Below are 144,179 nucleotides of genomic sequence, written 5' to 3'. Positions count from 1 at the left end.
TTGTTTGTTGTTCTCACTCCAGGTGATGTAGTAGACTTCAAGCCAACAAGACAAGATGAGAGCAGTGTCACTCTGCAGTGGAACAAAGTGAACAACAACATCATCTTCATCCTCCAGTTTAATGGTACTGAGACAAACATCACAGCACCAGATGGAGACGGACCAGTAACTCACACAGTCTCTTCTCTCAATGCTGCAACTGAATACTCATTCACTGTCTACTCGGTATTTGAGGACATCAGAAGCAGTAGAATCAGCATCACTGCAGTCACTGGTGAGATACTATCTTTTTATTTTTTTATAACATATATTTATTTAATTTTATCAGTTTACAAAATGCATTGACAAAACAAAACATATTCAATCAAAAATAAGTAAATAAATAATCCTCTCCCCCCACCCCCCCAAATGAAAAAGGAAAAAAAAAAAACTGGACATTGACACTCACGCATGTATACACAGCTCAACATCACGTCACCTTTGAGGCCCCAAAGCCTCTTCAACTTCACAGTTCTCCAAAAATGTAAAAGGAGTTCCAAATCTCTTTAAATTCAGCTGATTTCTTTTTCATTGTATGTTAGTTTTTCAAGGACAAGGCATGCAGATAGCTCTTTCAGCCATCGATCGATCGTCAGTCTTTTTCTGTCTTTCCAGCAGAGAGAGATCAAGCGTATAGCTTGTATTAAACATAGATCTGTGATTTTCTTTTCTTTACTGTTAAGCATACAGTCTTTTGGATACAGATTAAGAATACAGAGTGTAGGGCAATCAGGTATTGGGTTCAGGGCCATCTTAGAAATACATTTTATAACTTCGTTCCAGAACTTACGTATTTCAGGGCAGTCCCACAGACAATGAAATAGAGTACCCTTTTCAACATTGCATTTAACACAGAGATCAGGAATATTCGGATTCATTTTATTTAATCTGACCGGAGTGATATAGATTCTCATAATCCAATTATATTGAATCAGTCTAAGATGGGTATTTATTGTTAAGAGCTGAGCTTTCGAGCACACTTCCCTCCAATCCTCCTCAGAAATATCTTGCTGCAAGTCATTTATCCATTGAATTTTTCTGTATTCAGTCGAGTCTTTATGAATTTTCACCAGTATATTATACAATAAGGATATCTGACCCCTGCCAGTACAGTTGTTTACTGCTAGATTTTCTAATGTGGACAAAGGGGGTTGTAATTGGGAGTGCATCTGTGCATAAACAAAACTCCTTATCTGTAAGTATTTAAATAAGAGCGTCCGGGGTATATCATATTTGTTTCTGAGTTCTTCAGATGAAGCTCGTTTGCCTTCTTTATATAGATCCATAACTTTACAGATACCCTTTATAGCCCACATTCTAAAACCTTGGTCTTTTCTGCCGGGAGTAAAAGTATCATTCCTCCATATTGGTGAAAATCCTGAAAGCAAAGTAGCTTCACCGAGAAATGACTGTACATTGTGCCAAACAATTTTGTTTCTCACAAAGGGGTTATCAGTAATTCACTTCATTTTTTTACAGATGCAGAATATAAGTAGGTGTTAAGTTGCAGGTCTTTAGCACAAATGCTTTCAATTTGTACCCACGGTAAGTAAGGTTTGGGAGAGAACCAGTGTAATGCAGCTCTAATTTGAGCAGCCCAGAAATACCTTTGTAGATTGGGTAATTGTAGCCCTCCTCTCTCATATGGCAGGTAAAGAAGTGACAGTCTCAACCTTGACCTTCTGTTGTTCCAAATAAACTTTGTAAGTAGTTGCTTCATTCTTGAGAAGAACTGTGGTGGTGGGGGTAAAGGGATCGATTGAAATAGGTACAGAAACTTTGGTAATATATTCATCTGATCATGTTAATACGTCCCAATAGAGAATTGGCAAAGATAACCAAGTGTTCATGGATTCAGTTACTGAAGAGACTATAGGATCGTAACTGCTGGATACTAATTCTTTAATAGTTTGGAGTGATAGTGATACCAAGATATTTAAATCCATTTACTGCATTACTGAAAGGTGATCTATCATAGGGTTTATCTGCTCCTGTTTCTTCTTCAAAACATAATAGAGGATTTTGTTTCATTTACTTTAAACCTGAGAATTTCCAAATGTTTCAAATAAATCAGTCCAGCTACGAATTCAGTTTTTTAGATCTGTCAAAAGTAGAAAGGTATCGTCAGCATACATAACAATTCGTGTTCGGATATCTGATATTTTAATACCTGAAATTGAGGGTGTGATCTCACTGCTATCGCAAATGGTTCTATTGCCAAACGAATAAGAGAGAGGGCACCCCTGACGTTTACCTCTTGTAATTTGAAAGGAGATGATATTAAATGGTTAATGGAGACCTCTGCTATTGGATCGGTATAAAGAGTTTCAATCCATTTTTGAAAATAGTTACCGAAGCCAAAACGAGCAAGCACATCGAACAAGTAGCTCCACTCCACTCTGTCAAAGGCCTTTTCGGCATCCAAGGACAGAATGGCGGTATCAGAGGCTCCCTCTCTCACATGTATCAAGTTCAACACATCGTCTAACATTATGGAAGGCCTGACGGTTTTTCACAAAGCTGTTTGATCAGGATTGGATCACAGTTGGAAGCACCGTTTCCAGTCTTCTAGCCATTACTTTAGCAATTATTTTAGCATCTGTGTTAAGTAGTGAAATGGGCCTGTATGATGTGCATTTGTTAGGAGATCTATTAGGTTTCAAAATTAATGTTATTGGCGCACATTCTTAAAGAATCTGGAAGATGACCTTGATGAAAGGCCTCCTCATACATAGCTAAAAGGGGATCAACTAATTTATCTTTGAACAGCTTAAAAATATCACTGGTAAACCATCAGGGCCTGCGGCTTTACCTCCCCTCATAATGGTAATAGCGTCAGCGATTTCTGAAGCATCTAACTTCCTGTCCATGTGCCCTTTAACATCATTAGGAATAGAAGGAATACAAAGATCATCAAGAAATTCTGATTGTGTTTCGAAATCTTCTGAAGATTCTGATGTATATAATGTTCTATAGTAGGTGGAAAAGGTATCATTAATTTCCTAAGGGTCTGTTGTTATTGTTTCCACTCTGGGTTTGAATTTCAGTAATTGCCCTGTCTGCATCTAATTTTTTAATTCGCCAGGCTAACAGTCTCCCTAGTTTTTCCCCTTGGTCGTAATAGCTCTGTTTTAAGCCGGATTAAGCTATTTTCTGCCTTTGACGTGGACAATTCCTCATATTGGGCTTTAAGTATTCTCAGCTCATGTTTTGCTTTTGTGGAGCTATCCAAAAAGATTTCTCTTTCCAGCTGTCTAATTTTGTGGTCAAGCTGATTCATTTTTAACTTAAGTTGTTTTGAACTGGTGTAAGAAATGATCATACCTCTAATATATGCCTTAAAGGCCTCCCATCTGACTACAGAAGAAGTTTCATTCCTGTTTGTACTAAAGAACAACTCAATTTATGTCTCTAAAAATTGCAGAAAGTTTGAATCAGAAAGCCATCTAGGATGAAATCTCCATCTAGAGACGCCTTTAATTACCCCTTGGCTCTGTGTATATACAAGTGAAGTAGGAGAGTGGCTGACAATAGTATGCTGTAATATTTACATTCTATCACGAAAGGAACATAGAGTTGGAAATCAAGAAGTAATCTATACCCGAGTATGAGTTAAAGCTAGGGTTGGCGATCTTGGAAAACTAGCATGTAGCACGAATGTAGCATCTCCTCAAGGCTCCGCCCAGCTCCCACCCCATTGGAGGAGCTCCGTTGGGAGCGAGACGCGGAGACGTTCCGCGCGCGCGGCGCGCAGCAGCGCTTCCGCGTCCAGTGCGTTCCTGGCGTACCTGTCCTCAGCGCTTCGTTCTTCTTCGTTTTTCTTTATTTGCACTACGCCAAGTTATGGCCACTCACACGGTAGTAAACCCCCCAAACATTCTTCTCCGCCGTTCTGCAACGACTCTCCGTCCTTCTACGCGCGCACTGAACCAGGTCAGTGCACGCCATTGACATGTACGCGCAGGGGGCAGGTCGAACGGCGAAGGGATTTGATTGGTTTAAAAAAGGTGTCCCGTCAAGACGATTGGTTGCTGTTTTTCCCGTTGTACTCCTGCTGTAGATAGCGGATATTTTCCAAACTACTTTAAGAACACGCTATGAATTGCTTCCCATCGGGTCATAAAGATCATTTTAACCAGTATTTAAAAAAATGTATCTCATTCAAATCGCCAACCCCAGCTTTAAATCGAGGCGAGTAGCAGGAGAATTCTACTTGATCTGGATTTAATCTCCTCCAGGGGTCACACAGGTTCAAATCTTTCACATATTGTAGTAGCTTTTTCCTACTTTGTATGTGAGAGGAGTCCACTCCAGTTGATTGATTCAATTTAGGGTCTAGAGTGCAGTTAAGATCACCTGCTATAAGAGCCTTACCAGAAAGAGAGGAAATTAACAAAAATAAATTTTCAAAAAAATTGGGGTTATCTTCATTTGGAGCATATATGTTAATCATGTTTACCTTGTCATTAATCAATGTACCCTGGACAATCGCGTACCTACCCCCTATGTCACGAATAACTTGTCTACTTGAAAGGATACCGATTTGTGAATCGGGATCAACACGCCACGAGTGTGTGATAAGTAGGAGGCTGAGATTACCTTCCTGGCCATCTCCTTTTTATCTTTATCACTTCGTTTGACAGTAAATGGTTTCTTGAAGATATACACCAATGATTTAATTTGTTTGATTCTGCTGAGCACTTGCTTCATTTTGGCCAGCTTCACCAAACCCTTACATTCCAGGATGTAAACTTCAAATTCATATTAGAAAGCATATAAAACAAAATCAGACATGAACAACCAGAAAATATAGAAATAGGAAAGAGTGATCCAAGCTGTGATCTCATTTCAAAGTAACTGAACTGTATGTCATTATCCCGAACTCCAAAATAAATGTACATTTAACCCCTAAGTAATCCCCGCACTGCCTCCCCAAACAAGGCAGCTTAACTTCCCTGGTTACATTAGTAGCGAACTAGACGCTTAACTGATCCACTAACGAGGAGCAGCAATGAACTGAGAAACGCACACTGAACATCCCCTCCACCCTCCTCGGGATCGGCTTGATGCAATAAGTGGACATAATAGATATGAAGTTATATATCAGGGGTCCTCAAATACAAATGTTGAAGGTCCACGTTTGTTTTTTATATAGAGGCATGGGTCCAGGCTTCAGCGCCCTGTGTGAGCGCCGGGGGGGGGGGGGGGGGGGGGGGGGGGGGGGGGGGTGGGGGGGGGGGGGGGTTGCGATGCCGGGCAGTGCTCCATGCTCACACAGAACACGGAGCGTTAAAAGATTGTTTGTTCTTTCTTTTTTCCATACATTTGCCCTGGGTCCGCAGCGAGGTGGTCCCGCAGTCCGGTCATGGACCACAGTCCGCTAATTGAGGAACCCGGTTATATATGTCTCTGTCAGAAATATACGTGTCCACAGAAAGATGTAGAATAGGAACACACTGATCACACTGAATTACCACTGGTAGTTGATGAAAAGTTCAGTCACTGACAGTGGTCCGCCCAGTACGATTGGCTGTCATGTCAATCTGTTAGGATTCCATTCTTTGATGAACAATTCCACATCTGCAGGATCAGCAAACATGCGAGGGTTTCCCTGTCATTAGGATCACCTGAGTGTAGCTGGGTGGATGATGCCATAATCTATCTTCAGGCTCGCAGTCGTTTTTTCACGTCGTCGAAGCGCTTTCTTTCTTGTGCAGCTCAGTGGAGATGTCGTGAAAAAACATGATGTGATGGTTTTTGTACATGATCTTGCCTTTTTTCTAGCTCCTTGCATGACTCGGATCTTGTCATGGAAGTTCAGAAACTTATCGCCATGACTCGCGGAGCAGGGAATTGTGGCGCGGCTGGTAATCTATGCGCCCGTTCGATGATCAGCGGTGCAGGGAAGATCTCAGGACCCACAATTTCGGGGAACCACTTTTCCAGAAAAGCAGTTGCATTGCTCTTTTCAACTTTCTCTGGGAGATTCACCAACCTGAGATTGAGCGGCGGCTCCTGTTTTCCAAGTCGTCCACTTTAGAGATGAGCTCGGACACCTGCTTCTCCAGTTTTGCAACTTTGATTTTCTCACCAGAAATATCATCCTTGATGTCACCAATACGATCTTCTGCTTGTCCCAGTCTTGCTGAAAAGTCCTAAGGTCCGACTTGAGGCGTTCACAAAAGGTTTTACGTGTTTTATTTTTTAACTTATTTTGCAAAAAACAGGAAATGATTTAATGACAGAATATTTGTTCTTTTGCGCCGAGTCATTTTGATAAGTGTTTAACACACCACTAAGTATGATCGAGTGAGATGAACTTGAATTTAATGAATTGTGGAGTTTTCCTGCACGTCAAAGTACGGCCTGAAACCATGTTAGTTTTTTTTTAAGATGACTTTTTCTGACATTTCTGTGTCAGACTGTTGTAATGGGGGAAAATAGGTTCACGGAGACAAGACGGGATAAATTTGGTACAATACTGCTGTTAAATGGTTTGCTTTTGTAGTCTGTTGAATTCAATAGTCTGCTATTCAATATCACTTCTAATATTTAAAACTAAGTATGTTGTTCTGTCGTTCTCAGCTCCAGCTCATGTAGAAGACTTGAGGTCAACAGGACAAGATGAGAGCAGTGTCACTCTGCAGTGGAACAAAGTGAACAACAACATCAACTTCATCCTCCAGTTTAATGGTATCGAGACAAACATCAGAGCCCCAGATGGAGACGGACCAGTAACTCACACAGTCTCCTCTCTCAATGCTGCAACTGAATGCACATTCACTGTCTACTCTGTGTTTGAGAACGTCAGAAGCAGTGGAGTCAGTGTCAGTGCAGTCACTGGTGAGATGATGATTCTCATAATTTTTTTTTTGTTTGATTTATTTATAAACTTTAAAATGAATTTTCAACACATATAAACACAAATGATCACAATGGTAACGTTTAAAGTATCAATTGCACAACGATGAGATTGAGAGCAAATTGTCGTGCATCAACCCAATCCAAACAGAGGCGAGGCAAAAAGAGGATGACAGCCAAATATACAACCCGACCTTATAAAAATACAAAAACTGATGATGTTGCATAACAAAATACAATAAACTGCACAAGGAAGAAGTCTGCCGCTGGTCAGGCTGGTGGCACAGGACATGACGGAGGGGAAACACCTCATGTCCCTAGCCTCCACACACAACGCTCAAATGGACAATCCATTCATGTGCAATAAACCTCTACCTCAGAACCACTTATTTATTCATGTTCACTTCCTTATGCAATATAATTTAGGCAACCTGGGAAGTCCTTGTGCAATATAATTTATTAATCTGTGCATAGCAACTGTAGATCAACATGTCACACTCAGCTCTCAATCCGCACAAAACACTGTTGTTCTTAGTATTTCCCTTGTATATATTTTAGGATATTGTATATTTGACAGCTTTTTTATATATTATTTTTACTTTCCATTTTTACAGTTAGTCTATATATATATATATTGTTTTTTAGGGTAATTCTCTCCTCAAATTTAATATTTTATTCTTTCTGATCGCACATATCTGACTGGTGAAACGCACACGAATTCCAATGTTACTTGTTGAAAACTGTTAATCTGTACAAATGGCAATAAACTCTAATCTAAGAAAGAAGAAAAAACAATTACCATTCTATGTGTTCCACGTGCTATTAACACAAAAGAGTAAGGACTCGATCAATACATGATTATGTCTGAGTGAAATAGAAAGGATTGCTAAGTCAACAGGGTCAACCTCCAGTTGGAGAGATCTAACATGCTCTAAACGGTAACCATCCTTAATCCATTTGGTGTTGGGGGCTCTTCCAACACATCAAGATTGCACATCTTGCAGTCAAAGTGAGGAAGGCTATAACATCAACAAAATGGGAGGGGAGTATCTGGTCAGAAGGTGAGACCCCAAACAGGCCAACCAGTGGAGAGGGAAGAAAGGTGACAGATGTGATGGCAGAGAGAGAACTGAATACAGATTCCCAGTACTGGAGTAATGCTGAGCAGGTCCAAACATGTGTGCAAGACTAGCTGGTCCTGTATGGCATCTCTCACAGTTCGGATCGATACCAGGATATATGTGAGCTAATTTACTTTAGACAGTGGGCTCTATGAACTGCTTTGCATTGAAAGACTGATGGGCACAGATGGATGAAGTATGAACACGTTTCAGAGCCGACTGCCAAACTTCAATCACCAACTAGAACGTAGTTTGTCATAAGCTGAAAATTTGTACCCAAAGGGAGTATTATACAACTTGGAGATTGTACCCTTGTGGACAGTATTAATATCAAAAATAATGTCATTCAGAGGATTTGTAAGGGCAGCGGAAAAATAGGGAAAGTGCTACGGACAATGTTTCAAGCGCAGATATTTAAAGACTTCAGTTTTTGGCAGGTTGAATGTGCAAGCGAACTGATCAAATGAGGCAAAGGTCTGCTAATGTAAAGATGCTTATTAGGGACAATCCATGGTCCTCCAGGTCCCGAAAGATTGATCCAAAATAGAGGGAGGAAAACAAAGGGTTGGTGTGTAGGAGGGTTAAGAGGGGCAATGCTTGAAGCCTGACCTGAGTCCAGATCTTGAGATGTTTTTCTATATTGTTGGTGTAAACTGTTGACTGGGTTGAGAGGGGAAAGCATAAGAGGGACAACAGGGATGAAGAACCACAAGGGACCATTCAACCTGAGACCAAGGTGGGGGCTGGTTCTTACCATTAGACCAGAATAATAATGTTCCAATGTTCGTGGCCCAGTAGTACACTAAGAAGTTTGGGCTAAACCTCCAGCATCTTTGTTTGTTGTAGAATATGCTTTTTAATTCTGGAAGCTCGTTTGTTCCATAAAACTGATAAATCAGACTATCTGTTGATTGGAAGAAAGTCTTGGAATGAAAACTGGTATGCATTGAAAAGATATAAAAATTGGGGGAGACATTCATCTTGACACAGTTTATCCTGCCATCAAGAGATAGAGGAAGAAGAGACCAGCATTGGCGCATTGGAGATCTTGATAACTTGGATCAACAGAGGACAAAAATTACATTTAAGCATATCTGAAAAATCTTTGTACACAGATGCCAAGGTATTTAATTTTTTCTGGATACATTTTAAATGGTAGTTTGAAATGGGACAGAATAAAGCCAGATCATTAACAGGGAAAAGTTCACTTTCATGAAAATTTAGTTAATATCCTGAAATCTTTCCAAATCTCTTCAGTAAAGCTCGGTAAAAGTATCTAATAAAAGTGGAGACAGTTATCAGCAAATACCTTAAAAATGTGGATAATGACTAATAGTGTAGGACACCACAGAACACACATTGCCAAGTTCAGAATGGTAAGTATGGAAAGGAAAAAGCTCATGGGTAACAAAATGGATGACCTGAATGGAAGAAAACAATGGTACTCTAACAAAAAATAAATGAAAACACCAACTCGGGTTTTGGGGGCGAGGGACGGTGTACCTGATCCAGTTTGGGAGGGCAGAGGAGTATATCCTTGCCAAGGACATCGATGAGAAGTTGAGAGAAGAACTCAGACAAGGGCCCTCGATTGTTAGGTTGACTAACAAATGGGAGGTTCAGGCATCTGCTGTCTTTTGGATGATTTGTTGTTTTTTTTGAAAGACTGCGCAAACATCCTGGAGTCTCTGATACGTGCATCGATCTCAACTCACACTGGTTTCCAAGGTGGTGATGCGCTGCCCGTTCTCTTTGACCATGTAGTGAATGCTGTCCAGCGACGATGCCAGGGATTCAAATGAGAGCTTGAAATCCGCTGCCAGGGCCTCTCTGTGGTCGTTTAGCAGCGAGCTAATGTCAGCCATAGTTATGCTTGCGGGAGGTGAAGACGCAGAGTCCAAGTTCTGTTCCAACGGTTTTCCCTTAGGCATTTTCAGATAGATGTACAGTAAGCACTAGCCATTTACTACTTACCAGAACTAAACTGTTAAAACAGTGAGGTTTAAATGGAAATGAAAGAGCAGTTGTGGGAGCGAGGTAGACAGGCATCTACTCCGTCCGCCTCATACGGGAAGTCAGTTCTCATTATTTTGTGATGAACCAGGGAAAAGTCATTGGCTTTCCTTTCCGAGTTGTAACTGATGAAGTGTGTTTGAATGAAGGATTTTGAATGTTAATTTAGCATGACGAGATCTGACCGACCGCCAGTGTTTGAAATGTCAACAAAATCAATGAAGTTTTTCTTGTATTTCAGCTCCTCCAAATGCGTTCAATGTGACTTCAGTAGGACAAAATGAGAGCAGCGTCACTCTGCAGTGGAACAAAGTGAACAACAACATCAGCTTCATCCTCCAGTTTAATGGAACTGAGACAAACATCAAAGCACCAGATGGAGACGGACCAGTAACTCACACAGTTTCATCTCTTAATGCTGCAACTGAATACTCATTCACTGTCTACTCTGTGTTTGAGAAACATCAGAAGCAGTGGAGTAAGCATCACTGCGGTCACTGGTGAGATGATGATTCCCATTATTTTATGAACCGGTAAAGCTGTGTTGCTTTCCTTTCCAATTTATAATTGATGAAGTATGTGTTTGAATGAAAGATTTCTAATGTTAATTTAGCTTGACGAGATATGACTGATCGCCAATGTTTGAAATGTCAACAAAATCAATGAAGTTTTCTTTCTGTTTCCTCCAAATGCAATCAATGTAACATCAGTAGGAAAAAATGAGAGCAGTGTCACTCTGCAGTGGAACAAAGTGAACAACAACATCAGCTTCATTCTCCAGTTTAATGGTACTGAGACAAACATCACAGCACTAGATGGAGACGGACCACTCCACAGTCTCTTCTCTCAATTCTGCAACTGAATGCTCATTCACTGTCTACTCTGTGTTCGAGAACGTCAGAAGCAGTGGAGTCAGCATCACTGCAGTCACTGGTGAGATATTATCTTTTGAATTAACTAAAAAGTGGATTAATTGGTAAAAGACCCAGAGATTACTATGTGTTTGATATATGAGTTGCTTGTAGTTGCATGCTTGTACATCTTCAGTGAAAGTTGAAAAAGTTCAAGAAAAAGAAATGCAAGACCAGGGGACCCTTGACAGGGTTGTATTTTGTGAGCTTCTCTATTTTTCTACCACAGATTTTGTCGTTGGATGAAAGTCAGATTGAGTTCAGACACTGAACTGTCACAAGCAGAAATTCAGGCTCTAATGGAAGAGGTGAGACTCACTGCAGTATTATCACTTTATTTTTCACTTTCAACAATCATTGATATTTCATACATTTAAAAATGTTTATCAAGCCTTAATATTGACCTATTTTTGCTTTCATGAATTTTATTTTCATTACAGCTCGTTGCAAGATATGGGTCAGCGGCATCACAGTTACTGTCTGTGAAGATCAAGTCTGCTACTTCAAACAACTAGGAGGAGATGCATGGAAGGTTTTACTTTTTTTAAGACTTGAAATTGCTTTGGAATTATATAACAGATGAAATTATGAAGTAAATACATAGCATCACTTTGTCCACTTTATGCAACTGCAACAGTGGCAGGGATGATTTGTAATCAAGATAATCAAATCCGTGTATCATTCGTTCAATTGATATTCAATTTAGAATCAAGAAACAAAATATTGAAAAATGAGTCGTTTTTCCTTTTTTCGTTTTTAAAATGAAAACAAATAAATGAAAATTGGTTCATTTTTCAATATCCCGTTTGTTAAGACAGATCAAATAAAGGAAAGTTGAAATACGGCCACAGAGCAGACTTTAATGTGATTTTTCAATTTCTTCGATCTCCGTGACCCGGAAGTTCTATCGTCTGTGTTTTGGTTTTTGTCGGCGGGAAGGTGGGCGGGTCACGGGACCCTGTCGGTCAGTTTAAGGCCAGCACACACTACTATACACTACTACAGAAGGATCAGGCCGAATTTTGCCCCGATCTTCTCCTCCCGACCGAAGCCGACAAGGTCCGACTGTCGGGAGTAGATAATGATCTCGGGTGATCTTCGTGTAGTGTTCGGGGGGTTCAGAGAGATGTTTTCCGGTCGGAGCCTCTCGGGAGGCGTCGGAAGGGGAGATCGTAAATAATGAACATGTTTAATATTTCTGATCGCAAATCCTGTGGTGCGTGGAGCTCTGAGAGGCGCTGATCAGCTCCGAGTAGAGCTGTCCACACCCTCGAAATAAAGCTCCCTGATTGGCTGGTGCTGCTGCTTAAAAAAAATCCCCTCTCAGCTGTCAGAGATGGAACATATGTGAAATATATTCACTATATGACAGTGAAAGAGAAAAGTCAGAACTCCATTCAGACCCAAACTCCGATCTGCTCATTCATCTGCATCGCCAGTCCTGCAATAATCCCGATGTTTGAATTCATGTCCACTATTAACCATCATGGAAAAAAAAACAACTTTCCCTGCCTTCAGAGAGACGAAATTTACCTAATCGCTTAAGAGCAGTAGCAGACTCTGACAAAGCTACTTTTTAAATCACCATATATCTTAAATCATTCTTTTTGTCCCCAGATTGGATAGTTTACACCAGAATAAAATCTCGTTGAGCTTTGATTAGGTAAATTTCATGATGCGTCGGTCTCTCTGAAGGCACGGAGTCAGGATATTAAAGTTGTTGTTTTTTTTCATTTATTTTTTCCTCGTTCTTCCGTGATGGTTAATGTAGGACTTGCGATGCAGATCGTAGTTTGGGTCTGAATGGAGGAAATACAGTTTATCCTGGAGCGATCCAGTTATTGAGGATTAACCCCTCACTTTCTTCACTGCTGAGTTTAGGAGTTCTGACTTTTCTCTTTCACTGTCATATAGTGAATATATTTCACATATGTCTCCATCTCTGACAGCTGAGAGGGGATTTTTTTAAGCAGCAGCACCAGCCAATCAGGGAGCTTTATTTCGAGGGAGTGGACAGTCTACTCGGAGCTGATCAGCGCCTCTCAGAGCTCCACGCACCACAGGATTTGCGATCAGAAATATTAAACATGTTCATTATTTACGATCTCCCTTCCGACGCCTCCCGAGAGGCTCCGATCGGAAAAAATCTCTCTGAACCCCCGAACACTACACGAAGTTCAGACCCGAGATCATTATCTTACTCCCGACAGTCGGACCTTGTCGGCTTCGTGTCGGGAGATCGGGCAATTCGCTGATCCTTCTGTAGTAGTGTATAGTAGTGTGCTGGCCTTAAACTGACCGACAGGGTCCCGTGACCCGCCCACCTTCCCGCCGACAAAAACCAAAACACAGACGATAGACTTCCGGGTCACGGAGATCGAAGAAATTGAAAATCACATTAAAGTCCGCTCTGTGGCCGTATTTCAACTTTCCTTTATTTGATCTGTCTTAACAAACGGGATATTGAAAAACGAACCAATTTTCATTATTGTTTTCATTTTAAAAACGAAAAAAGGAAAAACGACTCATTTTTCAATATTTTGTTTTTGATTCTAAATTGAATATCAATTGAACGAATGATACACGGATTTAATCACACTTTTCTGTCATTGCTAAATCTTTTCATTGTATTGCTCAGGTTTGCCCTCTTGTCATGTATTCTATATTGTTCACAAATTAAACAAACAGGACTAATTCTTGGATTTGTGATTTTATTCCATTTTTACTATGATTGTGATTTTGTCCTGTGGATTTTTGCACTTTTGCTTGGAGGTGGTTTAGCTTGAGACAAGTGATTCTCAAGCACTCCATAGAGCCATTACAGTGACATCTGCTGGTTGCGTCTGCGTACTGCATACGAGGGGAGATATAACCAGGGGTCATGACTTCATGACCGTCAGTAGTCTCACTGGACTACAACCTCAAATGCATGACTTTGGGCTGTGGGAGAAAACATGCAAACTCTGCAGGGAGTCGGTTTGCAGCAAGAGTGTCAACCACTGCACCACTGTGCAAGCATCAGATGTCTCTTTTCTGTTGTTTTACCAGCACAGGACGCATACGCATAATGACTGTTGTTAATAAAATATTAAAATACAAAAAAAAAAAAAATTCACACAAAAACAAATTTTTGTAAATGAAAAGGAGGAAGAATGACTGAAATTAGACATGATCAGTGCAATTATCGACTATTAATCACCTGCAAACCACACCTGCAAAGTCCAAATGTTTCCCTTTAAATATTCAATATCCTGCTGTAACTTCTCCTTCTTTGTTTTCTGGATCTTTCAAGCCAAATCAGTGAGCTGAAATGGAGGTCCAGATGGAGCAGTTTACTGAAGTGTAAAAACGAATTTATGTTGAAATGATCTCCTCAAGTTCGAGTCTCAATTCAGTGTTTCCATACAAATGAGGAAGGTATCGGCAGGCAGTGGCCCCCTGCTAGTCTGTTAATATGTTGTCTCAGTCCCAGTGAAAATTCAGTGTGATTAATAAGAAGAGGTCCTGTGAACACATTGATTCTTCTGGAGTTTTCCACAGCAACAAGCACATATTATTAATCTTGTGTAATGTTTTGGCTTTGGAGTCTCCACCTTCAGCCTGATCAGCTGGTTATGATTATCATAACGCCTCTGTTTCCTTGTAAACTGAGCGGAACCTCTGAAGACATCCATCCATCCATTTTCCACCGCTTATCTGGGACCGGGTCACGGGGGCAGCAGTCTAAGCGATGCCCAGACTTCCCTGTCCCCAGACACTTCCTCTTACCTTCCTAAAGAGGTGCCCGAGCCACCTCAGCTGGTTCCTCTCGATGTGGAGGTGTAGCGGCTCTACTCGAGCTCCTCCCTGGTGACTCAACTCCTCTCTAAGGGAGAGCCCAGCCACCTACGGAGGAAGCTCATTTCAGCCACTTGTATCGGGATCTTGTCTTTTCGGTCATGACCCAAAGCTCATGACCATAGGTGAGGGTTGGGATGTAGATTGACCAGTAAATCAAGAGCTTCGCCTTTTGGCTCTGATCCTTCTTCACCACAACGGACCGATACAACGACTGCATCACTGCAGCCGCTGCACCAATCCGCCTGTCAATCTCATGCTCCATCCGTCCCCACTGTGAACAAGACCCCAAAATACTTAAACTGCTCCACATGAGCCGGAGTCTCTCCACAGACCTGGAGAGGGCAAGCCACCTTCCTCCGGTCGAGGACCATGGCCTCGGATTTGGAGGTGCTGATCCTCATCCCTGTCGCTTCACACTTGGCTGCGAACCGCCCAGTGCATGCTGTAGGTCCGGGTTCGATGAAGCCTACAGGACATCATCTACAAAAGCAGAGATAAAATCCTGCAGTCCCTGAACTGGACCCCATCCGGCCCCTGGCTGCACCTGGAAATTCTGTCCATAAAGATTATAAACAAAACTGGGAACAAAGAGCAGACCTGAAGACAAATGAACCTGAAGGCAAGTATTTTTTTTCTTGTCTGTTTGCAAATATAAAGTTCAGTCATGAAGTAAACTTCTCCCGGCTGTTTTGTCGATGCGACACTGAACGACAGTGAGAGAGAAATGCTGTGCTAAGAAACAAAAATGATTCAGTACAGTTACAAATTGTTTGATTCCTGGGTAGGATCAGTTGTCTACAAAGTCCAGGTTTTCGTAAATTTCTGAGCCATCATGAATAAATGTATAGTTTAAATTGTATCTTCTAAAGGGCAGTAAATCCTTATTTATATTGAATTTAATGAATATAAAAGTTCACAATTTCATGATGATAGTATTTTTTGCTTGTTGAAAAAGATTTTTTGACAAAATCTATACTCTCAGGATTTAAGCATGAACACAAATCTAATGTCCATGACATGCTTTTTAGAATTATAATTTGAACAGATAAAAGAAAAGACAAATGGGTGTCCGATGGAAGATATCACTCCACCTAATGCTTACTGGTAAGGACTGCAATTATCATTTCAGGATATTTGCCTGACAGTTATATCAACAAATAATGCTGATTCTTTGCTAACAGTGTCAATACTTAATGTCAATTCAACATCAAAAAGCAAAATTTGTAGAAACAAATGACAAAATTACAAAAACATTTTTTTTGAAGAATTGTAGTGCCTTGTATGTATTATTGCAATATTAGCTACACTTAAAGGTGCTGTAGGCAGATTTTGCTAGTCAATGCTAATTTTTCTGGTTTTCTTTGGATTAAATGTTAGAGTATCCATCGATAATCCTTTCGGAGTGTAGCATAATTGCACTACCGCGAGGGCGCAGCGTTTCATCTGTCTCTGTTCTGAGCTGAAAAGCAATCTCGACAGGTCCAGGTATCTTTGACCAATCAGAAGAGCCCCTGAAGCTGTGTGAGTACAGACTGTGAAAGCGCGGCCGCCCGATCCTTCTGACTTTTTGGGTTTTAAGCAAGAGGTGTCAGAAAAGTTACCACAGGGATAACTGGTTTGTGGCGGTCAAGCGTTCATAGCGACGTCGCTTTTTGATCCTTCGATGTCGGCTCTCCTATCATTGTGAAGCAGAATTCACCAAGCATTGGATTGTTCACCCACTAATAGGGAACGTGAACTGGGTTTAGACCGTCGTGAGACAGGTTAGTTTACCCTACTGATGATGTGTTGTTGCAATAGTAATCCGACCGTGATTGGTCGAGGGGCGTTCGTCACATGTTCTTGTGGGAGGGGCTTAACTTGCGTAAGGGTGTGATTTCAGAGAAAACAGGACAGGATTGGCTGTGCTGGGTTTCAAATCGCCATCTTACATGGGTCAAATCGCCATCTTGCTTAGGTAAACCGAAGCAAGATGGCGGAGATGCTGAATCCTGCCTGCAGCACCTTTAAGAAAATATTCTATTTTTTATTTGTTTGTTGACAAAATGTTCTGACAATAATCACAAATAGAAGCATCAGATGATTAAATATTTTAACTACACTGTGTAATATTGTTTATTCAGTGGTGATGGGGAAATCCGTTTAACGTTTAAAGGTGATTGCTTCCTTTAAAGCTGTACTGAAATAGCAGTTGGTTGTTTCAATACATCAGGTCAAACAGAACAAAGCTTCTTCATTCCCCAGCTCATGTTTATGATCAGGAAATGTTTTTTTTTTTAAAGAAAGTAATGAGAAATCAAAATGGATACTGTTTAAATCCGAAAAGCAAAAAAACAGTTGCTTCATTACAGCCCCAGTCAAACAGTAGAATATAATGCTCATTGTCAGTTCAACTGTGATTTCAGTGCTGCTATGGATCCACTAAAGGGACATCAATTTTTGTTTTTTTAAGAGTTTTACGTGCTCCCTCTAAACTTTTATGTGCTCACGTAAGAAACTTTACGCATGCCCTTAAAACTTTTAAGCGCGCACGTAAAGTTGTTTACGTGAGCAGTGAGCACCCTATAGTTTTAATGCTCCTGTCCATGTGGATCCCTCCGCAGACATCGACTCGCACACTGGTTTGTACAGAGTTCTTTATAGAGTTCTAGAGTGCAGCACAGAAAAACCTGGCGGAGCATGAAAATTATTATAAAGAAAACCTCAAACATGTCATAAAGTGCATGTAGCTCATATTCAGTGCAGATTAAAAGTAAAAGAATAAAAATTAAAATAATGCCCTTACAGAATATCTAATAAAATTTCCCCTTGTGGGATTCATGAAAGATTTCCAACTTTCAGTAACTCCACTGGTCCATCGTGCCACGGAGAGGAGCACAGTTTTAACAGTGCGCAAAGACGTACACACTGCTGCAGAGCAGCTTTAGACACTCAGACCCAGTGGGGGAAACGCTGCTGTTCAGCCCCGAAAAGGTGTGTGACTTTATTTATGCCTGTGCAGTTTTACACATATTGTGTTGGATTTCACTGGCCGATGGAGTGACGTCTGATGTGGGAAATAGCAAAGGCTCCACTGGGGGCTGGAGGAAGGAGAGAGGACCTGATGAAACACTACTGAAATGTAAATAAACTCCAAAGTTTAGCAAATGATTTATTTAATCAGTGATCTGATGCCAGTAGCCTAGAAACAACATTGTGGGGAAGATTAATAATTAACAAATAGCCCTTTCTGTCTTTGTGTGACTGTGTTGTGCTGTGTTATTGTTATGCTTTAATACTGTTCATCTTCGTTATTGTTCAGTGTATGTTGTGTGAGTGCGCACGTAAGATGAATGTAACCCGGTTGTGACGTGATTGTTCATTCTGTTGGTTGTGTGAATGGAGCTCATGATTCCCCGCACAGACGGGCTGACGTGCCATTCTGTGTCAGAGCCAGAGACCACAACCCAACCCAGTCCACGGAGACCGTTTGTAAAAAGCTGTTAAAGGAGAACTATGCAAGATTTGCTTTAGCGCTCCCCCTACTGGTCCTGTGAAGCTCACTGTCATAAACGTTCTCCTGTCACCCCCACCTAACCCCACCCCGCCCCGCATGCAGAGAGCGTCCCACTCCCGTTTCCTTTTAGTCCGCTCGTCAGAAAACCTTTTTCTGTCTTTTTGGTTCTGCCATCTGTGAGCACCTAAGGGTGGCATTGCTAACGCTAGCGAGGGTTTTATGTTTGTTTTACACTCTTTTATACTTGTGCTCCCATATGAGTGCTGTAAAGCAGGTTTGTTCTTGCGAGATGTAGTCAGGTCGGATACTCAAGTACTGTTTTCAGGACACAGACCTGGGGGGAGTGGAGAGACCTGCGAATCGCTGTGCCAAGTCTTTGTTTACCCCCACAGGGATTCTGAAAAACATTTATTATTATTATAAAAAGTCGTATAGTTCTGCTTTAAGTCCTCTGTTTCTGCTGTAGTAGATAGAAGTTCCTAAAAGACAACCCTTTGTTGTGCTCAGTGCTTTATACCCACGCACGGCCAGAAGTAGCCATAACACCCCTAAAGATCCACAGTGCAACAACGTTAGCTGAAGGGAGATTAAAGCTAGGGTCGACGATCTTGGAAAGCTAGCATGCAGCACGAATGTAGCATCTCCCCAAGGCTCCGCCCAGCTCCTACCCCATTGGAGGAGCTCCCGTTGGAAGCGAACGCACTGGATGTGGAAGTGCCGCGCATGGAAACACCACACGCAGGGAGTTTGTGATCGATTCCAATGTTATTAACCTTTCTGACTGCCCGCACACAACGCGCATAGGAGTGCAGCGCGCCCGCTCCATTCTATTTTTCACGCGAGCGCCGAGAGCTCCTTGGCAACGCGCACACGCTCTGAACCAGGGCCAGTGCACCATTGAAATGTACGCGCAGGGGGCTGGTAGAACGGCGAAGGGATTTGATTGGTTTCTTTAGAGCGGTCCGCGCGATACGATTGGTCGGAGTTTTTACATCCTGTGGCCGCTACAGTTGTTAGATTTTTTCCGCACCTTTTTCCGTACACATAATGTATTGACTTCTCCCAGGGGGCAAGGAGCATTTCACTCAGTATGACAAAAAGTGCTTTTGGACAACATCGTCTACCCTAACTTTACATACAGATAGTGGACGTTTGTCAAACATTTTATTCAGACTTCTATGAATCGTCATTAATTTTGTTCGGTGTATTATTGATTATCTCCAGTCTGGTCACTAAACGGCAGATTTGTGTTTATCTTTCCAGGATTTCCACTGTGATGATGGTCGGTCTTGATTCAGCAGCACCGGCATGCAGAGGCTGTGTGGCTTCCATTTTCTGATTGAAGGTTCGTCTCTTGGGAAGGAAGGTGGTTGGTATTGGTGTTGACAACTAGCTCCACCTCCTGGCTGGCTCGCCAAAATATGTTAGACAGTTGGAAATGATGGGTCAACTCATCCTCTGCTCAACATATTCATTTTTGCAAGAACTGCAAAACAGGAAAATATTCATTAACAGGAGCACACTCTGTCCGTGATCTGTACACCATAGATATCTTATAGAACACTAGATGCCTTACAGCAGATTCCACAACATCCGCAGAGGTTGGCCATCTTAGTACGGGAAAGCTTAGAGAGTTTCTGTATAACGCAAGGTAAGGTTGGTGATCTGTGCAGATGTTTATACTCTTATTTCACTGAAAATTTTTAATGGAACATCTTAAAGCAATTGCTGTTGTGACTGAGTTATATAAAAATTGATTGATCAAGAGATTAACTCAGTTGCCTTTTATTCATTTAATTAATTATATTGTGACTGTAATTCCATTATTTGACTTGAGACTTTCTTAGCTTTTTTTTAAATTTTTGCAATGCCTATTTCAATATTTTTTAAAAATGTGTTTTCTAGTGCACTATTTCATGTTTAAATAATCTATGGGGGGACATTATACATTCACAATAGATTTAATAATGTGGAAGGTTACTGTTTAATGTTATATATTATTAAATATAATATAATATATGCAATATAATGAGGTACATGAGATTTAAGTATTTCTGAAGTTTCAGGTGGGTAAATTGTTTACCTTCAGGCTTCACTACAGCCCTGTCACATCTTAAAATATTTTCATACAAAACGAAAAATATGGACATGAATGGTTTGTCTAAATTATTCATAAGTGCTATAAATATATCTCAGTATAAGGATTTGAACATGGAGCCTAATATGAAGAATATATGAATATTCAGGATTAGGGATGCACGATATTGGATTTTTGCCATTCTGATATGCCGATATATCGAAACCCCTTTTGGCCGATACCGATAATCACAAGGTGTTTTTTTTTTTCCACTGTAAAGAAAGCTAAGTCTCTCCTGTACTGGAATTTACATGTCACTCTATTGTGACAGTCTTATTTGTTTAAGAAACACACATAAAACAACACAAAAACATTTCATTTTACCATAAATAAGAAATGTATTATTTTTTCAAACTCAAGACATTCAGTGTTGAAATACAGAAAAATAATTTCTTTAGATCACATGAACTTTAAATGTACAATGCATATTTAAACATAACAAAGTTGCATATGACTATAGAGCTACTGTAACAACCTGGTGACAGACACAGAGCTCTGCAGTGCAAATAAATGAAGTGCTACATTTTAAGGAGCTTTTTCAGATGGAAACAATGATAATCCTAACTGAACAGCCGACTTGCAGGGTGCTTCCCTGAAATAATACTACAAAGTGCTTTAACAAAAAACAAGCAGTGCAAAATTTTATCTAGCTAGCTCAGACCTAAAATGCCAGTCCATTTCAGTATAAGGAATGAGGATAAAGAACATAACCATTTCAATTAATTTTTTTTTTTTTTTGGGTGCACTATGGAACCAATTACTATGTCACCTTATCGGCTGTGCCGATATGAAATTTTCATATCTGCTAAACCGATAAACGGGTTTTTATCGCCGATATTGCCGATACCGATATCGTGCCGATAATATCATGCATCCCTATTCAGGATAGATATATATTATTATATATTTAGGGCATGGCATGCTCATCAAACATATGTGATGTCATTAACAGAGATTTGATGTTTATTACAAACCAAACCGTTCGAAAATCGGTTGAAATTTGAGCAAGTTATAGCTTGTTAAACAGTTCATGTCTCATCAACACAATGTTATGAGCGAGCGAGATTCCCGTACAAAGACGGCCGACTTCATTGGCCGGCAGCGGTCATGAGGCATCTAGTGTTCTATAAGATATCTTTGTGTAACACTGCCTCATCATACTGACTCAGACTTCTGTGCCATCAGCTACTGATGCACATGGTACTGAGCGCCCCCTGCTGGCCAAACCTATATTGCGTTATATTAGGGCTGAATACACATGAACAGTGTTTTACCAATAGAAAAGTGACCTTAGTATAGAAATTAATGGGTGGGCAACAATTCCCATGTACAACTATATCATAGTACCCGCTGCGATTCGCAGACAGGGAGAGCGGGTGGGGATTGCACAAGGCCTTCTTGTGTCTGTTTGCGTCCGTTCAGTGGGTACATTTGTCCAGTCGCAGGCCGGATTGGATGGTTTGATGGCTGGATTTGGCCCGCGTGCCACCATTTGCTGACCCCTCTTTAGGCTGATTGAAAAAGTTAATGTGATACGTTTATTGTTCTTAATGTAAAACAACTCCAGGGTTGAATAATCCAGACAGTGATTTGACACGGATTGTTAATTAATGAGACAAACGTGGTCTATAAACAGCAAATATAAAAGCAATTGTTAAGTTCTCCAGAGTAAAGACATAGACCAGAAAAACAGGAGAAAAATACCTACAATGATCCAAAGATGAGGGAGTTGTAATGCCCAGGGACTGATCTTATCTAGTAGCGTAGCAACATGGAATTTTTCCTGTTAAAGATAAGAAAACACAGATGAACAGAGATAAGTGAGAACCTGCTGTAGGTGTTGCCAAGAAAAAAAAATCAGTGTATGAACTCTTTGTAAAGGTGTGTTTTAATCACACAGCTTGTGGAGAAGTCATCCTTCAATGGTGTTTTTAACTTTACACAAATAGTTTTTGTTTCATTTTAATGAAAACTCTGACATTTAATTACTTTTCTTGTCTCTTTAAATTCCTGGAAAAAATAAATAGTGGCAGGTCTGATGGTGTTGAGGTTTTTCTTCTGCGAGAATATTCAGAATGGATGAAGAAAGAATCTGAAACTAAGTGTCTTCCATTCCTGGTTTACATTATGTGATAACAAGCAGAATGTCATATTGAAGTAAAACACCCTCAAAATGTGTTACATATCCTATATGAGCATCAACGAACAGAGTTTGAATTGACAAAATCATCAGCATGTTTAGTGCAGAGACTTCTGATCAGATCAAACAATGAAACAGAGGCTTTTTGAAACAATTCCTAAGTGAAGATCAAGTTTAAGGCCCGGTCACACCGCCCGAATTTTGCTAGAGCGTTCCAGGAGCGGTGAAAAAAATTCATCACCGCTTGTAACCGTTCACACTGTTTAACAGAAGTTGGCCCCTGTTAAAGCAACTACGCTCGGCCACCGCTGATGTTTCTGGAGAGGTCCTCCTACCGCTCCAAAAGTTTTGAGCTGCACAAAATATTGCAAACGGTGAGTAGGGGGCAATTTTCCGCCCCGGCAACGTTCACCCCCTCCACCAACGACCCTTCAAAGTTTGACACCGCTAGACGCAAGTTCGTGGACTTTCGGTCCGCTAGGCCAACGCAGAAAATTTGAATGCTGGACCACCGCTGCTTCGCCGGCGTTGCCCAAGCAGCGATTAAACATTGCAAAAACTTCGGTGGAGCGGTTGTAAGCGTTTTACGAGCGGACACAGGTTGCTGGAACGGTATCCGTGTTGAAGCAGCGATTCATGGCGCCAATGAACTTTGGTTTGGCGTTGGTATAGAGGTGTCAGAGCGGGACCAGAATTTGGCTATAAATACGGGAAGAATGGACCAGGAGCTCATTTGGAATCGAGCTGCCATTGAGTTCAGACCTCATCTATATTGAATTTGCTCAAAGTTACAGTAAAACTGTATCACATATATAACTATTTTTTCACCGTTGTTAAATATTTCTTGACACAACCAGTGGGCTACATCTATATACCTGACTCCATTGCTTCAGCTGCCTGCTCGGTGATGATCTTCTTGGAGGCTGCTGCCTTTCCTTCTCCAGCCTTCCTCTTCTTTTCCACGTTGCATGATGAACTTCAACTATCGACTTCTATCAAAAATCTTTCAGAACTTGTATCAAACGATCCGTTCAGCTCCGTAGTCACAAGCGGCATACCGCTAAAGCAACTTTATACCCCCGCCAAGCCAACGCCCGCATGTGCAGAACGCCGCTATACCAACATTCGCGTCACCGCTAACCAACGCTCGGCTAACCGCTAAGCAACGCCGGCTTCAGCGGTGCACCGCTAAGCCAACGCCCATGTTTTCCCTACGTTCAAGAAACGCTCCAGCAAAGTTTGGGCTGTGTGACCGGGCCTTTATATAAGATTACTGCATGGAAAGACTGTCACACTTGTTTGTACAGAGTTCTATGTAGAATTCTAACTAAAGGAACTGAAAGAAAAACACCAGGGAAATGCTGATGGATGACAAACAAATCAAGAAGTGCACACTTTTCCTGAATATATTTCATATTTTTATGGTTTGCTTTAGGAGTATTTGCCATGTGGTTTTTGGCCAATTTCACTACAACTTTGTGAACACATCCTTGAACTGGACCGATGCTCAGAGAATGTCAGGGATCTCTTCACGGACCTGGCCACCATTGAAAGTGCAGCTGACGCTGAAGCAGTTTTAAACCCCACTTATGAAGGTGAGTTCTTAACATCTGCACCATGGATGGTACAAGTACCGTATGCATGGTGGGAAGTTTCAATTCAATCATTTTTGATATCATGAACGTCTTTACTTGAAAAGGAAAGGCTTGGATTGGTCTCCATGATGACCTGGTAAACAGCTGGACGTGGTCGTTAAATGACAGCAGCTTCTATGGAGAAGGAGAAGACACATACAGAATTGGTTCACTGGTAAGCCGACCGAACAATGTGAATGGTCAAGAGTACTGTGTACTGCTCGTGAATGGGGGTTCATTCTTGGCAGGTGGATTGACAGTACCTGCAGTCTGGAACTACAGTTTGTCTGCTTCAATGGTGAGTTTTTTTATAATGACATTTTAAAACACATTGCTTATAGACAAGAATTTCCAGAAATGTCAATACTATAGTTATGTACAAAATGCTTTAATTCTGTAGAATACAGAATACCTGTCAAATATAATAATTTTTATTTTATTGGTAACTAGTTTTATGAAAACCAAAACAATACGTGCATGTATTTCCAGGTACATTGAATGGCACAGCAACGTTTGTCAGGATTGACACGTTACGCAATTGGACAGAAGCTCAGAGGTTCTGCAGAGAGAATTATGTAGATCTGGCCAGGTACAGTATTAATTCACCTCATCTGTCCATTCCATCCATTCATCCATCTTGTCACGGTCAGGCAGAGCTGGAGTTGATCCCAGCTGACTAAAGGTGGAATTTCAAGAGAAAAATTAAAGTGAATCAGGGGAATATTTTTATGTCTGCGCTCTTCCCTCTACAGCATTCGAAACCAGACGGAAAATGAAATGGTCAGAAGTCTTGTAGACGGAAGTCCTTGTGTGGATTTGGTCTGCATCGCCAGAAACTATGGTCTGACGGGAGTGTCTCACTGTATCGAAACTGGAACAGCAGCCAGCCCGACTCGGTGAAGAGCAGTGCGTCGCCACAATTCGTTTGAGTCGGGACTGTGGGTCAGATGAAAGCTGCTCCATCCAAGCTGCCTTGCGTCTGTTTACACAGCAGGTAAAACAAAAGGTCTTTGTGTTTCTTAAAATGGACCCGACCACAAACAGTTGTTTTGTTGTTCTCAACTCCAGCTAATGTAGTAGACTTCAAGCCAATAAACAGATGAGACCAGTGTCACTCTGCAATGGAACAAAGTGAACGACGACGTCAGCTTCATCTTGAAAATTGATGTTCACGAGGTGGGCATCTCATCTGACAGCACACCAATAACTGTCACAGTCTTTTTTCCCACTGCAACTGAACACACATTCAGGCTCTACTCTGTGTTTTGAGGACATCAGAAGCAGTGGATATCAGCATCACTGCAGTCACTGGTGAGTCATTATCTTTATTCATCTGTAATTAATCACATAAACTATTGTTTTATTGGATGTAATACAGGTGAAATTGATGAGTGAATGTCAGCTTTATTATATTAAATGAACTAATGAATAGATGGATAATGAGAGGAACCGGTGCCATTGTTTTATTAGATGTACAAATAAAACCTTGGGAGGTGACAGTGATGGGTGAATGTCAGCTTTATTATTCAAGTGAGCTACATCAGATATTATAACACCAGAAGGATAAGTGCACTGAGACACCGACCTGGCATATGAGACGAAATGAAACTGGAAGTGAGACAGGTAAGGGGTACAGACTACACACGGAGAACGCGGAGAACGTTTACGACAGTGAGCATTCACAGGAGGCCAGTAGGGGGAACGCGAGAGCAAAAGTTGCATAGTTCTACTTTTAGACATAATCAAAAGAATAAACATTCAGACACATTCACACAGACATCAACACAGGACTTCACACACAGTCATTAAGAAAATTAGGTCATCATTTCCTCATTTGTTGAGGCTGATTATTGCTGTTGGGAAGAAGCTGTGTTTGAGTCTGTCTTCTTCTTCTACTGATTTCTGGCAGAACTCAGTGCCTCACAGCACATTGCTGCCTCTCTTGGTGAAGTCCAATATTGTAGCAACAATTAAATTCCTTAGCAGCTCAGTGGCTGCCAAAACATTCCAAATCGCCCTAATGCATAGTCCTGTCCCTCGGAAGGGCTTAGCACCGTTCTTAAATTGACATCACTTCCACATATTGGCGCGATGGTATGAAACACCTGCTCTCTGTTGTCTTCATACAGTAGACAATCTATACTACCGTCCCGGTCCCGGTCCTGTCCTGCCGGACAGGACCGGGACGGAAACGCTCAGAGAGCAAGAGACAAAAAGAGAGAAGGATAAGAGAGGGAGAACGGGGGGGGGGGGGGGGGGGGACAACAACCTATTCACAAATTCACAGCAAATGCAAAACAGTGTTGTCGACGCACCACACGCAACCAAGAACAATCCCAAACCCCAATCTCGACAACACCAAAACACAAAAACTGACAGAACCATACATATACATAATTTTTTTTTCTCCCCCCCTGACGAACCATAGTAGTGAACAGACTAGTAACTAGTAGTAAACTCGGGGCGTGCATCAAGAGAGGGCTACTACAGATCACCATTAGTCTAACCACCACAAGAAGACAAGGTAACCGAGTATGTGAAGAGTGATTAAAGATCCGCGTGATCATGAAAATATGATGGTGATAGTGATGGTGATAGAGATCATGCATATATGACTTCTGACCCCTGAGAAGGCCAGAAGCAGGCCAGAGAGGCCCTCAGAGCCCAGACAGCCGGCGGTCATCACAAGAGCCCGGATCCAAGCTGCTCCCCCAGGCAGACGCCCCACGCTCCGGTTCAGAAATGGGGCAGAGGAAAGCCCCGGCCGGGGACCCCGGCAGTCCCGGGGCCCGAGCCCCACAGAGCCACGACCGGCAGGAGCCGGTCCACCCGGGCGCCGGACGCTCGGGCGGGCAGAGCCGAGAGCCCAGGCCCCAGAGTCCCAAGAGCCAACCCCCACACAGGCGGAGGGCCATGACCCACCCGGGAGAACCGGCCCACACGGGCGTCTACCCACCCCAGGCCAGTACCACCCCCCCCCCCCCACCCCCCCGTCGCCCCCGCCCTCCCCCCATCCACCCCTGACCCACCCCTCCCACCCTGTCCTCTCCCACCTCACTCCCCCCCACCCCAACCCAACACTTACACACACTCTCTCACCACACACACAACACAACCACTCATCCCTAAACCAAACACACTCACATTCTGACATACTCATTCACACACGCTAGCAAGCACGTACACACACACACACGCACACACACACGCACACACACACACGCAAAGTCAACCCTACCCCAAACACACTCACATTCCCACGTCATCCAACCGTCATGTCCTGTGGGAGACCCCCCCGGAAGGCAAGGGAACACCGAACCCCACATCCAGGACCCCCCGCCACCCCCACCCGCCGCCCCCCCCCCCCAAACCCCACCGCTGCAGACAGGTATGCACCCCCCAGAGCCAGCAGCCCCCCAAACCACAGCCGGTCCAAACCCCAGGCCTGTGGGGAAAACAACAGCCCCCAGCCCCAGCCCCCAGCAGTCTCATTTCCAAACACCCCCACATGAGCTGGTACCCAGAGGAACCCCCCCCCCGATCAGGTCTGGCAATACCTCCACTAACTGAGGATTCTAATGCTGATGCTGAGTCTGAACACACCACAATTTTGTCTTGTTTAGTTTGCTCTGCCCATTGCAATGCACTTATTATTGCAGCCACCTCAGCAGTGTACACAGAGACATCAGGAAGTCTTTTTGCAATCCAAAAATTCAAATTTGGAACAAAAAAAGCAAAACCAGTCATATTGTTTTTTTGGATCCTTACGGTGTGTTTCCACCGGACGCATTTATGAGACTGCATTCGCGCGTGACACCGCGCCGTGCTAGGACGCTCGAGTTTTAATCGCTGGTGTGTGAATTCATTCGCGCGACGCGTCACACTGGTACAAATATGCAACACAAAACATCCTGCAGAAACAGCACAGCCCTCCTCATCACCATCTCCTGCACAGCAGCAGTGGACAAGATTCTTCTGATGTTTGTCCCACAGTCCTGTGTGCACCCGGCTGTGTGTGTGTGTGTGTGTGTGTGTGTGTGTGTGTGTGTGTGAGCGCGCGCATACTGATTGATGGTGCGGTTTTTGTTCTTTTTTGTTTTTATGACTGTTTTTACTGTTCAGCACTTTGCATTGTTTTATGAATATGAGAAGTGCTTTCACAAATAAAGATTGAGATTGAGATGGTCCACCTGCACCATCGCTGCTGTATCTGGCATGGGGAAGTCAGCTCCGGCTGCGGCCGAGGCGCCGGCATCGCTGCTGGATGCACGTTGCCCTTTGGTGGCGGTATAAGCTCGGTGATTTCCGTTGTCTTCTGCAGGAGCTGCGCCGGACCATGGCCGGTTCCAGTGCTACTTCAGGCTGACGCTGTGTTTCCACCAGAAGCGGTGAACAAATTAGATCGCGCACGGCGCAAGCCGCTCGCCGCAATCCGCTCGCCGCAAGCCACTCGCCTTGGCATAACGCCAATCGTTCTGCGTGGTCGGAGCATGTATGCCCTCTGTCAGCGCGTCCATGGAGACCTCCACACTGATAGGCTGTCCTGGCACGAATTCGCTTGAAAAGTTCAATTATTTCAACTCGAGCGACAAGTGACGAGGGATGAAGCGGTGAGTGGCGGGCGGCAATCGTTGAGTGGCGATCGGCGAGTGGCAGTGCAAGTCGATGGGCGCACAAATTTTTCACTGGAAACGTTCGCCGCCGGCTGCTCGCCGCGTCATCGCTCGCTGTCCGCCGCTCAAGATTGAGCAACAATCGCGTTATTACATTGACTTTGTATGTAATCTCATTGCGCGAAAAAACTTTCGTCGCGTCAAGTGGAAACACGCCGTTAGACCCATCCGTGTAAATCTGAACAAATCCTTCCCAAGTTGTGTCTAATGCTTTGCTCAATAAACCTAAATATCCCAAGTCTGTCTTTGCAAGAGTCATCGCAGACAAGTCTACCTCTGGAGTGGGCAGAACCCAAGGAGGATTCTCACTCCATACAAATGTGGAGCCACCCCCACCTCTCCTAATTGGAGCCTCTGCATTTCTCTGTACATTTTACAGACAAAGGGTTCTCGCTTCTTCTTAGCCCCCCATTCCCAAGACTCTTCTCAACTTGCTTAGTGGGATGACTACCTGAAACGCAATTAATTTAGTGACATACTGCATAGCGAACTTTGACAGTCTGATTGACAGTGGGGTTTCTTCCCATTTCTACTAGTAAGCAGGGATTGGTGTTGTTCGTAGAGCTCCACAGCATTGTAGAAAAGGCCACAAAGTTTGTTATAGTTTATATATGTCGAGAAGGGATGTATTTAGTTGTCACGGGGGTTATAGGTCACAGAGGTGTATATGTCACGCCGTCTAGCCGCCACGCCCCCCTCTACACCTGTAGCTCAGTGCCGTCACGACAGAGCAGCAGCAGTGCACGGGGTGAGGGATCGATAAATTGTGTGCGTCAAAGACAAGTAAGTTCACCTATCACTTATTTTCCACCGTCGCCTCATGATGTCAGCTGTTGCATGTTGCATGTTATGTTGGAGTCAGCGTCTCTGTCAGGAAGTCAGGTTGGCGCCTGGCGTATCGCGGCTCCGGTGGGGAAGTTGGGTTAGCACTCGGCATGTTGTGGCTAACTATTAGCACGGCGCGGACGGGCTTCCGTTCCCTGCCGTCTGTTAGTCTGCTACTGACGGTGGTCCAGTCACAAGCTCACGTGTCGCACAGCTGGTAGAAACCAGGCATGACAGCTTCCCCATTATTACTTGTGTCGAGTTATTCACCATCGCCGTAGATGACGAGCAAGCTATGGGCTAACGGTGGTCTGTGACTTTGGGTGCCCTTCACAATAAACCACAGTGCCTGGGTAATCATGAACGCCGGTTTATTTTGGCATGATTACGTTTCCTGTGGCGCTGTAGAAGTGGTAACTTGATGTTTATTCTGTACTGTAGTTACCTTCACTTCAGTTTACTAATTGATTATTTCTTTCCTTTGTTTAGGAAACCACACACACACACACACACACACACACACACACACACACACACACACACACACACACACACACGCTCTCACAATACAGTTTGTATGATGAACTGTGAACTGTGGAATTGTGAGTAAAGCCCATTATTCACCTGCAACCTGCCTCCCTCCTCATTACTCCTCACCTGAAGTGGCCACAAGTGGTGTTCTGGCCGACACACCGGACATGAACGGAAGATAATTCCTGATTCAGAACTAGTCCTAACCCCAACCAGGTTTCCTCCACGACAAGCATACTCTAAGTGCCTTTGCCTATATTACATTTAAATGCTTAAAGCTCGTGTAAGGAGTTTGAAAGAGAGAGGCTTTTTTTTAATCCAACGTCTGGAGGTTCCGCCCTCCCTCCTGCTTTCATGAGCGACCAAGCCACGCCCCTTAATTGTGCACGCTATTATCCGTCGGGTGAAAATGAGAGCCTCCGAGTCCTACAGCATCCTAAATGTTTAGCTGTTTACGGTGGATGTTCAGCAGACAGTGGATATATCTGAGGTAAGTGGGGCGGCTGCTGCGGAGCTAACTCACCTCTGCCTGGGCGAGCGGCCATGCTCTCTGGCTGCGACGCTGCGTGCACAGTTTGATTGACAGCACGAGAATGCGGAAGCTCGAAATCTATTGGCTGACGCTGACCGGCGCTTTTTTGGATAACATGGGGGTCTATGAGACGAAGGCGGGGCTCATAAATACATTTTATATTGCTTTATGCTAATGTTATATTGTAGTATCGAACCAGGCTGATACATTTAAGCTCTGTTGAAAAATGATACATACATTGGAAACGAACGGAAACTCCGGACACGAGCTTTAAGATGAGAGCGAGCAGCATTGCCATAGCATCCCATAGACATCCCTGCCATACGATGGACTGCTCTCCAAACCTCACCCACGGACGTCTCTGCTCCAAGTTTCCCACAGTATATCCTCCAACACTCTCTTTTAGCCTCCTTAATCACCCACCTAGTTTTAGCCAGTAGTTTCTTATATCCAATAGCTATCTCCTGGGTTGGATATTTCCTAAGTTGCCTAAACACACGGTTTCGAGCTTTGACTGCCTCCTCACAGGCTTTATTCCACCATGGCACAGGGACTCTCTTCTTAGGGACCTTTCTTTCTAGGAACACACTCATTCGCACATTTCATAATAACATTACTCAAACTCTCACTCCACTCATCAAGCATTCCACTATCATCTATTTCTCTATAGTGCTCATCACATAACCTGCTAAGTTTTCCCCAATCAGCCCTTCTATATTCAGAATACTGAGGGTCAATTCCCTCTCCATTATTAGTCTTTCCCAAATTTTAAAAATATTGGGAAGTGATCACTCCCAATACTTGACTTGTGCAAAACATCCCACTCCCCTACCCTTGCTAATTCACCAGACACCAGTGCTAAGTCAATGCATGAACAGTTCCAGTTTGAATGTTAACCTTGTATGCCTTCCATCATTCATACACACTAATTCACTGTCATCCATAAAATTTTCCACGACACACCATTAGAGTTCCTACCTATACTTCCCCAAATGGGATTATGCCCATTAAAATCCCCAACCCACCACTGTTGGTCATTTTACTTTAAAAAAGTAATTACTTAGTTACAATTACTTCTCCCAAAAAGTAATTGAATTAGTAACTCAGTTACCTCATCGTAGAGTAATTAATTACTCAGCAAAGTAACTGACATTATTTTTCATGTTCTATAAGTTTTTAGATTCTATAACATCTATAACATCAAATGTGTTTTATATCAACTGATTGAAGAATAAAACACTTTATGCAGTATTTGAGAACATTTGTATTTATTTGAACTAAAATAGATCGTAGCCTGTCAAAAAAAAAAAACACAAATGAAAATTTCTGGCCATTCAGTAGTGCAAATCTCTGTAAAGGAGTACTGCACAATAAACAGAACACTAATCTTAAAATATTCCGTAAAGCAACAATAATAAATATTGAAAATAATTCAAGTACAAATCTCAATGCCCAAAAATGTAAACTTGGGTCACAAAAACACAAAGGATAATTTGGACCTTTAAGTAGAGCAATTCTCTCTATCTGTATAACACTTCACAATAAACAGAGCACAATGCAACTCTCAAATATTAAGTACAGTAATAAAGTTAAATATGACAAATAAATAATGTTAACACACTTTGCATTCAAGAACAAAACCCAGTACCCAAAATGTTAACTTTGGTTAAAAAAACACTTTGGATAATTTAGTGCAATTCACTGTATCTGTATAATACTGCACAATAAAGAAAGCAATGTCAAATTCCTAAATGTTCAGTAAATTAAAGGTGCTGTAGGCAGGATTTTGCTAGTCAATGCTAATTTTTCTGTGTTTCTTTGGATCAAATGTTAGAGTATCCATTGATAATCCTTTAGGAGTGCAGCATAACTGCACTACCGCGAGGGCGCAGCGCTTCCATCTGTCTCTGTTCTGAGCTGAAAAGGAATCTCACAGCTCCAGGTATCTTTGACCAATCAGAAGAGCCCCTGAGGCTCTAACCGTGATTGGTCGAGGGGGCGTTCGTCGCACGTTCTTGTGGGAGGGGCTTAACTTGCGTGAGGGCGTGATGTCAGAGAAACAGGACAGGATTGGCTGTGCTGGGTTTCAAATCGCCATCTTAGATGGGTCAAATCGCCATCTTGCTTAGGTAACCCTAAGCAAGATGGCGGAGATGCTGAATCCTGCCTACAGCACCTTTAATACAAATTAAGTAGGGGTGGGACGAGACACAAATGTCACGGGACGAGATGTCTCGCGAGATTGAGTCCACGAGATCGAGACGACACGAGACGGGGGGGGGGGGGGCGGTTGGTGCTGAGGTGTGGGGGCAGCGCAGTACTCACATGCAGCGTCGGAGTATGGAGTGTCGGGTCGGAGTGCCCCTTGTACGGCCACGTTGCCCTCCGCTCTACACTGCGCCCGAGGCGGCCGCCTAGTTCCCCTATTCCCATTCAAAACCGCGGCGCACAAACGACGCCATGACTGCATTTGCACTTCATGCCACTAGGTGCGCTGTTTGCATGTTCAACCTTATTTTACACAGACACCACAGAGGAAGAAGGGCGCCGCAGCCGCTGCAGGCTCTCTCTGCATGTTGTTAGAAAAGAGTGTGAGCCGGCAAGACGTGGTAAAATGTGCATTGATGCGATGCAGCATTTTTTCAATAAAAGAGAAGAACTGAACGATCGTTTCCGCACATTTTCTTTACGTCGTATCAATTAAACTGTATCACAAGTAGTTTGTGTACTCAAAGACCAAGATTCCTTGCAGATAGAACATGCGCAGAACAGTATTTCATGTCCTTTTCGACCGGGTTTTTAATATGAATATGAGCATATTCAGGGTTTTGCACGTGTTTATATGGCTGTGCGCCATATCATTCCGTCAATATTCCAGTTAATAAAGAGTTTTTGCCTTGATATAAATGTACTTCATCTCGCGGCATTCGATCTCACGAGATCTCGCGGCATTGTGATCTCGCGAGATCTCGTGACACAAGATCTCGTCCCATCCCTAAAATTAAGTATTGAAAATGAACAATATTCAGTTATTCACACACTGTACAATCAAATGCAAAACTAAGAAACACAAACGTAAACTTGGGTAAAAAAAGAAAGCCATTACGTAGTGCAAATCTCTGTACCTATATGTTATTGCACAATAAGCACTATCCCTCTCTGTGTAGTTTAAAATGTTGTTCGTTCTCAGCGAAAATGAACAATACATTAATCTATACTAAAATACTCCTCATATAATGACTTAAACAGTGATTGTAACGTAGGAGGAGAAGCTTTTCGAATCTTTGTCAGACATTCTGTTGCTCTTCAGAGAAAAGACAAGCTTGCGCTGGCTGAACAGTCTCTCCACAGGTGCACTAGATGAAGTGGCAGCATTGTACGTAGTGACATTTTCTTGATGAGAGAAAACCCACACAGAGAGCTTAAGTTTTGTGCTGAAGATCTAAAATAGTCCTGCCACCTGGTTTCTGCTGATGAGGAGGTGTCCTCAAAGTAAAAGAAATCGTTTTCTTTGGCTGAATCTGTGCGGTGTGAAGATGTGCTGGTACCCTGGCGGTGGTTCTTTACGGGCACTTATAGCACCTCGGTGGAGGACGAATATATCGGCGAACTGGGTAGCTCATATATCCCAGTGTTACTCTCTCAAGTAATCCAAGAAATCCAGTGACAGTTAGTCCTTTTTGAAATGCTGCGCATGCGTGACCCACACCCCCTCCTCCCCTGCTCTCTAGGGAGGAACGCCTCCTCCTTACGCGAAAGTTTGTGCGTGTGTGAGCTGAGTAGCATGTAGCATGTAGCAACTTAGCATCATAGCGCTAACACATAGCTACAAACGGTCCTTTGAACAACACAAGCACAGCGAATATGAGTAGAATCCTGCACTTGCGCCAAATCCTGTACCTGACCCGTCCCTGCTCTCGGTGGATCATAGGAGGACGGGGGAGGTTTGTGTGGAGCTGCATACTGGAGCAGACGCTCGGAGCTCACAGCTGATCTGTGTGTGCGCTGCAGCAGGCGTACACAAACCCACCCCCCTCCTCCTCTCACTCTCCGGTCTTTTTCATACAAGTCTTGTTTTAAAGATTAAAACATACATTGTTTTGTGGCATTGTCTCAAGTCTACATGTGAAAGGTAAACTGAACTGAAACTGAAACTGTTGATAGCGGTAACAGAGCCTTGCATGGATGGAGCAGGGTGGAGCGCGTGGCAGAGGGGGGTACGAAAAGGTGTAGGAGCATGACAGTTACGCTAAAAATGTAGAGAGGTTGATTGACACATTAGAAAACCAATAGATACGAGGCTACCTTGTTACTGATTGGCTAAAGTAATGTTGGTTTTACAACGTCCAGAGACGTCCAGATTAATGTTTTTTTTTGTTTTTTTTTCATCACAGTAAAAACAAGGCTGTTACAGCTTAATAAAGCCATTTATTAGCTTTAATTCATTTTTGTTAGTAATAAAGATCTTCTATACAACCTTTAAGGCCGAGGATGTGTGATGGCCCACCCTGACTCTCCGTCTTTGGCCAGAGAGAAAGCTGCTAATCCACATGCACATTGTCTGAGGAAGCCCCAGGTCCCCCAGCTTGACCACCAGTTTATGTGGGAGGATGGTGTTGTAGAGCTGTAATCCACAAAGAGCATCTGCACATAGCTCCCTGCCGCTCCAGTTGGGTGAGGGTGACATGGGGTGCTGTGGCTACTGTGTCTTCATTGGAGCGGCTCGCTCTGTAAGCAAACTGGTGGGTCTAAGACTGCGGGGTAGGGCTGCTGTGATGTGACTATAGACCAGCTTTTCAAAGCACTTCATCACCATAGTGGTGAATGCGACTGGCCTGTAGTCATTGAGGCTGTAGGTGTGAGATTCTTGGGGCGGGGACAATGGTGGAGGACATCAGGCAGGATAGGACAGTGGACTGCGTCACAGATTGTTGAAGATCCTAGTGAAGACTCCAGCCAGTTGGTCTGCACAGTCCCTAAGCACATGTCCAGGGACACCATCCGGTCCCGCTGCTTTCCTTGGATTAATGGGACCGCAGGGTGCACATAGGGTGGCCATACGTCCGGATTTAGGGCCGGACAGTCCGGATTTTAAACGCCTTGTCCGGCGTCCGGTGGAGCCTCAAGCCGGACTCTCATTTGTCCTCCTTTTTAGAGTTGCGCCTGAATGCAACACTGCATGTCGTCCAATGATGTAAGAGTTTGGTTAAAAAAAGAAACACAGTTAAGAAATGATTGGCTATTAGCTGTGTCACTCAATTCTCTGCTTTCTCATTGATTGAAAAATCAATTCACCTGTTCCCGTGTGCTAGCTGCCGCCTCTTATTGAATGTCAACATGCCGAAAAGATAAACGTAATTCAACTCAGAGTGGTCAAAGAACACGCATTATTAGCAAGAGCAGCGAAGGCAATTACATGCTTAATGCACACTTTGTCGATGTGATGTCGACATTAGCACCCAAGGAAAGGCGGCCATTGAAAGGCACGTGGGCACAGAGAAGCACCAATGCAACAGACGGTTGCAGGTGCAATAGAAATATTATGAAAACATCACCTTCTCAGGAATATGATTTTTCCATACGCACATATGCTGCCCCCCCCCTCCCCCCGCCCCCCGCCCCGATCTGTCCTCCTTTTTGGTGTTGTGGAAATGGCCACCCTAGGTGCACATCACCTCGTTCCTCTAGGGTGAGGAGTGTGTCGGTGTGGGTCTGATGTAGGTTGGCCGTGTTAGGTGGCAGCAACCTCAAAGTAGGCAAAGAAATGTTCAGCTCCTCTGCCAGTGCGAGGTCACCTTCTGCGGCTCCCAGGTTGGTCCGGTAGTTGGTGAGGTGTTGGATGCCCTGCCACTCTAGCCGACTGTTGTTGGTGTCCAGGTTGACCTCATTTACCAGTTCTGAAGACAGTAGGGCTGCAGCTATCGATTATTTTAGTAATCGATTAATCTATTGATTCATTTGGTCGATTAATCTATGAATTGGATTATATATGTATATATATATATATATATATATATATATATATATGGATAGATAGATATGTATATATATAACATTTCTTTTTATTTTATTTTGGCAAGCATAAAACTCACCACGGACAAAAAAAATGAACTATTAATGCTTGCAGTAACATTTATTAAACTGCATGGAACACTCATTGCTAGGATGAACATTGCACTTTAAATTCACGATTTATTTAAAAAATAAATAAAATACCTGAGAGAGGGCTAAGGTCTTACCTTCATTATAAAAAAAATGCACATGAAAGCTGATTATTAAAAAACACTTCAAGTACAGCAGGCAATATTTAGTATTATCAAACAATTCCTTTTGATATTCATTTGCCATCTGTCTTGTGCAAAAAACAAACAAAAATAGTAATACTCAGGCTGAGTCCAAAACAGCACATTCACCTTTTTAAACTGACAGCTGCCCTAAAATTTAAAGTGCATTCAAAGGAGTGCAAAACAACAATTTAAGAATACAGTCACTTTTTTTTTTAGCATCGACGTGGTGCTGTTATAATACGCCAGCTCCGCTTGGCAGTGCAAAGTTTGCACCGAACTCTTCTTTTTTTTTCATTTAAAGTTGTCCCAAACTTTTCACATTTTCTGGTGTTTTCTTGTTGTCCTTGCTCCTTTTCACCAGCATTTTCTTCATTCTGCTCTTCAACGCCCCAACGCGCCGCGAAAATGTGTCTCGTCGCTGGTGGAACGTGCGTTCCCATTTGTTTTCAATTGTATTTTGATGCAAAATCACGGAAAGCATCTGGCGGTGTGAACTCAGCTTTATCCATTTCTCGCGTCGTTTCACCGCGCTGTGCTCCATCTGCTTGCTCCGACATGTCCGTGCGGCTTACACTCTTGTGTGGAAACATGCTGCGCTTTAGTTCTGGGCGCTACACGCTAGCGGTTTCACAGTAGTTTCACTTTACACAATTAATAAACGAATCCCCGAAGCAACAGAATTTAATTCGAAGCTTTTTTTATAATCGAATTATTCGATTTATTCGATGAATTGTTTCAGCCCTAGAAGACAGTGTTTCTCTCCCACAGCAGTTGCTCGACCTCCCAATTCATCCAGGGCTTCTGGTTGACGAAGACACGGATCTTTTTGTTCACTGTGATGGTGTCTATGCAGTTTTTGATATAGCACAGTACACTATCTGTGAACAACTTCAGGTGGTGATGTTCGAAAACTTTCCAATTAGTCCTGTCAAAGCAGTCCGGCAGCTGCTGGGAGGCATCTTCCGGCCAAGTGGCAACAGTCTTGGAGATGATGGGAGCAGTTTTCCTGAGGATGCGGGTATGCGGGAATCAATAGCATGGACAAATGATCAGACAGACCCAGATGTGAAAGAGGTCTAGCTCTGTAGCCCAGTTTGATATTTTAATAGACCTTGTCCGGTGTGTTCACTCTCCTCGTAGCACATTTAAGGCACTGATGGAATTTAGGGAGTGCTGCCTTTAAGTACGCTTGATTGAAATCCCGCGCTACAACTTGCACGGCATCAGGGTAGATGCTCTTTGTGTGGCTGATGCTAGTATGTAACAATCCTATATCTAAGTTAGCATTTGCATCAGGTGGAATATCTGCCTCTTTAACCTCACTAGCACGCCAGCCCTGCTTTTGCTTCCTCTCCTTCCGCCACCTACGCCTCCTCCCCCTGGGGATGGTAATCCAAGTAAAGCTGGGGCTCTTTGCTCTCTCCACAGGGACCTTTTTAGATCGGAGAAACTCCCTTGTCACTTTCCCATCCATCCATCCATCCATTTTCTACCACTTATCTGGGGCCGGGTCGTGGGGGCAGCAGTCTCAGCAGGGATGCCCAAACTTCCCTGTCCCCAGACACTTCCTCCAGCTCCTCTGGGAGGATCCCAAGGCGTTCCCAGGCTAGCCGAGAGACATGGTCTCTCCAACGTTTCCTACGTCTTCCCCGGGGTCTCCTCCCAGTGGGACATGCCCGGAACACCTCCCTAGGGAGGCGTCCAGGAGGCATCCTAACCAGATGCCCAATCCACCCCAGCTGGCCCCTCTCGATGTGGAGGAGTAGCGGCTCTACTCCGAGCTCCTCCCTATCTCTATCTCTAAGGGAGCGCTCAGCCACCCTACGGAGGAAGCTCATTTCAGCTGCTTGTATCCGGGATCTTGTCCTTTCGGTCATGACCCAAAGTTCATGACCATAGATGAGGGTGGGAACGTAGATTGACCGGTAAATCGAGAGCTTCGCCTTTCGGCTCAGCTCCTTCTTCACCACGACGGACCGATACAACGACCGCATCACCGATCTGCCTGTCAATCTCACGCTCCATCCGTCCCTCACTCGTGAACAAGACCCCAAGATACTTCATCTCCTCCACTTGGACCAGAGTCTCTCCACCGACCTGGAGAGGGCAAGCCACCTTCTTCCGGTCGAGGGACCATGGCCTCGGATTTGGAGGTGCTGATCCTCATTCTCATCCCTGTCGCTTCACACTCGGCTGTGAACCGGCGTGTCACTTTCCCTTCGGAGCATATTCCAATCTTCAGAATTTCATGTCGGCTGAAGGTGATATTTGCTCAGCAGAACATGCACAAAACAAACACGTAGACAAACATATACAACGAAAACCACATCCAACTAGTGAACCACTGAGCTGCTGCAACTGTGTGCGTCGCCATCTTGTTTGAAAGGAAGAAGAGACACTGTTTACTTCTGGGAGAAGCACGTCATGGCCACCCCTGTCCAATCAGAATGCTTCACAGACCCCGGCGTGGAGAGAGGATTTAATCCTTTGTTTTTCCCATGCGAACCATGATGGTCATGAATATAATTCTGAATTACTTAACACAGAATAAACCAATTCTGAATTTAAAACACCACATAACCACACTCATTGTCATTTGAAAAAATATATACCGTAAATCCTCTAATAATGACCTGTATTCCATTAAAACCCGTCTCCTTTAATGACCGGGTGCATCTTTGAAGAAAGCTAATAAAAGCCGCCTCCCAATATAAGCTTTTTTTTTTGTATTTTCTTTTTTTCTGTGAAGCGCTACGGTGCTGTACTGACAGTAGTCTGTGCTACAGCCCCAGTCCTCCTGGTATTACACGCGTCCGGTAAAAATGGCAGAGGGACAGAAAACTCGATGTTGAGATTAAATTTTTTTCACATTGATTGAAAAATAAAATTGAATTAATTGAATTAATTCGATATATGGCCCAGCTCTAAACTGCACTACAGTTTTTACTGTTTAGTATTGTTTGATACTTGTTTTCAGAAATGAGCTCAGTACGTTTTACTGGTTCAAACTGACACAAAAGATCTTTCTGGTCTTTTTGAAAATTTTAAAATATAAGCCTCTTTAACATCCTGGACACCATCATAACCCTGATCAAAGACTACTTTCATGACCTGCAATTTTGCTTCTCTACACCTGAATTTACCACCTCGTGGCAACACCTGGAAGTAGTCATCATGGCCGGATATACCGTATCTCCCTTGGCGTTCATCATGGCGATGGAGGTCATCATCCAAGCCTCAAAATGGGTTGGAGGACAGAGACTCGGCTCTTGCCGCCACTTCCCTCCTCTTAGAGCCTCCATGGTGGTGAAGGGAGTGCTTGAAGACCTGTGGTTCTTCATCAGAGATGATCCAATCCCCACTGTATCTGAGCAACCTGTCAAAAGCCTGGGAAGGCACTATAATGCAAGCCTGAAAGATAAGAACCAGGTGAAGCAACTGTGCAACGACATCAATGCAGGCCTACTGGCAATTGACAATACCCAACTGCCTGGGAAATTAAAGTCCTGGTGCTTCCAGTTTGGCCTGCTACCCCGGGTGTTGTGGCCCTTGGCAGTTTAGGAGGTGCAGTTTTCAAGAGTAGAAAAGCGGAGAGGAGTTCACTGTCTACATCAGAAGTGGCTCAGAGCTCCATGCTGCCTCACCACCAATAGGCCTGTATGGAGACAGTGTCCTCAGGCTGCCTCTCACCAGCCTTACGCAGGAGTTTAAGTGCGCCAAAAGGACGTCTGCAAATGCCTTGAATGAATCCAAAGATCAAGTGGTTAGGGACAATGCACCTACCTTGGCTACTGGGCGTAAGTGGCACCAGCAAGAGCGGTAGAGAGGCAACAGCAGCTCTTAGACATGCTGACATGTGGGGAATGTTCAGCAAGGAAGAGGAGGTCTTGCATTAACAGTTACCGTCCAGCTGGGAAGTGCCACTGCAGCCCAGCATGAGAAATGATGGTGGGTGAGGAAGTGCGGCGTCAGGAGGAGGCGGCAAGATGGACCCAGTCAGTTGCCCTTGGTAACAGGGTCTGTGGACATGGTGGAAGGAGCGAAAGAAGGAAGCCGAGTTGGAGCGATGTATGGGCTATGGACTCAAGGAACTGAGCTTCGCCATCAGAGCCACATACGATGTCCACCCAACACCATATAATCTCCACCAGTGGTTTGGTAAAAATCCTGCCTGCTTCCTGTGCACCAAGCCAGCCTCCCTCCGTCACATACTCACAGGGTGCAGAACCAGCCTCACCCAGGGACGGTGCACCTTGGAGGCACGGAGAAAGTCTTGTAAGAGCTTGCCTTCCACACTGGAGAGAAAACGATCCAGAATTAACGTCCTAACAGTGTCAACATCTAATACCTCATGGAGAACTGCTTTCATCCGCGAAGGAACCGCTGCTGGCAGGAGCAACTCTACTTCATCAGAGAGAAGCCAGCTGTGCCCAGCACACGACTGGAAGATGCTGGCAGATGTTGGCAAACAGCTGGTCTTCCCCTCGCCACTACCATGTTGACGCCTGACCTGGTGCTCTGGTCCTCTTCCTTAAAGAAGGTGTATATAGTTGAGCTCACGGTACCCTGGGAGGACTCCATGGAGGAGGTATATAAGTGGAAGCACCTGCGGTATTTTGAGCTGGCCACGGAAGCTCGAAATCATGGCTGGAATGCTGAAATTCGCCCAGTGGGTGCAGAGGCTTTATTGGAACATCCACCATAAAGCTTGTGGCGGACCTGGGAGTGAGGGGCCACAGCCAGTGCACAGCCGTTAAAGCTGCGTCAGAAGTAGCCGAAAGGAGCAGCCAGTGGCTCTGGCTGAAGAGGAGTGACCACAGTTGGGCCCCTAAGTAGTGAGACAGGAGGTATGTGGACATCAAAGGTGACTCATGACTAATTGGACTTGGGCCGCAAGCTCAGGACTGATCATCCTGCAGCTGGCCGCCTCTGGAGAGGGTGTATAGTATTAAAGGCCGAAACACCCTATGACCCAGAGGAACACTACTGATGATTCGTACCTATAAATTTATTCCTTCTTCAAGTCTACCAGTCACCGTTTACCAACAAGTACACCAATTGCATGTGCTCGCACAAGAATAACAACATCACATTCTGTGTTGGAATCTCTCTTATGCATGCCTCCTTTCATTAACAGCCTGGTGCCAGCTACAGTTGAGACAAATAAAAGCCCGGGCTACTATAAGAGAATTTATGGTACCTTCATTTTATGTGTGTGGATTTGTCTGTGTGCTTATATTTGCAACTCTGACAAAGAGTCAGTGGCCTTCACCGCACAATACAACAACAATGAAAGTCTTTTAATGATGTTATGGACTCTACGCACAATTTCACCACTTCCTGAACTTCAGGAGGCTCCTTGTTTCCTGTCTTTCATGACAGGACGAGCTGATTAATCCAGGTGTCACTGACCTCTGTAACCACAACAGTAATGGTCACACACCTGCATCCACCTTGTTTTCAGCTCAAGGTCAAAATAGTTTGTTAGAAAAAAGGTGCTTTAAGTTTGTCATTATCACTGGGATAAAGCAACATGAAAGAAAGGCTTTAGCACTCAGAGCAAGAAAAAGTGTGTAGTAATGAAGTTGCAGAGTAACCACATCAATCAGTATTTCCTTAGAAGTCAGTTGGGTCAATTGAATGCAGTCCACTGAGGGAGGTAGAAACCACAGTTAAGGGGAAATTAAATAACACTGTCATTGAGGAACACCTAGGAAGAGAGATTCAGACACTGAGGTCACAAGTCCATTCAAAAATCCAGAACAGAGATGTCCAAACCGCAAAACCAGAGTACAGAACAGGTGTGGAGGTTGGTGATCCAGGATGTGGTTGAAATGAAAAGCATGACATGACGATGACTCAGGGTACAGTGAAATATCTGGCAATGACACACTGAAAGAGAGGGTATAGACACAGAGAAACAGGAGAACTACATCAGAATAATTATAAAACAAGGGGGACAGACTACACAGCCACAGAGGGAAGCCTGACACCATGGAGATCAAGCCCAGACCAAGCTGGCAGAGGATAGTAGGTGAATAAATAGCTACTAAAAAGAAGAAGCGTCATCACGTTTGGTCATACAATATCATTTCTACTATTTATACTAAGTAAGTTGTTCTGTCATTCTCAGCTCCAGCTAATGTAGAAGACTTGAGGTCAACAGGACAAAAGGAGAGCAGTGTTACTCTGCAGTGGAGCAAAGTGAACAACAACATCAGCTTCATCCTCCAGTTTAATGGTACTGAGACAAACATCACAACACCAGATGGAGACGGACCAGTAACTCACACAGTCTCATCTCTCACTCCTTCAACAAAATACAATTTCGCTGTCTTCTCCGTGTTTGAGAACGTCAGAAGCAGTGGAGTCAGCATCACTGCAGTCACTGGTGAGATGTCTTGATTCATGTGAAATCAGTAGTTTAATGGACAATGTTTAGAAAAAATATTTTTGTGCAAAAACAGAAGTGTTTTTTCTTTATATAAGAGATGTTATGTCACAGATATGACTATGAAATCATATTGCAGATAACTGTACATAGAGATCCTTCAGAAGTCCAAGACAAACTTTAACTTTCAGTTTACTTCTTTCCATGTAAACCATAACCCTTGACTCCACTTCCTACAACAGAAGGGCCTCGTAAGTATACACTTCTTGTCTTTGAGATTTTTCTTGTGCAGGATGTTTTCATCAGCTCCTCATTGCAGAAATACCTCAAAACATACATCTATAAAGTTCAATCCATCATGTTTTAACCAGGTACAGGGTTGTATTTTGCGAGCTTCTCTATTTTTCTACCTACAGATTTTGTCGTTGGATTGAAAGTCAGGTTGAGTTCAGACACTGAACTGTCACAAGCAGAAATTCAGGCTCTAATGGAAGAGGTGAGACTCACTGCAGAATTATCACTTTATTTTCAACTTTCAACAACCATTAATGTTTAAACATACATTTAAAAATGTTAATCAAGCCTTAATATTGACCTATTTTCTGCTTTCATGTGTTTTATTTTTTTCAATTCAGCTCGTCGAAAGATATGGATCGGTGGCATCACAGTTATTGTCTGTGAAGATCAAGTCTGTTACTTCAAACGACTAGGAGGAGATGCATGGAGGGTTTTACAATTTTATATTGAAATAGCTTTTTAATGGAATTATATAACAGATGAAATTATGAAATAAATACATAGCATCACTTTGTCCACTTTATGCAACTGCAACAGTGACAGGGAGGATTTTTAATCAAGATAATACCACTTTTCTGTCCTTTTTGTCCTTGTTCTGTCCTTGTCTGTCATTTTTATTGTATTGCTCAGGTCTGCCATCTTGTCATCATAGCCAGCGCCAGGGTAGGGCTTGGTTGGACTAAAGCCCCACCAAGAATTGTATTAACCCTACCATAAGCCAACCAAGAAAAAATAAAAGTTTTAAATCCAACAGCGCCACTGCAGCGCATGTAACGGCATTCAGATAGGCATCTGCTAGGACAGCTGAGCTGTCACTCTGGGGTCCTGCTATGTACTACGTCACTCATGTGAGCGCGCCTTAGCCAACCTGGCTGTAATTTGTATTGGTAGCTCATAGTCACCCGTGATTAAGTTAACGGTAGTAAGCTGGTCAAAACATCGACACATTTGTTTTTAAACGTCGCCGGACGGTCCGTCTTGTTGGTGAACAGTTTGTCCTGCTTCTCACGGTTTTCGAGGAGCTTTTCCGGGTCACAAAATTCATGTCTGACCAGCTCCAAACTCCCGCTCTTGAGCTTTCATCCATAAATCAGACAAACGTGCAGAAGAGTGGTGGAGTGAGATTCAGTACAGAGCAGCGGACCTGTGCACCTGTAGTTTTTGCCTCCAGTCAAAAAACCGGAATATTGTACTTCTGTGAAAATCAGCCTGGTGAGTTTAATATTGTATATTATTTTCCTGACTGCTGCCTGTGGTTTGCCTCCTCGATGCGCTCTTGCTGCCTGCATTCTTAATTTTTTGGAGCTGTGTTTAGATTCTTGGTTGTTCTGTGGAATACAGCTGTATGGAGCGGCTCTGTGTTGCCAGATTGGGCGGGTTTCTCCCAAATCAAGCTTCTTTATTGAACACGTCGGACGGGTTGATGAAATGATTATGTGTTTATGGCGTGTTTTTTTTATTATACAAATACGGTTTAAACGTGGATTTTCAACCGATATGGCGGTTTGGGCTGCTTTCGATTGAGTTGAACGGGTTCCATAATGTTTACGGGGGATAGCGACAGATCTGGCAACCTCCTCCAGCAGACTGCAGAGGCACCGCAGACAGTGCTGCGGTGGATCCGGACCGGAGACGGAACGCAGCCAGAACGGTTGTTCTGTTGTACATGATTTTTCCGCAGGCCATACAAATTGCTGACTTTCAGAAGGAAGCACAGGGCAGGCTCTTCGCCGTGCTTGATGTGCGTGCTCAGAATAACGGTTTGTGTCGTGCGCTACGGAAGCCTCACACGGACAAAAGTGCGGCAAACGAGGAAAGTTTGCTCGAATGAGGGAGCGACCGTGTTCTCACTGCATCTAGATCAAGCCGGGGTGTTGTTTTATTTTACATTTACATTCACATTGAATTTCTGCCATTTTTTGGAGCCCTGCCACAATATGGGTCAGCCCCACCAGAAAAAATACTCTGGCGCCGCCACTGCTTGTCATGTATACTATATTGTTCGCACAAATTAAAACAAACAGGACTAATTCTTGGATTTGTGATTTTATTTACCATTTTTCCTATGATTGTGATTTTGTCCTGTGGATTTTTTGCACTTTTGCTTGGAGGTGGTGAAGTTTGAGACAAGTGATTCTCAAACACTCCATTACAGTGACGTCTGCTGGTTAGTTCTGTGTACTGCATACGAAGGAAGATTTAACCAGGGGTCATGACTAGGCATGTGCCGATATGAAAATTTGATATCACGATATTGGTGGCCCAAAATATCACGATTCACGATATTATCACGATATTTGGTGCGTTGCTTTTAATTCTATTGAAAATGCCCCAAAACATTGTGAAATCCATCAATATCTGTCAACAACACTGTGCATTTTAACATGCCTGAGCACATTTTGATAAAGTAGAGGGAAAAAATGAAACTTTACTCTCGCCTATTTTTTTTTCCAGATTCCATACTGAAAAACACCATGATAACAATGAAGTAGCCATAAAGCTGCCACTGACTGCATTCAGCAGCTCCTGAACTACAACTGGACCAGGTTTCATGAGATCAGCATAAAGCACACAGATTTTATAGTGTTTACTTTGGATAGAACCAGGAGAACCCTTCATTTGGCCATTTGGAGACCAACCTATGCCAAACTAAAATAAGTAGGTTTATAACTTATTTGAAAGGAATCTGACTTTAAAATACTTTTAATTTCCACTACAGGAGTCTGTATGCAATTCAGCCTTTGGCTCTGATATTTAGCCACTATATCATACATTTCTGCAGTTTTTGTGCAGGAACTTATAATTTTGCACAGTATTGTGCACAGTACAAAATACTTTTTTAATAAATGACTGAGCCATAGCATTTACTTTCCAACTGAAATATATTTATAATAATAAAATCAATACAAAAATAGCCAATTATATGACAGGGAAAACAAAAAAAAAATCCCCTTTGCAACATGTAAACACATGAAGAAAAAAACAAAAACAATGTGCAATAAGCTGTAGAAACGCACAATGAAGATAAATGTGCACGTTTCAGAATAAAAAAATTGCCACATATCACAGAAACAATCACTGATTGTGTGTGTCGCGTGTGTCTCGCTCTGCAGTGCGCACTGCTGCGTCTTTTAGAACCAAGATGGCGGCGGCGCTCGTGCGGTTATGCTAAAAGATGTCTCCCAGCTGGATGATGCCTCAGTCACGTGTATCGTATCGTATGAACGCTCACCAGACGCGAACGAATGTCAACAAACTTTATTTAAACTCCCAAGATTAACGACAAGCCCACAAGATGGCGACAATAACATTCAGGCGCATGACGCGCTGTCACTACTGCAGAGGATTATGAAGTTAGTTTTGGTCAGAGGAGAGCGTGGATAGGTGGAAAATGACCACAAAACGGTAAGGAAATAAAACATGTTGTGTTTGGTGTGAATAGCTTTGAGATTTGGCGAAGAAGTGTGAGAGAAACGTGCAATCTGAGGCGCTGGCTGTGAAATGTAAAGATCGGTTTTGGGTTTGTTTTGCCGCTGACGGGAGGCGGTCGGCTCAGAGAAGATTCTGCCTGGTGTCTCTTAAAGAGCAGCTTTTCTAGTTTCACGCGAGGCCCAGTACGTTGGGATGGAGCACACGGATCTCTGGTTCTGTTGCGTTTTGTGTCGGGAGGTGCGCTGAGGGGGGCGGTACAGTGTCTGTCGGCCAAACGCGTTAATGCCTAATAAAATTACTTACTTTAGGGGTTTTCTATGGATCTGGGACTTTTGTGGTGGTTTGCAGTACATTTTGCTGTAGAGGCTTTGAGACCTTGGGTTAGATCAATAGCTGTTTCGGTAACGGGCTTGTCTCCAGATGAAACAGACGATATCTTGTAAATGACGTGATATGATAATCTCGGCTGTCCAATATCGTAAATCGCGATTATATCGTAAATTGGCACATCCCTAGTCATGACTTCATGACCGTCACTAGTCTCACTGGACAGCAACCTCAAATGCATGACTTTAGGCTGTGGGAGAAAACTGGAGTACGAGGAGAAAATATACAAACTCTGCAGGGAGTTGATTTGCAGCAAGAGTGTCAACCACCGCACCACTGTGCATACATCAGATATCTCTTTTCTGTTGTCTTACCAGCACAGAGACGCATACACATAATGGACTGTTGTTAATAAAATGAATAAAATACAAAAAAAAAAATATTTTCACTCAAAAACATTTTTTTTAAATGAAAAGGAGGAACAAATTAAGTGCAATTAAGTGTAATTAAGTGTAATCACCTGCAAAGTCCAAAATATTTCCCTTCTAAATAACTTCTGAATGTGCTGCTGTATCATATCCATTGTTTCTTCTGGATCTTTCAAACCAAATCAATGAGCTCAAATGGCAAGTCCAGATGGAGCAGTTTTACTGAAGTTTAAAAACGAAATTATGTTGAAATGATCTCCCTCAAGTTTGAGTCTCAATTCAGTGTTTCCATACAAATGAGGAAGGTATCGGCAGGCAGTGGCCCCACTGCTAGTCTGTTAATATGTTGACTCAGTCCCAGTGAAAATTCAGTGTGATTTAATAAGAAGCAGTTCTGTGAACACGTTGAGAAAATATTCTATTTTTTTATTTGTTTGTTGACAAAATGTTCTGACAATAATCACAAATAGAAAGCATCAGATGATTAAACATTTTAACTACATTGTGTAATATTGTGTTTATTCAGTGGTGATGGGAAAACCCGTGTGACATCGAATGGTGATTGCTTCCTTTTAAAGCTGGACTGAAATAGCAGTTAAGTGGTTATCAAAACATCAGGTCAAACAGAACAAAGCTTCTTCATTCCCCAGATCATGTTTCATGATCAGGAAATGTTTTTTTGAAAGAATGTAACGAGAAATCAAAATAGATACTGTTTAAATCCAAAAGCAAAAAAAAGTTACTTCATTACAGCCCCAGTCAAAGAGAAGAATATAATGTTCATTTTCAGTTGAACTTTGATTTCTGTGCTGCTTTACGGATCCACTAAAGCAGGGGTCGGCAATTAGCGGCCCGCGGGCCAAATGTGGCCCGCCGAACCGTCCAATCTGGCCCGCGAGAGGATCCCAACACGCGCGCGCACAAACGCATTAACGCACGCATTACCCCGGGCCGTCGAGCGGACGCACGCACCCCTGTGAGAGTGCGATATCCAGGGCTTAAAGAGTTCCGTTGCCACGACGGAATTCCGTCAGTTGAAAAAATTAAGAAAAAAAAAAACGTATCATAAGCGCATATTGACTGGGTGCCTCTTTTTCTGGCTTGCGTGCTTTGTCAATGAAGTTGTTTCATTCATTTGGTCTAAAATGTCATATGCACAAGGTTACAGGCTTTGTTGTTGTCGCACCTCGTCACAATAAATGTATCCTGATAGCAGGAGTACATGGGGACATTTATTTTGTAGGTGATGCGGGAAGTACATGTACATATTCACATTGCCTTGAATTAACAGCCGAAGAAGAGTTTCTCCGCTGTAAGGAATACATTCATCATTGCGGTTTTGAAGACATGACCTGATTTACACAATCTACAAGAACAATGCAGCGTTAAAAGCACACAAGACATCAGGAGCTACTTATTCAGGCTAGCTAGCTCCAGCCGGGGGAGGACACCGCGGGAGTCAGAGCGTGTCCTCGGGGTCTGTGAACCAATGCATGGAGGCTGTCCGTTTTCAGGCCCGCTCAAGTTAAAACTCGGACTCCATCATGTCAGGGGACTCAGAGGGCTTGCCTAGGTAATGCTCAGGTCGGAGAATGTTACTGCGCCCTCAGCCAGTGGGCTTCAGTGCTTTAAGATACGAGTTGGAGAAATATTGCACAGCTGCAGCGATGGCATCGACGGCGATTCTATTTTTAGAACAGCTACAGCGATGCCTGTAGAGGACGGAGCGTGGCAAACTTTTCACCCTGTGTTCACCAACCTGCTGGAAGTCATTTCTTCGTGGGAACAATGGCAGAAGAACAGGTAACTGATACACACTGCTATTACTTGCAATTACATACATATACTGTAGCTGTACAGCCATAGCCTCATGCTCATTACAGAAAAAGATATAGAAGTCACTGTTTAAATTATTCTATGTTGACAGAATCATCAGTCACAGGCAATGTTAACTTACAAGAGCAAGGTGACTGAAACCTGCTTGAGAAACTTTAGATGTATTTGGAAGTCTGAAACATCCAAATAAAATAAAATAAATTCACTCATGTTTTGTCTGAATTCACAGTGAAACAAAAACGACAGACTCTTTGATTGTGTTTTTTTTCTTTACAAAATTAAGTTAAAATGAATGAATTATGACACAGTAAATGAGAAATTGGGACTTGAAGTGAACCACAGTGAAATTTAAGGTCTTCCTGAATTGGAAAAAAATGTTTTGTTTGATGCTGACTGCAAGAAGGTTCTGCTTTGTTACAGCTTTAACAGGCGTTATCCTATAGATGACAAGTAAAACACCCAAGACTGCTTCCTGATTATATATTATATTAATATACTATTTTAGGGCTTGTTCAGTGGTGTTTTCTTTTATAATTTCCGTTTTTGTTTTTACTGTGGCAGGTGGACAAAGATGCTGGTGGGATCAAGGATGAGGAAACCCTGTCAAAGTCTCCTCCTCATTCTGGAGACTGTGTGGAGGCCGGCTTTACACTTTCTTTTGTCTTTTCTCCTCTTCAGTTTCATGCAGTTTTATTTTCACTACAAATTCTTGTCAGTTCCTGAATGATTTTATTGCAGAATATCATTGTCAATAAAGATTTTATTTTTGTATTAAACAGTTTCAAACTCAAGACAGTCTTTTTTAATATTTCCCAGTCTAATTATATTGATTCATATCTATGATTTCATTAATACTGGTTTCTTCTGCTCTTAAAGCATTGAAGAGACCAGAGAGACTGTTTTACCTACCTGCACAGAGCCCAGCCTTACCTTGCAGTGAAGCTGTGTGTTTTACAACCAGGAGCTCCAAGTCTGCAACAAAGACCGGCGAAGAGGCGAGGTTGCAGGGCTAAACACTTTTTATTTACAAAATGTGAAAAACTTCACAGATTGTCAGTTATCAGTGTGTGCATAGATGTGGTTGTGTGTTAAACTATGACAAAAATCTGTGCTACTTAACCCACATGAGTGGCGTGCACGGGGCATCCACTAGCCGTTGTGTGTGCCTTAGAGAGAGATGAGGAGGAATTTAAGTACAGATGTATCCTACAGAGTCAACCAGTATGCAGCCACTGACATATAGAGGTTGTCACAAATATTTGAGTCCATTCAGCCTCCATTTGAGGGTATAAATATCAGAGCAATTCAATAATCCTTTCTGGACAGTTTTATCTTTATAAAGAGATGCTCTTAAACCCCTGTTTTAAAAAAAGAGAGCAAATCAGTCAAAACAAAAGATTCAATTAATACAAATTTATGACTCTTAAGAGAAATGTAACCGTGGTGTGGATTTGGCTGTACCATAAGATGGATGCTGTTTGTTATAAAGGACATTGTTGAAATCTAAATTGAGAAGAAAGCCCAAAGTTTCACTTAAAAAAAAATGTTCGAAAATTTTCAGTCAAATCATTTTTTTTTACTTTAACCCCTGGATATCTGTCATTGTGTTGCAATAGACAATCTTCGAGGGATGTGTTGTTTAGTTGTGGTTGCCGGTTCGTCACTGAAAAATAAAGAGGAGTGGCACCTCGTCTGGTGAACAGAGAGCGCAAGTGAGTGCGCTGCACTGAGCTCACTGTGTGTATTTATTCTCTAGTAAGTTTGAGTGTGTGTTTCACAAAGTCAATGTAATGACGCGATTGTCGCTCAACCTTGAGCGGCGGACGGCGAGCGATGACGCGGTGAGCGGCCAGCGGCGAGCGTTTCCAGGGAAAAATCCGCGGGCCCGTCGACTTGCATTGCCACTCGCTGCCGCCCGCCGCTCCATTGCTTGTCGCTCGAGTTGAAATAATTGAACCTTTCAAACGAATTTACGCCAGGACAGCCTATCAGCGTGGAGGTCTTCACAGACATGCTGACGGAGGGCAGCAGAGCTCCGACCACGCAGAACAGTTGGCATGATGCCAAGGCGAGCGGAGTGCGCGATCTCACTTGTTCACCGCTTCTGGTGGAAACCGGGCGTCAGCCTGAAGCAGCGCTGGAACCGGCTGTCCAGGCGCAGCTCCTGCAGAAGACGGTGGAACTCACCGAGCTCAGACCGCCTCCGGAGGGCAGCATGCAGCCAGAAGCGATGCCGGCGCCTCGCTGCAACCGGAGCGGACTTCCTCATGCCAGATACAGAGCAGCGACGGTGGCAGGCGGAGCATCTCAATCTCTATTTGTAAAAGTACTACTCGTTTTCATAAAAGTGCTGAACAGTAGAAACAGTAATAAAAACAAAAAAGAACAAAACCCGCACCATCGATCAGTATGCGCACACACACACACACACACACACACACACACACACACACACACACACACACAGACAGCCGGGTGCACACAGGACTGTGGGACAAACATCCGAAGAATCCTGACCACTGCTGCTGTGCAGGAGACGGCGAGGAGGAGCTGTGATGTTTCAGCAGGATGTTCTGTGTTGCATATTTGTACCAGCGTGACGCGTCCCGCGAATGAATTCACACACCAGCGACAAGTTTTGCATGTAGCGCGGCGCGGTGTTACTTGTTGCGCAAATGCAGTCGCGTTAAATACGTCCAGTCCGCGGATGGACGCGCGCGAGCCGGAGACCCCTTGGCCCGCGATTGAAGTGCCCCCAAAAAAAGTGGCCCGCCGCCAAATCTAATTGCCTACCCCTGCACTAAAGGGACATCAATGTGTTGTTTTTTTTTTAACTTTACTAAGGATCGACCGATATGGCTTTTTTAGGGCCGATGCCGATGCCAATTATTGGTACTTATGGAAACCGATAACCGATATGTCGAACCGATATTCATTTGCAGTAAAAATGAACATTTTGGCGTCAAAATTTAGCTGTGGGTGGGACACTATTACACAGCCCAGAGTAGTGACTCCAGGCAGAGAGAGAGAGAGACGGCTGTATATATGATCCAAAGAGCACGTTTTTAAATACATTTATTTTATCGGCTATTGGTGGAAAAAAAGGCCAATACCGATTATTAGAAAAATGTTCAATATCGGCCAATATTATCGGCCAGGCCGATAATTGGTCTATCCTTAAACTTTACGCATGCCTTTAAAACTTTTACGTGCGTGCGTAAAGTTGGTTACGTGAGCACGTAAAAGTTTTAACGCTCCTGTCCATGCAGATCCCTCTGCGGACATCTACGCACACACTGGTCTGTACAGAGTTCTTTATAGAGTTCTAGAGTGCAGCACAGAAAAACCTGGCGGAGCATGAAAATAATTATAAAGAAAACCTTAAACATGTCATAACGCACAAGCAAGCAAAAATTAAGTACAGATTAAAAAGTAAAAGAATAAAAACTAAGATAATGCCATGAAAGAATATCTAATAAAATTTCCCCTTGTGGGATTAATGAAGGATTTTCAACTTTCAGTAACTCTGCTGGTTCATCCTGCCACGGAGAGGAGCGCAGTTTTAAAAGTGTGCAAAGGCGCACACCCTGCTGCAGCCTCTGACGCTCAGACCCAGTGGGGGAAACGCTGCTGTTTAGCCCCGAAAAGGTGAGTGACTTTATTTTGGCCTGTGCAGTTTTACAAAATATTGAATTGGCCGATTTGATTTGATTGAGTTACTTTTGATGTGCCGGCACCACGAGAGGACCACAGGAGGGAACCAGCAGAGGCTCAACTGGGGGCTGGACGGAGGAGACAGGACCTGATGAACCACTACTGAAACACTGCTTCAGTGAGTGAGTGTGCTGTGGTGGTGCAAATACTGCTTAAAAAACAAAAAAGAAGAAGATCCAAAACACAAGTATGGATCTTAAACTCTATGGTTTGGAACAGCAATGAAGTTTTGATACTTTCAGTCCAGAGAACCAGTATTCTCAGATTGGAGGCTTGATCCTGCCAGTGTCATCTCTCCACCTCCCCTTCCCTCGCGCTCAGCAGAACGAACCGAAGCTTTCACCCAGATCAAACATTGTCTCACTAATTCCCCTGTGTTAGTTTTCGCTGATCCAAACAAGCCATACATCTTGCATGTGGATGCCAGCTTAAGTGGACTTGGGGCTATCCTTTATCAAGAGTACCCAGAAAGACTGAGACCCGTGGCATTTGCCAGTCGCAAGCCAAGTCCGTCTGAAAGGAACTACCCCATCCATCAATTGGAGTTCCTGTCCTTAAAATGGGCTGTAGTTGAGAAGTTCCATGACTATTGGTATGGAACTCATTTTACTGTCAGTGCTAAACTGTCCGCACTGACAATAATTCACTTAGGTATGTCCTCACCACTGCCAAACTTAATGCAATAGGGCTTCGGTGGCTGTCGGACCTGTCATTGTATGAATTTGACATCATTTCCCGACCTGGTCGGAGCAATGTTGATGCAGAACTGTTGTCCAGGATGGAACCAAGAGACGAGGCAGAGTGGCAAAGTATCTCGAGCTCTGGTGTTAAGTCCATTTGCCAGCGTGTTGGTACTCTTGACTCTCCTACCGACTCACCCAAGTGTGTTCAGCAACTTGTAGCCCGTCCTGAGTGCATCCCTGAAGTATATGCCTACCCCACATGCACGCAGCTGAACACCTTAAGCCAAATGCCCCAACAGGAGTTAATCACAGCACAACGTCAAGACATGGTAATAAAGATTGCCAAGCAGGCTATGAACTCTGGTAAATGGCCTGAAGATGTCAAATCAAATCCTGAAATGCAATCCATGAAAACTAGTCATGAAGGACGGATTACTACACCGTGCATATACCAGTGTGACTGACCAGCGTACGCGCGACACTGTCCCAAAATTTGGGCGGCATGCGCACGGGAGCGTTAAAGTTTTACGTGACCACGTAAAACTCCCTGGAAAAAAAAAAAAAAAAAATGATGTCCCTTTAGGGGCTCCATAACTTTGTGTTTTGTAGGAAGAGAAAAAAAAAAAAAACGACGAGGCTGGCATACCATTCACTCAGAACACTGTAGAGGAAAAAAGGACCCACATGTCATATTGTCTTTTCAGTTACTTCCTCATTCCTGCGCCACAGTCTTCGCCAGCTTGGCATGTTTTCAAACCTATTTTTAGGTGCTTTATTTACACTCACATCTGCTGAAAACTGACATAAGCCAAACAAGCCTGTAGCCACTGCAGTGTTCCCAGGAGTTCGAAGGCTACAGAGACTATGGTAAGTCCAATATATTTACCATATATTCAAGGTATCTGTTTTTACTGAGACTCTTCCTGAAGCTCCATATAGGACGTGACATGTAAATGAATAATGTGGATAGAAATTATACATTAAAATGAAATAATTGTTGCTTCTTTTTAAAGGTTTACCTCATGGAGTGGTGGCTGTTTGTTTTTGTTCTCACAGGTTGGTGCACTTTAAAGAACAGTTATGTGCTGAGTGTGTACTTAAAAAAAAATTACTTAAGAAAATGATTGCCATGTTTGAGCGTACGTACGTACATTCAGGTTTAGGGAAAAGGTCGAGGGCTGTGTTCCAGTCTTTCATGATTACTTGTCACCTATAAGTTATTTATTTGATTTGCATTATGAGAGAACACAATCTGTTTGAGTCTCTCTGGACTACAATGAATTTACAGCTTATTAACTGTGGTTAAACTGGTTCTTAACCACCTACTGTACTGAGACAAACTGTAAGTTGATCCGTTTTCTAAAAAATAAAAACATGCATTAGGTTGATTGAAAAAGTTAATGTGATAGTTTATTGTTCTTAATGTAAAACAACTCCAGGGTTGAATAATCCAGTGATTTGACACTGATTGTTAATTAATGAGAGAAATTTTGTCTATGAACAGCAAATATAAAAGCAATTGAAGAGTTCTCCAGATGAGAAACATAGTCCAGAAAAATAGGAGAAAATAATTACAATGATCCAAAGATAAGGAAGTTGTAATGCTCAGGGACTGATCTGATCTGGAAGCGTGGCGACATGGAATTTTTCCAGTCAAAAATATTAAAACACAGATGAACAGAGATAAGTGAGAACCTGCTGTAGGTGTGCTTACCAAGAAAAAAAATCACTGTATGAACTCTTGGTAAAGGTGTGTTTTAATCACGTAGTTGGTGGAGAAGTCTGTTGCCATCCTTCTCGTGTTTATGAACTTTACACAAATACAGTAGTTTTGTTTCATTGTCATGAAACCTCTGACATTTAATTACTTTTCTTGTCTCTTTAAATTCACTGGAAAATATCAACAGTGGCAGATCTGAGGGTGTTGAGGTTTTTCTGAGAGAGTGTCCAGAATGCATGAAGAAAGAACCTGAAACTAAAATGTCTTCTATTTCTGAGTTATAATATGGGATAACAAACAGAATTTCACATTGAAGTAAAAGACCCTCAAAATGTGTTTACATATCCTATATGAGCATCAAGGAACAGAGTTTGAACTGACAAAAACATCAGCGTGTTTATTGCATAAACTACTGATCAGATCAAAAAATAAAAACTGAGGCTTTTTGAAACAATTCCTAAGTGAAGATCAAGTTTAAGATAACAGCATGGAAAGACTGTCACACTGGTGTGAACAGAGTTCCATGTTCCAACCAAAAAGGACTGGAAGAAAACCACCTGGGAAATGCTGATAGATGACAAACAAACCAAGAAGTGCACACTTTTCATTGATATGCTGTTTATTTTTATGGTTTGCTTTAGGACCATTTGCCAATGTGGTTTTTGGCCAATTTCACTACAACTTTGTGAACACACCTTTGACCTGGACTGACGCTCAGCGCATGTGCAAGGATCTCTTCACGGACCTGGCCACCATTGAAAGCTCAGCTGACGCTGACGCAGTTTTAAACCCCATTTATGCAGGTGAGTTCTTAACATCTGCACCATGGATGGCACAGGTACTGCAATGCATGGTGGGAAGTTTCAATTCAATCGTGTTGTATGAATATCTTCACTTGAACAGGAAAGGCTTGGATCGGTCTCCATGACGACCTGATAAACAGCTGGACGTGGTCGTTAATTGACAGCAGCTTCTATGGAGAAGGAGAAGACATGTACAGAAATTGGGACACTGGTCAGCCAAATAATTTATATGGAACACAACACTGTGTAGAGTTTTGGAGGAGTCCATACCTTGGCAGGTGGAATGACAGGTCTTGCAGTGTGAAACGGCAGTTTGTCTGCTTCAAAGGTGAGTTTTTATAGTGAGATTTTTCAAGGAATTGCCTTTTTGACAAGATTTTCCAGAAATGTCAATACTTTGGTCATGTTAAAAAATGGTTTAATCTGTAGAATAAGGAATTGTCAAATATTCCAAATTTTATTTTATTGGAAACTAGTTTTATGAAAACAAACAAAATGTGCATGTATTTCTAGGTACACTGAATGGCACAGCAACGTTTGTCAGGATTGAAACATTAAGCAATTGGACAGAAGCTCAGAGGTTCTGCAGAGAGAATTATGTAGATCTGGCCAGGTACAGTATTAATTCACTCATCTGTCCATTCCATCCATTCATCCATCTTGTCACAGTCACACAGAGCTGGAGTCGATCCCAGCTGACTAAAGGTGAATTTCAAGAGAAAAAGGAAAGTAACTCGTGCATGCACCGAGAGTGTGTGTGGGGTGTCATGGTTGGCATGCATATAGTCTAAGGGCGATTCCATCATGTTCCCACCAAGAAACATGCAGTGGACTGTCAGTTGAATATTTTTTTACATCTGCTGCTCTTCCCTCCACAGCATTCGAAACCAGAAAGAAAATGAAATGGTCAGAAGTATAGCAGATGGAAACATTGTGTGGATTGGTCTCCATAAAGAAATATGGTCTGACGGGAGTGTCTCACTGTATCGAAACTGGGACAGTGGCCAGCCCGACTCTGGTGAAGAGCAGTGCGTCGCCACATCGTTTGAGTCGGGACTGTGGTCAGATGAAAGCTGCTCCATCCAGCTGCCGTTCGTCTGTTACACAGCAGGTAAAACATAAGGTCTTCGCGTGTCTTAAAATGGACCCGGCCACAAACAGTTGTTTTGTTGTTCTCAACTCCAGCTGATGTAGAAAACTTCAGGTCAACAAGACAAGATGAGACCAGTATCACTCTGCAGTGGAACAAAGTGAACGACGACGTCAGCTTCATCCTCCAGTTTGATGGTGTCGAGACGCCCATTACAGCTGGATTCACACCAATAACTTACACAGTCTCATCTCTCACTGCTGCAACTGAATACAGATTCACTCTTTACTCGGTATTTGAGGACATCAGAAGCAGTGGAATCAGCATCACTGCAGTCACTGGTGAGATATTATCTTCGTGAATTAACTCACAGGTGGATTAATAGGTAAAAGACCCAGGGATGGCATGTTTTATGTATGATTTGCTTGTGGTTGCATGCTCATGCATCTTCACAGTGATGAAAGTTTGAGAAGGTTCAAGAAGAAAAACAAGACCAGAAGCAGAAGCCTATCTTAACCCTGTGAACTGCTACTGTTCAAGAAGAGAAATTTAAGTTTTTCAGGTGGTCTGTTCAGGAGAATTGATTGCTCACCCAAACTATATTAAAGCTTGTGTTCGGAGTTTTGAAAGAAAGAGAGGTTTTTCTAATCCTACGTCTCTAGGTTCCGCCCTCCTTCTGCTTTCGTGAGCGACCAAGCCACGCCCCTTTAATTGTGCACGTGCATTACCTGTGGGGTCAAAAAGAGAGCCGCCGACTCCTACAGCATCCTACATGTTTAGCTGTTTACGGTGGATGTTCAGCAGATAATGGATATATCCCAGGAAAGGGGGGCGGCTGCTGCATATCTAACTCACCTCTGCCTGGGTGAGTGCGCGTGCTCTCTGGCTGCGCTCACACATTGATTGACAGCATGACAAAGTGGAAGCTCGAAATCTATTGGCTGAAGGCTGAGCAGCGCTTTTTTGGATAACATGGAGGTCTATGAGAGGAAGGCAGAGCTCATGAATAAATTTGCATATTGCTTTATGCCAAAATTATATTATAGTATCGAACCAGAATGACACATTTAAACTCTGTTAAAAAATGATACATACATTGAAAACCAACGGAAACTCCGGACACGAGCTTTAATTTAGGCAAATAATCTAATTTATGTTCTCCAAACCTCCAATTTCCTCTGAATCAGATACAATAATTGACAAGGAATTTTTTTCGTTGTAATTTTTTTTCACAGCTCCTCCAAGTATAACCAGCCTTGAAGTATCAGGAAAAAATGAGAGCAGTGTCACTCTGCAGTGGAGCAAAGTGAACAGCAACATCACCTTCATCCTCCAGTTTAATGGTACTGAGACAAACATCAGAGCCCCAGATGGAGACGGACCAGTAACTCACACAGTCTCATCTCTCAATTCTGCAACTGAATACTCATTCACTGTCTTCTCCGTGTTTGAGAACGTCAGAAGCAGTGGAGTCAGCATCACTGTAGTCACTGGTGAGATGTCTTGATTCATGTGGAATCAGTAGTTTAAAGGACGATGTTTAGAAAAACTATTTTTGTACAAAAAAAAAAAAAGTCTTTACATAACAGATGTTATGTTGTAGATATGACTATAAGGTCATATTGCAGATAAATGTACATAGAGATCATTCAGAATTCCAAGACAAACTTTAACTTTCTGTTCTTTCCATATAAACCATAACCCTTGATTCCAATTCTTACAACAGAAGGGCCTCTTAAGTACACATTTCTTTGTCTTTGACATTTTTCTTGTACAGGATATTTTCATCAGTACCACAAGACATACACCTATAACGTTCAATCCATCATGTTTTAACCGGTTGTATTTTGTGAGCTTCTCTATTTTTCTACCCACAGATTTTGTCGTTGGATTGAAAGTCAGATTGAGTTCAGACACTGAACTGTCACAAACAGAAATTCAGGCTAATGGATGAAGTGAGACTCATTGCAGTATTATAACTTTATTTTTCACTTTCAACAATCATTTATGTTTAAACATACATTTAAAAATGTTCATCAAGCCTTAATATTGACCTATTTTCTGCTTTCATGTATTTTATTTTTTCAATTCAGCTTGTTGAAACATATAGATTTGCATCGCAGTTACTGTCTGTGAAGATCAAGTCTGTTATGGGAACAACTAGGAAGAGATGCATGGAGGAATTCACTCTTATATTCTTGAAATTGCTTTTGAATGGAATTATATGACAGGTGAAATTATGATATACATAGCATGAAATACATAGCATCACTATATCCACTTTATGCAACTGCAACAGTGACAGAGATGATTTTTAATCAAGATAATCCCACTTTTCTGTCATTGTTAAATCATTTTCATTGTATTGCTCAGGTCTGCCCTCTTGTCATGCATTCTATATTGTTCACACAAGTTAAAACAAACAGGAATAATTCTTGGATTTGTGATTTTATTTGCCATTTTTACTTTGATTGTGATTTTTTTGCACTTTTGCTTGCAGATGGTGAAGTTTGAGACAAGTGATTCTCGAGCACTCGATAGAGTCATTACAGTGACATCTGCTGGTTGCTTCTGTGTACTGCATGTGAGGGGGAGATTTAACCAGGGGTAATGACTTCATGACCGTCAGTAGTCTCACTGGACTGCAACCTCAAATGCATGACTTTGGGCTGTGGGAGAAAACATGCAAACTCTGCTGATAGTCGGTTTGCAGCACGAGTGTCAACCACTGTTGTTACTTCAGTGTGATTAAATAAGAAGCAGTCCTGTGAACACATTGATTCTTCTGGAGTTTTTACACAGCAACGACCACATAAAAATGTTAATCTTGTGTAATGTTTTGGCTTTGGAGTTTCCAGCTTCAGCCTGATCAGTTGGTTATGATTATCATAAAACTTCGGCTTCCTTGTGAACTGAGCGGAACCTCTGAAGACAAGTTTGTTTTGTTTTTGTTTTTGTCTGTTTGCAAATATGAAGTTCAATCACGAAGTAAACGTCTCCCCCCCCCCCCCCCCCCGCTGTTGTTTCAATGCAACAGCGAGTGACAGTGAGGGTGAAACGCTGTGCTAAGAAATAAAAACGATTCAGTGCAGGTTACATATTGTTTGATTTCTGGGGAGGATCGGTTTTCAACCAAGTCCAGGTTTGTTAAAATTCTGAATCATCATGAATAAATGGATAGTTTAAATTGTATCTTCTAAAGGGCAGTAAGTCCTTGTTTATATTGAATTTAATGAATATAAAAAGTCACAGTTTCAGCTGATGACTGTATTTTTTTGTTTTTGAAAGAGAATTTTTGACAAAATCTATACTCTCAGGATTTAAGCGATTTAAGCATGAACACAAATCTAATGTCTATGACATGCTTTTTAAAACTATAATTTCAACAGAGAAAAAAAAAATGGGTGTCCGATGGAAGATATCACTACACTTGATGATAACTGGTAAGGACAGCAATTGTCATTTGAGGATATTTGCCTGACAACTAATTCTGATTAGCTAACAGTAGTGTCAATAGCTACTGTGAATTCAACATCTACGACAACATCACCAACTACCATCATAAGAAGAAATGTCAATGCAACATCAGCCCAAACAATTACAACTGCTGAGGAGTAGAGGCTCCACTGGGGCTGGACGGAGGAGCCAGGACCTGACGAAATGCTACTGAAATGTAAATATACTCTAAAATTTAGCAAATGATTTATTTAATCAGTGATGTGATGCCAGTATCCTAGAAATAACATATTGTGGGGAAGATTAATAATTAACAAATTAGCCCTTTCTGTCTTTGTGTGAATGTTTTGTGCTGTATTATTATGTTTTATTATTGTTCATCTTTGTTATTGTTCACCGCATGTTGTGTGAATGCGCACGTAAGATGAATGTAAACTGGTTGTGACGTGATTGTTGTACTTCGTGATATGCTTAGCCCACCTACGGGCTTCGCTATTGGTATTCCTCTTGGCGCCAGTCAGTCTACTGAGACCAAACTGAAACTTGCGCACCAATCCTGCCCGTGTGCTGGCACAGCACCACGCCCCTCTCAGAGGGTATAAAACCGGGCTTTCCTTCTTCTGACTCAGCTCTTGAGCCTTCAGAAGCCTGCAAGACGTTCGCAGTCAAGACCTGCGGATCAAGATGGACCGCGATGGATCGCCATCGGGCGTCGGGCCCTTCACCTGCCGCTCCTGCGGCACCGTTCTCCAGGAGAACAATCACCACGAGCGCTGCTTCGTCTGCCTCGGCTGGCAGCATCTCCGTCAGCGGTCTTCCTGTCCTGCCTGCCTCGCCCTGCCATTAGAAGAGTCCCAGTGGCGAACGGCTTTCATGGACGCCGCGTTCCCGCCTTCCGGGAATGACGGCACCGCCGAAGAGGTTCCTGCTCCCGCGCCGTACAACTGGGCCGAGACCGGGAGCAGCAGCAGCAGCATCATCTCGGTGTCGGGGAGATCATCCCAGCAAGACTCCCTCTCCACTTTCTCCCGGGCCAGCCGCCAGAGTGCTCCCCGCAAGCCTGTAGAACACCTCGCGGGGCTCTTCACATCTGCTGCTGAGCGCACCGGCCTTGCGCTGCCGCCGCAGCCTCCGGAGCCGGTTCAGCGTGATTTCACACTCGGGCTGGCAACCCAGTCACAGACTCGGTCCCACACTGCGGTGCTTTGTCCCACCGTGCCATCTTTCCAAGCGAACATGCAGCGGGATTGGAGTACGCCGCTCACTGCCAAGGGGGCGGTGAAAGGCTACCGGGAATATTGCTGGGTGGACGGCTGGCCGCCAGTCACTGGCGTGCCTGCTATTGAGGACTCCGTGAGACTGTGCCTCCTCCCAAAATCTTCCGCCTGGCCCGGCGGGAAGCCCATGCTGCCTTCAGAGATGGACAGGCGCATGGCGGGCTTCCTTTTTTTTTTTTATTTTCCCTTGTGCTGTTCGGCAGTTGGGGCGTGCAATATTGTATGATTGTAGCCTTTTACTATCCGAACAGATTTTAATGTTAGCAGCAGGACGAGACTGAATCTCCTACAACCTATTTACAAATTCACAATGTAAAACAGTGTTGTCGACGCACCATACGCAACCAAGAACAATCCCAAACCCCAATCTAGACAACACCAAAACAGAGCCGACAACCAACACAAAAACTGACAGAACCATACATATACATACATATATATATTTTTTTTTTTTTCCTTTTTTTTCCCCCCCTGACGAACCATAGTAGTGAACAGACCAGGCCATATGTGACCTGATCATAGGCTGCATTGAAGAGAAATGTCTTGAGCCTAACCTTAAATGTCGAGACTGTGTCTGCCTCTTTGACACCACTTGGAAGCTGGTTCCATAAAAATGGTGCCTGATAACTGAAGGCTCTTCCACCTAGTGTCCATTTAGAGACTCTAGAAGTCACCAGTAACCCTGCATTTTGAGAGCGAAGTGCTCTGATTGGTTGATAAGGCGTTAAAGCATCTTGGAGATAGGTCGGAGCCATCCCATTTAGGATTTTGTAAGTCAGGAAAAGGATTTTAAATCTAACTCTAAACTCGACAGGAAGCCAGTGAAGAGATTTTAGAACGAGAGTAATGTGTTCACGTCTTCTAGTTCCGGTTAATAATCTGGCGGCCGCATTTTGAACCAACTGAAAGTTTTTTAATGCACTTTTTGGGCAGGCCGCAAGAAGGGAGTTGCAGTAGTCCAGTCTAGTAGAAACAAATGCATGGATGAGTTTTTCTGCATCGCTTCTTGGTAGAATGTTTCTTATTTTAGCTATGTTGCGCAAGTGGAAATATGCTGTTTTACAAGCCAGGTTGATATGTGCTTTAAAGGAGATATCCTGATCAAATAAGATCCTGAGGTTCCTGACAGTAGAGGAGGATACACTGACGTTATCTAAGGTGATAATCTGTTCAGATAGACACTCTCTCAGTTTATGGGGGCCTAGTATAATGACCTCTGTTTTGCCAGGATTAAGACGGAGATAGTTCGTAGTCATCCAGGTTTTAATTTCTCTGATACAGTCACTGAGTCTGTCTATTTGATTAGTTTGATCAGGTTTCATAGATAAATACAATTGTGTGTCATCTGCATAGCAATGAAAATTGATATCGTGACTTCTAATTATGTTCCCTGAAGGAAGCATATATAACAGAAATAAAATTGACTCGAGCACGGACCCTTGAGGAACCCCATAACTGACCTGGAAGCACGGTGAGGACTGTTAAAGTGAACAAATTGGTACCTATTAGATAAATAGGATTTGAACCAGCAGAGGGCTTTTCCTCTGATGCCAACCTCACATTCTAACCTCTGCAGGAGAATATTGTGGTCAATTGTATCAAATGCTGCACTGAGGTCTAAGAGAACCAGGATTGAGACTAGACCTGCGTCAGCCGCGAATAGCAAGTCATTAGTGACTAACTAACGCAGTCTCAGTGCTGTGATAAGCTCTATATCCTGACTGAAATTTCTCAAATAAACTATTGTCCTGTAGGTGGTGGCAAAGCTGTTTAACCACGACTTTTTCCAGGACTTTTGAAATAAAAGGCAGATTTGATATCGGTCTGTAGTAGGCTAGAATATCAGGATCAAGATTAGGTTTTTTCAGCAGTGGTTTGATTACTGCGAATTTAAATGACTGTGGCACATAGCCAATTTCTAGAGACGTATTTATTATAGTTATGATCGTATTTAAAATAACTGGAAGAATATCTTTGAAAAGCTTAGTTGGAATTGGATCTAGGAGACAGGTCGAAGTTTTAGAAGACACTACAATCAAAGTAATCTCAGCCCCATTTACTGGTGTATACATATACACCCACACATACAGACACACATACATACTTACAGATACACACCCACACACACATACATACATGCTCACAGAAACATACCCACACATACATACACACTTACACATACACAGTCACACTCATATACATACATTTCCAGATACACACCCACACACTCACATACACATACATACATACCCACTCATACAAAAACATACATACATACTCACACATACACACCCACACACATATACACATGCACGTACACGCACACCCACCTTCCCTAACCCCCACAGCCATCCCCCCCCATCTACCCCCCCATCCACCCCACCTCCCGTCCGCCACCCCCCCCCCCCCCCCCCCCCCCCCCCCCCCCCACCCCCACCCATTCCACCCCACCCCCCTGTCCTCCACCACCACAACCACCCACCCCAATGCCCTGGATTCCGGGGCAGCAACCAGACCCCAGGGAATGCACTGACCCAGGCCACGGCAGCACGCTCGAGCTGACTGGCCCCCGGCATGGCGGGCTTCCTGGACAGAGCATACGCTAGCGACAATCAATCGTTTGCCCTAGCGAACAACATGACGTTTCTCCTGGGCTCCATCAACAACATCTGCCTCGAAAAGTCCCAGTTATTTCCCGAAGACATGGAGGAGATTGCAGCCGAGGCCCTGATGCGCATGTGCTGCGCCTCTGCCATCAACGGGGCCGCGTCATGGCCAATGCACAGCTTGCCATGAGGCACCTGTGGCTTGGTCTTTCATCACTCTCTGAGCGGGATCAGCGAGGAGTCTTGGGGCTCTCCCTGTCCACCTCTTCTCTCTTCAGTCAAGACATCCAGGCCATCATCGAGCGCTTGGAGGCTGCAGCACAAGGCTCCTGACAGCTCACGCAGCACCTGCAGCCCCGCCGTGAGACCCTGCAGCGTCAGCGTCCAGCGGAGCAGCGCAGACCAGCCCCCTGGAGTTCCCCGGCGTCCGGTCAGAACAGATTGTGTGCCCGCCGGCCTACCCGGGGCGTCGACCAGCCGAGATGGTCCCATGCTCCTGAGCCTCGGAGCGACCCGTCCGCTTGTCCTGCATCTGTTGCTAAACATTTCAATCAAGGCCGACCGGCTCTGAAAGAGCAACAATCCTTACCTCTTCCCGTGTCTGCATGATTGAAGCATGTCAGACTCGGCAGAGTTTCTTCCCTCCCGTCTCCCGCTATGTAGTAAAGTGGAGACCGGTGGGCGGGGCGCAGACGTAGCCGCCGGGATGTGCCGCGCCGTCCCCAGCCATGGAGACGGAGCGCATCATTGGGCTGGCTTTCCCGCCGTGCGTCACACTTAAGCGGAGCGCGACTGAGGTCCTGCCCGTGGCTCATGAACGCTCAAAGAGGAGCTGTCCAGTGCTAGCCCTCCCTCCTCTCGGCCCTGAGGTCTGTGACGACCACACCTCTGGTCAGGGTCCGCTTGGTCAGGACCGTCCTGGGTTTGATGACCACGGCCCACCCAGTGGTTTGGTTGGGCCTTCTGCACATGCGCAGACTGCAGCGGTGGTTCTCACACCTCCGCTGCTTGGGGAAACAGGATGGACACAGACTGGTCGATCCCGCTTCAGGCGCGTCAGGACCTCCTTTTCTGGATGGATCCTGCTCTCCTCATGCAGGGAGTCCCCCTGGGCTGCGTGTCACTTCACGTCGAGGTGTTCACGGATGCGTCTCTCGCAGGATGGGGGGAACCCTGGGCCATCTCGCGGTGGGCGGGACCTGGGGTTCCCCACTTACTCACATCAACGTGCTGGAAATGACGGCGGTGCAGCAGGTTCTGCTTCATTTCCAAGCCAGGCTGAAGGACAGCCATGTGCTCGTCAGGACGGACAACACCACAGTGGTTGTGTCCCTGAACAGGCAGGGGGGGGGACTCGGTCTCCCCCTCTTCACCGCAAAGCAGCGGAGATCCTCCTGTGAGCGGACCGTCACCTCGCCTCCCTCAGAGCACGACACGTGCCCGGGGTCCTCAACGTCGGCGGAACAGAATGTCCAGGGTAGGCCCCTCCACGACGAGTGGGGCCTGTCCCCGTTGGTCGCAGCCCAACTGTGGTCCAAGTTCGGGTGGCAGACCTTTTGGCCAGTGCAGAGAACGCACAGTACCCTCTCTGGTTCTCGCTCAGGTCGTCAGACGCACCTCTTCTCGGGGTAGACGCCTTCGCACACGGGAGCTGGCCTCCGGGCCTCCTGTACGCGTTCCCTCCAGCCCGCCTCGTGACCCCGTGCTGTGCAGGGTGAGGATGCAGAACATCCACGTGATCGTGGTGGCTCTGGACTACCCGAGTGCACGGTGGTGCCCGGACCTGGTCCAGCTGGTGGTCGGAGACCCATGGCCGATCCCCGACGGGCCCGATGCGCTGCTGCAGGCAGGGGGCCCCCTTCGGTCCCGCCCTCTCCTGGCTTGGAGGCTAAGAGGGTGAGATTAGTGGAACTGGATCTACCCCCTGGCGGTGGTTTCCCCCTTTGAGCCTTTGGAGTAGGCAGCGGACCGCTTTCTCTCCTTTAAGGCCACCATCTTGTTAGCGCTAGCATCCGCCAAGAGAGTTGGGGATCTCTGCCCTCTGTCGGTCCACCCATCCTGCATGGTGTTCAGCCCGGATGGGAGTCTCATGCACCTTTGGCCTAATCCGGCCTTTCATCCCAAGGTGATCATCTCTGACTTTCGGTCACGGGTGATCCGGATCAGGACGCTTTGCTCCCTGCCTGGTTCGTCCGGTGACGACCCGCGGCTGCAGTTGCTTTGCCCTGTCAGGGCTCTGCGTCTCTATTTTGAGCGCACAGCTGGGTTTCGCACTATGGACCAGCTTTTTGTGCGATACGGGGCCAGGGGGCGTGGAGCCCCGTTGTCCTCCCAGCGTCTCACCCATTGGGTGGGGGGCGCAATTGCAGCTGCTTATGAGGTGCAGAATCTTCCGCCGCCGGTGGTGATTTGTGCTCATTCCGCACGGAGTATGGCTGCTTCCGCGGCCCTGTGCAGAGGTGTCACGGTGAGTAACATCTGCCAGGCTGCCTCCTGAGCGTCCTTGTCCACCTTTGTGCGTTCATATCTGATGGCTATGTGCACAGACACTGTGACCATGTCGGTTCTCAGCGAGAACAGGGGTTCTGTCGCCTAACTGTGCTGGTCTTCTTGGCCGGGCTGCCACACCCCGTGGGGATCGCGAGCCAGGGCTTGCCCTGCCTGCCGCTGTGGCTTCGCCCCGGTCGGCATGTGTGTGTCGCTTGGCGATGCTTATGCACTTTTGGGCAACGCCTCGGTCAGGCTGCTTGCCCCATTTTCTCTGGAAATTATTTGAATTATATTTCTGGCGTACAGTTTGTTTACTTCCACTTTTCTGCACCAATCCTGTCAAGCATGCCAGCTGGGGGTACATTCATCCCCTACAGCCTCCGCCTTGGTTTATACCAATAGCTAAGCCCGTAGACGGGCTAAGCAAATCACAAAGTAGAATTAGTGGTTACTAAACGTAACTCCAGCTCTACGAGTGTATGCTTGCCCGCCTACCTGCTGGCCCAGCTGTCTGCTTTCTTCTTCGCTGATTCAGAAGAAGGAAGATAAGTGGCAAAGCCCAGTTTTATACACTCTGAGAGGGGTGTGGTGCTGTGCCAGCACACGGGCAGGATTGGTGCGCAGGTTTCAGTTTGGTCTCAGTAGATTGGCTGGCGCCAAGGGGAATACCAATAGTGAAGCCCGTAGGCGGGCTAAGCATACACTCGTAGAACTGTAGTTACGCTTAGTAACTACTAATTCAGTCTGTTGTTGGTTGTTGAATGCTCACGGTTCGCTGCATGGATGGGCTGACGTGCCATTCTGTGCCTGAGCCAGAGACCACAACCCAGCCCAGTCCCTGGAGGCTTTTTGTAAAAAGCTGTTATGTCCTCTATTTCTACTGAAGTACATAGAAGTTCCTAAAAGACAATCCTTTGTTGTGCTCAGTGCTTTATACCCGCACGCAGAAGTAGCCATAACACCCCTAAAGATCCACAGCGCAACAATATTAGCTGAAGGGAGGTTAAATACAGACAATGGACGTTTCGTCAAACATTTTATTCAGACTTCTATAAATTGTCATTAATTTTGTTCGGTGTATTACTGATTATCTCCAGTCTGGTCATTATAAACGGCAGATTGGTGTTTATCTTTCCAGGATCTCCGCTGTGATGACAGCTATGAGATGAAGCTATGCAGAGGCTACATAGCTTCCATTGTTGCTCTGATTGAAGGCTGGTCTCTTGGGAAGGAAGGTGGTTGGTGATGGTGTTGACTCACTAGCGCCACCTCCTGGCTGGCTTGCCAAAATATGTTACACAGTTGGAAATGATGGGCCAACTCATCCTCTGCGCAACATGTTCATTTTTGCAAGAACTGCAAAACAGGAAAATATTCATTAATGGGAGCACACTGTCTGTGATCTGTAACACTGCCTCATCATACTGACTCCAGACTTCTTCTGTGCCATCAGCTCCTGATGCGCAAGGTACTGAGCGACCCCTGCTGGCCAAACCTAGACTGCGTTATGTTGCAGAATACACATGGATAGTGTTTTATCAATAGAAAAGTGACCTTAGATATAAAAAATAAAATGGGGGGCAACAATTTTCATGTACCAAACTATATCTTAGTACCACAATAATAATAGAAATCTAAAATAAGAGAAGAACTTTATATACTAACTTTATATACAACATAAATCTTAAAATGAAACAGGAGCTATAATATATATACAAATATGCACAAATGCGGATCCCGTCTTTCATATGGCTGTACGCCTGTATTCCGCTGTATAATCAGCCTGAGTGTCTTTGTAGACGGACCTACAACCTAATGGCTTTACAGAGTCACTTTTCAAAGTGAGCATCCGTCATGGTTTTGTTGCTGTGGCGCTCCGACACATGCGTATACCGGAACGACTGGTGTACGCGCAACACGGTCTCAAAATTTGGGCTGCGCGCAGACGTCCAGGGAGGGATCTGTGCGGACCAGAGCCGCGTTCAAAGTTTTACGTGAGTTTTACGTAAAGATTTTACTTGAGCACGTAAGCAACTTTACGTGCTCCCCTAAAACTTTTACGCGCAAATGTAAAAAGTTGCTTAGGTCAGTGCATAAAAGTTTTAAGGGAACATGTAAAACTCCCTTAAAAAAAAATACAAATTGATATCCCTTTAGGGGCTCCATGGCATTGTGTTTTGTAGAAAGAGAAAAAAAAGAAATGACTGGCATACCATTCTCACAGAACACTGCAGAGGGAAAAAAAGACCTGCATGTCAAATTGTCTTTTTTTATTTCCTCATTCCTGCTTCACAGTGTTTGCCAGCTAGGCATTTTTTAACCGATTTTGAAGTGTTTTTTTTTACACTGACATCTGCTGAGAACTGATATGAGCCAAACAAGCCTGTAGCCACTGCAGTGTCCCCAGGAGTTCGAAGGCTACATAGACAATGGTAAGTTCAATATATTTACCATATATTCAAGGTATGTTTTTACTGAGACTCTTCCTGAAGCTCCATAGAAGATGTGACATGTAAATGAATAATGTGAAGAGAAATTATATACATTAAAAATATTTTTGCATCTTTTTTAAGGTTCACCTCATGGAGCGGGGGCTGTTTGTTTTTGTTCTCACAGGTTGGTGCACTTTAAAAAACAGTTACATGCTGAGTGTGTACTTAAGGGAATTACTTGAGAAAATTATTGGCCTATGTTTGATCAGATATGACGATTCAAGTTTAGGGAAAAAGTCAAGCACTGTGTTCCAATCTTTTACTTGTCACCTTCAAGTTATTTATTTGATTTGCATTATGAGAGAACACAACCTGTTTGAGTCTCTCTGGGCTACAATAAATTTACAGCTTATTAACTGTGGTTAAACTGGTTCTTAACCACCTACTGTACTGAGACAAACTGTAAGTTGATCAGTTTTCTAAAAAATAAAAACACTCTTTAGGCTGATTGGAAAAGTTAATGTGATAGTTTATTGTTATTAATGTAAAACAACTCCACGGTTGAATAATCCAGTCAATGATTTGACGCCGATTGTCAATTAATGAGAGAAATTTTGTCTATGAACAGCCAGTATTAAAGCAATTGAAGAGTTCTCCAGATGAGAGACATAAACCAGAAAAATCGGAGAAAATAATTACAATGATCCAAAGATGAGGAAGTTGTAATGCTCAGGTACTGATATGATCTGGAAGCGTGGCGACATTGAATTTTTCCTGTAAAAGATAAGAAAAAACAGATGAACAGAGATAAGTGAGAACCTGCTGTAGGTGTGCTTGTCAAGAAAAAAATCAGTGTATGAACTCTTGGTAAAGGTGTGTTTTAATCACGTAGTTGGTGGAGAAGTCTGTTGCCATCCTTCTAAGGTGTTTATGAAGTTTACATACAATAGTTTTGTTTCATTTTTACAAAATCTCAGACATTTAATTACTTTTCTTGTCTCTTTAAATTCACTGAAAAAAATCAACAGTGGCAGATCTGAGGGTGTTGAGGTTTTTCTGTGAGAGTGTCCAGAATGGACAATGAAAGAACCTGAAACTGAAATGTCTTTTATTTCTAATTTCTAATATGAGATAACAAGCAGAATTTCACATTGAAGTAAAAGACCCGCAAAATGTGTTCAAATATCCCATATGAGCATCAAAGAACAGTTTGAATTGACAAAAACATCAGCGTGTTTAGTGCAGAGACTTCTGCTCCAATCAAACAATAAAAACTGGGGATTTCTGAAACAATTCCAAAGTGAAGATCAAGTTTAAGATTACTGCATGGAAACACTGTCACACTCTGGTTTGTACAGCATTCTATGTAGAATTCTAACAAAAGGGACTGAAAGGAAAACACCTTGGAAATGCTAATGAATGACAAACAAACCAAGAAGTGCACACTTTTCATTGATATATTGTATATTTTTATGGTTTGCTTTAGGAGCATTTGCCAATGTGGTTTTTGGCCAATTTCACTACAACTTTGTGAACACACCTGTGAACTGGACCGACGCTCAGCGCATGTGCAGGGATCTCTTCACGGACCTGGCCACCATTGAAAGCTCAGCTGACGCTGAAGCAGTTTTAAACCCCATTTATGCAGGTGAGTTCTAAACATCTGCACCATGGATGACACAGGTACTGCAATGCACGGCAGGAAGTTTCAATTCAATCGTGTTGTATGAATATCTTTACTTGAACAGGAAAGGCTTGGATCGGTCTCCATGACGACCTGATAAACAGCTGGATGTGGTCGTTAAATGACAGCAGCTTCTATGGAGAAGGAGAAGACACATACAGAAATTGGTTCATCATTGAGCCGAACAATGTGAATGGTCAAGAATACTGTGGAGAGTTTGTGAGTGTCAGTCCATACCTTGGCAGCTGGAATGACAATGTCTGCAGTCGGGAACAGCAGTTTGTCTGCTTCAGTGGTGAGTTTTTACAGTGACATTTCAAAACACATTGATTTTCAACAATAACTTCAACAAATATCAATACTTTGGCTATGTAAAAAAAAAATGCTTTAAACTGTAGAATAAGGAATTGTCAAATATTCTAATTTTTATTTTATTGGAAACTAGTTTTATGAAAACAAACAAAATGTGCATGTATTTCTAGGTACATTGAATGGCACAGCAACGTTTGTCAGGATTGAAACATTAAGCAATTGGACAGAAGCTCAGAGGTTCTGCAGAGAGAATTATGTAGATCTGGCCAGGTACAGTATTAATTCACTGATCTGTCCATTCCATCCATTCATCCATCTTGTCACGGTCAGGCAGAGCTGGAGTTGATCCCAGCTAACTAAAGGTGAATTTCAAGAGAAAAAGGAAAGTAACTCATGCATGCACCGAGAGTGTGTGTGGGGTGTAATGGTTGGTACTAATAAGTAATCATCACCAATGGAGGCAAAATGCAGAGTAAAGCATACAGTCTATGGGTGATTCTGTCATGGTCCCACAAAGAAACATGCAGTGGAATATATTTTACATCTGCTGCTCTTCCCTCCACAGCATTCGAAACCAGACAGAAAATGAAATACTTAGAGATATAGCAGCCGGACACAATGTGTGGATTGGTCTGTATCGCCAAAGACTATGGTCTGACGGGAGTGTCTCACTGTATCGAAACTGGGACAGCAGCCAGCCCGACTCTGGTGAAGAACAGTGCGTCGCCACATCGTTTGAGTCAGGACTGTGGTCAGATGAAAGCTGCTCCATCCAGCTGCCTTTCATCTGTTACACAGCAGGTAAAACAAAAGGTCTTTGTGTTTCTTAAAATGGACCCGACCACAAACAGTTTTGTTGTTCTCAACTGCAGCTGATGTAGAAAACTTCAGGTCAATAAGACAAGATGAGACCAGTATCACTCTGCAGTGGAACAAAGTGAACAACAACATCAGCTTCATCACTCAGTTTAATGGTACTGAGACAAACATCAGCGCCCCAGAAGGAGACAGACCAGTAACTCGCACAGTCTCTTCTCTCAATGCTGCAACTGAATACTCATTCACTGTCTACTCTGTGTTTGAGAACGTCAGAAGCAGTGGAGTCAGCATCACTGCAGTCACTGGTGAGATGATGATTCTCGTTTTTTTGTGATGAACCAGGTAAAACTCAGTTGCTTTCATTTCCAAGTTACAGTTGATGAAGTATGTGTTTGAATTAAAGATTTATAATGATAATTTAGCATGACGAGATGTGACTGATCGCCAGTGTTTGACATTTCAAGAAAATCACTGAAGTTTTGATTTCTATTTCAGCTCCTCCAAATGCATTGAATGTAATATCAGTAGGACAAAATGAGAGCAGTGTCACTCTGCAGTGGAACAAAGTGAACAACAACATCAGCTTCATTCTCCAGTTTAATGGTACTGAGACAAACATCAGAGCCCCAGATGGAGACGGACCAGTAACTCACACAGTCTCATCTCTTAATGCTGCAACTGAATACACCTTCACTGTCTACTCTGTGTTTGAGAACGCCAGAAGCAGTGGAGTCAGCATCACTGCAGTCACCGGTGAGATATTATCTTTTTGAATTAACTCACAGGTGGATTAATCAGTGAAAGACCCAGAGATGACTATGTGTTTTATATACGGCTTAGTGAAGGGTGGGGGCATGGCTCCATCCTCCAGAACTGGAACTAGCAGTGACCAATGAAGGCAGAAGTATCAGTTCAAGCTGAAAATAGTTTGTTAGAAAAAAGGTGCTTCGATTTTGTCATTATCACCCGGAGAAAGCAACATTAAAGAAAGGCTTTAGCACTCAGGGCAAGAAATGATGTATCCCATTAAAGTTACAGAGTAACCGCATCAATCAGTATTTCCTCAGAAGTCAGTTGGGTCAATTGAATGCAGTCCATTGACAAAGTTCAAAATCCACAGCTAACAGGATATAATAACACTGTCATTGAGGAATAACTAGGGAGAGGGGATTCAGATACTGAGGTCAGAAGTGTAATTCAAAGTCCAGAACAGAGATAAACAAACTGCAAAACCAGGACATAGTACAGAGCAGGTGTGGAGGTTGGTAATCCTGGATGTGGTTGAAGTGCAAAGCATGAGATAATGATGACTCAGGGTACACTGACAATCTGGCAATGACACACTGAAAGAGAGGGTTTACCTACACTGAGAAACAGGAGAGCAACATCAGATTAATTATAAAACCAGAAGGGTAAGTGTACAGAGACACAGACCAGGCAGATGAGACAATTGTAAACAGGAAGTGAGACAGGTGAGGGGTACAGACTACACAGCCACAGAGGGAAGCCTGACACCATGGAGATCAAGACTAGAGCTAGCTGGTTGAAGACAGAAGGTGAACAATTATCTACTAAAAAGAAGACGTGTCATCACATTTGATTATTCAATATCATTTCTACTATTTAAACTAAGTATGTTGTTCTGTCGTTCTCAGCTCCAGCTCCTGTAGAAGACTTGAGGTCAACAGGACAAAATGAGAGCAGTGTCACTCTGCAGTGGAACAAAGTGAACAACAACATCAGCTTCATCCTCCATTTTAATGGTACTGAGACAAACATCACAGCACCAGATGGAGACGGACCAGTAACTCACACAGTCTCATCTCTCAATGCTGCGACTGAATACTCATTCACTGTCTACTCTGTGTTTGAGAACGTCAGAAGCAGTGGAGTCAGCATCACTGCAGTCACTGGTGAGATGATGATTCTCATTATTTTGAAATGAACCGGGTAAAGCTCAATTGCTTTCGTTTTCAAGTTATAATTGATAAAGTGCCGCATTGACCCGAATATAAGACGATATTTTTTTCCAGAAATGGTATTCTCAAAAATAGAGTCGTGCTATAATCGAGGACTAGATGGAGCCAAAGTACCAGTAACCTGTGCTGCCTCTGCTTGCATGCAGTGGCTCAGCCCCCCCTGTTAGGGGGCAGTAGTGAGTTGGACAGAGTGTAAATCCAGGTCAACAAATTGTTAAATTTGCAGATGACTCCAGGGAGATCCTGTGCATGGCCCTGTTTTATTGGACTTTGTAGAGTAGTGTGACTCTGCCTTCTTAAACATAAATGTGGATAAAACTAAAGAAATGCTAATTCATTTTGGTAGGTCACCTGTTGTCCTTTCTCCTGCCCATATTAATGACCAACCTGTGGAACAGGTGAAACATTACAAGTACCTGGGAAGTGTCATCGACAGTAAACTGATCTTTGAGCCTCAGGTTGATGCAGTGTGTAAAAAAGCACATCAACGGATGCACTTTTATCGAAAACTTAGAAATTTTAATGTGAATAACTCTTTTATGAAAATGTTTTATTCATGTTTTATTGAATCCATTCTTACCTTTTCTTTTACTTGATAGCATGGGTCTCTTTCAATCAAACAGCAAAATCGTGTCAATAATGTTGTGAAAGTGTGCAGCAAAATTGCTGGCACTGCTTTGAATGACCTCAGTGAGGTGTATCAGGTCAGGTGTGTGAGGAAGGCCACGGGCATCATTGCTGATCTTTCTCATTCCTTATGGCAGGAATTTTCATTGCTCCCTTCTGGACGCCGATACTGTGTTCCTCAATGCAGGACGAACAGATTCAGAAAGTCCATGATCCCATGTGCAATTGGTCTTTTAAATGCTGCTTAAATTATGCTGATGATGATGAACTGTGTCAACTGTATTGTTTGTTGTTCTGCAAGTTTGCTATGTTATGACTGTTTGCTGCAAATCAATTTGCCCCTTGGGGGATAATAAAGTTACCCCTGGAACCCCTTGAAGCCCTTGATGCTGCGTTCAAACCGCCAAATGATTTCCGCGTTTTTGCGTCCAAATGTAATTGAAAACAATAGGGAACACGCGTTCTACCGGAAACGAGATGCGTTTTCGTGGCGCATCGGGGCGTTCTTGCGTCGGCGGAGCGATTTTGCGGCCAATGCTGAAGTTGGGAAATCTGAACTTTTGACGCGTCGCGATTTTGTGGTAAACCAATTAGAGAGCGTAGCTATGGTGACGTAGGTCAGGGAGCGGGGACCGGTGAAAGCGACACTGGCGCATCTCCTGGAGCGAGCGGTGAAACTCACCAAAATTCCGACCGTGTGTGGATAATATAGTGCACCCAGGCACGGCATACTGTCCGCCGACGGCGTCGTTGTCTGGCTTTGATGGTTATAAAGTTATTTACACAATTAATGCAGTTATTGAACCTTTGAGGTACTTAATTGTTGTTTATTGTTGCTTATCTTGAGAAAGAGAATATATTTTTTATTTAATATTGCAGGAATATTTTTTTATCTTGAATCACGTGAAATGTGTTGTCTGTTGTGAGTTTTTTAGTTTAAAGGTGCTTTAGGCAGGATTTTGCTAGTCAATGCTAATTTTTCTGTGTTTTCTTTGGATTAAATGTTAGAGTATCCATTGATAATCCTTTAGGAGTTCAGTATAATTACACTACCGCAAGGGCGCAGCGTTTCCATCTGTCTCTGTTCTGAGCTGAAAAGGAATCTCGACAGCTCCACGTATCTTTGACCAATCAGAAGAGCCAATGAGGCTCTAACTGTGATTGGTCGAGGGGCGTTCATCGCACGTTCTTGTGGGAGGGGCTTAACTTGTGTAAGGGCATGATGTCAGAGAAAACAGAGAAAACAGGACAGGATTGGCTGAGCTGGGTTTCAAATTGCCATCTGAGATGTGTCAAATCTCCATCTTTCTTAGGTAACCCTAAGCAAGATGGCGGAGATGCGGAATCCTGCCTACAGCACCTTTAAAATAATTGTACAATAAAAAGTTATTTTATGAGTAACCTTATTGTCTTCAACATATTTTTATTTTCACAAAATGATATTTGAAAAATAGGGGTTGTCTTGTAATCACAGTCATCTTGTATTCGGGCCAATGCGGTATGTGTTTGAATGAAAGATTTATGATGTTAATTTAGCATGACAACATCTGACTGATCGACAATGTTTGAAATGTGAACAAAATCACTGAACTTTTTCTTTCTATTTCAGCTCCTCCAAATGCATTGAATATAATATCAGTTGGACAAAATGAGAGCAGCGTCACTCTGCAGTGGAACAAAGTGAACAACAACATCAGCTTCATCCTCCAGTTTAATGGTACTGAGACAAACATCACAGCACCAGATGGAGACGGACCAGTAACTCACACAGTCTCTTCTCTCAATGCTGCAACTGAATACTCATTCACTGTCTACTCTGTGTTTGAGAACATCAGAAGCAGTGGAGTCAGCATCACTGCAGTCACCGGTAAGTTAATACTTCATTGTAATTAACAAGATAAAACTCAATTGTTTTCTTGTAAGTAGCAGTTTAACCTCTGGGGTCTGGCTCAGGTTCACCAGCGTGGAGCAAAGCAGCTCCCAAGGTTAAAAAAAACTGATTGGGGAACAGAAATGAATAACTGAGCTGATATAAAATTAACAATGTTCTTTGGCCAAATATATACCCTCATTTTATGTGTGTGCATGTGTCTGTACACTTTTATTTGTATAACTCCAGGATTGGGGTGCGGTCAGTGGCGGTTCTAGCCGTATTGACTCCCTAGGCAAGTACCTTGCTGACGCCCCCCCCCCCCCCCTTAAACAAACTACACATTAGCATCATTCGATCATTTGCAGCAGCATATTATCACATCAGTCAGGAGGCGTACTGTACCAAATAACGAACATCTTATGGTCTGGAATTGGAAACAAGGTGTATGTGTGAGAATATGTTTTTTTCTTTGTTAGGTGGAATGTGTGAAAAAAGCTTTATCGAAGTAGTCTGATATGTCGCTACTAAGTGGGCTCTTACTAAGGCTTTGAATTATTACAGCCACCAATTAACCTGCGTCAGTCTGTCGCGCCCAGTCACCGGTAAACTCGCACTCCTCTCACCTTTCCTGATTTGGTATATTCCACTGTCCATTTGTGAAGAGAGGTTGCACCTCTGAGTCTTCACCTGAAGAGGGCGCCATTTGTCATGTAACGTTACACCATCAGAGTGTGAATGGATGCTTACTCAGCTGTGTGCTTATGAAGGGAATTGTATTTAATGATTTGTTTCCCCCTTCATCATGCCGCCCCCTTGAGTTTGCCGCCCTAGTTGGCCTGTGCAAAAAAAACGCCACTGTGTGGTTAATCGCGATTAAGAAATCTATTCGTTGCCCAGCTCTAATCGCCACGTTAAGTCATTCAGTGTCATCTTTGTCATTGACAGTAAGTAATATTTTCTGTCGTTCTCAGCTCCAGCTAATGTAGAAGATTTGAGGTCAACAGGACAAAGTGAGAGCAGTGTCACTCTGCAGTGGAGCAAAGTGAACAACAACATCAGCTTCATCCTCCAGTTTAATGGTACTGAGACAAACATCAGAGCCCCAGATGGAGACGGACCAGTAACTCACACAGTCTCTTCTCTCAATGCTGCAACTGAATACTCATTCACTGTCTACTCTGTGTTTGAGAACATCAGAAGCAGTGGAGTCAGCATCACTGAAATCACCGGTAAGTTAATACTTCATTATAATTAACAAGATAAAACTCAATTGTTTTCTTGTAAGTAGCAGTTTAACCTCTGGGGTCCGGCTCAGGTTAACCAGCATGGAACAAAGCTGATCCCAAGATTCAAAAAAAGCTGACTGTGGAACAGAAATGAATAACTGAGCTGATACAAAATTAACAATGTTCTTTTGCCAAATGTATAGCTTATTTTCGTGCAAGTGTGCATATGTCGGTGCGCTCTTATTTGTAATTCTGACAATAACAGTCTGTGGCCCTCACCGTACAATACTACTACAATGTGAGACTGTTAATGATGTTATACGTCAGCGTGTTATGCAAAATTATTTCATGAGGTAATACATCTTGGAGTAATTACTGTACATACCTGTAAAGGTATCATGCCTCCCTTATTGGGAGGGCTTTCACACATTTACTGAGTACTTAGAAACTGTATTTATCGGTAGATGAAAGAAAACTTAAAGGTACAGTAAATTGGACGATGTTCTCGAAAAAGTCGAAGCCAAACGTCTGTTACTCACTTTTTGAAAAACGCGCACGCGCCAGACCATCCTATCTGCTCTACTGCTCCTACGAGCACGCCTGACGGTGTTCCGCAAGCATTTCTCCAGCGTGATTGACATGTTGGAGGACCAATAGTTGAGTTTTGCATCATGCAATTCATTGGCGAAAACATCGTTCATTATACCTTTAAGAAAAAACAAAAGTAAAAAAAACAACAAAGAAACAACTTGAACCATTTCAAATCCATTTATTTGAATGTCCACTGATATCAAAACAATCTTGAGCCATTACCAAGCACTAACCTCCCCTGCTAAAATGTGAAGATAACGTGCAAATGCAGAAATGCTGTTATTCCAGGGAAATTCCAGCAGAGGGCGATGATGTTGGTTTCAAAAAGAGTCTAGGTCTCATTGGAACCCACACAAAAATGCCATTTTTCAGAGTGCAAGTAAACATATAATGCGCCCGGTTTCTGAACATGTTGTGCTGTCTATCAGTAGTTTCTACTAGCCTGGCATGCCAGACTGACTTCATATGTTACACACAGAGACAGTCTGGTACCGCGCCATTGGGGCTTCATTTCAAACAGGCTGACGAGAGGCGGGACTATTGAGCGGAGAGAACCAATCCAAGAAACGAGGCTGTGACGCAACGACAATGCGACGTACACAGCGCTCCGTTGTAGTAGTTTTGTAGTCCAAAACATGGGATCATGGCATGGAGTTTTACGTCCGTTTTACCCCCAAATTCCACCGGACACTTAAGCGCCGCGTCACGCCAGCATCTTGTTCCTGAAGTCAATGCACACCGGGAGCGCAGCGCCGCGCCGCGCCGTTTAGAAGGGGCGACCTGAAGCGAATCACCAGTGCCGTGGCGCGCGCCTCCGTTCTGGTGATCCCTCCTAACACCGGCGCTTCTGGGACGCGGCGCGGCGCGGCGCTTTGGTGTCCGGTGAATTTGGGGTTAAAGAAAAGCCTTCGGAGCAGATTCCAGCTGTGGTTTCAGCGCCAAATTCAGTTCGTTCAAAACTTCAAACAGAGCCGTGGTAAAGCCTCGCTGTGTTGCGGCCGCCACCATGATTGTTTTGAGGCAGGGGGGCGGGGGGGTATACGATGACGCATTGCTAACTCCCGCCTCTCGTGGGCTGTGATTCACCCGGCAGAAGTTTGCCGGGCAGAAGTCAGACTCAATTGGCGCGGTACCAGACTGTATCTCCGTGTATCCCTGAGCATGGAGAGACAGTCTGGCATGCCAGACTAACAACCCTGTCGTCTTGACCACACTGTAAATTTCACATAAATCATCAGTTGATTTCATTTTACAAGTTAAAGTTTTGCAAAAATCACCCAATCACAGTGCCTCCACTGTCCACGTGATGCAGTCATGTGACAGGCTGGACCAATCACATTTACATCTGGTTTCAATTGCTCAGTATGGGGATGTCCTGCTGAAGTCACTGAAACCTTCAGAATGGTATTTCCGAACCCCATGGGTGGCGTTACGAAGGGTCCAACATTTGTATATACTATCAATATCTATAACTTTTTGGTAATGTGAAAATAAGAAGCCAAGTAGCACACAAAAAAAAGTAAACAATAGGAATAATTCTGAGTATAGCTCTTAATTGTCAGCGAAATAGATACACTTGGAATTTGTAAGAGTCCGTGCTGTCTTCAGCCCGTGCCTGGAACAGATATAAACCATGTTTAGTCGAACCTCAGTGCATCCACTACAGTTCACATCTCGGGACTCGGGAACAAATTCAGAACACACTCAGAATGTGCCCTGGTTCACACAAAGTCCACCAGCAAACAAAATTTAAAAAAAAAAGAGCTTGGTGGCACCAATCAACTTCCCCACAGGCCTTCCTCACCAACCCGCCTTCTCCCCTTCACCCCACGCTCCCCATTAACAAAACAAACGCTCCTCCCTCTCCCTTGAACCAATCAAACTTATGGCAGACACAAAGCTGGCCCCAACGACCAATCGCACACAAATAAACCGGCCACGACTTTGACTGACAGCCAGGCACCCAATTACTGTTCAGTTGATTTGAGGTTCTCTCAATATGTTTAGTTTTTTTTTCCTGCTGTACATTTTTCTTTTTGGTGTACAGAAATGGCAACACCAACATATTTGCTAAAATTGCATTTTCTCAAATTAAAATGCGGCGAAACCGTATCACTTGAAGGTGCATGTATTTGCTATTAAAAAATGTATCGTCTCTATAGCTGGGCTGTTAACGGCGATATCATGCTGCATTATCACAGACTCTTATCGCATGATAACTATATGTCGCCGTTAATCTAAGCTTTTCAAAGTTGGGTCTGGGAGCTGGGTCTACACATGCAAGCTGTGAAATTCACTTTGATATATTTTAGTGTGGATGTATGCCTGGCCCAGCTTGGCTGAATAACGCTGTGGGGGGCGTGAACAAGCCCAACCTGTCCTGCAGAGAGTCTCACACCGCGCTCCAGCTGAGCGTCAAAAAAGCACACAGGTCACGGCGCTTTTAGCGGTGAAACACGGTACATTCCTCATTATATGCCACATTGAACTGGGCCTAATTATCAGAAAAATGGTGAGGAAAAGGCTGGTACAAGACACAAACTGAAATAAGGAGCACAAATATGAAAAAAATGAAAGTGAAACTTCAATCTTGTGTTTTGCTGGCACAACGTTTAGGCCCGCTGGGCCTTTTTCAGGCACTGAAAACACACAAAATAAAGTACATTTCCCTTCAACACACAATCTGGCTTAATAAAGGCAAGTATGAGGCACAAGTCGGTGTGACTGAATTTAGGCTGTCTTCTCTGTCTGAGGGTCGGAGACACAATGAAGTTTGAGGAAGTGAGCGCTCATAAGAAACTTCCATTTTTCATCTGCCCTGCTCTTCCGTGTGTGTGTGTGTGTTGGGGGGGCAATCTTGGTAAAGACTTGGTATTTCAAGCTATTATAAATCATATTTGATGAATTGTAAAATATTATGTAACACACATATCTTGAATGGCCTCGGCAGACTTCATTTGAGCCATTTTAATCATAATTAATTGTGATTAACTCCAGGATTAGGGTGCGGTTAATCGCGATTAAGAAATGTATTCGTTGCCCAGCTCTAATCGCCACATTTAATCATTCAGTGTCATCTTTGTCATTGACAGTAAGTAATATTTTCTGTCGTTCTCAGATCCAGCTAATGTAAAAGATTTGAGGTCAACAGGACAAAATGAGGGCAGTGTCACTCTGCAGTGGAACAAAGTCAGCAACACCATCAGCTTCATCCTCCAGTTTAATGGTACTGAGACAAACATCACAGCACTAGGTGGAGACGCACCAGTAACTCACACAGTCTGTTCTCTCAATGCTGCAACTGAATACTCATTCACTGTCTACTCTGTGTTTGAGAACGTAAGAAGCAGTGGAGTCAGCATTACTGCAGTCTCTGGTGAGATATTATCTTTTTCATTTAACTCACAAGTGGATTATGTTACACCCTGTGCCTTTGCGGCCATGTGCGGGCGCTCTGGACAGGTTTTGGTTTTGTGTTTGCACATTTTTGCATTCCCTGTCTCACCTGTTTTTCTGTTCCTCATGTTCTCGCACCTGGTCACCCACCTCGTTATTGCCCTAATATGTTTTAATTTATCATAACGAGGTCTGACTGGTTGCCAGAGTTTGACTGATCAAGAAAATCACTGAAGTTTGTCTGTTTCAGCTCCTCCAAATGCATTGAATGTAAAATCAGTTGGACAAAATGAGAGCAGCGTCACTCTGCAGTGGAACAAAGTGAACAACAATATCAGTTTCATCCTCCATTTTAATGGGACTGAGACAAACATCAGAGCCCCAGATGGAGACGGACCAGTAACTCACACAGTCTCTTCTCTCAATGCTGCAACTGAATACTCATTCACTGTCTACTCTGTGTTCGAGAACGTCAGAAGCAGTGGAGTCAGCATCACTGCAGTCACTGGTGAGATGATTCTCATTATTTTGTGATTCAGATTCAGATTTAATTTATTCGTCCCCATGGGGAAATTTGTCTTCACCGACAGAGACATACAACAACAACACACATTGTACGTCACAGACAAGAGCAACTACAGTGAGGGCAGACATAACAGTATGGGGACATTGATGACAACAGACGACGGTTAACGAACTGGTCAGCCTGTCAGCGGGGCCTGGTTTTTAGGGCGGCTATAGCTGCAGGAATCAGGCTTTTCCCAAGGCGAGCCCTCCTGAATTTTAGTTTTCTGTACCTGCGCCCTGAGGGTAGTAGGATGAAGTAGCGGTGTAATGGGTGTGTGATGTCCTGGACTATTGTGTTTGCCATTCGGGTGATGGATCTGTTATTTAGCTAGCTGTTATTTATTTGACCCGGTTAGTGACAGAGAGCATGGTGTAGAAACATGTGGAGCAGTACAGGAGGATGGGTTGGATGATACTTTTGTAGAGTAACAACAGGAGGTGGGGTGCTACTTGTAATCCTTTCAGTTTGCGGATGGCTGACAGTCTTTGGTGGCTTCTTTTTTGAATGTCCGCGGTGTGCTGATCGAAGGGGAGTTTATTGTCCAGAGTTATTCCTAGATATTTGCAGGGGTCAACTGACTCAACTGTTTGGGTGTTTATGATAATGGGATCCTGGGGTGAGGGGGGTTTCAACCATAGTTCCTTAGTTTTGTTGACATTAATCTCCAGATAGCTGTCTGTGCATAGCTTGGTGAAGTTTGTGACTGAGTTGTGGTAGTCCAAAGTAGATTGATTATCAGAGAGAAGTGCAAGGATGGCTGTGTCGTCTGAGTATTTTTGGTATGTTGTGGTGGGTGAGATGCTGCGGCAGTCGTTGGTGTAAAGTCCATACAGGAAAGGGCTCAACACACATCCCTGTGGGACCCCGGTGTTGATGGTGAGTACAGGGGATGTGGTTGAGCCCACCCTTACTGCTTGCAGTCTGTCTGTGAGGAAGTTGTGGATGAGATGGATCAGCTGCGGCGGGATGTTGAGATGATGTAGCTTCCGTATCAATAGGTGCTTCTGTAGGGAGTTGAAAGCGGAACTGAAGTCCACGAAGAGGATCCTGGTGAAGTTGCCTGGAGAATCCAGGTGCTGGAGGAGGAGGTACAGCAGGCAGGCTACAGCATCCTCTGTGCCTCTCTTAGCCTTGTAGGCAAATTGGAGGGGGTCCAGGTGTGGGGTGACAAGTGGAAGGATGATATTCAGCAGTAATTTCTCCAGGCACTTCATTATTATGGATGTGAGGGCTATGGGGCAGTAGCGATTGAGTTCTGTGGGTCTGGGTTTTTTCGGTATCGGAATTATGGTTGCAGTTTTCCATAGTGTGGGTATTGTGGCAGTCCGGTATGATTGGCAGAAGAGTGAGTGTAGGATGGGAGCGAGCTCCATGGCGCAGCTTTTGACCACCCTGGCTGGAATGCCATCAGGCCCTGGGGCCTTGCTCGCCTTACAGCGGCTCAGCTGACGCCGGTTCTTCAGGGTCTGGTGGTGGGAGAGCTCTCAGCAAGTCCTGACACTCTGATGAAAAGTCCTGTTTATCAAAACGGGTGTAGAAGGTGTTTAAGTCCTGGGTGAATATTTTTGGGTCACTGACTGTGCATGTGGGTTTGGGTTTGCATCCAGTCAGGGCTTTCACCTTCTGAAAGGCTTGCTTGGTGTTCATATGGCTGAATTCTGTTTCCAGTTTGTTCTTGTAGTCCAGTTTGGCTTTAAACACCTCATTTTTTAGAGTCCTGTTTATTACATTAAGGCTGGTCCAGTCCTTGTGTTGGAAGGATTTATGTTTTTCCCTCAGGCTCTAGTTTAACTGTGGAGTAATCCATGGTTTGGAGTTGGGATAGGTCTTTATTATTTTGGTTGGAATTGTGGAACTGATGCAAAATTTGATGTAGTCTGTGATGGCGGATACCCTGTCATCCAGATTCCCATCAAAAATATCCCAGTTAGTGCAGGCTAAGGAGCCTTGGAGTTGTGTAATGGCGCCCTCCGTCCATTGGGGGGCACTGCTGCAGTGTGGTTTGTGGTGCTTCAGCTCCTGTTTGTAAAGCGGAAGTAAACAAATGATGCACCGGGAAAGCTCAATTGCTTTCATTTCCAAGTTACAGTTGATGAAGTATGTGTTTCAGTGAAAGATTAATAGTGTTAATTTAGCATGACGAGGTCTGACTGATTGCCAGTGTTTGACAGGTCAAGAAAATCACTGAAGTTTTTCTGTTTCAGCTCCTACAAATGCATTGAATGTAATATCAGTAGGACAAAATGAGAGCAGTGTCACTCTGCAGTGGAACAAAGTGAACAACAACATCAGCTTCATCCTCCGGTTTAATGGTACTGAGACAAACATCACAGCACCAGATGGAGACGGACCAGTAACTCACACAGTCTCTTCTCTCCATTCTGCAACTGAATACTCATTCACTGTCTACTCTGTGTTCGAGAACATCAGAAGCAGTGGAGTCAGCATCACTGCAGTCACTGGTGAGATATTATCTTTTTCAATTAACTCTCAGGTGGATTATGTTACACCCTGTGCCCCTGCGGCCATGTGGGGGCGCTCTGGACAGGTTTTGGTTTTTGTGTTTGCCTATTTTTGCATTCCTTGTCTCACCTGTTTGTCTGTTCCTCATGTTCTTGCACCTCGTCACCCACCTCGTTATTGCCCTCATGTGTTGTAATTTAGCATGACGAGGTCTGACTGATTGCCAGTGTTGGACATGTCAAGAAAATCACTGAAGTTTTTCTGTTTCAGCTCCTCCAAATGCATTCAATGTAATATCACTTGGACAAAATGAGAGCAGTGTCACTCTGCAGTGGAACAAAATGAACAACAACATCAGCTTCATCCTCCAGTTTAATGGTACTGAGACAAACATCACAGCACCAGATGGAGACGGACCAGTAACTCACACAGTCTCTTCTCTCAATGCTGCAACTGAATACTCATTCACTGTCTACTCTGTGTTTGAGAACGTCAGAAGCAGTGGAGTCAGCATCACTGCAGTCACTGGTAAGTTAATACTTCATTTTAATTAACAAGATAAACTCGATAGTTTTCTTGTAAGTAGCTGTTTAACCTCTGGGGTCTGGCTGAGGTTAACCAGCGTGGAGCAAAGCAGCTCCCAAGGTTAAAAAACAAAAAAAAAACTGATTAGGAAACAGAAATGAAGAACTGAGCTGATACAAAATTAACAATGTTCTTTGGCAAAATATATCCCCTCATTTTGTGCGTGTGCATGTGTCTTTGCGCTTTTATTTGTATTTCTGACAATAAAAGAGTCTGTGGACCTCACCGTACACTTCTACTATAATGTGAGACTGTTAATGATGTTATACGTCAACGTGTTATGCAAAAATATTTCATAAGGTAATACATATTGGATTAATTATTGTACATACCTGTCAATGCACGCAGCAAACAAAATTAAAAAAAAAAGAGCTTGGTGGCACCGATCACCTTCCCCACAGGCCTTCCTCACCAACCCGCCTTCTCCCCCTCACCCCACGCTGCACGCAGGTCACGGTGCTTTTAGCAGTGAAACACGGTACATTCCTCATTATATGCCACATTGAACTGGGCCTAATTATCAGCAAAATGACGAGGAAAAGGCTGGTATAAGGCACAAACTGAAATAAGGAGGGCAAATATGAAAAAAATTAAAGTGAAACCTAAATCTTGTGTTTTGCTGGCGCAACGTTTCGGCCCGCTGGGCCTATTTCATGCACCGAAAACACGCAAAATAAAGTACATTTCCCTTCAACACACAATCTGGCATAATAAAGGCAAGTATGGGGCACAAGTCGGTGTGACTGAATTTAGGCTGTCTTCTGTGTCTGAGGGTCGGAGACACAATGAAGTTTGAGGAAGTGAGCGCTCATAAGAAACTTCCATTTTTCATCTGCCCTGCTCTTGCGCGCGCGCGCGTGTGTGTGTGTGTGTGTGTGTGTGTGTGTGTGTGTGTGTGTGTGTGTGTGTGTGTGTGTGTGTGTGTGTGTGTGTGTGTGTGTGTGTGTGTGTGTGTGTGTGTGTGTGTTTTAGGGGGCAATCTTGGTAAGGACTTGGTATTTCAAGCTATTATGAATCATATTTGATGAATTGTAAAATATTATGTAACATGCATATTTTGAATGGCTTCGGCAGACTTCAAATGAGCCATTTTAATCATGGCTAATCGTGATTAACTCCAGGATTGGGGTGCAGTTAATCGCGATTAAGAAATGTATTCGTTGCCCAGCTCTAATCGCCACATTTCGTCATTCAGTGTCATCTTTGTCATTGACAGTAAGTAATATTTTCTGTCATTCTCAGCTCCAGCTAATGTAGCAGATTTGAGGTCAACAGGACAAAATGAGAGCAGTGTCACTCTGCAGTGGAACAAAGTGAACAACATCAGCTTCATCCTCCAGTTTAATGGTACTGAGACAAACATCACAGCACCAGATGGAGACGGACCAGTAACTCACACAGCCTCTTCTCTCAATTCTGCAACTGAATACTCATTCACTGTCTACTCTGTGTTTGAGAACATCAGAAGCAGTGGAGTCAGCATCACTGCAGTCACTGGTGAGATGATGATTCTCATTATTTTGAGATGAACCGGGGAAAGCTCAATTGCTTTTGTTTCCAAGTTACAGTTGATGAAGTATGTGTTTCAGTGAAAGATTAATAATGTTAATATAGAATGACGAGGTCTGACTGATTGCCAGTGTTTGACATGTCAAGAAAATCACTCAGGTTTTTCTGTTTCAGCTCCTCCAAATGCATTGAATGTAATATCAGCTGGACAAAATGAGAGCAGTGTCACTCTGCAGTGGAACAAAGTGAACAACAACATCAGCTTCATCCTCCGGTTTAATGGTGCTGAGACAAACATCAGAGCCCCAGATGGAGACGCACCAGTAACTCACACAGTGTCATCTCTCAATTCTGCAACTGAATACTCATTCACTGTCTACTCAGTGTTTAAGAACATCAGAAGCAGTGGAGTCAGCATCACTGCAGTCACTGGTGAGATATTATCTTTTTGAATTAAAGGGACATAAAGCGATACTTCAACATTTTGGCAAATTGGCCCATTTAGCACAATTCCTTAGTTATTTCGAACAGCATGCATACTTTTTTTTGTGAGGGCGAGCTGTTGTTTATTCAGAGGCGAGTCGGGGAAGGTTTTCAGGATGGACACAATGGAAGTGGATGGTATTTTTGTTCCCCCTTGTCAAACTCATTAAATACAAAATCCAACAACCCCAAAACACTTTGGTGGACACATTATAATCCGCACATTCACTACGCTGTGGAACACCAACAAATAATATTGTAGCGTTACGACGCTGAAGCAAATATGCCCAGACGCCATGTTTAGTAAGTAGTTTCGTCTTAGCAATCTTCGCATAAACAACTCAATCTCGTAATTTTGCATTAATATTTCACGGCGTAGTGAATGTGCAAATTACGTGTCCACCAAAGTGTGTTGGGGTTGTTGGATTGTGTATTTGATGAGTTTGACGAGGGGGAACAAAAATACCATCCACTTCCATTGTGTCCATCCCGAAAACCTTCCCCGACTCACCTCTGAATAAACAACAGCTCACCCTCACAAAAAAAGTAAGCATGCTGTTCGAAATGACTAAGGAATTCCGCTAAATGGGCCAATTTGCCAAAAATATTGAAGTATTAAGTAGAAGTAAGTAGTTCTGTTTTTCAGAATCCCTCTGGGGGTAAATAAAGACTTGGTGCAGTGATTCGCCAGTCCCTCCCCTGCCCCCAGTGTCTGTGTCCTGAAAACAGCACTTGCATGTTAGAGGATCAGACCGAGTAAATCTCACGAGAACAAACCTGCTTTACAGCGCTCATATGGAAGTACAAGTAAAAAAGCATGTAAAACAAGCATTAAACCCTCGCTAGCGTTAGCAACGCCACCCTTACATGCCCGTGGATGGCAGAGCCAAGGAGACAGATATATATTGTATTTGATATAAGACTTCTTGTCGGTGCACGTTTGTACATCTTCACAGTGATGAAAGTTTGAAAAAGTTCAAGAAAAAGAAATGCAAGACCAAAAGCAGAAGCTTCTCATAACCCTGTGAACTGCTGCTATTCAAGAAGAGAATCTTAAAGGGACTTAAGGCAAGATTTGTGAAAAACTACACATGCATTTCCACTTTATTCAATGCTACTGGGTCGTGAAGCATTAAAAACCTAAAATAACAGGCCAATCCGCGTATCTGTCTGTTGCCTTATACAGGCTGTGTGCCAAATAATTTGTTGCTGTTCGGGGTCCGAATTTCCCGTGCAGTCGTGGGGATGTGACGTAAATTGACGCTGTATGCGCGTTGCCGAACAGGAAGAACATGGCCGCCGTGGACACGGACTCAAACACTGCTGGGATCAGGGGCGGGCAGTGTTGCTGACTTGTTGACTTTCTCGCTAAATCTGGCGACTTTCCAAAGCCTCTTTTCGACTTTTTTTTGGTCAAAAGTAACTAGCGACAAATTTAGCGGCTTTTTCTGGTGCTCTGGAGACGTGACAGGACGTCTCCGCTGTCCTCAGCAAGCAGCGGGTGCTGCGTGAGCCCCTCCCCCGTCCCAAAGCACTCACAGGCGGCCAGTCTCAGCAGCGCTCCCTGCTGAGTTGGGGCCGATTGGGTAAACGGCCCGGAGCTGCTCCACGGCGGCGACGGGAGAGCTCCAGCAGCTGCGGCCTGCTTCACGCGCCTCCGTGGTTATGCGGCGGGTCCCCGCGCGCTCCGCGGCCGGCACAGAGCGCGTCTCCGCCCGGGAGCGGAGATCCGGAGCTGCCGCGGCTTGCTCCACGGAGGCGCGTGAAGCAGGTCGCGGCTTCCACGGGCCGAGTGGAGCTGCCCCACGGAGGCTGACGGGAGAGCTCCGGATCTCTGCTCCCGGGCGGAGACGCGCTCCGTGCCGGCCGCGGAGCGCGCAGGGACCCGCCGCATAAACACGGAGGCAGAGAGGAGCTCCGCGGCGGATTTAAAAATAAATCGTTAGATTAATCAATGCATCGAAGAACTATTTCCTAGATTAATCGATTACAAAAGTAATCGTTTAACGCAGCCCTATTATCAGCGTTATCTCGTGAGTCAAAAGAAAAAAAAAAAAATAACCGAAGCCGGGCAGGCACCTGAATAAATATTGGATATGCGTTTGGTTCATGAAGGGAACTTCAGCTGCATTTGGGAGTGAAAATGGATGCTTACAAAAATCACATAATATGCACTGTGGTCCTGCAGTAATCCGCGACGTAGTAAACAGCATGAGCATCCCTGGTGCAGTGCTGTGAAGCCGGACATTCTGTAAAATGTTTGTGCGCGCTCCCGTGCCGCCTTGGCTGGTGGCTGCAGTTCCCCACAGCGCCTATCGCGGCAGCACTGAGGTAAATTTTGAAAAGTTGCCTTAAGTCCCTTTAAGTTTTTCAGGTGGTCTTTTCAGGAGACTTTGGTGCTTACCCAAAATATATTAAACTGGGCAGATCATCTAATCTATGCTCTCCAAACCTACGATTTCCTCTGAATTTGATTCAGTATGTAATTGACAAAGAATCCTTTTTTTTCAGCTCCTCCAAGTATAACCAGCCTTGAAGTATCAAGAAAAAATGAGAGCGGTGTCACTCTGCAGTGGAACAAAGTGAACAGCAACATCACCTTCATCCTCCAGTTTAATGGTACTGAGACAAACATCACAGCACCAGATGGAGACGGACCAGTAACTCACACAATCTCTTCTCTCACTCCTTCAATGAAATACACATTCACTGTCTACTCTGTGTTTGAGAACGTCAGAAGCAGTGGAGTCAGCATCACTGCAGTCACTGGTGAGATGTCTGGATTCATATGGAATCAGTAGTTTAAGGGACAATGTTTAGAAAGAGTAGTTTTGTGCAAAAACAAATGTTTTTTTCTTTACATAGCAGATGTTATGTTATAGATATGACTATGAGGTCATATTGCAGAAAAATGTACATAGAGATCATTCAGAATTCCAAGACAAACTTTAACTTTCTGTTTACTTCTTTCCATATAAACCATAATCCTTGACTCCACTTCCTACAACAGAAGGGCCTCGTAAGTATACACTTCTTTCTCTTTGGGATTTTCCTGTGCATGGTGTTTCCATCAGCTCCTCACTGCAGAAATGCCTTAAAACATACACCAATGAAATTCAATCCATCATGTTTTAACCAGGTACAGGGTTGTATTTTGTGAGCTTCTCTATTTTTCTACTCACAGATTTTGTTGTTGGATTGAAAGTCAGATTGAGTTCAGACACTGAACTGTCTCAAGCAGAAATTCAGGCTCTAATGGAAGAGGTGAGACTCACTGCAGTATTATTACTTTATTTTTCACTTTCAAAAATCATTTATGTTTAATCATCCATTTAAAAATGTTTATCGAGTCTTGACATGAACTTATTTCTGCTTTCATGTATTTTATTTTTTCAATTCAGCTCGTTGAAAGATATGGATCGGTGGCATCACAGTTACTGTCTGTGAAGATCAAGTCTGTTACTAACGACTAGGCGAAGATGCATGGAGGATTTTATACTTTTTTATTCTTGAAATTGATTTTGAATAGAATTATATATCAGGTGAAATCACTGAATAAATGCATAGCATCGCTTTGTGCACTTTGCAATTGCAATAGTGGCAGGGAGGATTTTTAATTGTGATATTAACGCTTTTATGTCATTGTTGACTCATTTTCATTGTATTGCTCAGGTCTGCCCTCTTGTCTTGTATTCTATATTCTTCACACAAGTTAAAACAAACAGGACAAATTCTTGGTTTTGTGATTTTATTTGCCAATTTTACTTTGATTGCGATTTTGTCCTGTGGATTTTCATGCTTTTGCTTGGAGGTGTTGAAATTTGAGACAAGCGATTCTGGCACTCTATAATCATAACAGTGACATCTGCTGGTTGATTCTGTGTACTGCATGTAAGGGTGAGATTTAACCAGGGGTAATGACTTTGTGACCGTCGTTCGTCTCACTGGACTGCAACCTCAAATGCATGACTTTGGGCTGTGGGAGAAAACTGGAGTATGAGGAGACCATGTTTCAGCACCGCCTCTGGCTGTCAGTAGGGATGAAATCGAACGCGGCATCTCTAAATACACCAACATCACCCACTTTGTTCACAGCGACATCCACGAGGCGTCTAAAGGAAACATCCGCTTCCTCTCCCACAACGACGTACACAACGCCAACAACCACTCCTCCCTCAACAGGGTGACTGACTCTGACTCTGCCGCTCAGGTTATGATAGCAATACTTTTCTGCACAATTATTTCCGGGTCATAATTGCTGTTTTGTTCATAACCAGAATAAACCAGGAGAAATTCCAACAATTCTGAACATTTTTAAAGTAAAAAAGCCAATGTTGTAAAAAACATTACAAAAAAAATTCTTGTATTTTCAAGAATTGTAGTTTCATGTAGCAATATTAGCAATTCTTTAGAAAATATGTTTTTATTGTTTTGTTGACAAAATGTTCTGAATATAATCACAAATAGAAAGTATCAGATGATTAAACATTCTAACTACATTGTGTAGTGTTGTGTTTGTTCAATAGTGACAGGGGGAAATTCTTGTGATGTTCAAAGGTGATTTCTTCCTTTTGAAGTTGTGATGATAAAGCAGTTCTGTGTTGATCCAAACATCAAGTCAAACAGAACAAAGCTTTCACCAGCTCATGTTTCATGAGCAGAACTGTTTCACTGCTAGATTTTCGCATTAAAAAAAAGTTGCTTCATTACAGTCCAAATCAAACACAGGAATATGATGTTCATTTTCAGCTGAACTGTGATTTGAGAGCTGCTTTGTGTTTCGTTGGAAGAGAAAAAAAGAAGGGGCGGGCATGTCATTCTTTCGAACACAGTAGATACCCACATGTCATATTGTTTTTTTTTTGTTTGTTTGTTTTTTACTTTCTCATTCCTGCTCCAGTCCTGCCAGCTTGGGTTTGTGTGTGCATGTTTTGAAACCCATTTTTAGGTGCTTTATTTACACTCACATCTGCTGAAAACTGATATGAGCCAAACAAGCCTGTAGCCACTGCAGTGTCCCCAGGAGTTCGAAGGTTACAGAGACGAAGGTAAGTCCAGTATATTTACCATATATTGAAGCTCCATATAGTATGTGACATGTAAAGGAATAATTTGAAATCTATATTAAAATGAAATAATTTTGCATCTTTTAAAAGGTTTACCTCATGGAGCGGGGGCTGAATGTTTTTGTTCTCACAGGTTGGTGCACTTAAAAAAACAGTTACATTCTGAGTGTATAAGAGAATTACTTGAGAAAATGATTGGTATGTTTGATCGTACGTGACAACTCAGGTTTAGGGAAAAGGTTGAGGGCTGTGTTCCAGTCTTTTACTTGTAACTTTCAAGTTATTTATTTGGTTTGCATTATGAGAGACCACAACCTGTTTGAATCTCTCTGGACTACAATGAATTTACAGCTCATTAACTGTGGTTAAATTGGTTCCTAACCAATTTAACCAATTTAACCATTTGTACTGAGACAAACTGTAAGTTGATCAGTTTTGTCAAAAATAAAAACACTCTTTATTCATCCTACAGGCTGATTGAAAACGTACGTATATGTGATAAGTTTATTGTTCTTAATCTAAAACAACTCCAGTCAGTGATTTGACACAGATTGTTAATTAATGAGATGAACTTCGTCTATGAACAGCAAATATAAAAGCATTTGTTGAGTTCTCCAAATTAGAAACATGAACCAGAAAAACAGGAGAGAATACCTACAATGATCCAAAGATTAGTGCATTGTGATGCTCAGGGACTGATCTGATCTGGTGGCGACATGAAATGTTTCTTGTAAAAGATAAGAAAACACAGATGAAAAGAGATAAGTGAGAACCTGCTGTAGGCTTTACATAAATAGTTTCTGTTAAATTTTCACAAAAACTCTGATATTTAATTACTTGTCTTGTCTCTTTAAATTCACTGAAAAAAATAAATAGTGGCAGATCTTCTGGTACTTCGTGTCATTGATGATTGTTCCCCCTGTAGCATATGTACTCTCTGTTTATACATGAAATGTAGATACAAGAAACTGTCTGTCCTATCTCCTTCTCTTTCTGTCTCCTCACCCCAACCGGAATAGCAGAAAGCCGCCACCTCTGAGCCTGGTTCTGCAAAGGTTTCTTCCTGTTAAAAGGGAGTTTTTCCTTTCCGCAGTCGCTTATGCTTGCTCATGTGGATCTGTTGGGTCTGCTCTGTAAAAGTGTGTAGAATTAATATGTTGTATTCGGGACTTTATAGATAAAGCTGAATTGAATTGAATTGATTTGAACTGGATTGAATCTGAGGGTGCTGAGGCTTTTCTGTGAGAGTATCCGAAATGAATTAAGAAAGAATCTGAAACCACAGGTATAAATCAATGCAGTGGTCCTCTATTCCTCCAAAATTTGTTTACATGTTCTCTACGAAATTAAAGAAACAGAGCATCATTTATATCGAGGAAAACTTGGGACAAAAACATCAGCATGTTTAGTGCAGAGACTTCTGATCCAATCACACTATAAAAAAAATAGCTTTTTGAAACAATTCCTAAGTGAAGATCAAGTTTACTTAAGGTTACTTCATGGAAAGACTGTCACACTCTGGTTTGTAATAATAATAATAATAATAATAATAACAATAATAATAATAATAATTATGATAATACATTTTATGTCACAGCGCCTTTCACAACACTCAAGGACACTTTACACAAGATTAAAAACACATCACAAATAAATTAAACAACAAGGAAAAGGACAACGTAGCACAGCGAAAGAAATTACGGGATATAGGCAGCCTGAAACAGATGGATTTGAATTTGAGGAAGAGAGTCAATGTTGTGGATGTCTGATGGGAGAGAATTCCAGAGTCGAGGAGCAGAGCGGCTGAAAGCTCTGCTCCCCATGGTGCTGAGGTGGGCGGAGGGCACAGAGAGGTGGAGAGAGGAGGAAGGCCCGAAGGAGCGTGAGGGGGTGGCAACGTGTATGGGGATCAGATAGGTAGGTGGGGCTAAGATTGTGGATGGCTTTAAAAGCAAACAGAAGTATTTTGAAAATGATCTGGAATTTGACAGGGTGCCAATGGAGCTGCTGGAGGACGGGAGTGATGTGGTGAAAGGAAGGGGTTTTGGTGATGATGCGAGCTGCTGAGTTCTGGACCAGTTCGAGCTTATGGAGGGATTTGTGGGGGACACCAAAGAGGAGTGAGTTGCAGTAGTCGATGCGGGAGGTGACCAGGCTGTGAACTAGGATGGCAGTGGTCTGAGTTTTGAGGGAGGGGTGGAGACGGTTTATGTTACGTACGGTTTATGTTACGGCCGGAAGTATGCAGACCAAGTGATGTTATTAATGTGGGAGTGGAAGGAAAGTGAGCTGTTGAGGATGACACCCAGACTCTTAACCTGAGGGGAGGGGGGCACTGTGGAGCTGTCGATAATGAGGGAAAATCTATTAGATTTGGACAGTGAGGACTTGGTGCCAACAAGAACAAATTCTGTTTTATCACTGTTCAATGTTAGAAAGTTTGAGGTGAACCGGGATTTGATTTCAGAGATGCAGAGGGTGAGGGAGGAGGGTGGGAGAGTGGAGTCAGGTTTACTAGAGAGATAGAGCTGGGTGTCATCCGCGTAGCAGTGAAAATTAATACCATGTTTGCCATGTTGTCTGAAAATATTGCAGAGGGGAAGGAGGTATATGATAAAGAGGAGGGGCCCCAGGACAGAGCCCTGGGGCACACCAGAAGTGACAGGGGAGGACTGAGAGATGAAGGACTTGAGCTGAATGAACTCAGTGCGGCCAGTGAGGTGAGAGTGAAACCAGAGAAGTGTGTGATGCCAATGGAGGAGAGTCTATTGAGCAGGATGAAGTGAGAAATGGAGTCGAAGGCCGCACTGAGATCAAGGAGGATGAGGATGGAGATCAAACCAGAGTCGGCTGCCATGAGAAGGTCATCTGTGATCTTTAATAGTGCTGTTTCGGTGCTGTGGCGGGGACGGAAACCGGACTGGAATTGTTCATAAAGACTGTGAGGGTGAGATGGGAGTGGAGTTGAGAGGCAACAATTTTCTCTAGGATTTTGGAGATGAAGGGAAAGTGGGCAATGGGGCAGAGGTTATTGAAGTTGTTGGGATCCGAACCGGGTTTCTTCAGGATAGGACTGACAGCTGTAGATTTAAAAAGAGCGGGAACAATTCCAGAGGACAGCAAAGAGTGAATGATGGCTGATATGAGGGGGAGTAGAGAGGGGAGGCAGGGTTTGACCAGGACTGTGGGGAGGGGGTCCAGCTGACAGGTTGAGGTCTTGGAATTGGTGATGAGGTTGGAAATATCAGAGGGAGGAGGGAGATCAAAGGTGGAAAGTAGATGAGATGGCGGGAGAGGTTCAGAGGAGGGAAGAGGTGAGGTAGTGGAGCCGAGGTGTTGGTGGATTTTCATGACCTTGTCATTGAAGAACTGGAGAAGAGAGTTACAAGACTCTACAGAGTACAGGTGGGGGGGTAGAGAGTCAGGGGGTTGGATGATACTGTTGAAAACAGAAAAGAGTGTCTTACTGCTGCTTGCATTGGAGCAGATGAGACCAGAATAATATTGTGATTTAGCATGAGATATGGAGTCCTTCTAAAGAGATAGATGTGCATTATACGTGTCTTTGTGGATAATGAGTCCCGTTTTTCCAAAGAGTCTTTCAAGCTGACGATTTTTGGATTTCATGGCGTGGAGATCAGGAGTGAACCAGGGAGTAGACCGGGTGAAAAAAAACAGAACGAGATTTTACAGGAGCGAGTGAGTTGAGGATGTGAGTGAGTCCATTATCGTACAGGGAGACAAGGTCATCGGGGGTGGAGGAAGAGTCAAACGTCAGGGTGGAGATGGAGGAGGAGAGGGAATCCATGTTAATATCCTTTATGTTGCGGAAAGAAATGACACGAGGGGTCTTGGAAACGGAGAGACAAAGGGGGACATTAAATGAGAGGAAGAAATGGTCTGTAATATGAAGTTGAGCAGCAGTACAGTTAGGAGTGAGACCAGAGCAGCAAATTAAGTCCTGGGTGTGTCCTTTGATGTGAGTGGGGAAGTCTGCAAACTGATGGAAGTCAAAACTGTTCAGTGATGAGGAGAAGTCCTTGGTAAGGGGAAGAGCAGGATTGACCATGTGTATGTTGAAGTCACCCAGCAGAATTACATTTGGAGAGAGAGTGGAAAAGTGGGTGGGAAAGGCCGAAAATTCAGTTAAAAAATCTGTATGGGGCTTGGGGGGATAGTAGAGAGTGGCAATGATTGTGGGAGTGGGGCTGGTGATCTGACAAGCAAGGCTTTCCAGTGATGACAGAGCAGGCAGAGAGACTGGAAGGACCTTCCACGTCCACTTCTAAAGAGCTCTATGAAGAATTCCAACAAAAGGGACTGAAAGAAAAACACCAGGGAAATGCTGATGGATGAAAAACAAACCAAGAAGTGCACATTTTTTCTTGATACTGTATGTTGCATATTTTTATGGTTTGCTTTAGGAGTATTTGCCAATGTGGTTTTTGGCCAATTTCACTACAACTTTGTGAACACATCCGTGAACTGGACCGACGCTCAGCGCATGTGCAGGGATCTCTTCACGGACCTGGCAACCATTGAAAGTGCAGCTGACGCTGAAGCAGTTTTAAACCCCACTTACGTAGGTGAGTTCTTAATATCTGCACCATGGATGACAAAGGTACTGTAATGCTCGGCAGGAAGTTTCAATTCAATCGTTTTTGACATCATGAACGTCTTTACTTGAACAGGAAAGGCTTGGATTGGTCTCCATGACGACTTGATAAACAGCTGGATGTGGTCGTTAAATGACAGCAGCTTCTATGGAGAAGGAGAAGACACATACAGAAATTGGTTCACTGGTGAGCCGAATAATGTGAATGGTCAAGAGTACTGTGTTGAGCTTGTGAGTAGGAGTCCATACTTTGGCAGGTGGAATGACACGTACTGCAGTGAAGAACGGCAGTTTGTCTGCTTCAATGGTGAGTTTTTATAGTGACATTTTAAAACACATCGCTTTTCGAAAAGAATTTCCAGAAATGTCGATACTTTGATCATGTAAAAAAATGCTTTCAACTGTAGAATAAGGAATTGTCAAATATTCTCCTTTTTATTTTATTGGAAACTAGTTTTATGAAAACAAACAAAATGTGCATGCATTTCTAGGTACATTGAATGGCACAGCAACGTTTGTCAGGATTGAAACGTTACGCAATTGGACAGAAGCTCAGAGGTTCTGCAGAGAGAATTATGTAGATCTGGCCAGGTACAGTATTAATTCACTCACCTGTCCATTCCATCCATTCATCCATCTTGTCACAGTCACGCAGAGCTGGAGTCGATCCCAGCTGACTAAAGGTGAATTTCAAGAGAAAAAGGAAAGTAACTCATACATGCACCGAGAGTGTGTGTGGGGTGTAATGGTTGGCACTAATCAAGTCCATGGGCGATTCATGTTCCCACAAAGAAACATGCAGTGGACTGTAAGGTGAATATTTTTTACATCTGCTGCTCTTCCCTCCACAGCATTCGAAACCAGACGGAAAATGAAATGGTCAGAAGTATAGCAGACGGAAACTTTGTGTGGATTGGTCTGCATCGCCAAAAAATATGGTCTGACGGGAGTGACTCACTGTATCGAAACTGGGACAGAAACCAGCCCGACTCTGGTGAAGAGCAGTGCGTCGCCACATCGTTTGAGTCGGGACTGTGGTCAGATGAAAGCTGCTCCATCCAGCTGCCTTTCGTCTGTTACACAGCAGGTAAAACAAAAGGTCTTTGTGTTTCTTAAAATGGACCCGACCACAAACAGTTGTTTTGTTGTTCTCAACTCCAGCTAATGTCGTAGACTTCAAGCCAATAAGACAAGATGAGACCAGTGTCACTCTGCAGTGGAACAAAGTGAACGACGACGTCAGCTTCATCTTGAAAATTGATGTTCACGAGGTGGGCATCTCATCTGACAGCACACCAATAACTGTCACAGTCTTTTTTCCCACTGCAACTGAACACACATTCAGGCTCTACTCTGTGTTTGAGAACATCAGAAGCAGTGGAATCAGCATCACTGCAGTCACTGGTGAGATATTATGTTTATTCGTCTGTTATTAATCACATAAAACCATTGTTTTTTAATAAATCAATAGTACAACAGTACTAAGATCTAATAAAACTTTTATTAGATGTACTAATAAAACCTGGGAGAGGTGACATTGATTGGTGAATGTCACCTTTATTGTCTAAATGAACTAATGAATGGATGAATAATGAGTGGAATTAGTGACTGTGAGAAGTGAACTGGAGCTGTGACAGTAAGTGGTTTAGATAAGAACTAGAAAGAGCTTCCATGAGTAACATGTCATAAGAGATATCGAAAAGCTACTTTTTGCAGTTGTGGAATAATGTGAACTCACAGGTGGATTCATATGTGAAAGACGTAGGGATGTACAACACTGAGGTGTTGTTCAAAGGTCCAGAGCAGAGATGACCAAACCGCAAAACCAGGACAGAGTGCAGAGCAGGTGTGGAGGTTAGCAATCCAGGATGTGGTTGAAGTACAAAATGTAAGATGACGATGTCTCAGGGTACACTGACAATCTGGCAATGACACGCTGAAAGAGAGGGTTTAAATACACAGAGAAACAGGTCAGCTACATTAGATTGATTATTAAGCCAGAAATATAGTAGAAAAGTGTACAGGGGCACAGACCAGGCAGATGAGACAATAGTAAACAGGAAGTGAGACAGGTAAGGGGTACATACTATGCAGCCACAGAGGGAAACCTGACACCATGGAGATCAAGACCTGAGCTCGCTGGTGGAGGATAGTAGGTGAATAATTATCTACTAAAAAGAAGAAGTGTCATCACGTTTGGTTATTTAATATCATTTCTACTATTTATACTAAGTATGTTGTTCTGTCGTTCTTAGCTCCAGGTAATGTAGAAGACTTGAGGTCAACAGGACAAAGTGAGAGCAGTGTCACTCTGCAGTGGAGCAAAGTGAACAACAACATCAGCTTCATCCTCCATTTTAATGGTACTGAGACAAACATCAAAGCACCAGATGGAGACGGACCAGTAACTCACACAGTCTCTTCTCTCAATGCTGCAACTGAATACTCATTCACTGTCTACTCTGTGTTTGAGAACGTCAGAAGCAGTGGAGTCAACATCACTGCAGTCACTGGTGAGATATTATCTTTTTGAATTCACTCACAGGTGGATTAATCACTGAAAGACCCAGGGAGTGGGTCTGCAGTCCACTCTTTGTGAATCTCCATCACATTTTTGAATGGGTTCTGTATCACAATCCTCTCCACGGTGTGGTTGTCCCTTGTGTTTGTACAGTTTTTTCTACCACATCTTTTCCTTCCCTTTGCCTCTCGATGAATGTGTTTGGAAACAGAGCTCTGTGAACAACTAGATTCTTTTGCAATTACCTTTTGTGTCTTGCCATCCTTATGTAAGGTGTCAATGATGGTCTTTTGGACAACTGTCAGGTCAGCAGCCTTCCCCATAATTGTGTTGCCTACATAACTAGACTGAGAGACCATTTAAAGGCCTTTGCAGGTGTTTTCAGTTATTAGGCTGATCGAGTGTGGCACCAGCTGTCTTCAATACTGACCCTTTTCAGAATATTCAAATTTTCTGAGAAAGTGAATTTGATTTTTTTATTGGTTTTCAGTTCTAATCTCCAAAAACAAAACACATTTTTTCATGAAATTTGAATTTTTTGACGAGCACCTGTATATGCTAATTAGGCACGACTTCTTTCTGGTCGTTCTGCGCATGCTCCGTTGTGATGACGCAATTTTCCAGAGCTCGTTAGCCTTGGTAAGCAGTCTGTCTAGGAGAAGGGCAACTCCGACTACAAACCCCAGCATGCTGGTATGCTGTGAGGTGGCAGCCCCACCAACCGGCTATCCTGCGGAGGGCCAACAACCCACCCAGGAGAAACCCCCTTGTTACGAAACCGACCAGAGAAAGAAGCCGGACTGACCCACACAATAACGAACCCCAGCCTGCCCCCGACCAGTGAGTATGGATCGACCTATGTCGTAGGACCTGTATTGCCACATGGAATGTCCAGACACTCCTTCGCCCCGGAGCTGCCACTACAACATCTCCCTGGCAGGGCTCTGTGAGGTCCGATGGCAAGGTAATGGTGAAACAACAGCAGGCAACCATTGTTACATCTGGAGTGGCCCCGAGAGCCGGACTGACCTTTATGGTGTGGCTCTTGACATTCCATAAGCCCTCCGGAGGTCCCTCATCAGCTGGACACCTCTAAGCGACAGACTATTGTCTCCTCGCTTCCTCCACCACCAAGGCAAGATGACAGTGGTTGTCGTCTATGCCCCCACAGATGTCGCTGATGAGGATGTGAAGGACGCGTTCTTCGACCAACTCCACCAGGCTGTCAACCAAGCTCCACCACATGATGTCACCATCATTCTCACTGATGCCAACGCCATTCTATCCAGCAGTGATCGGTCCCCCGGCTCACCTGTCGGCACCACCTTCATCAGCAGGAAAACAAATAACAATGGCAACCGCCTCCTCCTCCTCCTCCTCCTCTGCCAACATAACAGCCTCTGCGTTGCTGACACCTGGTTTCCTTGGAAACAAATCCATCACTGGATGTGGTACAGTCCAGATAGCAAAACCAGGAAGGCGTTGGACCATATCCTCATTTCTTGACACTGAATGTCATTTGTCACCAACTGCCGGGTGTACAGAGGAGCACAGCTTGGTAACACAGACCATCGTCTGCTGGTGGCCCAGCTTAAGCTAAAGCTCCGAGCCAACCAGCACAAGACTCTGCCTCGCCCCGACTCCTCCCAACTAAATGACCCCAACATCGCCACAGACTTCAGTTGCTCCATCCGCCGCACTCTTGATGCCCTGGCTTCCGACAAAGTGAGAGATTGGGCGACCTTCAAGGAAAGTGTCCTCCAGTCTGCTCACAATGTTCTCGGACACTCACAATCGTCCCCGAGAAAGCGCTGAATATCAGAGAGGACACTAAACATCATCGAACAGCGATGTGAGGCCCGGCTCCGAGGCAACCTCACGGAGTATCGGTGACTGAGCCGCCTGTGCATCGCTGAGGATAGGGAGAGGTTCTGGGAAGCAGAAGCCCAACAGCTTGAGTCCACGGCCAACAACAATAATTTCAACTGTGCATTCAGTCTACCGAGCCAAGCCCATAGCAGTCCACAGAAAAAGACAGCCTTGGTAAAAGATTCTGACGGTAATCTCATTACAACTGAAACCAACTGCATCGATTGCTGGAAAGAACACTTTAGCCTCAGCTGCAGCACAGCACCATCCCGGCTGATTCCACCCTCCTAGAGGCTGCAAATGCTGCACCCCCTAGCGACGCCTGCTGCACAGACCCTATAACACCCGGGGAAGTGAGAGCTGCACTGAAAAAAACTGAACATCAGGAAAGCCCCCGGCACCTGTGCCATCACCGGTGAGATGCTCAAAGCCGGCGGTGATGGCATGGTGGAGTGGCTAACCCACCTATTCAATCAAGTGTGGGAAACAGAGCAGCTGCCCACCGACTGGACCAGAGGGGTCATCCTGCCCTTCTGGAAACGCAAGGGTGATAGGCTTGTCTGTGGAAACCATAGAGGCACTACCCTGCTCTCCATCCCTGGCAAGGTCGTCACCAGGATCTTGCTTAACCGTGCCCTACTAGCGATCAGAAGCCGCCGCCGCCGCAGGCTGGCTTTATGCCCAATCGCTCCACAACTGACCACATCTCTGCCGTACGTCTGCTGTTCAAGAAGACCCATGAGTTCCATAAAGATCGCCATCTGTATGTCAGATTCATTGATCTGAAGGCCACCTTTGACACCGTCTGCCACTCCTCACTGTGGAACATCATCCAAACTCTTGGAGCTCCACCCAAGATTATCGCTCTGTTCAAGCTGCTCTACAGCAATGCAGAGAGCTGTGTCCATATTAATGGTATTGACTCCAACTGGTTTACCATCTCCAGTGGCGTTTGCCAGGGTTGTGTGGCTGCTCCTGATCTTTTTAACTGCATCATCGACCATCTGATGGCCAAGGTCTGCGGGTGCATCCCCGGAGTGTCCTTTGGCAACTACCACCTGACTGACCTGGATTATGCTGATGATACCATCCTGTTCAGCACAAACTACAGTCAGCTGAGAGGCGCCCTGGGCATTTACAGTGAGGAGGCAGCACAGCTTGGCCTCCAAGTGAGCTGGACTAAAACCAAGTTCATGTATGTCGGTGATGGACCAGATCCACCTCCCATGCAAATTGGGAGCGACATCATAGAGCCTGTCAAGAGCGTTGTGTATCTGGGGTCCATGGTGACAGACAACGGGGACCTAAAACCAGAGATTTATCGCAGACGAGCCCTGGCAGCATCTGCTCGGCAGTCCCTCTGGAAACCACTCTGGCGGCACCAGACCATCTCACACAAGACGAAGCTCCGGATTTACAACTTAGTGGTACTCTCCATCCTGCTTTATGGTTCAGAAACATGGCTCCTGAATGACACTCTGTCTGCAAGAATCGACGGCTTTGATAGCAGGGCTCTTAGAACCATCGAGAACATCAGGTGGCCCCAGCAAGTTTCCAATGAAGTGCTCTGAGCCCGCACAGGCCAGCCCCGAGCATCTTCCTTGGTCGCACAACGCCGCACCCGCTGGCTCGGTCATGTCCTTCATCTACCCCCAGAACATCCGACACAAGCCATTCTCCAGTTTGACCCAAAGGCCGCAGGCTGGAGACGACCACAAGGGAAACCCCGGACTCGATGGCTCGACGTTGCTGCGGGCGACCTCAACAACGTGGAGTTGCTGTGGAGAATGCAGAACAGCTGGCACAAGATCGCCAGCACTGGAAAAAACCTGCTTCATCTGGTCAGCTCAACGCACTGGGATGGGATACCCTGACCCTTGCTGGAGCACTAAGTAAGTAACTAAGTAAGGATATAATGAAGCAAGCGGATGGACGGGCACCCAACAACGCGGATACTTTCAAAGCTGTAGTGTCAAAGTTAATCTAGAAACGAAGAGAAAAATGCTGTTTACTTCCTTGAAACGTCAGTACATCATGGCCGCCCCCTGTCCAATCACAAAACTTCACAGACCCCGGCATGAGAGAGGATTTAATCCTTCGATTTTCCCTTGTAAACACAACGGTCATGAATATTATCCTGAATTTCTTAATTCAGAATAAACCAATTCCCAATTAAAAACACCACGTAACCACACTCATTGTTGTTTGGCCAAATATACAGTATACCTTAATTTTAAGTGTGTGCTTGTGTATGCATGCTTGTATTTGTAATTCTGACAATGAAAGAGTTAGTAGCCCTCACTGTACAATAGTGCAACAATGAAAGTCTTACTGATGTTATACATCAACGTGTTATGAAAAAATATTTCATGAGGTAATGGATAGTGGAGTAATTACTATTAAAATTAATTCATTAATGTTTATGGTACTGAGATTAATGGTACTGAGACAAATATCACAGCACCAGATGGACACGGATCAGTAACTCACACAGTTTTATCTCTGAATTCTGCAACTGAATGCTCATTCACTGTCTACTCTGTGTTTGAGAACGTCAGAAGCAGTGGAGTCAACATCACTGCAGTCACTGGTGAGATATCTTTTTGAATTAACTCACAAGTGGATTAATCAGTGAAAGACCCAAAGATGACTATGTGTTTGATATACGACTTGCTTGTGGTTGCATGCTTGTACATCTTCACAGTGATGAAAGTTTGGAAAAGTTCAAGAAAAAGAAAGGCAAGACCAAAAGCAGAAGCTTCTCATGGCCCTGTTAACTGCTGCTATTCAAGAAGAGAATTTTAAGTTTTTCAAGTGGTCTTTTCAGGAGAATTCATTGCTCACCTAAACTATATTAAGCTAGGCAAATCATCTAATTTAGGTTTTCCTCTGATTTTCTTTGAATCAGACACAATAATTGACAAAGAATCTTTTTGTTGTTGTTGTTGTTTTCAGCTCCTCCAAGTATAACTAGCCTTGAAGTATCAAGAAAAAATGAGAGCAGTGTCACTCTGCAGTGGAACAAAGTGAACAACATCAGCTTCATCCTCCAGTTTAATGGTACTGAGACAAACATCACAGCACCAGATGGAGACGGACCAGTAACTCACACAGTCTCATCTCTCACTCCTTCAACGATATACACATTCACTGTCTTCTCCGTGTTTGAGAACGTCAGAAGCAGTGGAGTCAACATCACTGCAGTCACTGGTGAGATGTCTGGATACATGTGGAATCAGTAGTTTAAGGGACAATGTTTAGAAAGAGTAGTTTTGTGCAAAAACAAATGTTTTTTTCTTTACATAACAGATGTTATGTTATAGATATGACAATAAATTCATTCTGCAAATAACTGTACATAGATATCATTCAGATTTCCAAGACAAACTTTAACTTTCTGTTTACTTCTTTCCATATAAACCATAACCCTTGACTCCACTTCCTGCAACAGAAGGGCCTCGTAAGTATACACTTCTTTGTCTTTGAGATTTTTCCTGTGCATGATGTTTTCATCAGCTCCTCATTGCAGAAATGCCTTAAAACATACACCAATAAAGTTCAATCCATCATGTTTTAACCAGGTACAGGGTTGTATTTTGTGAGCTTCTCTATTTTTCTACTCACAGATTTTGTCGTAGGATTGAAAGTCAGATTGAGTTCAGACACTGAACTGTCACAAGCAGAAATTCAGGCTCTAATGGAAGAGGTGAGACTCACTGCAGTATTATCACTTTATTTTTCACTTTCAACAATCATTGATATTTAATCATACATTTAAAAATGTTTATCAAGCCTTAATATTGACCTATTTTCTGCTTTCATGAATTTTATTTTTTCATTACAGCTCGTTGCAAGATATGGGTCAGCGGCATCACAGTTGCTGTCTGTGAAGATCAAGTCTATTTCTTGATACATGGAGGAATTTATCAAATCAAATCAAATCAGATTTTATTTATATAGCACTTTTCATATTAATAAAAACAACGCAAAGTGCTGAACATTAAAAACAGTCATAAAAACAAAAAGAATAAAAACCGCGCCATCAAACAGTATGCACCACACTCACACTCACACTCTACCATTAATTCGCACAGAACAGAGGAGACATGGCATGGCACTGAGCATCTTAGGGAAAACGCCATCAGTGGGGCCCCCCACACCAAGGGAAATCGAGGGTCAATTAAAACTGGGGCTCCAGCGCCCGACCCCCGACCCCGACAGACCATGGGAACTCGCACACCAAAGTGTGGAGCCCCCAGGCCAGCCAGGACCAGAGGACCCGGGCACAGTAACCCCAGCATTGGACCAGCACCAACTCCCGGTGTGAAGGGCCCCCCTGAGGAAACACTGGAATTAAACAGCTAAAACATAATAAAATATGACACGAAATTAAAATAAGATAATAAGATAGGATTATAAAGTAAAAAAAAAAAAAAAAGTTGAATGTGCATAATAAAATAGAATAAAATTACATAAATAAGAATGGAATAAGAGGACTATAAAAGGTCAGTTAAAAGCCTGATTAAAAAGGTGTGTTTTCAACCTCCCTTTAAAAATATCAACGGTCTCTGCGGTCCTGAGGTTCTCTGGCAGGCTGTTCCACAGGCGGGGGCCACAATGGCCAAAAGCCGCCTCACCATGAGTCTTGGTTCTGGCTTTAGGAACACACAATAAGGCACTGCCAGAGGACCTCAGGGCCCGCGAGGGTCGATAGGGTAAAAACAGATCAGCTAAATAAGAAGGCGCAAGGCCGTTAAGACATTTAAAAACTAATAAGAGAACCTTAAAATCGATCCTGAAGCGGACAGGGAGCCAATGCAGCGACTGTAAAACCGGTGTAATGTGGGCCCGCCCCCTGGTCCTCGTCAGCACGCGTGCGGCTGCGTTTTGTAATAGCTGTAAGTTTGAAATATTCTTTTTGGGAAGACCAGAGAGCAAGGCATTACAGTAGTCTAATCTACAGGAGATAAAAGCATGCATTAGCACCTCTGTGCTGGCCTGAGAGAGAAACGGGCGGACTCTAGCTATGTTCTTAAGATGATAAAATCCAATCTTAGTTATGTTTTTTATGTGTGGAATAAAATTTAGCTCGGAGTCAAAAATCACGCCCAGGTTCTTAACTGATTGTGCTGGTTTAAAATCCCGTAATTTTGGTAAAATCTTCTCTCTCTGACCTTCAGGACCGATAACTAAAACCTCAGTCTTGTCCTGGTTGAGCTGTAGGAAATTCACTGCCATCCATGACTTGATGTCTGAAATACAGTTAAAAAGGGTTTCTATTGGCCCTGAGTCATCAGGAGACACGGCGATGTACAGCTGAGTGTCGTCAGCGTAACTATGGAAACTGATGCCGTGTCTCCTGATGACGTCCCCAAGTGGAAGCATGTAGAGATTAAAAAGTATAGGACCTAAAATTGAACCTTGGGGAACCCCACACCTAATTTCATGGGTTCCTGAGGAACAAGTATCCAAACTTACATAAAAACATTGATCTGTGAGATAAGAACTGAACCAGTTAAGAAAAGTACCAGAGAGGCCCACCAGGTGACTCAGTCTATTTATTAAAATGTGGTGGTCTACTGTATCAAATGAAGCACTCAGGTCCAGTAGAACCAACACTGTGAGTTTTTTATTGTCTAAATTCCACCTGATATCATTTAAAATCTTTAAAAGGGCCGTCTCGGTACTGTGGTTCACTCTAAAACCAGACTGATGTCTTTCTAAAATGTTATTAATCATTAAAAAGTCATTGACTTGGTTAAAAACCAGTCTTTCTAAAACTTTACTTAAAAATGGTAAGTTGGATACTGGTCTGTAGTTATTAAAAACATCGGGGTCTAAATTGCTCTTCTTCAGAAGGGGCTTCACCACCGCCGTTTTAAAGGCAGTGGGGAAGACACCCGTCTGAAGAGAGCTGTTCATGATATTTAAAATCTGTTCCTCAAGGAATCCATAAAGTGATTTAAAAAGTGGTGTGGGGATGGGATCTAAAAGGCAGGTTGTTGATTTTACTTGGGAGAAAACTCGACCAAGAGTCCTCGCATCAACCAGGTCAAAACTGTCCAGTGTTTCCTCAGGCATGGACAACGGTTCAGCTGTGTTCACTGATAAAACCTGTTGGGGTAAAAGACTGGACCTGATGTCCATGATTTTAGTTCTGAAGTGGTCTGCAAAGTCTTCACAGAGAGCGTCTGTTGGCTCCTTAAAAGCTTTATTAAAATTAGTGCCAGTTAAAATGTTGAAGGTGGAGAAGAGGAACCGGGGGTTGTCTTTATTGTCTGAAATAAGTTTAGAGAAGTGGGAAGTTCGGGCCTGTTTAACTGCATTATTGTAAATTTTGAGTTGTTGACGTAGAATCTGGTGATGTACAGTCAACTTGGATTTTCTCCACCTTCTTTCAGCACTCCTGCAGTTTCTTTTAAGTTTGATGACTATATCATTTCTCCTTCACGGGGGTTTGGAATGGCCCTTGATTGTTTTAGTTAAAAGTGGAGCGACTGAATCCAGACTGGACTTCAGTTTACTGTTAAAATCGTCAACAATAAAATCACAAGATGCAGGTAAAATCACTGCAGGAGTGCTCTGTAAAATCTCTATAAAATCTGCAGCCACTTCAGAAGTAAGGTAGCGTCTCCTCACTGTTCTCACCGGGGCTTCCTGCTGGTTAAAACTGGTGATGTTAAAAAACACACAGTAGTGATCAGACACAGCCAGGTCAACAACAGAGGACACACTGATGGACAGACCGTGGGTTATAACCAGGTCCAGGGTGTGTCCTCTGTTGTGAGTTGGCTGTGCGACATGCTGTTTAAAATCTAAACAGTTTAAAAGGTTTAAGAATTCTCTGGACATAGAGTCCGAGTTGTCATCAAGGTGTAAGTTAAAATCACCAGTTATTAAAATTCTACTATATTTAGAATGAATTATTGTTAAAAGTTCTGAAAATTCACAAATAAAAAGACTAGAGTATTGAGGGGGTCTGTATACTGTTAAACACAGGATCGGGGGACTGCTAAAAATAAAGGCGTAGTGCTCGAAGGATGTAAAACTGTTAAAAGCTACTGCACACGCACTAAATGAAGTTTTTAAAATGGAAGCAGTCCCTCCACCCCTCTTACCCTGTCTGGTTGAAAATAAAAAGTTAAAACTCGGTGGGGAAGCCTCAGTGAGGATAACAGGTGCATCGGTGCCGAGCCATGTCTCAGTTAAAAGCAGACTGTCCAAGTTATTATCTAAAATAAGATCATTAATAATAAAGGATTTGTTTAAAAGAGAGCGCACATTCAGCAGGGCCATGTTAATGGTGGTGGGCGGGCTGGATGTGCGCTCTCGGTGAAGTTTCACTGTTAAAAGAGTCTTTTTGTGTTTAAGAACAGTCCGGGGGATGTGGTGTCTGCACTAGGTGATAACTGGGATGCTGTGGATAGTGTGTGGTGTGTCCGGGGGCAGTGAAGGTGTGTGAGGGGTGTGTGTGGCGTGTGGTGGATGGGGGGGGGCTTGCAGGTAGTCAGTCAGTGGGGGATGTGTGGACTGTATGCTGAATGTTACCTGCTAAAATGGAGCTGCCCAGCGTGCTCGGGTGAAGTCCGTCCTGATGATAAAAAGCTGGGCGGTTCCAGAAAAGGTTAAAATTATCAATGAAATAAAAGTTGGAGGCTGTGCAGGAGCGCTGAAGCCAGGTGTTTAAGCCGAGCAGTCTGGAGAAGCGTTCAGCGCCCCTGAAGAAGGTCGGCAAAGGTCCAGAGATAAAAACCGACCTTCCACAGCTCTCCAACAACAGGTTAAAAAGGTCCTTAAAATCCTGCTTGGTGACCTCCGACTGCCGCCGGGCCGTGTCGTTAGTCCCGACGTGAACGATGACCCGGCGGACAGTGGAGGGGAGGGACTGCAGGAGCTCCGGGAGTCCGTGGAGGATCGTGGGGACAGTAGCACCAGGAATACACCGCGTGATGGCGTTAAAAAAGCGAATATTCCTGATGCTACTGTCCCCAACCAGGAGTGTCGTGGGGGAAAAGAGGGGACGGGGCGGGGGCGGCTGTGGGGCGACGTCGTGGGTGTCCGGGGCGGCGGTGTCAGCGCCCAGGGCTGGGGAGCGCTCCGCCGGTACAGCGACGCCGCCGGCAGCAACCTCGCTGCCGGAGCGGTGGTCCTGGCCCTGGTTCTGGTTCTCCCCGCGGTGGTGGCTCACGGAATGCCTCCTCACCGCCTCCCTAATCAGCCTCAGGCGGGCAGCGGAGGCCGCGGTCCGGGGCGATCGCCGCCGCTCCGGGACCGGCGGGGAGCGGCCCGGCTCCCTGGCCGCGGCGGGGACATCCTTCTCCGGGACAGCGGCGGGGAGCTCCTTCTCCGAGGCCGAAGTGGAGTTGGCCCGGGCCGCGGCGGAGCGATCCGTGGCCGCGGCGGGGAGCTCCTTCTCCGAGGCCGAGGTGGAGGTGGAGTTGGCCCGGGCCGCGGCGGAGTGATCCGTGGCCGCGGCGGGGAGCTCCTTCTCCGAGGCAGAGGAGGAGTGGGCCGCGGTGGAGGGAGCCGTTTCCGGGGCCGGGGTGTAGCGATCCAGGGCCGTGGCGGAGCGACGGCAGTGCTTGGCGGTGTTTGGTGGCGTGGCTTCCGGGGTGTCGTGGCGGCGAGCGGCGGACCCGCCAGAGGACGCGGGAGCAGCAGCGGCCGCAGCAGGCCGCGGACCCTCACCACCCGCCGGGCTGTCATATTGCGCCAGGGCGTGGAAGCGGTTCGAGAGGGGCAGTGGAGGCAAAGCCGCGGTGGGCTTAGGCTTGTGGCCCCGCACCACCACCTCCGCCCAAGAGCGCTGATGGTCCGGTGTTGAGCAGGAGGGAGCCCAGGGAGCTGGAGCGGTGGTGGTCATGAAGGACGTGATGATCATGGATTGTCCTTCGGCCAGCGTCCGGGCCTGCTCCAGCAGATCGTCTCTCCGACAGCCGGCGGATGTCCTCCCTCAGGTCGGAGACGATCCTGTCCGCCTTCACGACCAGGGGGTGCAGGCGAGGTCCGCGGTGCAACGCTGCGGCCATGTTGGGCTGGCGGCACGGCCTCGCACACCGGTACCCACGGGCACACGCCTCAGTCCCTGGTGCCCGGGTTCACTACCGGTGTAACCGTGCCGCCGTCTTGCCGCCTCACCGCTCCTACCGGCTCGCCACTCGTGAGCCGCCGCTCCGCCTCGGATCCAAGCGTCTGTGCTGCTGCGCGCTCTCAATGCTGCTGCGCGCTCTTACACTTTTTTAGACTTGAAATTGATTTTGAATAGAATTATAGGGAGGTGAAATCATGAAATAAATGCATAGCATCACTTTGTGCACTTTGTGCAATTGCAACAGTGGCAGGGATGATTTTTAATCAAGATATTACTGCGTTTCTGTCATTGTTAAATAATTTTCATTGTATTGTTCAGGTTTGCCCTCTTGTCATGTATTCTATATTCTTCACACAAGTTAAAACAACAGGATGAATTCTTGGATTTGTGATTTTATTTACCATTTTTACAATTACAAATTACAAAAAATTCTTATATTTTCAAAAACTGTAATGTATTTTATGTAGCAATATTAGCTACACTTAAGAAAATATTAGACTTTTTTCTTTGGTTTGTTGACAAAATGTTCTGAACATAATCACACATAGAAAGTATCAGATGATTAAACATTGTAACTACATTGTGTAGTGTTGTGTTTGTTCAATAGTGACAGAACGAAATTCTTGTGACGTTCATAGGTGATTACTTCCTTTCAAAGCTGTAATGAAACAGCAGTTGTGTGTTTACCCAAACATCAGGTCAAACGGAACAAAGCTATTCCCCAGCTCATGTTTCATGGGCAGGAAATTCTTTTTTGAAAGAATGTAACACGAGAACTGTTTCACTCCGGGATTTCGAAAGCAAAAAAAAAAAAAGTTGTTTCATTACAGTCAAAATCAAACAAGAATATCATGTTCCGTTTCAGCTGAACTCTGATTTGAGAGCTGCTTTGTGTTTAGTCAGAAGAGAAAAAAGCAGAGGCTGGCATGCCATTCTTTCAGGCAGAGTAGACAAAGACAGACCCACATGTCATATTGTCTTTTTTTTTTTCTTCTTTTTTTTTTTTTACTTCCTTGTTCCTGCTCCAGTCTTCACCAGCTTGGGTTTGTGTGTGCATGTTTTGAAACCCATTTTTAAGTGCTTTTTTTTACTCTCACATCTGCTGAACACTGATATAAGCCAAACAAGCCTGTAGCCACTGCAGTGTCCCCAGGAGTTCGAAGGATACCGAGACAATGGTAAGTCCAATATATTTACCTTATATTAAAGGAAACTGTTTTTACTGAGACTCTTCCTGAAACTCCTTATAAGATGTGACATGTGAATGAATAATGTGAATATAAATTATACATTAAAATGAAATAATTTTTGCATCTTTTTAAAGGTTTACCTCATGGAGCGGAGGCTGTTTGTTTTTGTTCTCACAGGTTGGTGCACTTTAAAGAACAGTTACGTGCTGAGTGTGTACTTAAGAGAATTACTTGAGAAAATGATTGTAGTGTTTGATCGTACGTGACGATTCTGTCATGGCTGTGTTCCAGTCTTTTAAGATTGTTTTTCACCTACAAGTTATTTATTTGGTTTGCACAATGAGAAACCACGACCTGTTTGAGTCTCTCTGGACTACAATGAATTTACAGCTTATTAACTGTGGTTAAACTGGTTCTTAACCACCTACTGTACTGAGACAAACTGTAAGTTGATCAGTTTTGTCAAAAATAAAAACACTCTTTAGGCATCCTAAAGGCTGATTGAAAAAATGTATGTGTTACATTTATTGTTCTTAATCTAAAACATCTCCACAGTTGAATAATCCAGTCAGTGATTTGACACAGATTGTTAATTAATGAGAGAAACTTAGTCTATGAACAGCAAATATAAAAGCAATTGTTGAGTTCTCCAGATTAGAGACATAAACCAGAAAAACAGGAGAAAATACCTACATTGATCCAAAGATGAAGGTGTTGTAATGCTCAGGGACTGATCTGATCTGGTCGCACAGCGACATGGAAAGTTTCCTGTAAAAGTTAAGAAAACACAGATGAACAGAGATAAGTGAGAACCTGCTGTAGGTGTGCTTGTCAAGAAGAAAAAAATCAGTGTATGAACTCTTGGTGAAGGTGTGTTTTAATCAGAGTGGAGAAGTCTGTTGCCATCCTTCTAAGGTGTTTATGAAGTTTACATACAATAGTTTTGTTTCATTTTCACAAAAACTCAGACATTTAATTACTTTTCTTGTCTCTTTAAATTCACTGAAAAAATAAATAGTAGCAGATCTGAGGGTGTTGAGGTTTTTCTGTGAGAGTATCCAGAATGGATGAAGGAAGAATCTGAGACTATAAATCAATGCAGTGTCCTCTAGTACTCCAAAATTTGTTTAAATGTCCTGGATGGACACGAAGAAACAGAGCATGAATTATTTTATGTCAAAGAAAACATGGGACAAAAACATCAGCGTGTTAAGTGCAGAGTCTTCTGATCCAATCAAACAGTAAAAACTGAGACTTTTTGAAACAATTCCAAAGTGAAGATCAAGTTTATATAAGATGGAAAGACTGTTGCTCTGGTTTGTCCAGAATTCTTTGTAGAATTCTAGCAGAAGGGACTGAAAGAAAAACACCAGGGAAATGATGATAGATGACAAACAAATCAAGAACCTTTCATTGATATATTGTATATTTTCATGGTTTGCTTCAGGAGCATTTGCCAATGTGGCTTTTGCCCAATTTCACTACAACTTTGTGAACACATCCGTGAACTGGACCGACGCTCAGCACATGTGCAGGGATCTCTTCACGGACCTGGCCACCATTGAAAGCTCAGCTGACGCTGAAGCAGTTTTAAACCCCATTTACGCAGGTGAGTTCTTAATATCTGCACCATGGATGACACAGGTACTGCAATGCACGGCAGGAAGTTTCAATTCAGTCGTGTTGTATGAATATCTTTACTTGAACAGGAAAGGCTTGGATCGGTCTCCATGACGACCTGATAAACAGCTGGATGTGGTCGTTAAATGACAGCAGCTTCTATGGAGAAGGAGAAGACACATACAGAAATTGGTTCACCGGTCAGCCAAACAATTTGAATGGGCAAGAATACTGTGTACAGCTCTTGAGTGGGAGTCCATACTTTGGCAGGTGGATTGACTCTACCTGCAGTCTGGAACGGCAGTTTGTCTGCTTCAATGGTGAGTTTTTATAGTGACATTTTAAAACACATCGCTTTTTGAAAAGAATTTCCAGAAATGTCAATACTTTGATATGTAAAAAAATGCTTTCAACTGTAGAATAAGGAATTATAAAATATTCTCATTTTTATTTTAATGGAAACTAGTTTTATGAAAACAAACAAAATGTCCATGTATTTCCAGGTACATTGAATGGCACAGCAACGTTTGTCAGGATTGAAACATTACTCAATTGGACAGAAGCTCAGAGGTTCTGCAGAGAGAATTATGTAGATCTGGCCAGGTACAGTATTAATTCACTCATCTGTCCATTCCATCCATTCATCCATCTTGTCACAGTCACGCAGAGCTGGAGTCTATCCCAGCTGACTAAAGGTGAATTTCAAGAGAAAAAGGAAAGTAACTCATGCGTGCACCGAGAGTGTGTGTGGGGTGTAATGGTTGGCATGCATACAGTCTATGGACGATTCCATCATGTTCCCACCAAGAAACATGCAGTGGACTAAGGTGAAAATTTTTGCATCTGCTACTCTTCACTCTACAGCATTCGAAACCAGACGGAAAATGAAATGGTCAGAAGTATTACAGACGGAAACTTTGTGTGGATTGGTCTGTATCGCCAAAAAATATGGTCTGACGGGAGTGTCTCACTGTATCGAAACTGGGACAGCAGCCAGCCCGACTCTGGTGAAGAGCAGTGCGTCGCCACATCGTTTGAGTCGGGGCTGTGGTCAGATGAAAGCTGCTCCATCCAGCTGCCATTCGTCTGTTACACAGCAGGTGCCAAAAAAAAGATAGCATCACAATTCATCATTACATTTCACTTTTCTCACTGATAGTAACTAAGTTGTTTTGTTGTTCTCAACTCCAGCTGATGTAGAAAATTTCAGGTCAATAAGACAAGATGAGACCAGTGTCACTCTGCAGTGGAACAAAGTGAACGACGACGTCAGCTTCATCCTCCAGTTTAATGGTGTCGAGAGGCGCATCATAGCTGGATTCACACCAGTAACTCACACAGCCTTTTTTCTCACTGCTGCAACTGAATACAGATTCACTCTCTACTCTGTGTTTGAGGACATCAGAAGCAGTGGAATCAGCATCACTGCAGTCACTGGTGAGAAATTATCTTTATTCATCTGTAATTAATCACATAAAACTATTGTTTTATTAGCTGTACTGATAAAACCTTGGAGAGCTGACAGTGAAGGGGGAATGTCAGCTTTGTTATTTAAGTGAGCTACAACAGGTTCATTATGAAACCAGAAGGATAAGTGCACTGAGACATCGACCAGGCAGATGAGACAATAGTTAACAGGAAGTGAGACAGGTAAGGGGTGCAGTTTACACAGCCAGAGAGGGAAGCCTGACACCATGGAGATTGGAGCTCGCAGGTCGAGGGTAGTAGATGGATAACTACCTACTAAAAAGAAGTGTCATCACGTTTGGTCAGTCAATATCATTTCTGCCATTGATAATAAGTAACTTGTTCTGTCGTTCTCTGCTCCAACTAATGTAGAAGACTTGATGTCAACAATAATTGAGCTGATACAAAATTAACAATACATGCATTTACATGGGACTTTTTATTACTCTACAAATCTGAGTAAAGCCAATAACGGCTCTAAAATGACCATGTAAATGCCTGAAAACATTTCAGAATTAAGTTTAAATCCGAATAGGCTGATTTATTTTCCTTTGGAAGTGGAATTATATGCTACCGTAAAAGCCTGTAATTTTCTTAAAATCCAACAGAGCGCCTTATAATTCGATGCGCCTTTTTTGCGGGAATTACGGTAATCACCCTGATCATGTGCGCAAACAACCCCTGTTTGCTAAGCTGCTAAGCTAGCTAGTTTAAACAGAACGGAGCACAGCATGCGGCTGCACAGCCAGCCGGCGTGGGGAGCGGTTGGACGCTGGGCGGCAGCATGCACGCTGCAACTCCGAGAACGGCCGGTGTGCCCGGCCGCTCACCCGCCGAGACGCCGGGAGCAGCTGGCCGGCTGCGGTTGAGCTGTCGGTGGAGCACTTCACTCAGGAGACGGCAGCTGGCTGAACCCCGGTGACCAAGCGAGTTAGACCAGTCGTGGCCGCGCTCTGAGCTGCATATCCGTGAAGAGGAGCGATCCTCAGTCAAACTTGCTCTGATATGTCACTTTATTCACACATTTCAACCGAGAATGTAACCACCTAGACTGCCAATATGTATTTCTCTCATACTATTCTATACATCCTATGCGCATTAAAATGTGGTGCGCCCCATGTATGAATTTTTTTTTAATAAAAACCATTCATTGACTGTGCGCCTATTAATCCAGTGAGCCTTTTAGTGCCGAAAATACGGTATTTAGGCGCAACTTCATTCTGATCGTTCTGCGCATGCTCCATTGTGATGACATAATTTTCCAAGATGGTGGCCCGCTGTCCGCGTTTCGACTCGTATGAAGACAATTTATTTTCCGAAAGTTTTAAAAGAGTTGGATATAATGAAACGAGCGGATGGACGGGTGCTTAACGTGGATACTTTCAAAGCTGTAGCGTCAAAGTTGACTGAGAAAGAAAGACGAGAAAAACACTGTTTCCTTCCAGGAGATGTCAGTACATCACGGTCGCCTCCTGTCCAATCAGAAAACTTTGCAGACCCTGACGGTAGAGAGGATTTAATCCTTTGTTTTCCCACATAAACACGACGGTCATGAATATAATTCAGAATTACTTAATTCAGAATAAACCAATTCCGAAATTAAAAACACCACGTAACCACACTTATTGTTGTTTGGCCAAATATACATTATAATTTAATCTTAAGTGTGTGCTTGTGTCTGCGTGTTTATATTTGTAATTCTGACGATAAAAGAATCAGTGGCCCTCACTGTGCAGTACTGCAACAATCAAGCCATCCATCCATTTTCCACCGCTTGTCCGGGACCGGGTCGTAGGGGCAGCAGCCTAAGCAGAGATGCCCAGACTTCCCTGTCCCCAGACACTTCGTCCAGCTCTTCTGGGAGGATCCCAAGGCGTTCCCAGGCCAGTCGAGAGACACAGTCCCTCAAGCGTGTCCTCCCCGGGGTCTCCTCCCGGTGGGACATGCCCGGAATACCTCCCCTGGCAGACGTCCAGGAGGCATCCTAAAGAGGTGCCCCAGCCACCTCATCTGGCTCCTCTCGATGAGGAGGACTAGCGGCTCTACTCCTACCTAATCCCTGGTGACTGAGCCTATCTCTAAGGGAGCGCCCAGCCAGGAAGAAGGAAGAAGCTCATTTTAGCCCCTTGTATCCAGGATCTTGTCCTTTCGGTCATGACCCAAAGTTCATGACCATAGGTGAGGGTGGGAACGTAGATTGACCGGTAAATCGAGAGCTTCGCCTTTCAGCTCATTTCCTTCTTTACCACAACAGACCGATACAACGACTGCAACACTGCAGACGCTGCACCGATCCGCCTGTCAATCTCACATTCCATCTTTCCCCCACTCGTGAGCAAGACCCCAAGAAACTTAAACTCCTCCACTTGGGCCAGGGTCTCTCCACCGACCTGGAGGGGGCAAGCCACCTTGTTCCGGTTGAGGACCATGGCCTCGGATTTGGAGGTGCTGATCCTTATCCCTGTCGCTTCACACTCGGCTATGAACCTCCCCAGTGCATGCTGTAGGTCTGGGTTCGATGAAGCCAACAGGACAACATCATCTGCAAAAAGCAAAGATGAAATCCTGTGGTGCCCGTACTGGACCCCGTCCGGCCCCTGGCTGCACCTAGAAATTCTGTCCATAAAGATTATGAACAGAACCGGTGGCAAAGGGCAGCCCTGCCAGAGTCCAACATGCACTGGGAACAGGTCCGACTTACTGCCGGCAATGTGGACCAGACTCCTACTCTGGTCATACTGAGACCGGACGGTAGTGATGGCAATCCAAAGCTTTCTGAAGCAACAAAGCATTCAACACAATTGTATCGAAAAAAGGTTCAGTACTCGAAGCTTTTCGAATCAGAGCCCAACAATGACCCCTGGTGGTGAAAGTTCAGGAAAGCGTCTCATGTGTCAGCTGAATGAATGTATGTGACGCATGAGCGAGTGATTACATTTGTAAAATTATTGAATGATTTGTCCACATCACTAAAACCTAGTATAGCTAATATTTTGATGTCAGCATTTCTATTGTTCATAGGCCAACTTGAAAAAAGATGGGATGAAAAAGCAGAGTGTTCATATGCAAGACTGAATGTGTTTGAAGTGACCAGGACATTTGCTGTGTCTCACATAACAAGTCAGCAGCAAGCTGACTTATTTGAGACACAGTAATTATTTAGGTATTATGAGAGATAATGGAAGTGAATCGACATTGTCAACTCTGGTACAATAAATTGTAAGTGCTTGTGGTGGTGCTTGTGGACAGTGGTGGAGCCTGTGGACAGTGGTGGTGCTTGTGGACAGTGGTGGTGCTTGTGGACAGTGGTGGTGCTTGTGGAGTGATCATTGTGAATATTGTGCATGGTGATGTGAGTGCTTGGTGTGTTTACATTAGATTTTTATTCAAGAACAGAATTTTCTCAATAGCCCTTATGAATATATTACAATCGAGGCCCGTGACGTCGCCCGGTATGGCGCAGCCGGGGCCCCACCCTGGAGCCAGGCCTGGGGTTGGGGCTCGCAAGCGAGCGCCTGGTGGCCGGGCCTTTGCCCACGGGGCCCGGCCGGGCTCAGCCCAAAGGGGCGACGTGGGCCGACCCTCCGGTGGACCCACCACCCGCCGAGGGAATCGTAGGGGCTGGGTGCAATGTGGATTGGGTGGCAGCCGACGGCAGGGTGCCCGGCGACCCGATTCTCAGACACAGAGACTAGCTCTAGGGACATGGAATGTCACCTCGTTGGGGGGGAAGGAGCCCGAGCTTGTAAGGGAGGTTGAGAGATACCGGCTAGATATAGTCGGGCTCACCTCCACACATAGCCTGGGCTCTGGAACCCAACCTCTCGAGAAGGGCTGGACTCTCCACTTCTCTGGCATTGCCCGCGGTGAGAGGCGGCGGGCTGGTGTGGGTTTGCTTATAGCCCCGCAGCTCAGCCGCCATGTGTTGGAGTTCACCCCAGTGAACGAGAGGGTCGCATCCCTGCGCCTTCGGGTCGGGGATAGGTGCCTCACTGTTGTCTCGGCTTACGGGCCGAACAGCAGTGCAGAGTACCCAGCCTTCTTGGAGTCCCTGGGAGGGGTGCTGGACAGTGCTCCGACTGGGGACTCCATTGTTCTACTGGGGGACTTCAACGCCCACGTGGGCAGCGACAGTGAGACCTGGAAGGGGGTGATTGGATCGCATGGCCTCTCTGATCTGAACCCGAGTGGTGTTCTGTTATTGGACTTCTGTGCTAGTCACAGTTTGTCCATAACGAACACCATGTTCGAGCACAGGGGTGTCCATAAGTGCACTTGGCACCAGGACACCCTAGGTCGGAGGTCGATGATCAACTTTGTTGTCATGTCATCTGACCTTCGGCCGTGTGTTTTGGACACTCGGGCGAAGAGAGGAGCAGAGCTGTCGACCGATCACCACCTGGTGGTGAGTTGGATTCGCTGGCGGAGGAGAAAACCGGACAAACTTGGCAGACCCAAACGTATTGTGAGGGTCTGTTGGGAACGTCTGGTGGAACCCTCTGTCAGCATGGTTTTCAACTCCCACCTCCGAGAGAGCTTCTCTCATGTCCCGAGGGAGGTTGGAGACATTGAGTCCGAGTGGACCATGTTCTCCACCTCCATTGTCGAAGCAGCTGCCCGGAGCTGTGGTCGTAAGGTCTCTGGTGCCTGTCGTGGTGGCAACCCCCGAACCCGGTGGTGGACACCGGAGGTGAGGGCTGCCGTCAAGCTGAAGAAGGAGTCCTATCGAGCCTTGCTGGCTCATGGGACTCCCGAAGCAGCTGACGGGTACGGGCAGGCCAAGCGAACTGCAGCCCGAGCGGTTGTGGAGGCAAAAACTCGGGTCTGGGAGGAGTTCGGGGAGGCCATGGAGGAGGACTATCGGTCAGCCTCGAAGAAATTCTGGCAAACCGTCTGGCGCCTCAGGAGGGGAAAGCAGGTCTCCGCCAACACTGTTTACAGTGGAGGTGGGGAGTTGCTGACCTCAACTGGGGATATCACAGGACAGTGGAAGGAATACTTCGAGGACCTCCTCAATCCCGTCGCCACGTCTTCCGTGGAGGAAGCAGAGGCTGAGGTCTCAGAGGTGGACTCGTCCATCACCCAAGCTGAAGTCACCGAGGTGGTTGGTAAGCTCCTCGGTGGCAAGGCACCGGGGGTGGATGAGATTCGCCCTGAGTACCTCAAGTCTCTGGATGTGCAGGGACTGTCTTGGTTGACACGTCTCTGCAACATCGCGTGGCGGTCGGGGACGGTGCCTCTGGATTGGCAGACCGGGGTGGTGGTCCCCCTGTTTAAAAAGGGGGACCGGAGGGTGTGCTCCAACTATAAGGGGAACACACTCCTCAGCCTCCCCGGGAAAGTCTATTCCAGGGTACTGGAGAGGAGGATCCGACCGATAGTCGAACCTCGGATTCAGGAGGAACAATGCGGTTTTTGTCCTGGTCGTGGAACAGTGGACCAGCTCTATACCCTCCATAGGGTGCTCGAGGGTTCGTGGGAGTTTGCCCAACCAGTCCACATGTGTTTTGTGGACTTGGAGAAGGCATTCGACCGCGTCCCTCGTGGTGTCTTGTGGGGGGTGCTCCGGGAATACGGAGTCCGGGGCCCCCTGTTAAGGGCCGTCCGTTCTTTGTATGACCGGAGTAGGAGTCTGGTCCGCATTGCCGGCAGTAAGTCGGACCCGTTCCCGGTGCATGTTGGACTCCGGCAGGGCTGCCCTTTGTCACCGGTTCTGTTCATCATTTTTATGGACAGAATTTCTAGGTGCAGCCAGGGGTCGGAGGGGGTCCGGTTCGGGGACCACAGGATTTCATCTCTGCTTTTTGCAGATGATGTTGTCCTGTTGGCTTCATCGAACCAGGACCTACAGCATGCACTGGGGCGGTTCGCACCCGAGTGTGAAGCGACAGGAATGAGGATCAGCACCTCCAAATCCGAGGCCATGGTCCTCAACCGGAACAAGGTGGCTTGCCCTCTCCAGGTAGGTGGAGAGACCCTAGCCCAGGTGGAGGAGTTTAAGTATCTTGGGGTCTTGTTCACGAGTGGGGGACGGATGGAGCGTGAGATTGACAGGCGGATCGGTGCAGCGCCTGCAGTGATGCAGTCGTTGTATCGGTCCATTGTGGTGAAGAGGGAGCTGAGCCGAAAGGCGAAGCTCTCGATTTACCGGTCAATCTACGTTCCCACCCTCACCTGTGGTCATGAACTTTGGGTCATGACCGAAAGGACAAGATCCCGGATACAAGCGGCCGAAATGAGCTGCCTCCGTAGGGTAGCTGTGCGCTCCCTTAGAGATAGGGTGAGGAGCTCAGTCACCAGGGAGGAGCTCAGAGTAGAGCCGCTTCTCCTCCACATCAAGAGGGGCCAGCTGAGGTGGCTAGGGGAACCGTTCAGGATGCCTCCTGGACGCCTCCCTGGGGAGGTTTTCCGGGCATGTCCCACCGGGAGGAGACCCCGGGGAAGACCCAGGACACGCTGGAGAGACTATGTCTCTCGGCTGGCCTGGGAACGCCTTGGGATCCTCCCGGAAGTGCTGGAGGAAGTGTCTGGGGACAGGGAAGTCTGGGCATCCCTGCTGAGACTGCTGCCCCCGCGACCCGGCCCCGGATAAGCGGCTGAAGATGGATGGATGGATGGAGAATTTTCTCCACAGTGCTCGGCTTCAGCCTGTGTCTTTTTTTGTTCACAACTTCTCCAGCTTTGGAGAAGACTCTCTCACAGGGCACTGAAGAAGCAGGAATGCAGAGGTACTTGTGGGCCAGCACATACAAATTCGGGTACATGTGTTTCTGCTGTGCCCAAAACTGCAGGGGATCCTCTGAGCGTGGGAAATTCGGTTCGCTGAGGTACCGCTGAACCTCGACTGTTGCACTGGCGGTGGCACTCTTCACTTTTCTGGACTCTGACACTTGGTGGTCCAGAAGTTCCCACAGGCCAGTCCCTGAAACAATGACAAAATAAAATACATTAAATAGGTGCAATACTGTACAATATTACCATACAGATCTGAAGTCATACCTGATGATTCTGGAGCTGCACCTTCAGCAGGCTCTGGTGCTGCTGGTTCAGGCGCTGTGTTTTCCCTCACCGTTGAGGCACATTCTGCAGTCAGTCTCTTCACAGCATTCTGTGCATTTGTGGAACTGCAAAACCCCACTGTTTTGAATCTGGGGTCCAGAAGAGTGGCCAGAGAGTTCCGACTGGTCAGTTCATAATGACTCAGCCTGTCAGTCATCAGCCACAGTAGTGTGCTGCAGAGCTGTGCAGCCTTCTCATCAGTCACTCCCCGCTGCTTTGTTGCCAGTGTATGTCTCAGCATACGTATGAGAGGAATGACTTTGGATCCAGACACGTTTCTCTGAAGACAGTTCTTCTGTTGCATCTTTCAGTGGTGACAGCACTGACAGACATTCTGCCATGGTGTGGTAGTCTGAAGATGAGAGTGGAGGCACATCAGTGTGCAGTGACACCAGTGAGGCGCCAACTGGTTCCCTCTGCTCGTGGAGCCTGGACATCATGTCAAATGTGCTATTCCAGCGTGTCTCAACTTCTTGTACCAGCTTCAGAACTGGTTTTCCCATTTGCTGCTGAAAAGCAAGTAATCGCTCCTTGGCCAAAGTGCTACTCCTGAAATATGCCACAATCTTCCTTGCCTTTCCCCTGAGGTCATCCAGCCCTGGTGTTTGCTCAATAGCTTTTTTCACGACTAAATTCAGTGCATGAGCAATACACACACTGTGTCTCACTTGTAAAGCAGTCCCACATGCGATCATATTTTGTGCACCATCCGTAACAAGACATCTCATTTTTGTTTTAATGCCCCATTCCTCCATGAGGGAAGCCTTTACAGTGGCAATATTAGCAGCACTATGGGCTTGGGGAAAATGACCAACTCCCAGTAAAATGGTAGCAAGTGTACCCTTGCTGTCCACAAAATGGCATGTTACAGCCAAGTAAGCGTCCATGTGAATGGAAGTCCACATATCAGAGGTCAGGCTCACTGCCGTGGTGCTTTGCACCTCAATCTTGGCCTTCTCTTTCTCTTCCTTAAACTTTTTCTCTACCATCGCTTTTAGGGTGTTTCTTGATGGGAGCATGTATGTGGGATCCAACAGGCTCACAAAATTGCAGAAACCCACATCCTCCACAATGCTAAATGGTTGTGAGTCGTCATCAATTTTGTCCTTTCTGTTTCCTGCAGAACAAAGTTGCATTAATTAAAAGTGTGCAGGCAACATATATTATAAATAAATGCATGGATGTACAGAAACATGTGAAGCAACTGAATAAAGAAAATTAGCTGTTTGCCTTCTCTGCTGGTTGCAGCTTGGCCAGAGGAATGCTTTGCACGATAGTGCCTCAACATTGAGGAAGTGTTGTTATTATATGCCAGATGCTGGCCACAAACCAAACACTGGACCTAAAAGAATAAATTACAAATGAGGGATGTTTTTTAAAGAAAGGATTTGGTCTGACAAAACAATACTTTACATATGACATATTGTTGCAACTTGCGACCAACCACCCTAAATGTATTTCAAAGTTTAACATGACGAATGAACAAAATATAGGCATAACACGTTTGCTCTAATACCAACTTTGTTGGGTGAAATCAAATCAAAGTGTTCCCAAACTTCAGAATGTCCTCGTTTTGCCACAGGCTCCATATCAAATCTCAATTCGCCGTCTCTTACTCTCTCTCTCAACTCACAAACCGCCTCCACAACCCACAAACAGCTGGCCGCGTTACAGCGCTTTTTAAACCTGTAAAGCAGCGGTTGAAGCATCACGTGGGTCCGCGCGAACGAAGCTTCAGACGTCACGGATCACGTGATTATCAGGAAACGAATCAGGCTCCGATACAAAGCTTCACTGAGAAGAGGTTCATTTTTTCAACACATGCTTCGAAGCTTCGGTGTCACGGGTAACATCACTACCGGACGGCCCTTAACAAGGGGCCCGGGACTCCATATTCCCGGAGCACCCCCCACAAGACACCACGAGGGACGCGGTCGGATGCCTTCTCCAAGTCCACAACACACATGTGAACTAGTCGGGCGAACTCCCACGAACCCTCAAGCACCCTATGGAGGATATAGAGCTGGTCCACTGTTTCGCAACCAGGACAAAAACCGCGTTGTTCCTCCTGAATCCGAGGTTTGACTGTCGGTCGGATCCTCCTCTCCAGTACCCTGGAATAGACTTTCCCGGGGAGGCTGAGGAGTGTGATCCCCCTATAGTTGGAGCACACCCTCCAGTCCCCCTTTTGAAAAGGGGAACCACCACCCCGGTCTGCCAATCCAGAGGCACTGTCCCCGACCGCCACGCGATGTTGCAGAGACGTGTCAACCAAGACAGTCCCTGCACATCCAGAGACTTAAGGTACTCGAAGCGAATCTCATCCAACCCCAGTGCCTTGCCACCGAGGAGCTTACCAACCACCTCGGTGACTTCAGCTTGAGTGATGGACAAGTCCACCTCTGAGACCTCAGCCTCTGCTTCCTCCACGGAAGACGTGGCGACGGGATTGAGGAGGTCCTCAAAGTATTCCTTCCACCATGCTATAACATCCCCAGTTGAGGTCAGCAGCTCCCCACCTCCACTGTAAACAGTGTTGGTGGAGACCTGCTTTCCTCTCCTGAGGCGCCAGACGGTTTGCCAGAATTTCTTCGAGGCCGACCGGAAGTCCTCCTCCGTGGCCTCCCCGAACTCCTCCCAGACCTGATTTTCTGCCTCCACAACCACTAGGGCTACAGTTCACTTGGCCTGCTGGTACCTGTCAGCTGCTTCTGGAGTCCCACAAGCCAACAAGGCCTCCTTCTTCAGCTTGACATCATCCCTTACTTCCTGTGTCCACCACCGGGTTCAGGGGTTGCCGCCGTGACAGGCACCACAGACTTTACGACCACAGCTCCGGGCAGCTGCTTCGACAATGGAGGTGGAGAACATGGTCCACTCGGACTCAATGTTTCCAACCTACTGCAACAATGAAAGTCTTGTATTGATGTTATACGTCAACATGTTATGCAAAAATATATCATGAGGTCATGAATACTGGAGTAATTATGTATTGGCACATTTAGTCATTCAGTGTCATCTTTGTCATCGATAGTAAGTCATATTTTCTGTCGTTCTCAGCTCCAGCTAATGTAGAAGACTTGAGGTCAACAGGACAAAATGAGAGCAGTGTCACTCTGCAGTGGAACAAAGTGAACAACAACATCATCTTCATCCTCCAGTTTAATGGTACTGAGACAAACATCAGACCCCCAGATGGAGACGGACCAGTAACTCACACAGTCTCTTCTCTCAATGCCGCAACTGAATACACATTCACTGTCGACTCTGTGTTTGGGAACGTCAGAAGCAGTGGAGTCAGCATCACTGCAGTCACTGGTGAGATACTATATTTTTGAATTAACTCACAGGTGGATTAATAGGTAGATAAAAGACCCAGAGATGACGATGTGTTTGATATACGACTTGCTTGTGGTTGCATGCTTGTGCATCTTCACAGTGATGAAAGTTTGAAAAAGTTAAAGAAAAAGAAATGCAAGACCAGAAGAAGCTTCTCATAACCCTGTGAACTGCTGCTAATCAAGAAGAGAATTTTAAGTTTTTCAGGTGGTCTGTTCAGGAGAATTCATTGCTCACCCAAACTATATTAAGCTAGGCAAATCATCTAATTTATGTTCTCCAAACCTCCGATTTCCTCTGAATCAGATAGAAGAAATTGACAAGGAATCTTTTTTTTTTCCAGCTCCTCCAAGTATAACGAGCCTTGGAGTATCAAGACAAAATGAGAGCAGTGTCACTCTGCAGTGGAACAAAGTGAACAACAACATCATCTTCATCCTCCAGTTTAATGGTACTGAGACAAACATCACAGCAGCAGATGGTGGAGACGGACCAGTAACTCACACAGTCTCTTCTCTCAATGCCGCAACTGAATACACATTCACTGTCGACTCTGTGTTTGGGAACGTCAGAAGCAGTGGAGTCAGCATCACTGCAGTCACTGGTGAGATACTATCTTTTTGAATTAACTCACAGGTGGATTAATAGGTAGATAAAAGACCCAGAGATGACTATGTGTTTGATATACGACTTGCTTGTGGTTGCATGCTTGTGCATCTTCACAGTGATGAAAGTTTAAAAAAGTTCCAAGAAAAAGAAGGCAAGACCAGAAGAAGCTTCTCATAACCCTGTGAACTGCTGCTAATCAAGAAGAGAATTTTAAGTTTTTCAGGTGGTCTGTTCAGGAGAATTCATTGGTCACCCAAACTATCCCACCGAGCATTTTTCGGTCTAAATGACGTCTCAATGTTTCTTGGACGTCTACTCTAAAATTAGTCCACCAGTGATCTAAAAATTTAAGTTTTTATCGATCTAAGCCTAGACGTCTTTTAGACGTCTAAGCATTAGCCATCTTTTAGCTGTCTATTAGCCCTCAACGTCTGTACGCCTCATCTCATCTTAGACGTTTAAATACCACTAATATACGTCTATTTGTAGACATCTAAATTTAGACGTTTATTAGATGTTCATTTATTTAACAAATTTATACGTCTCTTCTGATCTTAGATGTTTAAAAAACCGCTAATGAACGTCTATTTATAAACGTATAAATTTACACGTTCGCTAGACGTTTACTTTTGTACCAAATTTAAAACCCTTATGGAAACCACTCATCTTATAGACGTCTAATGAACGCAATATTAGGATATTCCAATAAAAATGCAGCGATTTTTTAATTTTTTTAATTCACCACAAACCGATATTTCAATGTTTTTTTTAAAATCTTATCTCTTTTTAACCATTAGTACTGTAATCTAAACCAATACCTTTTAAATAAAATTCAAAAATATGAATGTCCAAAAAATATTTTTAATTTCTTTACACCACTTGAAAAGAGAAGTACAAACTCCAATACAAACTACCTACATAAAATATATAAAAAAAGTTTTTTTTTAAAATGTAAACCACTTCAGGGTATGTACACGTCACATACTTGGTTCGTAGGAGCCGAGTGAAACAATAACCACTGGACACAGAGGCAGAATGATTTGAAACTCTTTAGTTCCACACAGATCTTAACAATACAAAACACAGTGACATTACAACCTTGGGCCCATAAACTAAGAAATAAAATAAAATAAATTAAATAAATGTCCAAATGGGAGTGTTCCTCGGTGGTTTGGATCCAAAAGTCAAAGTCAAAAGTCAAGATTCAAGGATATCCAAGGAAGGCTTTCGTTGGTGCCGGTCAGTTGGACTGACACAAATCCTACCACTTAATCCGTTAAGTGGAGTGGCGGAATTAAAAGTTCTGCTTGAAGCACCGAAGGTGGACTGGGAGCTCGCCATCAGTTGGATCGCTCATCAGCTTCATCAGACACGAAAGCTGAAGCTTCACTCTTTCCAAGCATCACAATAGAACCTGACCCGTATTTAGAAAACAGGTTTACAATCCAATTCAATGCATAGAACCTCTTCAAATGATCACCTAAATGTTCAATTCAAGGTGGTTGTACAACACTGATAATCTTTATCAAACAGGAATCAAAATACTATGGGTTACATGCTGAAAACCATAATTTAGCTTAACAATTAAGAGCTTATCATGTCAAAATGTATTTCAATCAATTCAAATCAAAAGGAATAATGTTTTAAAACATTTCAACCAATGAATTCTTACTTCTACATGAAGGCATAACATGTGCTTCCTCATGTGTTTCTCTCATTTTCTCATTTTTTTTAACATCAGAGAAGAGATTTTCACTAAAATACATCAGTTCTCATAACCTAAGTAACTTCAATTACAGCTTTGCTGCTTCTAAGCAACTTAAATGAACTTAAAATGACTTTTTGTACTCCTTCTGAACACATTTTAACTTCCCATCACATGTGCAAAAGATGAGGCATTTCACAAAGTAAAACTCTCATAATGTGCTCATTCCAGTCAAATTTCACCATCAATTAATTAATATAAATGCTTTAAATGCAAAACATGAAACAAAAACAATTTAAAATGTACAAAACACCCTTAATTGAAACAGCATGGTCACCTCTAACATCTCCACATACACACACATTGCAACACTGGCGGCTAGCTTACCAATGGATTTTTCAGGAGAAACGCGGCCGGAAAGTGCTTCAACGACGGTTTTTCCACTCTCTGAAACGGAATTTTCGGAGCATGGTATCAACAACTACTTCATTTCTCAGTTTGACTGCGAAATTGTACAGTTTTCGTACCTTTTTTCCCGTTTTTCTCTTTCACACGGAAGTAAAGACGTGTGCTCTGTGCATTAGTGAGGTTAAGCTGCTTCACTAGCGCGGCCTAGTACTTCCGGTCTTCAAAATAAACTTCAGGTTTTTCAAAATAAAATACAAAACACTTATAAACATAAAGAAATAATTAAATAATGACTGCAAATTAATAGATTGTATTTATTAGCCCTTCTGGAGGTGGGTTACATAAACACTGCAGTGAAAAAAAACAGAACAAATTGTAAATACAAAATTAAAACCATAACAATAACAACAACAACAACATCAACATTTTTTTTCAGATTTTTTTTTGGTTTGTTTTATTGTTGCAAACCAAACCTTTAAAATAAAACTACACCACTAGTGTCCTGGGTCTCCTGTAACTCCCTCCACCAGTCCGAACTGGGGCCTGTTTGAAATGGAGTCCCATGGCCGAGTGGATTTGGTTGTCTGTAGCCTCCTTAAAATTCTTCCGAATTGCTTCTGCAAACAAAGCAATAGAACAAATGAAGAAAAACTGCAAATGTGGCTGCCTATTGTATTATGTATTATGGTGTATTATATGTATTATGGTCAAGTATTGGCATCTGAATATATCTCGTCTTCAAAGTTAAACACTAAAATGTTTGGAAAATAGCTGAAAGAGAAGTTTTTAACCTCAATTCCTACAGAGAGAGCAGGCCCTTAATTACTGAACGACCAGTTATCACTGACTAGCCGATGCTGTTGGGCCCAGCTTGTAACACGGCAGCCTGCCTGCTAACAACAAACACAACATGCAAGCAAATGCTAAATTAATGAATGACGGTAAAAGGACCAAACACTGCAAAAATAAACAATTTTTTGTAGTATTTGCTTCGACACCCACCTCTGTATGCCCGAAACAGCACTTCTTCGACCAACTTTTCCGTCGTTGTTTCAGTACAGTGGAGCACATGTGCACAAGGATTTCACAGTTGGAAGTAGCGCAGTCCACAGGCACAAGTTGAAGCCGTTTTCAGGTTATGGTCGTACAATCTCCATAAGACTGTAAAGTAGTTAAGTTTTATCACGGACGACTTCTCTCTGAGCGGAATAACATTTTCCCAGAAGTGGTTGCACAGTGCGTCACGCGAGCGTAGTACACCAATAAGGGTTTGTCAACAACGAAAGCAACATGTCGGCAGTCAGCATTACAGAGGCTGAGAAAACACAACCGACATCTAACAATCTAAGGGAATTTCAGCCACAAACTTCGTTGTCAAGTGCTCAGCAGGATCTGGGCTTTCAGATTTACCGAAGGTTTTGGGGAGGTTTCATACGTTTTGATAGAATAACGCGAAAACACCGATCACTCCACTGTGAAAGCTGTGCACTGCAAAGAGCTGGCTCTGCCAGCAGATTTTTGTTTGATTTGTATTCCGAACATGTAAAATAAATTGAATGGTGTAATTATCTACGCTGAAATGCGGGATATTAGACATCTACATCTAAACTGTACCTTATAACGATTATGGCTATTAAAATGATCTCAATCCAATATTTAGAGATCAGTTATGCAACGTGGAGTTGTTGTTTTAAATACACAACTACTGAATGATGGATTAAATACAGTTGTCTAGATTCGGTCTATATCTAGACGTTGAAATGCGGTAGACATTTAGACGTCTAAATCTGGGCTATATTTATACTATACTGTATATCGCTCAACGGCTATCATAATTATATTAGTTCAGTATTTGGAGATTAGCTATGCACCTTACAGTTGTTTTTTTAAATAAATAATTATAGAATAATTGATTAAACTGCAACGTCTAAATTCCATCTAAAAACAGACGGAATCTAGACGGTTGAAATCAGGTCTAAAAAAAAAACAGAAGTCTAATAGGCATCTATTGCTCAGTGGGATATTAAGCTAGGCAAATCATCTAATTTGTTGTCTAATTTCTAACGAACAAGGGCCTACGAACAAGCTCTGTCCAGACCAGGAGGACACTCCTGTCAGTGCTGCCCGCGGACTGGCTTCGCTTCTACTTCTGGGATCCGTGGTTCTTGTGCTGGACCGTCCAATGGACTGTACTCAACATAGTCCTAGGCTTTACTTTTTATTGCCTCATGCTAGCTGTTGCCAAAGCTGTCCGTCCCTGGGAGAGGGATCCCTCCATACTGTGGTTCTCCCCAAGATTTCTTCTTTTCCCACTGGGTTTTTGGAGTTTTTTCTTGCCGGATGTGAGGGTCTAAGGCGGTGGTTGCTTCGTTTTGTCTCGCTACTGTGAATTTGACATATTAACATTATGCTTATTCACTGTTTTTATTTTTACCAACCAATGTAACATCTTGAAGCCCTCTGAGGCAACTGTAGTTGTGATACTGGACTATACAAAAATAAATTGATTGATTGATTAATTTATGCTCTCCAAACCCCCGATTTCCTCTGAATCAGATAGAAGAAATTGACAAGGAATTTTTTTTTTTTTTTTTTTTCAGCTCCTCCAAGTATAACGAGCCTTGGAGTATCAAGAAAAAATGAGAGCAGTGTCACTCTGCAGTGGAGCAAAGTGAACAACAACATCAGCTTCATCCTCCAGTTTAATGGTACTGAGACAAACATCACAGCACCAGATGGAGACGGACCAGTAACTCACACAGTCTCTTCTCTCACTCCGTCAACGATATACACATTCACTGTCTACTCTGTGTTTGAGAACGTCAGAAGCAGTGGAGTCAGCATCACTGCAGTCACTGGTGAGATGTCTTGATTTATGTGAAATCAGTAGTTTCAGGGACAATGTTTAGAAAGAGTAGTTTTGTGCAAAAACAAATGTTTCTTCTTTACATAACAGATGTTATGTTATAGATATGACGATTAATCATTTTGCAAATAACTGTACATAGAGCTCATTCAGATTTCCAAGACAAACTTTAATTTTCTGTTTACTTCTTTCCATATAAACCATAACCCTTGACTCCACTCCCTATAACAGAAGGGCCTCGTAAGTATACACTTCTTTCTCTTTGAGATTTTTCTTGTGCAGGACGTTTTCATCAGCTCCTCACTACAGAAATATCTCGAAACATACACCAATAAAGTTCAATCCATCATGTTTTAACCAGGTACAGGGTTGTATTTTGTGAGCTTCTCTATTTTTCTACCCACAGATTTTGTCGTAGGATTGAAAGTCAGATTGAGTTCAGACACTGAACTGTCACAAACAGAAATTCAGGCTCTACTGGATGAGGTGAGACTCACTGCAGTATTATCACTTTATTTTTCACTTTCAACAGCCATTGATGTTTAACCATACATTTGCTTTCATTTATTTTACTTTTTCAATTCAGCTCGTTGAAAGGTATGGATCAGCGGCATCGCAGTTACTGTCTGTGAAGATCAAGTCTGTTACTTCAAACGACTAGGAGGAGATGCATGGAGGGTTTTACACTTTTTTATACTTGAAATTGCTTCTTAATGGAATTATATAACAGATGAAATCATGAAATAAATACATAGCATCACTTTGCCCACTTTGCCTATGAAACTGCAACAGTGGCAGGGATGATTTTTAATTAAGATATTACCACTTTTCTGTCATTGCTAAATCATTTTCATTGTATTGCTCAGGTCTGCCATCTTGTCATGTATTCTATATATTGTTCACACAAGTAAAAACAAACAGGACTGTTTCTTGGATTTGTAATTCTATTTACCATTTTTACTGTGATTGTGATTTTGTCCTGTGGATTTTGCACTTTTGCTTGGAGGTGGTGAAATTTGAGACAAGTGATTCTCGAGCACTCTATAGATTCATTGCAGTGACATCTGTTGGTTGCTTCTGTGTACTGCATGTGAGGGGCAGATTTAACCAGGGTTCATGACGTCATGACTGTCACGTGTCTCATCCTTTCGGCTTTTATGTCAGTTTTTAATAAAAATAATATTGTTTTTAAGACAAATTTGTGTCATTGTGGTAAATCCCTTCGAAGTTCCTTTTTTTTTTTTTTTTCTAACTGCCGTTTCTACTGTCTTTTTCTTTGCCCTGCACCTTTTATGACCCACTTACCTGTCTGGTAAACCTACTCAAATGCCACCAAAGTTGGTGAATTCTGCAAATGCTGTTTTGATATGCATTCCCCAGGTTGCAAGCAGAACTGCCAACTTTGTGCCTCAAGGCAGTCGATGTTGAAATTCTGTACTATCCTCTGTCATTACTCACTCTGTCACATTAAAAAAAAATCCTGCTTCCATTTGTGGCTAAAAATAACTTAGCAGACTCAGAATATAAAGGGTGACATGATGTAGAGTTTTGCTTTGCTCTTCTGCATTGCCTTAAAAGTGAATTTTCTCCTGTTTGATCTATATATTTTCTTAAGGAACATCCATACCCTCTCGGTCTGGTTGCATGAACACACATATGTATTTGCAGATTTGCTCCACTCATCCTTTGTATCAACTTATCCCACTTAGGGTCTGTAAGGGAAGGCAGGATACACCCTGGACAGGTTAACAGGCTTTTGCAGGACAAACACGGAGAGACAGACAGCCACACACACTCAGATTTACATCCACCATTAGACCTCAAATGCATGACTTTGGGCTGTAGGAGAAAACACGCAAAGTCTGCAAGGAGTCGGTTTATAAACCACTGTGCAGCCCTGAACATTTACAGTCCAAAATGACCAGCTTTTACATTTTGCATCCGATCAACAAGCTTTTTTGGAATGTTTAAGCAGATTCTCTCTCCCTCGTTCGACTTTGGGATCAGCGTACTGCAGGCACAATAATTCTGCCATCCTTCAAGACAAACCAGCTTTGTAGGTTTTTAGTTTTGTTGCATTTTATCTGTCAATCATTCCTTTGTGTTTTCCACCATCAAAGAAATGCAGTGTCGGTTTTCACCTGTCAAACTGGTTAAGCCTCAAATTGCAGGCCAAGCCCTGAGTGTCTCGTCAATAAAGGCATGACAGTGAAGCATTCACTACAGATCTCATGCGCTGCCTGAGGAATGCTGCAGGATGCCAGAGTTCATAAACTTTGTTGTTCAATTGTAGCATTGATAGTAGGCTGAGTCATACTCTTTCATAGTCACAGCATGTGGAGACAAAAAAAAACAAAGTAATATGAACTTATATAGCTATAAATAACCTTTTCTAAATCAAAATTAGGAATTTTATTTCAATGCAACTCAAGTTTATTGTCATATGCATATCAGCAAACCTGTTTCCCCTGAGCAATGAAATCCTTTCTCTGCTGTCAATAAAGAATGCCAGCTGTGAAATAGCATGCAGGAGAAAACAGTGCAAGATAAGTTCAAGACTGAGTAGAATACAAAATCGAAAGTGGAGCAAAACTAGTTAGAAAAATATTCATGCACAAACACTAAGATTGGAGTCATAAGAAGCAGCATTAACTGTGCACCATCAGTTTTCTGTCAAATGTGACTCCTGTCAGCTGTTCGGAGTCTGATGGCAGTGCGAAAGGAGCATCTCGCCTGTTAAAACTCCTTTGCTGTCAAATACTGGGATCCATGTAAGTAAATATTCTAAAAAAAAAATTGAAGCCTATGATGATTCCTGATGGTATTTTGAGTTGTGGACCGGACCTACATTATGTCAAAATATAACACTGCAGCCACAGAATGAGGTGTCAATAAAGTTCAACAAGAAACTAAACAAAAGCACTAAATCTTCATCGGTGTTTAAAAAAAATAATCAAAGCCTATAAAGTTGTACTTTTCTCTCATACAATCAGAAAAAAGATCTCCGTTTTTAATATTATGCAACACAATTAAAATGATGACATTTCCTTAATAATTCAAGCATGTATTCGGCTTCCATTTCCTCTCATGCTCTGTTTGCCATCAGCTTGTATGATTTGTGTGTATAACCTGTTCCACTGGACTGGAACAGAACTGAACAATGACTGGCGATATTTACGGCATTTGACAGGATCCATTGCCATGACATTGGCTTGAAGCCGCCAGACGCACAAGAAGAGCTGCAGCCTCAGAGAAGTGACTGACGTCTCTTTTACCTTTAGGTGAGTGCAGTTCTTACTATTTTTTCTTAAATTCATAGATAAGTTAAGTATGTTTCTGGTTAATGTAAAGTATTTGTTATGTGTTTACTTGATTTGAACTTAATCATTCACACAGCTGAAACTGCATTGTGAGCAGTTTTACTGAAGTGTAAAAATGAATATATGCTGAAGTGATCTCCTTAAAGTTCGAATCTCAATTCAGTGTTTTCATACAAATTAAGAAGTGAGAAGCAAGCAGTGGTCTCACTGCCAGTCTGTCAGAGTGTTGTCTCAGTCCCAGTGAAAATTCAGTGTGATTTAATAACAAGCAGTCCTGTGAACACACAGATTCTTCTGGAGCAACAACCACATAGAATGTTAATTCTGTGTAATGTTTTGGCTTTGGAGTTTCCAGCTTCAGCCTGATCAGCTCGTTATGGTTATCATAACACTTCTGCTTCCTTGTGAACTGGGTGGAACAGTTTTTTTTGTTTGTTTTTTGTTTTGTTTTTTTGTCTTTTTGCAAAATTACGAAGTTACGAAGTAAACGTCTCCCCGGCTGATGCTTTGATGTGACACTGAACAACAGTGAGAGAAAAATGCTGTGCTAAGAATTAAAAATTATTCAGTGCAGGTTACATATTGTTTGATTCCTGGGTAGGATCAATTTTCAACAAAGTCCAGGTTTGTTAAAATTCTGTACCATCATGAATAAATGTATAGTTTAAATTGTATCTTCTAAAGGGCAGCAAGTCCTTATTTATATTGAATTTTGTGAATATAAAAAGTCACAGTTTCAGCTGATGACTGTATTTTTTGCTTGTTGAAAATGAATTTTTGACAAAATCTAAACTCTCAGGATTTAAGTATGAACACAAATCTAATGTCGATGACATGTTTTTAAAAATTATAATTTGAACAGATAAGGAAAAGAAAAATGGGTGTCCGATGGAAGATGTCACTACACTTCATGCTAACTGGTAAGGACTGCAATTATCATTTGAGGATATTTGCCTGACAGTTATATCAAAAATTAATTCTTTTTCTTTGCTAACAGTGTCAATAGTTACTGTCTATTCAACATCTACGACAACATCACCAACTACCATCACAACAAGAATTGTCAATGCAACAGCATCAGTCCCAACAAACACAACTGCTTCAACAACACAAACCGAGGCATCTCCAAATGCACCAACATCCACGAGGCGTCAAATGGAAACATCCGCTTCTTCTCCCACAACGATGTACACAACGCCCGCAACCAGTCCTTCCTCAACAACCTCGACTTATTACACCGTGACAGCAACAGACGGAACTAAAACAACCATTTCTCGAACACCTTATTTCCTAATGACAACCAGGAGAGACACAACTACAACAACCACATCTTACTCAACACCCTCTACTTATTACACGATAACAACAGATGAAACTCCAACAACCACGTCTCCCTCAACAAACTCGGCTTCTCCCTCAACAACCGCGACTTATTACATGATGCCTACAACAGATGAAACTACAACAACCACTGCTTTCACAACAGCTTCTACTTCTCCCACAATGTCCACAGAGCTTCAAAGTACAATAATACCGACACCTTCCTCTACAATGTTCTCAATGACTACAACAGATGAAACTCCAACAACCACTTCTGCCTCAACAGCCTCAACTTCTGGCACAACGACTGCGACTATGACTACAACAGATGAAACGACAACAATGACTTCTCCCTCAACAACCTCAACTTCTCGCACAACTACAAGTGTAACTCCAACAACCACTTCTCCCTCAACATCGTTGACTTCTCGCACGACTACAAATGTAACTTCAACAACCACTTCTCCCTCAACAACCTCGACTTCTGCCACGACGACGACGACAGATGATACGACAACAACTACTTCTCCCTCAACAACCTCGACTTCTCCCACGACTACGACAGACCATTTACCATTTACGACAGATGAAACGACAACAATGACTTCTCCCTCAACAACCTCGACTTCTCGCACGACTACAAGTGTAACTCAAACAACCACTTCTCCCTCAACAACCTCGACTTCTCGCACGACGACAAGTGTAACTCAAACAACCACATCTCCTTCAACAACTTCGACTTCTCCCATGACTACAAGTGTAACTCCAACAACTACTTCTCCCTCAACAACCTCGACTTCTCACGCAACGACTGCAAGTGTAACTCCAACAACCACTTCTCCCTCAGCAACCTCGACTTCTCGCACGACGACAAGTGTAACTCAAACAACCACTTCTCCCTCAACAACCTCGACTTCTCACGCAACGACTGCAAGTGTAACTCCAACAACCACTTCTCCATCAACAACCTCGACTTCTCCCACAACGACGATGGATGAAAGTCCAACAACCACATCTCCTTCAACAACTTCGACTTCTCCCATGATTACAAGTGTAACTCCAACAACTACTTCTCCCTCAACAACCTCGACTTCTCACGCAACGACTACAAGTGTAACTCCAACAACCACTTCTCCCTCAGCAACCTCGACTTCTCCCACAAGTACGATGGATGAAACTCCAACAACCACTTCTCCGTCAACAACCTCGACTTCTCCCACGACTACAACAGATGAAACGACAACAATGACTTCTCCCTTAACAACCTCGACTTCTCGCATGACTACAAGTGTAACTCAAACAACCACTTCTCCCTCAACAACCTCGACTTCTCGCATGACGACAAGTGTAACTCAAACAACCACTTCTCCCTCAACAACCTCGACTTCTCACGCAACGACTACAAGTGTAACTCCAACAACCACTTCTCCCTCAGCAACCTCGACTTCTCACGCAACGACTACAAGTGTAACTCCAACAACCACTTCTCCCTCAGCAACCTCGACTTCTCCCACAAGTACGATGGATGAAACTCCAACAACCACTTCTCCGTCAACAACCTCGACTTCTCCCATGATTCCGACAGATGAAACAACAACCACTTCTCCCCCTACCTCAACTTCTCCCATGACTACAAGTGTAACTCCAACAACCACTTCTCCCTCAACAACCTCGACTTCTCCCACGACTACGACAGATGATACGACAACTACTTCTCCCTCAACAACCTCGACTTCTCCCACGACTACGACAGATGAAACGACAACAATGACTTCTCCCTCAACAACCTCGACTTCTCGCACAACTACAAGTGTAACTCAAACAACCACTTCTCCCTCAACAACCTCGACTTCTCGCACGACTACAAGTGTAACTCAAACAACCACTTCTCCCTCAACAACCTCGACTTCTCGCACGACGACAAGTGTAACTCAAACAACTACTTCTCCCTCAACAACCTCGACTTCTCCCACGACTACGACAGATGAAACGACAACAATGACTTCTCCCTCAACAACCTCGACTTCTCGCACGACTACAAGTGTAACTCAAACAACCACTTCTCCCTCAACAACTTCGACTTCTCCCATGACTACAAGTGTAACTCCAACAACTACTTCTAACTCAACAACCTCGACTTCTCACGCAACGACTACAAGTGTAACTCCAACAACCACTTCTCCCTCAGCAACCTCGACTTCTCCCACAAGTACGATGGATGAAACTCCAACAACCACTTCTCCGTCAACAACCTCGACTTCTCCCACGATTCCGACAGATGAAACAACAACCACTTCTCCTCCAACCTCGACTTCTCCCACGACTACGACAGATGATACGACAACTACTTCTCCCTCAACAACCTCGACTTCTCCCACGACTACGACAGATGAAACGACAACAATGACTTCTCCCTCAACAACCTCAACTTCTCGCACAACTACAAGTGTAACTCCAACAACCACTTCTCCCTCAACATCGTTGACTTCTCGCACGACTACAAATGTAACTTCAACAACCACTTCTCCCTCAACAACCTCGACTTCTGCCACGACGACGACGACAGATGATACGACAACAACTACTTCTCCCTCAACAACCTCGACTTCTCCCACGACTACGACAGACCATTTACCATTTACGACAGATGAAACGACAACAATGACTTCTCCCTCAACAACCTCGACTTCTCGCACGACTACAAGTGTAACTCAAACAACCACTTCTCCCTCAACAACCTCGACTTCTCGCACGACGACAAGTGTAACTCAAACAACCACATCTCCTTCAACAACTTCGACTTCTCCCATGACTACAAGTGTAACTCCAACAACTACTTCTCCCTCAACAACCTCGACTTCTCACGCAACGACTGCAAGTGTAACTCCAACAACCACTTCTCCCTCAGCAACCTCGACTTCTCGCACGACGACAAGTGTAACTCAAACAACCACTTCTCCCTCAACAACCTCGACTTCTCACGCAACGACTGCAAGTGTAACTCCAACAACCACTTCTCCATCAACAACCTCGACTTCTCCCACAACGACGATGGATGAAAGTCCAACAACCACATCTCCTTCAACAACTTCGACTTCTCCCATGATTACAAGTGTAACTCCAACAACTACTTCTCCCTCAACAACCTCGACTTCTCACGCAACGACTACAAGTGTAACTCCAACAACCACTTCTCCCTCAGCAACCTCGACTTCTCCCACAAGTACGATGGATGAAACTCCAACAACCACTTCTCCGTCAACAACCTCGACTTCTCCCACGACTACAACAGATGAAACGACAACAATGACTTCTCCCTTAACAACCTCGACTTCTCGCATGACTACAAGTGTAACTCAAACAACCACTTCTCCCTCAACAACCTCGACTTCTCGCATGACGACAAGTGTAACTCAAACAACCACTTCTCCCTCAACAACCTCGACTTCTCACGCAACGACTACAAGTGTAACTCCAACAACCACTTCTCCCTCAGCAACCTCGACTTCTCACGCAACGACTACAAGTGTAACTCCAACAACCACTTCTCCCTCAGCAACCTCGACTTCTCCCACAAGTACGATGGATGAAACTCCAACAACCACTTCTCCGTCAACAACCTCGACTTCTCCCATGATTCCGACAGATGAAACAACAACCACTTCTCCCCCTACCTCAACTTCTCCCATGACTACAAGTGTAACTCCAACAACCACTTCTCCCTCAACAACCTCGACTTCTCCCACGACTACGACAGATGATACGACAACTACTTCTCCCTCAACAACCTCGACTTCTCCCACGACTACGACAGATGAAACGACAACAATGACTTCTCCCTCAACAACCTCGACTTCTCGCACAACTACAAGTGTAACTCAAACAACCACTTCTCCCTCAACAACCTCGACTTCTCGCACGACTACAAGTGTAACTCAAACAACCACTTCTCCCTCAACAACCTCGACTTCTCGCACGACGACAAGTGTAACTCAAACAACTACTTCTCCCTCAACAACCTCGACTTCTCCCACGACTACGACAGATGAAACGACAACAATGACTTCTCCCTCAACAACCTCGACTTCTCGCACGACTACAAGTGTAACTCAAACAACCACTTCTCCCTCAACAACTTCGACTTCTCCCATGACTACAAGTGTAACTCCAACAACTACTTCTAACTCAACAACCTCGACTTCTCACGCAACGACTACAAGTGTAACTCCAACAACCACTTCTCCCTCAGCAACCTCGACTTCTCCCACAAGTACGATGGATGAAACTCCAACAACCACTTCTCCGTCAACAACCTCGACTTCTCCCACGATTCCGACAGATGAAACAACAACCACTTCTCCTCCAACCTCGACTTCTCCCACGACTACGACAGATGATACGACAACTACTTCTCCCTCAACAACCTCGACTTCTCCCACGACTACGACAGATGAAACGACAACAATGACTTCTCCCTCAACAACCTCGACTTCTCGCACGACTACAAGTGTAACTCAAACAACCACTTCTCCCTCAACAACCTCGACTTCTCGCACGACTACAAGTGTAACTCAAACAACCACTTCTCCCTCAGCAACCTCGACTTCTCCCACAAGTACGATGGATGAAACTCCAACAACCACTTCTCCGTCAACAACCTCGACTTCTCCCACGACTACAACAGATGAAACGACAACAATGACTTCTCCCTCAACAACCTCGACTTCTCGCATGACTACAAGTGTAACTCAAACAACCACTTCTCCCTCAACAACCTCGACTTCTCGCATGACGACAAGTGTAACTCAAACAACCACTTCTCCCTCAACAACCTCGACTTCTCACGCAACGACTACAAGTGTAACTCCAACAACCACTTCTCCCTCAGCAACCTCGACTTCTCACGCAACGACTACAAGTGTAACTCCAACAACCACTTCTCCCTCAGCAACCTCGACTTCTCCCACAAGTACGATGGATGAAACTCCAACAACCACTTCTCCGTCAACAACCTCGACTTCTCCCACGACTACAACAGATGAAACGACAACAATGACTTCTCCCTTAACAACCTCGACTTCTCGCATGACTACAAGTGTAACTCAAACAACCACTTCTCCCTCAACAACCTCGACTTCTCGCATGACGACAAGTGTAACTCAAACAACCACTTCTCCCTCAACAACCTCGACTTCTCACGCAACGACTACAAGTGTAACTCCAACAACCACTTCTCCCTCAGCAACCTCGACTTCTCACGCAACGACTACAAGTGTAACTCCAACAACCACTTCTCCCTCAGCAACCTCGACTTCTCCCACAAGTACGATGGATGAAACTCCAACAACCACTTCTCCGTCAACAACCTCGACTTCTCCCATGATTCCGACAGATGAAACAACAACCACTTCTCCCCCTACCTCAACTTCTCCCATGACTACAAGTGTAACTCCAACAACCACTTCTCCCTCAACAACCTCGACTTCTCCCACGACTACGACAGATGATACGACAACTACTTCTCCCTCAACAACCTCGACTTCTCCCACGACTACGACAGATGAAACGACAACAATGACTTCTCCCTCAACAACCTCGACTTCTCGCACAACTACAAGTGTAACTCAAACAACCACTTCTCCCTCAACAACCTCGACTTCTCGCACGACTACAAGTGTAACTCAAACAACCACTTCTCCCTCAACAACCTCGACTTCTCGCACGACGACAAGTGTAACTCAAACAACTACTTCTCCCTCAACAACCTCGACTTCTCCCACGACTACGACAGATGAAACGACAACAATGACTTCTCCCTCAACAACCTCGACTTCTCGCACGACTACAAGTGTAACTCAAACAACCACTTCTCCCTCAACAACTTCGACTTCTCCCATGACTACAAGTGTAACTCCAACAACTACTTCTAACTCAACAACCTCGACTTCTCACGCAACGACTACAAGTGTAACTCCAACAACCACTTCTCCCTCAGCAACCTCGACTTCTCCCACAAGTACGATGGATGAAACTCCAACAACCACTTCTCCGTCAACAACCTCGACTTCTCCCACGATTCCGACAGATGAAACAACAACCACTTCTCCTCCAACCTCGACTTCTCCCACGACTACGACAGATGATACGACAACTACTTCTCCCTCAACAACCTCGACTTCTCCCACGACTACAACAGATGAAACGACAACAATGACTTCTCCCTCAACAACCTCGACTTCTCGCATGACTACAAGTGTAACTCAAACAACCACTTCTCCCTCAACAACCTCGACTTCTCGCATGACGACAAGTGTAACTCAAACAACCACTTCTCCCTCAACAACCTCGACTTCTCACGCAACGACTACAAGTGTAACTCCAACAACCACTTCTCCCTCAGCAACCTCGACTTCTCACGCAACGACTACAAGTGTAACTCCAACAACCACTTCTCCCTCAGCAACCTCGACTTCTCCCACAAGTACGATGGATGAAACTCCAACAACCACTTCTCCGTCAACAACCTCGACTTCTCCCATGATTCCGACAGATGAAACAACAACCACTTCTCCCCCTACCTCAACTTCTCCCATGACTACAAGTGTAACTCCAACAACTACTTCTCCCTCAACAACCTCGACTTCTCCCACGACTACGACAGATGAAACGACAACAATGACTTCTCCCTCAACAACCTCGACTTCTCGCACAACTACAAGTGTAACTCAAACAACCACTTCTCCCTCAACAACCTCGACTTCTCGCACGACTACAAGTGTAACTCAAACAACCACTTCTCCCTCAACAACCTCGACTTCTCGCACGACGACAAGTGTAACTCAAACAACTACTTCTCCCTCAACAACCTCGACTTCTCCCACGACTACGACAGATGAAACGACAACAATGACTTCTCCCTCAACAACCTCGACTTCTCGCACGACTACAAGTGTAACTCAAACAACCACTTCTCCCTCAACAACTTCGACTTCTCCCATGACTACAAGTGTAACTCCAACAACTACTTCTAACTCAACAACCTCGACTTCTCACGCAACGACTACAAGTGTAACTCCAACAACCACTTCTCCCTCAGCAACCTCGACTTCTCCCACAAGTACGATGGATGAAACTCCAACAACCACTTCTCCGTCAACAACCTCGACTTCTCCCACGATTCCGACAGATGAAACAACAACCACTTCTCCTCCAACCTCGACTTCTCCCACGACTACGACAGATGATACGACAACTACTTCTCCCTCAACAACCTCGACTTCTCCCACGACTACAACAGATGAAACGACAACAATGACTTCTCCCTCAACAACCTCGACTTCTCGCATGACTACAAGTGTAACTCAAACAACCACTTCTCCCTCAACAACCTCGACTTCTCGCATGACGACAAGTGTAACTCAAACAACCACTTCTCCCTCAACAACCTCGACTTCTCACGCAACGACTACAAGTGTAACTCCAACAACCACTTCTCCCTCAGCAACCTCGACTTCTCACGCAACGACTACAAGTGTAACTCCAACAACCACTTCTCCCTCAGCAACCTCGACTTCTCCCACAAGTACGATGGATGAAACTCCAACAACCACTTCTCCGTCAACAACCTCGACTTCTCCCATGATTCCGACAGATGAAACAACAACCACTTCTCCCCCTACCTCAACTTCTCCCATGACTACAAGTGTAACTCCAACAACCACTTCTCCCTCAACAACCTCGACTTCTCGCACGACTACGACAGATGATACGACAACTACTTCTCCCTCAACAACCTCGACTTCTCCCACGACTACGACAGATGAAACGACAACAATGACTTCTCCCTCAACAACCTCGACTTCTCGCACGACTACAAGTGTAACTCAAACAACCACTTCTCCCTCAACAACCTCGACTTCTCGCACGACGACAAGTGTAACTCAAACAACCACTTCTCCATCAACAACCTCGACTTCT

General features: G+C 44.0%; 2 protein-coding genes and 1 long non-coding RNA gene across 6 annotated transcripts; all 3 read left to right on the top strand.

Annotated features, from left to right (window-relative positions):
• Positions 1–43,255: 43,255 nt before the first annotated feature.
• LOC115386114 (uncharacterized) lies at positions 43,256–43,927 on the top strand. The gene is made up of 3 exons (XR_003931276.1): positions 43,256–43,431; positions 43,674–43,682; positions 43,848–43,927. It is a non-coding gene; the product is annotated as an uncharacterized LOC115386114 (long non-coding RNA).
• Positions 43,928–54,962: 11,035 nt separating this feature from the next.
• Positions 54,963–92,636, top strand: LOC115386089 (fibronectin-like). Its single transcript, XM_030088285.1, has 21 exons — positions 54,963–55,015; positions 55,162–55,204; positions 56,510–56,671; positions 56,772–56,999; positions 57,185–57,284; positions 57,550–57,782; positions 57,857–58,102; positions 73,333–73,590; positions 74,493–74,750; positions 77,053–77,310; positions 78,288–78,545; positions 82,252–82,509; positions 82,780–83,037; positions 85,302–85,559; positions 85,831–86,088; positions 87,388–87,642; positions 87,829–88,086; positions 90,649–90,906; positions 91,148–91,156; positions 91,322–91,401; positions 91,539–92,636. Exons 1-21 carry the CDS (start codon positions 55,013–55,015, stop codon positions 91,608–91,610), a joined length of 4,011 nt encoding a protein of 1,336 aa, XP_029944145.1. The 5' UTR covers positions 54,963–55,012; the 3' UTR covers positions 91,611–92,636.
• Positions 92,637–93,038: 402 nt separating this feature from the next.
• Positions 93,039–132,772, top strand: LOC115386097 (receptor-type tyrosine-protein phosphatase H-like). Of its 4 annotated transcripts, XM_030088307.1 has the most exons (14): positions 93,039–93,185; positions 93,294–93,336; positions 97,628–97,789; positions 97,895–98,125; positions 98,310–98,409; positions 98,670–98,905; positions 98,980–99,222; positions 100,074–100,331; positions 105,164–105,418; positions 126,318–126,578; positions 131,297–131,554; positions 131,794–131,802; positions 131,969–132,048; positions 132,149–132,772. In XM_030088307.1, the coding sequence occupies exons 2-14, from the start codon at positions 93,303–93,305 to the stop codon at positions 132,221–132,223; spliced, it is 2,202 nt and encodes a 733-aa protein (XP_029944167.1). In that variant the 5' UTR covers positions 93,039–93,185; positions 93,294–93,302; the 3' UTR covers positions 132,224–132,772. The 4 variants fall into 4 exon arrangements, with proteins under 4 accessions (XP_029944167.1, XP_029944169.1, XP_029944168.1 ...); XM_030088309.1 differs by lacking the exons at positions 98,980–99,222; positions 100,074–100,331; positions 105,164–105,418 and adding exons at positions 115,301–115,546; positions 125,696–125,953 and having other exon boundaries at positions 132,149–132,770; XM_030088308.1 differs by lacking the exons at positions 93,039–93,185; positions 93,294–93,336; positions 97,628–97,789; ... (4 more) ...; positions 100,074–100,331; positions 105,164–105,418 and adding exons at positions 112,328–112,477; positions 112,624–112,666; positions 113,937–114,098; ... (3 more) ...; positions 115,301–115,546; positions 125,696–125,953 and having other exon boundaries at positions 132,149–132,768.
• The last annotated feature ends 11,407 nt before the right edge of the window (positions 132,773–144,179 follow it).

The sequence above is a fragment of the Salarias fasciatus genome, chromosome 3 (assembly GCF_902148845.1).
Source record: "Salarias fasciatus chromosome 3, fSalaFa1.1, whole genome shotgun sequence".
Lineage (NCBI taxonomy): Eukaryota > Metazoa > Chordata > Actinopteri > Blenniiformes > Blenniidae > Salarias > Salarias fasciatus.
Note: the sequence above shows the minus strand (reverse complement) of the source record. Positions and strands in the feature narration are given on the sequence as shown.

Bases quoted from the DNA above. Each gene is read 5' to 3' on its own strand.
- LOC115386089 (XM_030088285.1), top strand. The intron at 58,103-73,332 runs GTGAGATATTAT...TTTCTATTTCAG, and splicing joins CAGCATCACTGCAGTCACTG to CTCCTCCAAATGCATTGAAT. The intron at 83,038-85,301 runs GTGAGATGATTC...TTTCTGTTTCAG, and splicing joins CAGCATCACTGCAGTCACTG to CTCCTACAAATGCATTGAAT.
- LOC115386097 (XM_030088307.1), top strand. From the start codon at position 93,303: ATGGAGCGGGGGCTGAATGTTTTTGTTCTCACAG. The intron at 98,410-98,669 runs GTACAGTATTAA...TTCCCTCCACAG, and splicing joins AATTATGTAGATCTGGCCAG to CATTCGAAACCAGACGGAAA. The intron at 105,419-126,317 runs GTGAGATGTCTG...TTTTTTTTCCAG, and splicing joins CAACATCACTGCAGTCACTG to CTCCTCCAAGTATAACGAGC.